Below are 144,179 nucleotides of genomic sequence, written 5' to 3'. Positions count from 1 at the left end.
GCCAAGATTTTGAGGTGTGTAGGTTATGTGCTATGTAATGTGTTGTACCCTTTGTTCATCCGGTCAATTAACCGCCAGGCCCCTAGTGGAACCCGACATTATCACACCTTGCCTCTGGGAGGCTGACCGGGTGTATCATTGTTTCTAAAGTACTCTGGCAGGTCCTGCCACCTACTTTCCTGGGATTTCAGGGGCTAGGACCTAAATAAATGGAGGAAAACTATAAACTTAGAGTAGACGCCAGGGAGGATACTTAGTCGCTGTTTAGAGGGGCTATAAAGGGACACTCGCTGAAAGATGATAAGTTTTCTAATAGGTCGGGCATAAATTTTGATGTTTTTTGAATTTTGACATGTGGGACGGACGCTGTGTAAGAAGAAAGTGGGGGGGGGGGGAAGAAGGTTGGGACCATACTCCGGACCTGACCCACTTAATGACTCTGGGGTGGCCGTGCACCCCCAGAGTAATTAAGTGGGTCAGGTCCGGAGTATGGTCGCTTGAAAGGACGTACACAGGACAACTTCAGAGCGGTCTTTGTTCTGGAGTCTGAGACAGTCGTCCGGGACTGTGTTGGTGCCCAATTCATGTGTGTCTCCAATGGTCAAGTTCCATGATGAGATTAGATAAAGACTAGTTTGGGGCCAGAGTCCCGACTTGGTTGTTCCCGTAGATTTATCTTAAGAGTTTTCCATAATTGGTGAGGTCTGGTAACTTTTGACTGGTGTTCCAGTCTCTGGACTTATGGTGAAGGAAGGGTTCTTTTCTTCCAAAAAGCTCCTGGACAAAAGAGGAGAAAGCGTTATATGTTTTTTGAGATTCCAGGAGAAAATGCTCTTGGTCTTTGGGGTTGAATTGAATTCTTATGATTAGGAAGCACCATAGGTCATCGTAGATGGGGCAATGATACATCAGATGCTGCCATGTTTCTGGGAGACTGCAGGAACAGAAAGCGTTTTACGTTAATCCCATTGTGATTAGCTTCGCTCTAATGGCCCCATGGCCGGTAAGAAGGTATGAAGTCAGAAGATATGGAGAGAACAATGGTGTCAGGTTTGGGTGGGTTCTTCGAAGTTCGGGTAGGAATTTCTTTGTTATGGCGCCTTTTTTGGTGTCATGCCAACGGGACTGCCAGAGGTTATGTAAATAGACGGTGTGACGTCGTTTTTCCTCATTGTAGCTGTTTTCTGGGTTGGTGGTATAATCCCGGAAGGTAGTAGATGTCCCTCTGGCAAGGTTAAATAGAAGGCCGCAACGCGCAACCTCAAGGTCCAGAGGGAGAGCTCCCCCCAGGGCCTGAAGGGCACAAGTGGTGACCGTGCAGCAAGCACGGGAAGTGGTCAGCAGTATTATTTTTTGGATGGGTTTCAGTTTTCGTTGATTGACAACTGTGTTGGCTTTGCTGAACCACACAGGGACAGCATAGGTGATGACAGGTAGAAAAATAGTTTTATTGAAGAGTCTGAGAGTTCTTCTCTTAAGTCCCCAGTCCTTTCTGGTAATTCTTGCGATCATTGCAGTGTAGTTTTTGATTTTTCTGTGCAAATACTGTTTATGAGGTTTGAAGGACAGATTTGAGTCCAGTTGGTAGACCTAAGTATTTCAGTTGTGTGTCCATACGGAGTGTAGTGTTTTCGATCTTGATTTGTGGAAGTCCATTTAGGTGAAGGTATCCTTTCAAGAGAATGGAGCTGGTCTTGGTTGCTGATATTTGCAAGTTATGATGAGTAGCCCATATCTGGAGGGAACAAACCTGCAAACAGCAAAACAAACCTGCAAACCTGCGGTTTCCAGGTTTGTTCTGCTGTTTGCGGCTAGCATAAAGACGAGATCGTCAGTGTAGGCTAGAGCATTAAAGCACCCCAGGTCTTGCTGAAGAAGATTTTGTAGATATTACTTAGTATCGGTAACGGTATCAAATCCACGTGTCACAAATTTAACGACAGGTCTTTTTTTTTTTTTAACCAAATTTAGTCGATTTTATTAACCAATTGTTATATCAAATTATCTTCTATAAGTAGATTATAGACTAGTCAGGATCCTTAGTTTATTCTAAATTGAGATAGCGAGATTTGGAAGCTAATCAATACTTACGAGTCCGTAGAAATACCGTTCGTGAATTCCCGCCATTTTTTACGATAGCATAAGCTTAGTATAGTGCATAATATAATATTGTCAATTAATCAGTAAATCTATTAATCTTGATAAACTTTATTGTCAATTAAATTGTACTTTTAACTCTATATATATATAAATAACGACTTAATCGTAACAAATAATTAATACATAACTATAGTGGTACACGTGATACGGAAGTTGTATAAAGGGAACTCGTAGAAAACACTAGATACCGAAAAAAAATATATATAACATAACTGTTTTGGGATATAACTTAAGGATTTAATTTTTGTTTTGAATTTTATAGAATTAAATCGGAATCATGACTCTGACCAGAGCAGCAAAGCAAAAGGCTCAAGCTAATAGGAGTGCTGTGGTTCAGGGGAGAACTGCGGGGGGCAGTTGCCCTCTGAATCACAGTCTATTAAAATGCACTGTTTGCTTGATGTTTGCGGAGCAGTCGGGTACGGGACATGATACTGCCAAGGGTGTGTGCACGATGTAAGGAGTGCAAGGAAATCAGGCGACAACTCAGCGTTGTTATGGGCCTTTATGAGAGCTTGAAGGACAGGGTGGATGCCCTCGAAGGAAATAAATTGAGGGGCCCATCAAGCTCTCAGCTGCCCACATCAACGCCAGAGCTTGCACTTGGTCATCAGGCAACACAGAGGCAGCCCCCTAGGCAGAATGCGCTGGTCCCACAGGAACTAGTAGTTGTTGGTGACTCTATTGTCAGGGAAACGGGGAATTTGCTTTGTAAAAAGGATAGGTGGAATAGGACCAGGGTATGTCTGCCAGGGGCAAAGGTTGATGACGTTGTAGAGCGGATATCATCTTTTAAGGGCACAAAAGGTGATATAGTTGTACACGTTGGCACTAATAATATTAAGAGTAGGAGACCGGCAGAATTACTTAGCAAGTACAGGTCACTGTTGAAAAAAAGCCGTGAATTAGGGTTGAACTTGAGAGTGTCTGCAATTCTGCCCAGACACGATAGGAGGGAGTATATGATGAGAGCCTTGTCGATCAATTCGGCCCTGGAGGGATTGTGCAAGGCTCAAGGGGTAAAATTTTTTTCAGCCTGGACTGTACTTGTTAACAGGAGAGATTGCTTCTACAGGGATGGGATACACTTAAATAGAAAGGGTGCAAGAATTTTTGCTGATGCTGTCGAGGCAGTGTTAGGTGGGTCGGAAAACTGCTAGTTGGGGGGGATACAAGGACTAATAGATTAACAGTAGCCACTGGCAGAGGTGGAAGTGATTCTTGCACTGCTTCTATTGAAATGAGCAGAAGCCTGAAAAACAAGATGCCGGATATTTCAGAGACTGCTGGTAGTCATTGCGGTACAAGTAAACACATGGGTTGTGTTAGGGTAGCTAAGAATAGAAACAGGTGCATGTATACCTGTGTGTACACCAATGCTAGGAGTTTGGTAAATAAATTTGATGAATTTGAGGTATTGCTCAAAACATCAAAGGCAGATATTGTTGGGATATCAGAGACGTGGTGTCACACAGATATAAGGGATGCAGAACTGGAATTTGGGGAATACAATGTGTATAGAAAAGATAGACAGGACAGGAGGGGAGGAGGGGTTATGCTATTAATTAAGAAACACATAAAGTCCAAGGAAGTGAAGCCAGTCGACATCGATGGACAGGGCAGTGTCGAGTCAGTTTGGTGTGACATAAGCATAGGGAAATCAAAATTGAGAGTAGGAGTGTGCTATAGGCCTAATGATTCTGATGAGTATAATAAGATATTGTACAGGGAAATAGAGTGGGCCAGTAAATCAGAGAGTCTTATAATGGGGGATTTTAATTTCCCAGATATTGACTGGAATTTGTGGGTTGGTCACTCGCACACTAGCAAGGCTTTTGTGGATTTATTGGATGATTGTTTTCTACATCAGCATGTTCGTGAGGCAACAAGAGGGAGCAATACTCTTGATCTGATTATCAGTAGTGATTCTTCATGCATTAAGAATCTGCAGATAAATGAACCACTAGGTGGCAGTGATCACAGTGTGTTGAAGTGGGATTTACTCAAGGAGGTAACTACCATCAGAGGTAAAGGGAAGGGTTTTTGTTTTCGTAAAGGCGATTATGATGGTCTGAGACAGTATTTAAATTCTATACAGTGGGACCAACTGATGATGTTACCAACAGCAAACTCAAAATGGGAAGCATTCAAGGAACTAATCTTGGAGGCTACCAGGCTTTACATACCAACTAAGAAATATTGTTCAAGGTTTAGGCCTAAATGGTTGTCAGATGAACTAATGAGACATGTGGCAGAGAAGAAAAATGCATGGGATACATACAAATTAATGGGTGACATGGAAGCCTATGATAGATATAAGTTGGTCTGTAACCAAGTCACAAAGGAGATTAGGCAGGCAAAGGCAGACTACGAAAAATCCTTGGCAAAGGATGCAAAGAAAAACAGAAAAGAGTTCTTTACATATTTGAACTCGAGAAGGAAAGGAATGAATCAGATTGGTCCACTGGATATTGATGGTTCAACAGTTGAGGATCCTGCCCAGATGGCTAACAATCTAAACGAGTATTTTGCATCTACATTCACGCATGAGGAGTTATTCAGGAAGGAAAATGATGTAGGTAAAGTAAACATGGGCAGTGAGCTGGATGATTTTGTAATAACTGAGAGGAAAGTGGAGGAGAGATTGTTGAGGATAAACATAAAAAAGGCACCTGGGGTGGATGGGATCTATCCAGTTATATTAAAGGAGGCAGCAAAGGAAGTATGCAAACCCCTAGCCATAATTATGAGAGCTTCTTTGGACTCAGGGGAGGTACCCATAGACTGGAGATGTGCAAATGTAACCCCAATTCACAAAGGAGGATCAAAGGCTGACACAAGTAATTATAGACCTGTTAGTTTAACTTCTGTTCCAGGTAAATTAATGGAGGCACTGGTTAAAGAAGCACTGCAGGATCATCTAGACAAGAATTCAGTTATAGCTCAGACGCAGCATGGTTTTGTTAAGGACAGGTCTTGCCTGACCAATTTGATTGGATACTATGATGTAGTCACAAAAGAACTGGATGCAAGGAATAACTTTGATATTATATATTTGGATCTTAGAAAGGCTTTTGATACTGTTGCACATGGAAGACTGCTGCACAAATTGGAGCAGAGTGGTATTGGAGGCAAATTGCTGCTATGGATAAGGGGATGGTTGAGTGGCAGAAGACGGAGAGTGGTAATCAATGGACACTGCTCAACGTGGACTAATGTTATTAGTGGAGTTCCTCAAGGTTCAGTGTTGGGTCCGTTGTTGTTTTCGGTGTTTATGAATGATATTGATGATGGTATATCAAGTTTAATGTCCAAGTTTGCAGATGATACAAAGGTTGGCAGGGTCGTTAAGGACACTACTGATGCTATGCTGCTGCAACAGGATCTGGAAAGGTTGAACAGATGGGCTGAGAGGTGGCAAATGAAGTTTAACATTGACAAATGTAAAGTACTACATATGGGAAACAGTAACCCCCGAGCAACGTATCAACTCTGTGGTACTACACTGACAGTGGTGGAGAATGAAAAGGACCTGGGGGTAATTGTGCAGGCAGATATGAAGTTCTCTGAGCAGTGCAGACGGGCTGCAAGAGTAGCTCATGGTGTCTTGTCAATGATATACAGGAATTTTTCTAGCAGGGATAAGGATGTGATTATTCCCTTGTATAAGGCAATGGTCAGGCCACACCTTGAGTACTGTATACAGGTCTGGAGGCCTCATTTCAGGAAGGATGTAGAGCTGCTGGAACGGGTACAGAGAAGGGCAACAAGATTAGTGAATGGAACAAAGGGTTGCTCTTACGAAGAAAGGCTTAAGTTTTGCAAATTACAGAGTCTGGAGACTAGGCACCGGCGAGGTGATCTGATAGAGGTGTATAAGGCTTTGAATGATTTGAGCATGCTCAATGCCAATGGGATTCTTCATCTTGCTCAGAATAATCACCTCAGAGGGCATAAATTCAAATTGCGGAAGGACGGATGTCGGATAGATGTGCGGAAATTTGCCTTTGGCCAGCGGGTGGTTGGTTGGTGGAACCGACTTCCATCACTTGTTGTTGAAGTTGATAGCCTAAACAAATTTAAAGCTCAACTGGACAGGTATTTCGAACGAACGGAGGGGTGAAATGGGAGTGGGTTTTTTTTTTTTTTTTTTTTTTTTGGCTGATGCTGAATAAGCTTGCTTTCTTGCATCATATGCCTCTACTAATGCTAATGCTAATGCTAACTCATCGAGTACCATGTTCCAAAACATGGGACCCAATATAGATCCTCGGGAATAGCCTCTATGAACTTGGCGATTTACTTGAGAATAGGGTGCTCTCACTGTGATATGCCTGTGCGAGAGGTATTGGAGAATGATTTTGTATAAATTTGCAGGAAGTTTTACAAGTCGGAGCCTTCCCAGGACTCTCGGCCACCAAAAGGGTGTCGAACGCCCCAGCGAAATCTATTGAAATGACCAGAAAATACTTCTGGGTGCAGGTGTTTGCAGTTTCTGTTATCTTCTGAAGGGCGTCAATTGTGCATTTACCTTTTGTAAAGCCATATCGGTTGCTGGAATGGAGGGTAGCAGCCTCGTAATGAGATTGGATGCGTTGCTTGAGTAGGTTTTCAAAACTTTTGCTGGTAACCGAGAGAAGAGCAATGTGACAATAGGAGTCCGGTAACTCTTGTTGTTTGGAGGGATTCTTCAGCAGCAGATGGACATTAGCAGTTCGCCAATCTAATGGGAACCAACCAAATCTGAGGCAACGGTTGAAGAGGTTTAGGAGCAGAGTGGGAGTATATTCGATTACCTTTTTCAGAATTTCGGGTTCCAGGCAATCGGGACCTGGTATGTTTTGATTTTTGATCTGTTGTGCAACTTGATGAAGTTAATGCTCTGTGAAGGAATCCTCTATGTTGTTTGACTGCTAAGTTTCGTTGTTTTTGCATAGTCCAATTTGTGTTGACACAGATCCTGTGTTGACGGGACAATAGCTGGTCGAAAGACATAGTTTAATATATTATTTATGGATTCCTTTCAGCTTGTCGTGATTTGTCCTTGAGGTGTCTTGGTAGAGTGGATCACTTCCCCTCTGGGCAGGTTATTAGTGACGATTCTGTACACCACTCCACAGGGTTCCTCGTTACCCGATGTTTAAGTAGGTGATAGATGTCAGAGTGCCTGGCACATAGATGACTGGACCCAGGGTATCCCAGCAGAACATTGTCTAAAGCATGACACCGCTGCCACCGACTTATTTTCGTCCCACGGTGCATCTAGGCACAATCACTTCCCAGGTAAACGATGCACACGTATTTGGCAGTCCACATGGTGCAACAAGAAAATGTGATGCATCGGACCAGACGACCTTTTTGTAATCATTCAAAGTCCAGTTTCGATGCTCGCGTGCCCATTGTAGGCGCTGTCGCCTGTGAACCGTGGTTAGCATGGGCATCTGGAGCGGCCTGCGGCATCACAGTCCCATTTTCAGCAGGGTTCGATGTACTGTGTGTTGTGTCACATTACTCCTGTCAACAGCATTCCAATTACCGGCGAGTTGCGTCACAGTCGCCCTTCTGTTGCCACGTACCATCCGGGAGAGCCTTCGCTCACCTCGAGCATCGATGAGCCGTGGTCGTCCAACACCTCGCCGGCGGTTCGTGGGTTCCCCCCCCCCTCGGACCACTTTTGGTAGGTACTAACCACGGCTTACCATGAGCATCCCACCGGCCGTGCCGTTTCGAATATGCTCTGGCCCAGTCGTCTGGCCATTACAATTTGGCCTTTGTCAAACTCGCTTAAGTCTTTCCCATCTGAAGAACAGTTGCTCCGATTTGCATAACGACTCGCAGTCATAATGTTTTTTCTCCTCGGTGTATAGAAAACAGCAATAGGCCCAGTGATGGAATGGGTGCTGTACCCTGGAGGAATCCACTAATCACATTATTCCATGAAGCGCAGTGCCCATTAATAACCAGTGTCTTCTCCCACTCAACCATCCATTTATCTATAGCAGAATCTTGCCCTTAATACCACACCCCTCCAACTTGTACAGCAGTCTTTTATGTGCAACAGTATCTTTTGCTTTCTCCGTCAATATAATTGAATAGATTTCATCCAACACAGGCGCATTTTTTTATGTTTAACTTCAACAAAATCTCTTCCACTATCCTCTCCTTAAAATCATTTAGCCCCCCTTAGAGTTTGTTAAACTTCTCGCCTCCACTTGTCTACAAATTTCCTCATGTGTAAATGTAGATGCAGAATATCTATTCAATTTGTCAGTAACCTGAGCAGGATCAGCAACAGTTGAACCACCATATCTAGCAGATCCATGTGATTAATCGCCTTTCTTTTAGTTTTTTACATTAATAAAGAAGTCTTTGCTGCATTTCTCGGCATTCTTTGTCAAGGACCTTTTGTAATCTGCCTTAGTTTGCCTAACTTCCTTTGTGACTTGATTACAGACTAGTTAATACCTAACACAGACTTCTAAAAGCATTTCATGCCTTTTTCTTCTCTGCCACGAGTCTCAGTAGTTCATCTGACACCCATTTATGCTTAAATCCTGAACTTCCATGGTTAATTCCTTGAATGTTATCCATTTAGAATTTGCTGTTGGTAACATCATCAGTTGGTCTAACTGCAATGAACTGTCTGAGACCACTGTAGTGACTGACTTTTTCAAAAGTAAAAGCTCTTTCCTTTAACCTTGATGGTAGTTATATCTCTAAGTAAATTCCACATCAATACACCGTGATCACTCCCATCTAGTAGTTCGTTTATCTGCAGATTTACTTTCTCTTAGTCTGTGTATTCTCCCAATCCACATAAAGCTACCTCGATAGCATCAGCAACTATCCTCACCCTCTTCTGTTTAACTTTATTCCATCCCCATAGAAGCAGTCCCTGCTGTTAACAAGCACAGCCCCCGTTGTGAAAAATTCTATCCCATGAGCCTTGCGCACTCTCACCAAGCTGAAATGATTGGCAAGGCTATCATTGCCTGTTCCTTCCTGTTGTGCCTGTGCAGAATATTTATTAATAATTGCATAAATTAACATTATTTATAGAATGTTTATATTTAATAATTATTATTAATGACTTGCTCTTTGTTTGAAGGACAATGTGAAGATTCTTCTACCCACTGCAGTCAATTTATAGCTCTCTTTTCGAAACTAATAATGCAATTTAACAAAATTATCATCAGAAACGAATTCTTACGTAGTCGGTTGTTATGTGGTCGATTTGCTCTTTGCTGGTTGAAAAACCCATGTTTCCGGGAGAAAAAAAACCATGCTTCCCATACTGGGACTGACTAACTCAGCCCTGTTGTGAAAAAAAAGACAAATTAGTCAGGGACAGTGATAATACCAACTATGCCATCAACGAAGGCAGTAACAAATGTAAGGTACTGCACCATTTGGATGGTATCAAACTCAAGGTGATGGAGTGTGAAAAAAACCTCAGGGTTTTTTACAGTCTGACTTGAAATTCCCTTTGCAATGTCGACTGACAAGCTGCTACAACAGCTAATGGGGTTCTGCCAATGAACTTCTCCTGCAGGGACAAAATTGTCCCATTGTACAAGGTAAGGCCACATTGCATTCAAGTCTAGAAGCCTCAGTTTAGGAAGATCTCTTTTAGGTCATAGATCTGCTAAAAAGGTTGCAGAACAGGGCAACACGATTAGTCAGGGACACAAAACAATATTCATATCATGAAAGACTGGAGTTCTGCAATTTTCAATCTCTGGAAACTAGGCTGCTGGTTGGTGACATAATTAAAGTGTATAAAGGGTTAAGTAAATTAAAATGCTGATGGCATTTTTAATATACTTAACCCTTGAAACAAAAAGGTGGGTAGTTAGAATAAATTTAAAGAAGGTTTTTTTGATATAAAGATGGAATTTCTCTGGGTGGATCAAATTATTGGTTGAGAATTTAGGGCTTTTTCCAGCCAAGGACTCCTTTGTATTGTTCCTGCGATACCCCTAAGCATTGACCCTATAATGATGACATCTTTCTGTATGACTCCACTGGAACTGTCATCAGGATGCTGTCAATGTTAAAAATATCACAAACATTTCATTCTATTTTACATTTGAATTAAACATGGATTCTTACTTACCGATCTTTTTTTCTTCATTTTCAGATGACGATGGTGATTATGAAGACAAAGAAGATGATGATGACGATATCAGCCATTCCTACACGCGTAATGTAAGGGCTGGTGTGCATCTACCACCAGGTGCCATTGCAGCGATAGCAATCATCAGCATCCTAATGGTGGTGGGCTGTTGTTTTTTTATTGGTAGAATATTTTGTGAATACCGGTACAGTGGCCCTCAACATGGTGCCGTTATCATTCAACAGCGGTCTCCGGTAGGCGGAGCTGTGTACAATCAAATGAATCCTCAGCCTCATGCTGTCATCAATCCATCGGATGGTCTCTATGGACCTGGAACTAACTTTCCTCCCGTTCAAGTACAGGAGCCAGACTATGCACATAATCCAGATATGGCGCTTCCTCCACCTTATTCTGCGTATTACACTCATTCCGATCACAAATGAGTCTCGATGCTTTTAGAGGAAAATGTAAATAAAATTTAAAAAAAATATAAAAACACCAGTTATGTCTTTGTCAACTCATAAACAGGCTCCAGAAAGGTTTTATGTTTTATATTCGGACCAAAGGATAGACTTGATTACAGACAGATGATGTCCCCTCATGGCCTTAAGCTGCCTTGGCAATTAACACATACCATTCGCCACACAAACAACTGTTTCACTGCTCTTGGCTTTTCCCCAATTGACGATGGAAGGTGCATCTAATAAATATCCACTGCCCCTATCATTCTTACCATTAATATTCGGCTCACCAACGTGACCAACTACCAACTCCTCTGGTCACGTCCTACCCAAGCACCACGTGCCAGACAATTATAAATATTATTAGGAGACAGTACACTGATAGACAAAATTAACAGAACAAAATGTTTTTCATCAGTATTTTATGGTGAACAATCTCGCGCGAACATTTGATGTAATAGTCATCCTGGCATGCAAATTTCGAGTATCCAATAGAAATCGATCTATCACCTTACAGACGTGCATATTATGCAAATTATTCATGCCTATGAAAACACGGGTTGTGACCACATCACTCCATTCCCTGTTTTTGGATTGCTCAGTGGATTAACCACATCTCCAGTACTCAAGATGGCAAGTGTTCATCGTTTAGATGATTCTTTGAGATGAGAGGACGTTGGACGACTTGAAGCCGGGCAGTCGCGAGCGTAGTGGCAGGTTGGCTTAATGTGTGACGCAGTTTGTCTGCGCGGGTAGCACAGTGGTATCGTCAGCGTCCTCTCCACACAGGGTGGAAAAGGCCCTGGTTCCAATCCCGTCGATCACGGGAGGAACTTTAATGGACTTTTTTCATTCCGTGGCCGAGTTAGTCGGTCTCATGCGTGGAGAGCAAGGTTTTTTTCCCTAGAAACTGAGGTTTTTTTGTCCAGCAAAGACACTGTACATAAATGGATGTATAGAAGAAATTCTGTGATTCTAATAAAATAATTTCAATTTGAATTTTGAATTCCATTAACCCCAAACCACCGCAGAGCTCGTCAAAACTGGTGCCATGAACATGTATATTGGAGCCCTAACAAATATGGCACAGTTCTGTTCTCTGACGAGTCCCGTTTTAGCTTACAAACGGATTTCTAGATGTCATTTCGTCTGGACACAATGAGGAACACAGTGCCCTCCCTCCAACATCAGAGAAAGGGCACTAAGGGCTGAGGCAGCGTTCTCATATGGGGCGTAATAATGATCAACGGTCGCACCCCTCTTCTTGTTTTTGACAGGCGTACCTTAACTGCGCACAGGGTACCGAGAACAGATCCTCGAATCCTATTGTGTGACGTTTTAGGGTGTGGTTGGCCCAAATTTTGTTTTCTTACAGGACAATGCCACTGCACATAGAGCTCAGATGGTGGAGGAATATCTCGAAACTGAAACTGTCCAACGGCAGCATGGTTGTCTGTTAATGTCTTTTTATCGTCTGGCATGGGACCATACGTTTTTTCAACAAAATCATGAATGCTGAGGTCTACTAGATGTCCTGGACAATAATTATTTACGTTCTTCGTGGTACCAGGTGGACTTGAGAGTTTCAGAAAGCTGGCAGAGAGTGTTCCATGGAGGTCAGAGATTGTCATTAGATTGTCACCTGACAATCCAATTCAACCCAGAAATTCTTTATAGGATTGAGGTCAGGACAGTCCAACTTTTCGATGCGATGTCCTCAAACCATTCTGGCGCAATGAGAGCATTATGACTTGGAGTAATGCATTATTGTCCAGGATGTCTAGATAGACCACGCCATTTTGTGGTTTTTTCCAAATCAACCAATGATCCCAGGCCAAGCGATGAAAAACATTCCAGGATCATCACGCTGCCTCCACCAAACTTCATTCTCGTGAAAATACAATCTGGCAGGTAGCTTTTGAAGATCTAGTGTTAAAGTGGCGCAACAAGAAAACAATGCTGCTGCAAAGTTATCATCAACGGATTATTGTTTGTTGTTGTTATTCAGTAAGTTACGACGTACTCCACCATCTGTTGACTAAAATTCAACTACTCTTTGATTTTTCATAAAGGCTGTATTTCTTGTGAAAATATGAATTTCAAGGGTTGAATGGTATTGGCAAATGAAATCCTTGGTAGAAAATCTGAAGGGAAACTCTGAACATATTCTTTGATGTTCCTGTGATAGAGCAGTAAATATGAGGTATTAAGAAATCCAAATATTTTACAACAGAATATTGAATCTACCATCTTAGAGGAAGTTTAACAAGATAAACGGCCTATAATTACTAATTTTGTCGTTGGCTTCCTTTTTGTGGGTGGTTGGACCTTAGAAAAGCATTATCTTTGTCTCATTGCAGTTTTTATATCTGTGTCATAAATTGCCGATTGAGAGGAAATAGTTCCATTTGAAAAGACAACAGCGTGTGTATTATTCCCACGTGTTAAATATCTAGTAGAATCTAATTTTTCCAGAATTACTGCTCGTGTACGCCGTGCCATGGATTTCTGGATGTTTGAGGGAATCTAGCTCAAGATTTGATCATTTTTCCATTAAGATATTTGTCAGTTGCTGTATTGAGGTCGGTAGAGAACTGCAAAACCCAAATGTCTTTTCCAATATGTCTCAAACATTCTCAAGTTCAAGTCTGGAAAATTGGCGGCCAAGGTTGTAAATCTCGGAATATGCTTCGAACCATTCCTCTAATTTTTACACAGTGGACAATTGCGTTGTGGTGTGGAAAGAATTCATCGCAATCCGGATAAAAAGAAGCATTGTAGGGTGATGTTGGTCCGCTACTGCAGGAAGATGTTTATTGGGAATAACACCACTTCTAACAGTCAGAGCGGACTTAGTCTATACCACGAGAACATACTCCATACCATGATACTACCTCCATCTGTTCGGACACATTTTCACCCTATCATTGATCTAATAAAAAATTGTAAATCGAGATTCATCAGGCTACACAATTTTTTCGACTATTCCAGAGTCCAGTCTTGGTGTTGACGACACCATTCCAGTCGAATCCTTCAGTTTTGGTCTCGTTGGTAGCACAGTTGGTATATTCGCCATCCTCCTCACACCGGGTGGAAAAAACCTGAGTTCAAATCTCGTCAATGAATGGAGGAATTTTTATAGATCTTTTCACAATGTGATTGATTTAGCCGATCTCAGGCGTGGGAAGGATGGGTTTTTCCTCCAAGAAACTCTAGTCATGCAATTTACAGATATATTATATATTGCGCAATATGGCCAAAGTTGCTGATGCGCCTAAAACCCTACAATAACCAACCAACCCAGATTCTTCAACTCCTACCTCATAATTAAAACTACAAAAAAATTTCAATTTAGGCAAATAAAGACCAACTGGAAATTGGTCTTTCTTATTTATCAGTTGGCACCAAATTGCAACAGGTTTCTAATTTTTTTGCTAGTGAGTGTATTATCAAAACATTACTAAAGTCAACAAGAACCTTAGTCCTGAATTTGTTGGAAGATTTTGTTAGTAAAAATTTTTAATGTTGGTTAAGAGATATTTAAAATGAAGAGTAGGGTGAAGCTATTTAAAATGAAGAGTAGGGTGAAGCCTATTTAAAATGAAGAGTAGGGTGAAGCTATTTAAAATGAAGAGTAGGGTGAAGCTATTTAAAATGAAGAGTAGGGTGAAGCCTATTTACGATCAGATCCATACTCAGCGACGCCTTTTTCCGCATAGGTTCCAAGCAGCCGACACTTCCGCCAATGAATTCCGCCCCTTTTACAATGAGTCCACCCGTCTCCATGACAACGCACTTGTTATCAGTCGCCATATTCTGACAGGCCGCCAGTGTCGCAACATTCGACTAATTACGTGAGGTTGCAATCGTCTGGCAGGTAGTCGTACTGTACGAATAGGCATGAGCGGAGCGGGTCACGATATCTGCCGATTGCACGCCTCGCCAGATGTCCGACAGTTTTATGACGGTGTGAGACGATGAAACACGGAGTGTGCTGGTTAATCTTCTGGGTGACAACCAATATGTACGCCATGCTGACAGAAGGGGATGTAATCAGGCAAGAGGAAAACTTTACCATCAGTGAAGTTCACATTTCGGCACCTCTAAGAACAAGTAAGTAACTGTTTCTGATTTTATTGAGAGGCTCGATACCAATTTGGTTTTTTTGTGTACGCTCATTAGCCAAAAAATTAGAAACTACGAGAGGGGTGATCATTTAATTCGCGGACTGGTCCAAGATCTTATCTTTGTCGACATCTGAATCTTCTGTGGATTTCTTCTCCTCGAAATACTAGACAGGAAGAAATCAGACGGAGCTAAGTCCGGTGAATAAGGGGAATGCGGAAGAATTTGTATTGTACAGGCATTGTCTTGATGGAGAAACCACTTCACGCCAGAATATGGCTGTTCCACCAATTGCTTCATTCATCTCTTTAACTGTTTCCCATCTGACACAATAAGGAATCACATATCGCTGTTCAATCTGTATGTCCGACATAATACTTGCTTCAAAACGATCGTCAGTGAGACGCGGCTAAAAAAACTCTCTTCACTCAATGCTAGCTCGACAAGTATTGGCATGTGCACACAGTCTGCTCTCAGCGAGAGCGCCTCTAGCGTCAGTTATGGAAAGATTGCGTGGTAAACATAAAATCTTGCACCATTCCGCGAATTAAATGATATATGTCTATAAATGGCATGTGTTCTGTTTGCTGGATGGAAAACCGAGTTTATGGAAGAAAGCACAATGCTACTCTCACCTGAAACCGACTCAGCCACGTTGTTAAAAAAACCCTTTAAAATTCCTCGCGTCATTGATGGGATTCGAACTCAGGTCTTTTCCACCCGGTGTGAGGAGGATGTGATTATATGAACTGAGCCTCCTAATCTCTAAAAGGAAGAAATGGAACAGAAAGTTGGTACTCCAAGAACTCTAAAGAGTAATTTAAAGCGAGTGGTCAGGATAGAAGGTCCAGTGTGCGATTCAACTGGAGTGGTGCTGCCAAAGCCAAGACTGGACTGAGGAAGAATCCTAACATTTTCAATTGGGAAATGTCGAAAACAGCAGTTCGGCTTCGCAGTTCTTTATGACCACAATACAGCAGCTGACAAATATCCTGATGTAAGAATGGTCAAATCTTTAGCGAGAATCCCTCTGACACCTAGTGGAATCGATGCCTTGACAACAATGCTGCCATAGTAACGATGTAATGTGGGAGTCAGTGGAGTTTACACATAGCTGCTGACATTTTGATACCAAACGTAATCTCCAAATTGTTTCTCATCATGCACGCCCCTTATAACTGCAGAATGGGTGACCTGTGAAAAGATTCTTCCAACAGAATAATAAACCATGTCAGAAGGCCTGAATTTTACAGAACTGGTTCCAGAAATATGAGAATGGATGGTAGCCTCCTCAGATGCCAATCCAACCAGATACGTGGAATGAGATAGAACGAGTCCTCAGAGTAGAGTTCCACCAATTTACTAAACAGTTTCTTAGCGTTGGTTCTAAACAACAACTGGTGATCCTGCACAAGGATCACCAGTGTGACGACAGCACAAAAGATAACGTTCACCTTTCCATCAAATAATCAGCAACTTGATGAATGATGACCCATCCGTGATGAAACTTCGACTCCATCTGTTATTCTCTCAAACACGGTTTTTTTGAACCCAGTAAGTAGCGATCCTTGTGATGTACAGTTAGTGGAAAGCAAACAGACCATTGTTTCTTTAGGATGAACCAATGCTCCGAACTGAAAACATCCCCTTGTGGTAGAATACTAACAGCCATTCAACCATTCGATCCGCATAGCTGCCAAAGCCAAAAAGCCATTAGTTGATGGAGAAATGAATTGAGTCCATACTGTGTTCCGTCTTGTAAATGATTATGGAATCCACTTCAAGAAACTTTTGTTGGTCGTTAGGTGTTTTGCGGATCCAACAACTGGTCCATATTGCTATTGGTTACCTGTTACCAAATCATGTGCAGGACAAAGACCATTAATCCTGTTACTCTGACTGAGACCAATTCTCTTTTGGTTTTGTGATAAGACATTTTTTTTTAAAAATGAATAAGTTCTCCTGTTCATCACCAATAGGGGCTTATAATATTTTTGAATGGAGAGTATATGTTCACTTCTGGCTGATTTTTTAAGGTCCCAAAAAGTTTATTCAATTTGGGTAATAACGTTGTTAATACCTGATGAAGTTAGGGATATTTATTCCGGGCATATGTGTCTTAATGCACAATTTTCTTTGTAAATTGTTAGGAAGACCCCACAAGAAAGTTAGTGAAGCCTTAAAATATGAAAGTAGTAGATTGTGCCCACGTGACTGGGCCAATCATTTATGGTAAGACGTGTTGCTCCGTTCATCAAATGATGAAAGAATTTACTCTTTTACTCTGTTTTTCCAGTCAGCAGATTTCGATTCGTTAACCTCCAATGATGAATGTCTTTATGTGAAGGCCGCTGCGATAAAATCAGCAATGAATCACTATTTTCAATTCTAGAACTGTGTTGAGATTCATCTACCACGTGTCTGACTTCCATTCCTCCTTCCTCCCCCCCACATAGATAAAAGTCAAGTTTCAAAATCAGTGGAAAAGATGGAGTCTTGCCAAATAGTTGGCAAGAAAGACTTTAAGAAAACACTTAGGGTAGTGGAAAAATGGAAAGACCTGGGGGTAATGGTGCAGTCAGAATTTCTCTGAGCAGTGTAGACGAGCTGGGCTGCCAGGACAGCTATTAAGGTTTTTGCTGATGTTGGCGCTGACAGAGGAATGGACGATGTTACCGCAAGAACTTATCAACAACATTGTTCTAAGTATGAACAGACGGTGCAAAGCCTGCATCGACATTAGGGATGGCCATATCTCCTACTGATTCCATCTTTGGCAGCGATGCATCTGTATCATGGCAGCCAGTGTTATGTTACCATTTTTGAATAAAGTCCCTCTGTACCTGCGGATTAACTTCTTTTAGTCTTGCACAAAAGCCTTGCTGAGCCCCTAGCATTGCCGGTGCACCATCGGTGAATACATTGAAGCATAGATTCCAATTGAATCCTTCTTCCTTGAAAATATCTCCTGTTGTTGTTGTTGTAATGGTCATTGGTCTGCAAAATAAGATGTCTTCTTCCATATCTTTTACACCTGAGTATCTTACATAAACCATGAGTTGAACGTCGTTGCTTACATCTATCGATTTATCAAGTTGAATACTAGATATACGACCAAATTTGGGTCGCAACCCATAGGTTAAGAAACCATGGTATAAGGCAATGGTTAGGCCGGTTAGAGAGACGGCAAAGAGATTGGCGAGGAGAACAAAAGGGTACTCTTACCAAGGAAGACTTCAGTTCGGCAAATTGAAGCGTCTGGAGACTCAGTCAGATCAAGGTCGTGTAATCAACAATAGGAACTACAGAAAATACACCGGAGTGACAGACGACTCATGTTGTCGAGGCCACCTGGCCCCAGAAACAATCCAGCACATTACTCAGATCATTCAGACAGATTACTGTCTGAGTGATTACCCTGTACCTCAAAGAAAGTTTATTGCATTATAAGTACCTCTACTCACAGACTGTACTGGGACTGTGCCATCATAATGGACAAGACGGTCCTGCACAACAGATCAGACAATAACCCTTATCGGCAAGAATGAAACTGCTAACTACCTGATTGACATAGCGGTGCCCAACAAGAGAAACCTCCAGAAAACATATGAGGAAAGATAAGGAATACTGAGACCTAAGGCAGAAAGCCAAAGGTATTTGGCATATGATCACAAGTAATGACCATCCCGATGATTGTGCCAATCACCGGAATGGTGCCAAAGAATCTCCATAAGACCCTAGCAACGATAGACCAACTAGAGAATACATGGAACTCTAGAAAGCTGCGATACTGACCAAAAGAATATGAACAATTTTCACTAGACATATCAGAAGACGAGTCCAGTCTTCTGATCTTCTGATGGATGAAAAGGAATGTAAATAAGGGATTCTGGCCCATGTTGGTTCAACAGGTTCCTGCAGTTATCCCAAATTGGAAGGTTGCCGAGCTCTCCGAAGAGCTCATTCCACCTCATGGAATGAAGTGGAACTGGAGAAGCGAGAACAATAGGCTGAATTCACTCTCATGTTTGTGGAACCAGCTCTGTACAATTATAACTTTGTGATATGGCGCGTCGTCCTTTTGGAAGAATCCATTTACAGATGGATGTGCCAGGTCTCAAACAATACTTTTGAGAGGTCATTTCGTATTCCTTTTCATCTGCGTGTTTCTTAATACAAAATGGCGACCTGACCTTGGGAAATACAATTGTATTTCCCAAGGTCAGGGAAGCCAAAGATATTTGACATTATGTTTTAATTAAAACAACAGACTGTCATTAATGACTGTCATACTAAATCAGCAGTTTTACATTGAACAAACAATTTATGTTTAATTACATCTTGTGATGAAGGTCATTATTTGAAGGTTACAACAAAGCAGCTGTAATGACTTCACAATTTTCAATTGACAGATTGATGTGAATTTGACCTATCATGGACATGACTTCAGCTCTTTCCTCCACCTCCACAGATCAAAAGGATATGAAATATTCGGTGGAGCGTAGCAGTTTCAAACTTTGCTGACTCCTTGGGCTTTACCCAGAATTGAAATATGCATGAAGGAAAGAGTGGTTATCTGGAAAACCAGTTCTTTGAGATTACAACACATAATCATTAAATATCAAAAAGTACATCATTATGAGACACGAATTCAAATCGTACCTTGTTAGGATGGTATATCGCAGCTGATGACCAAACCAGGTTCAAACCCTAATAGCAAAAAAAAAAAAAAAAAAAGAGGAAAGTACAGTTGCAGTGGACCCAGGAACATTAACACTGGACAATGAATGATTCCAAAAAGATTCACGCTAATGAGAGGACCACAACAAGCGAAGACAGCATGAGTCCACGGATCCATCCTAACAGGTGAAACAGTTGAAGCAGGGGTAGTGTTTTCGTTGCGTACATTTATCCCCTTGATACCAACGGGCAACAATGGGTCCTGAATTCAGCCTAATCGCAGTTCAACTGAGCACAGGTGGAATGAGATGGGTTGAGCTCTTTGGAGTAGAAATCAGCCAACCAATTTGCAATAAATGTTTGAAGAGATTAGGCCAACATGATCAGCATCTTTGTGGAATGCTTACAACACCATACTGAGTACATACCGTGATGAATCCAGGCTATTCTGAGGACTAAAAGGAATTAACTCGCTTTATGAGGTAGTTGTACCTATTAAAGTGGCCACTCAGTATATTTCATTCACTTGAGATATGCCCTCATGGGAAGCACAGTTGGTAGGATCGCTCGTCGATGACAGAAAGAATTTTTACGGGCTTTTTTGCACAACGTGGCTGAGTTAGTAGGTCTCAGGCGAGGGTAGCATGGTTTTTCTCCCCGAAACTTGGGTTTTTTTTTCCAGCAAATAGAAAATCTACCTCAGAACACACGCAGCATTGTCTTGCACAAGTTCCTTTGTAATCCTTAGGGAGGACTCACACAAAGTTCCCACCTTATTGTATAATGGGGGTAGATTGCATCATGTGTCAAGGTTATGGTAATAAAACAACAATGACATTGATATTTTTGATTCTGGAATTGATGTAAGATTCATTGCACAAAGTGTGCAATGGAACCATCTCTAATGTGCCTCCTGCCAAACGTGGTTCAACCTTACTGAAAATTGTAAAGATCACCTGTCCTCCATGACCGAATCGAACCATGCTTCCAGAAAAGCGTAAAGTATTTATCTGATATCAAGGAATTTGTGATTGTACCATGTGACAACGTTCAGGGTACTGCACACGCCACTGAACTGGATTCTACTCCTGTGCGTCACTAAAACATTCAGTAGATGATTGGGGAAAACGTTGCCTGCTGTTTCACGCCAATGGCAGGATTTATGAATCCATGGACCCATCCTGTTTGGTGATGGTAGCAGTTAAATGATTTGGATAGTGTTTAACGATGCATATTGGATCCTTTGATAATACTGGAGCATTACTTGGAATTTTGAATCCCGCCTACTGCGATGGCCACTCCAGTTAACAGATCTCAATCGAGCTGAGCAATCTGAATCCAACTTTGGGATGAAGCGGATCCGCATCCATCCAATTTGCAACTGTGATAAGCAATTGAGTCAATATGCACCAAAATCCTCTTTCATTCAATGCTACCACGAATATAGGATGTTTTTAGGGCTAAAGTGGATCCTACTACCAATTAAGTGGGTGTACCTAATAAACTGACTACCCAGTGTACTCTGATGATTAATTTCAACAGAGGGGTAAAGGTGACCACAAGTATCGGGCAACTGGATGTACTTCATTCTTTAGAGCATTACTGAAGACCAAAGGTGGGAATTTGAAACCAGGGTTAATTTATGGCCATTTTCTACTCATGCGCAGACACAAGAAATAGTTGATACTTTATATTAATGCTTCCAGGGTACAACAGTTCATCTGACCTCCACTTCCGACTCTCTGTAACACCAAAATCTGCCCTCACACATCTTTTCTAATGATCATTACGTTTGGGGTAACGCCCATGTCATTCATTGCCCAGCTGTGTGTTAAACTGTGGCCCATTTAGCTGGCATCACAGATTCCTTAGTAGGGCCTCGCCTCTGATAAATAATTCAGTCACGTGACATTTCGCCATTAAAAATCTGTCGTTGTCCGGCCCTTGGAAGGAAGTTAATATCGTGCCCGTATTCATTTCTAATGGGATGGATAGAAAAGATTCTGATTAACGGAAATGAAATTTAGATTTAAAATTCCTAAATGTGCCAAGACACCTTGGCATGCCGCAAGATGCTACCTAATTATTTCAGCGCTTAGAACCTCTAATGGAAAGAGGCTAACTTCTGTATTCTTTATTTTGTTGATAGTACCTCTCTCTCTCTAAATTACCGTATTTTTCTGACCACAGGACTGCTTTTCTAAAAAAAGAGACTTAAAACTCTCCTGCGTTTTATAGTGTCTTAATAGAGAAAATTCAAAGCCTTCGGTAGGAATGTTTTGCAATTTGAATACGTTTTCTCTCGAATTATTGTCTTTTCAAAATATCGATCTTATAGTCTGAAAAATACGGTGAATTCAGTACTTTATAAGAAACCACTTTGAGGTGAATGAAAGTATTTTTAAGAGATAGAAGTCGTTGCTTATATTGAGATTTATAAATTCGAATATTTTTAAATAATTTTTTTTATTTTTGAATGTTTTTGAAGGGCCACTGGCTTGTTTGGAGTGTTCGGCGAAACGGCTTTATAAAAATAGCCGTTTTATCTGGAATAAATCTCGCAGAGCCATTGTTAGTGCTGTTGCCATGACAACTAAAGTACAACTCACTCGCTGGAGAGAAGTGTTGGAACCATTACGCTTCGACTTTTATTTTTGAAAAGGGAGGGAGGGAGGGAGGGAGGGAGGGTGGAAGGGAGTGAAAACCCGGGAAATGACGTCATTTCCGGCCGTTTCGAACAATGTCTTTTAAAGGTTTCGCAAATGATTTTGCGAAATCTTGCTGCGTGGCCGGCATTTAAGAAAATTCGGATTGTGCATAAGTTGGCAGAAATAATTTAATGAGTCGTGCGAATTTCTTAAGAATGCTTTCGAAGATAAGAAAAAGGCGTGCGGATGTATTGGCGGAATCTTAATCAATTTTCGTTTGCGGACGGCGCTGCAAGGTCACGATTTCGTTCTGTTTGATCGGGGTTGATAATCACAGCGCGCAGGTCACGATGAACCGAGTCGGTTTATTTATTTGGGAGTGCTCTTATACGCGTACATTGGCCTAGGACGATAGCCGGCCCTTCCCTTTGATAGACCTCGCATTTATCATAAATTAGAATTTTCGACTTTTTTCACTGACACTACAGATAAATGATAAAATCTCTCTCTCATTCTCTTTCCTTCAATCTCTCTCTTTCTTTCTCTCTCTTTCCTTCTCTCTCTCACTCGCTCCATCTCTCCTCGCTCTCTCACTCCATCTCTCCTCTCTCTTTTACTCTCTTTCCTTCTCTTGCTCTCTCTCTCTCTCTCTCTCTCTCTCTCTCTTTCCACCCTTTCTTTCTTTGTCGTTTACTCGCTTTTCTTCAATCTCTCTATCTCTCCTCTCTTTCTCTTTTACTCTCTTTCCTTCTCTCCTCTCTTTCTTTCTTTTTCTTTTATTCTATTTTCTTCTGTTTCACTCTCTCCCACTCTCTCCTGTCTCTTTTACTCTCTTTCCTTCTCTCGTTCTCTGTCTCTCCTCTCTTTCTCTTTTACTCTCTTTCCTTCTCACTCTCTCTCTCCTTTTTATTTTACTTTCTTTCCTTCTCACTCTCTCTCCTTTTTATTTTACTTTCTTTCCTTCTCTTCTCTGTCTCTCCTCTCTTTCTCTCTCGTTCTCTTTTATTCTCTTTCTCTCTATATATATATCTTTTTTCCTTCTCTTCCCTCTCTTTCTTTCTCATTCTCCACCCTTCTCTTTCACCCTCTTTCTGTCAGTCTCGCTGTATTTTTCGCTCCTTTCTTCCTTCCTTTCTTCTTTCTTCCCTTTGTCTATCTCTTCGCTTTTTTCTGCAGTGTCATTGCTGCTTTCTGTCCTGTCTCTCTGTTTCTATTTTAGTTTTACTCCTTTACTTTCCTCCTGATCTCTATCGTTCCCTCTTTTTTCTCTGTCTCTTGTTTGTCTCCTTTTCACTGGCTGTTGTTTCTCTCTCTCTCTCTGGTGCTCTGTGGTAGTATAATGGTTTCGCCACGCTTCACTCGATTAGAGTGACCTGGGTTCGATTCGGGTTGACGACTGGAGGAATTATTAAAGTCCTCTTCAATCGAGGATGTAGTTAGCCGGTCTCAGGAAGAGAAATAGGAGTTCCCTCGAGTTATTCCGGGTTTTTCAGCACGCACCAAATGCAAATCGGCCTGCGAAGGCGCGCTTCTGCAGATACAATACATAAGACAACAACCACATTTCTTTTTCTCTCTCACTTTCATCTTAATTGTGCCATGCCATTTCTCTTCTTACCCTCTGTATATTTTTCTCACACCATCTGTAATTCTTGTTTTCTGTCTTTCTCTAATTCTCTATTTATCTTTCTTTTTTTTATACTTTTATTTAGTTCTTTTTAATTCTCCTTTTCTCTGTCTGTCTCTGTCTGCGTCTATGTATCTCTCTCTCTCTCTCTATTTGTTTTTTATCTCTCTAGTTCATTTTCTCTATTTCGCTATCTTTCTTTCTACCTCTCTATTTCTCTTTCTTTCATTTTTATAATTTTATATATTTCTTTCATTTTAATTCTCCCTCTTTCTCTGTTTGTCTCTGTCCGTGTCTGTCTGTCTCCTTTTTTTTTTCTCTCTCTCTCGCTCTAATTCTCTTTCTCCATTTCTCCACCTTTCTTTCTTTCTTTCTTTCTTTCTTTCTTTCTAATTATCTATTTCATTTTCTTTCTGTGTTTCTTTCTAATTCTCTATTTCCTTATCATGCTTTCAAATCTCTATTTATTTATCTTTCTTTCTTTCTAATTTTCCATTTTTCTTTCTTTCTTTCTTTCTTTCTTTCTTTCTAATTCTCTATTTCTCTTTTTTTTGTAACTATCTTTCTTTATTTTTTTAATTCTCTTTCTCTCTCTCTATTTTTTTCTCTAGTTTCACTCTCCCTCTTATTCCAACTTTGTCTCCTTTACTCTCCAATTCTATCTCTTTCTTTTCTTTTTCTCTCTCTCTTTCTCTCTCTCTCTCTCTCTCTCTCTCTCTCTCTCTCTCTCGTTTTCTTCTTTCCAACCCATCTCACACCACCCCCTCTTTCTTTCTTTTCATTCTCTCTCTCTCTCTACATTCCAGAAATACTGCTATTCATTGTTTACTGTTAAAAACTGTTATTCATTGTTATTCACAAAGATTACTATGAAAACATACTTTACTATTTGTGGCCGCTTTTGCCTCTCGAATTCTCGAGTCAACAAGGAATTACCCGGAAGCATGACACACATTATTCACATCAAACAAGTTTCTCCAATACGTGCAAAGGATGACAGAAAAAACCGGAAGTCAAGCTCAAACTGATTCACGTCTATTTTATTTATAGTTGTTGATGGTTCTCTGAACACAGGAGTACCACAGCAAAACCACCTTTGTTCCAATTATTCTCGTAGGAATGGAATCCTTTATCCCACACTCCACTTTAAAATCTCGTCCTTTATCTAAACCTTGGTTTTCCAATAAATGTGCTAAGGCTGTTCAAAAGAACAATGTTGCATATCGTAATTGGCTTGTTTCTAATTCTTCAGTTTCATTTTCTGCCTACACCAAAGCTCGCAACAATTGTAAAGCAGTTATTAATCAGTCCAAACTAGAGTTTGAACAGGCTAAGAGTAGAAAACTTGCTTCTTGCCCTAATGGTAGCCGAGCATTCTGGTCTCTTGCCAAAGCTATTGGCCGCAACTTTTGCCCATCTCTGCTCCCACCTCTATCCAAACCAGATGGTTCTGTTATCACTTCAGCCAATAATAAAGCTGACCTTCTAGCATCCCATTTTTCTTCCAGCTCATGTATTAATGATCTTGGTAAAACACCTCCCACCATTCCCAACACGCTCCATTCAATGCCTCCTGTGGTCTTCCGTCAAAAGGATGTCAGAAGGATTTTGACGAATCTTGATGCTAAGAAAGCTCCATGTCCCGATGGTATTTCTCCACTTGTTCTCAAAACCTGTGCTCCTGAACTTACTCCTATTCTTTGCCGCCTTTTTTCACTTTCTTATTCCAAATCCTTCTGCTTGGAAATTTGCTCATATCCAGCCAGTTCCTAAAAAGGGTGTCAAATCCCTCCCATCCAATTATCGTCCCATTGCGATTACTTCTACTCTTTCCAAAGTAATGGAGAAATAAATTAACCGCCAACTCTTAAAACTATCTGGAAATCTTTCATCTGATCAACGATCGCCAGTATGGATCCCGCCAGTGTCGTTCCACTGGTGATATTCTGGTTAATGTTACCCATTTATGGACAAATTCAATGGAAAAGATCGGCGAAGCACAAACAGTTGCTTTTGACATCTGAAAGGCCTTCAATTGTGTTTGGCATAAACGACTTCTAAACAAGTTTCCATCTTATGGTTTGCCAACTGTTTTTTGTATTTGGTTATCCAGTTTTCTCTCTGGTCGCTCACTGAGGGTGATGGTAGATGGCTCTCTATCTTCTAAGTTCTCAACTAATTCTGGTGTCCCCCAACGTTGAGTTCTTTCCCCTACTCTTTTCCTCTTGTATATTAATGACCTTCTTCCATTGACTGGAAATCCTATCCATAGTTTTGCCGATGATAGCACATTGCATTCCAGTTCGAGAAATCCAGCCCTACTCAATCAGCTTCAACTTCTTGAATATTCGCTACCAATTCCTTAAATGCCGATTTCCAGGTAATTCTCCAGTGGGGCAAAGACAACTTACTTGATTTCAACCCTTTCTAAAACTCAGTCTTGTCTTATATCTCGCAAATAGGATTCTTCTGCTCCTGTGCTTATCTTTAGTGACACTCCAATTTCTAGGCAAAAGGATATATCTCTTTTGGGGATTACCCTGACTTCTAATCTCTCTTGGCACAAGCACATTACAAATATTGCTTCCTCTGCATCTAAAAAACTTGGTTTTCTCTTTCGCTCTCGCTGTTACTTTTCTTCCTAACAGCTGTTCACTCTGTACAAATCGCAAATCCGCCCTACCATGGAATATTGTTCCCACATCTGAGGTTGTGCCTCCAAAACCTCTCTCAGGCTTCTAGATTCCATTCAGAAGAGGGCAGTTAGGTTAATTAATGACTCCTCTCTAACAGAGTCTCTCCACTCGCTGTGTCATAGACGTACTGTTTCTGCTGCATGCCTTTTCTGTAGATACTTCCATGGGCACTGTTCTTCTGAATTGGCTTCTATAATTCCCCCTCTCTCTTTCAAAATGGTCCAAACACGTGCTGCCACCAGCCAACATCAATTTACTGTCCAACTTCAAAAATCACAGAACCAACTTTTCATCTTCCTCATTTATTACTAGTGGGGATAAGGCGATGATTATCTCTTTGTATAAGGCCATCGTTAGGCCGGATCTTGAGTACTGTATATAGTGTCTGGAAGCTTCATTTTAGGAAAGATGTGGACTTGCTGGAACGAGTACAAAGAACGGCAACAAGATTGGTGAAGGGAATGAAGGGTACTCTTACCAAAAAAGGCTGCAGATTGCAGCGTTTGGAGACTTGGCAACTGCTAGTTGCTCTGATTTGAGACTTTTAAGACTTTGAATGACTTGTACAAACTCAGTGTTGATGGGATTCTTCCTCTTGCTCAGACCATACACATGAGATGGCAAAAATTCAAATTGAGGAATGATGGTTGCAGAATAGATGTGCGGAAGTTTGCCTTTAGCCAGTGGGTGGCTGATTGTGCTGGAACAAACTTCCGTCCGACGTTGCGCAAATGGAGTTTGAATAAATTCAAGGAAGAATTAGACAAACTATTGGAGGAGATGGATAGGTGAAATGGAATTTTATTTATTTATTATTTTCTTATTTATATTTGGATGATGCTGTATAAGCTTGCTTTCTTGCATCATTGGCCACGATTAATACTAATGCTAATTGCTCATCATAACTGGAAGAGTCTCAGAAATCTGGTCAACAATAAATAGAAATGATGATACCACTGAAAACATGACTTCGAAGGAAAAGAATTCAGTAATTAAGTGACCGATTGCAATAAGTGAACTTAGAACATCTTTTTTAAGACGTTCTATAAATAGATATCTATATTTTTACTAATTTTATGAAAAAAGGTTACATGAAGGTCATAAGTCACACATAAAGGTCATGTGAAGGTCATGATCCACATAAAGGTCATGTAAAGGTCATGATCCACATAAAGGTCATGTGAAGGTCATAAAAGTCATACAAATGTTATAAATGTCATAACGATTATAGAAAGGGAAAAAAAATCGTAAAAAAGTCAAAAATTTCCTAAAATTCTACAAGCTTTTAGAACTGCATTCTTACATTTTCCGCTCACTGAATAATTTTGAGAGGATTATTTTATTTCAACCAATTCCTGTTCAACCGTTTCTTTAAATCTTTATTTAGAGAAATGGTTGTTTAAGTTGGTTCGCTCTCTCTCTCTCTCTAGTTCTATTTTTATCTTTCTTTCTATTGGCAAATTCGTATGTTGTCAACAGTTTCTGGATCGATTGCGAGATGTCAACATTTTACGAATGACAAGGGCGTTAAAGAACTTTGAAGCTCGGATGAATTTGCAAAATATAAATCAAATTCCCCTACCCAAACTATGATATGCAATGAAGGTCTATTGCAAAATAATAGGTAGCTTCTTTTAAAGATAGATCGAAAGGGTAAGACCTTCTGTTTACATTATTATAATTGAGAAATCCTGGTTGGAAATTCCCAATGTGTCAAAAGAAGGACGACCTTCAAAACAACAACAACAAAAGTGGGTCTCATCACAGGTTATTGCTCTAAAGTTTTATATTGTACTAAAAAGTTTATTTGTATTCCGTTCTTCATCTAACGTTTCCATATTCACTTTTTCTTTAATTCTAGCATACATGTATGAAATGTGTGGCAAAATACACGAGGTGGTAAGCGTAGGCTCCCGTTCCAGTGGAGTATTAAAACTGATGAAGTATGACCAACCTTATCCGATAGGCTTCAATTGTTCTATGATGTTCAGCGCCCCTTTGGGCCACCAGATCAGCGTATCCTTCCGTATTCTCAGCACCAGGGAACATTGTATGGATTATCTGAGGATAGAAGATGGTCACAGCAATAAGAAATTAAGTGCTGACATTTGTGGGACTGCCTGGTATGGAATGGACGATAGAGCTGTTTATGTATCTGAAAGTAACTTGATGCGTTTTAATTTCCATAGCAGCTCATTGGGTCACAATCCCTTGAAAACTGGATTCTCTCTAACGTACACTGTGTTTAGACAAGGTAAGTCAATTTCTCTCTCTATCTTATCAATCAATCTATACACTCACTAGCCAAAAATTTAAAAGCCTTTATTCACTATCCGGTAGAGCCACCTTTTGCCCGAATTACAGCCCACATACCCACATCGTAGGATGGAATTCGCTAGGCGTCTGATGGAGCCTATCTCCAGATTTCACCATTCTTCTATAAGAATATTTGTCAGCTGCTGTATTGTGGTCGGTAGAGAGCTGCAAAGCCGAATTGCCCTTTCCAATATATTCCAGACATTCTTATTTGGATTCAGATCAGGAAAATTGGCAACCTGGGTTGATGGAAATCTTGGGAACGTTTCTCGAACCATTCAGTTTAATTTCTGCACGGTGGAAAATTGCGTTGTCGTTTTGAAAGAATCCATCAAAATCCGGGTAAAAATGATACATTTCAGAGTGACGTTGGTCCGATACGACACAAAGGTATTCATCGGAGGTAACACAGAACATGTGATCTTTTTTGACTGTTCTACGTCCACTCATGGCTCAGGCAGCGCAACTCCAATTGTAATTTTTAATTTTTTACAGAAATAAGCGCCTTTCATATAGGCACACGATTATAGTTGCCTAAATTGAATTTTTATTTATTTTTTCCTTTTTAGATATTGTCTTTATGAATGTTATAGTTGATGTTATCACCATCCTCCCAACACCGGGTGGAAAAGACCTGAATTCGAATCCTGTCAATGACACGAGGAATGTTTATGCATCTTTTTCACAAAGTGGCGAAGTTAGTCGGTCTCAGGAGAGGATAGCATGGTTTTTCGCTAGGAAACTTGGGTTTTTCATCCAGCAAACAGCAAATTGACCACAAAACACGCGCAATTAGAGATATATACGCCGCAATATGCCCTAAGTTTCTGATGTGCCTAAAATCCTACAACCTAAGCTTTTAGAGCTGCATTCTCCTATCATCTTCCACTCATTGTATACACTTTTGAGATGGTTTTGGACACACCGGTGACTTCCCTTGTTTTCTCAGTTGTGGCTCTTCTCAGTTTATCTGATACCAAGTTCCTTGGTATCAGAGAAATACCGTGCAACTTATTTCCATATGTTTAATTATTTGTTGACGCCAGTTGGGCCTTTGTGGGCAGCACAGTTGGTGGAATCGCCGTCCTCTTCACACCGGGATGAAAAGACCTGAGTTCGAGTCCAATCGATGACGAGAGGAACTTTCATGGGACTTTTTCAGAGTTAGTCGGTCTCAGGCGAGGGTAGCATGGTTTTTTCTCCCGTTAACATAGGTTTTTCGTCCAGCAAAACAGAAAATCCAATTGGATAATTTTATAATTTTTTACATAGTGAGTATATGTACAATGGTCAAAAGAATTCAGCGTTTCTGTATATACGCAGAGTTGTTTCGGATTTCTCTTTCCAGCCCAATTCAGAAGTTGGATTTGACAAGAATCCAACTTATCATCTGTAAAAAAAGACAGTAAACAACAGCCATAGTCTAGAAATGAGTGAAATAGTTCCTAGTATAACAGCACATTTGATAAAGACGTCATTGCCAAAGGAAGTGTAAACAGAACATGTTTTGCTTACTGATATCGAGAATAATCCCCAGATTGTAAAGAGCTGAATGGACAAGTAAACAGATAACATTTAGCTACCGTGTTGAGTACTTGAAAAATATAGCTTTGGCACCTACGCCTTGTATTATAAAAAATCCTTGAATAAGTATGTAAGGGGAAGGAAGTGACATCATCACGCGACGACAGGATTTAGAAGTGAAAGCTGTTGTAAATTTTATGAGAAATAAAGGGAACAAAAACATTGCTGACCTTACAGGAAAAAATATTCCATTAGTAAGGAATTTTTTTGTTGGTGTTACTACTGGGTGTTAGTCAGAGATTCGTTTAATGAGTCTTCGTTATTCTAAGAAATTTCTCCACCTCATCCGATTACATCTTCGCTTATTCAGAGCATCGACAATGGTTCAAGTGCGGAATTTGTATTTCCAACTGGCGTGCTGATAAATATGCAGCAATCACAAGAGGTCAAGTCCAACTGCAAGATTTTTTTACACATTTTACATATGAACGAAAGAAATTCAAGGCGTTGTCAAGAGCCTTAAATCAAATTATTACACTCCAAAGGGTATCCAAGTTTCTTTTTCTTTCCCCTAAGTTCATAGTTTCTAAACGTTCGTGCATTAACAAGTCGTACTTGTACGTCTACATGATGAATACACCTACATGGCTTTAAATAAGTCGTATGTGCATATGTACGAAGGTAAAAAAGTTCTGGGAATGGAGTTTAAAAGACATGTACAAAATTACGTTTTTTTATCGATTTATTCACCCCAAAATTCAATTCTTATTGTATATAATCTTCAAAAGAGTGCCCTTGTGGGTACTCTACCTAAGTTGGTAGAATCGTCGTCCTCCCCACACGCTTATACAGCATCAGCCCCTGGTGGAAAAGACTTAAGTTCGAGTCCCTTCAATGACGGGAGGAATTTTTATGGGACTTTTTCACAATGTGGTTGAGTTAATCTATCTCAGATGAGGGTCTTTCCTCACGGGAATTTGGGTTTTTCGTACATATAATTTACAGACAATATGCACGGAGCAATATAGCCTTAGTCGCCTATTCTGTGAATTATTAATACGCTTTGATTACTACAACGTCGGCCATGTTCCTCCTAAACCACTTTTAACTTCTCGGTGCCTAACTTATAAGGAACCCATGGATTTCTATTCCCAAGATGCAAAACTTTATATTTAGAAGCATTAAAGTTCAGGTGCCATTTTTTACACCCTTTGTGGAATTGATCTAATTCATTTTGAACAAAAATAGCCTACTTTTATTCGTTAACCATCCTCCTTACCTTTAAACCATTACCAGATTTTAACAACTTCCCTTGAACATTTTGGTAAAGGTCGTATTGACAAAATGTAACAAAGTTACAACATTCATTACATAAATTCTCGTACCCTACTCAGGAGATTTCCGAGTAAACCCCACTTGATCTCCAAAACCATACCATATTAGCTGTGTCCTCCCCTTCCTCTTAGGTTATATCTAGCGCTATGGTAGTTTCACCACTACATATTGTTCTCATAAGTAATACTAGTGCTAGTTTGTATGCTCTTAATTATTCTCTCATACGGACAGAAAGTTAACTAACTTCAGCCTTTCCTAAACCTGTTTTGTTTTTTCAAGAAAAAAAATTCTGTTCCCACGATTATCGTCAATAACACTAAAATTTGTTGTCCCATTATATAAATTATAACTATAGCCTACATTATATGTACATTTTTGTATTAAAACTTGATTGATTTAAATGTATTTATCAATGAAAATGGTTTATACATTATAAACCAGTTTATACATTAATAAACCAATTATTGAGAAAATTAGAGATTTTTCTGTGGAATGATTACTAGCGCCATCTATTTCACGTTACAGCACAAAGCTCTGATTCAAGAAAAAATAACAAACCAAACAAAATCCTGATACATTTCTTCTTCCATTATTTTATTTTTTTTATTTCATATTTTTTCTTACCAATAAATATATATATTAATTAAAGCAGTTACAATCTTTTAAGTCTCTAAGATTCTTCGACACTATATTGTATTCACTATTATCTTTTACGCATGCGTCAATCCAATGGCGTCGTCCAAAACTATAATCAAAACACCTATTTAGAACAATAGCAGCGTGATAGACTTTATTTAGATTTTTTTTAATTAAAGACATTTATAAAAGTTTATCTAAAACATTAATGAAACTAAATAATTTTATCAAATTTATATAATAGTTATTAAATATAGAGAATATAAATTTTGTAAATTAGTTTTACCTTAGACACCTTTCTATAGTTATTATAAAATTCATGCAGTGCCAACTTCCAATAGAAACCGGAAATGAACAATGACTTTAAACTTCCGTTTTACCAATTTATGGTTTCTTATCTTTCATCTACAGGAAAATACAGTACTGTAATATTTTGCGCAAAAACGATTGCACCATGTTGCAAGAAACAATGAAATATCATTTTACTCAAGCGTATAATTTACGACTTAAATTTATCTAAGACATCAAAGAAACTAAATAATTTTATCAAATTATTATAATAATCATTAAATACAACGCAACTAATTTTAATAAAATAGTTGTGTCTTATACACCTTTCTATAATTATTATAATATTCCTTGCCGTTCCAATTTTACATAGAAACCGGAAATGAACAATGATTTCAAACTTCCGTTGGTGATTTTAGTCTAATCTGTGGTAACATCAGAATTACTGCGAATCCAATCCAATTTATAGTTTCTTCTTATTATTATTTCTTTATATTTTTAAATCTTTATCTCCAGGAAAACAAAGATATTTAAAGACAGTAATTATTAATTTATTGCGTCACAAAAGTTACGATTTATTGCAAAATGTTGTTGCAATATTCATTTTACTCAAACCTATAATCTACAACGCATTCTTAACTGATAATAATATGTTTTGATAATTTGCACCGGTAGAAAGACAGGAGCCATATTATTATTCTATACGAGAACATTGTCCGTTGGCATATGCTATAACTGCTTTTGTGGCACCGCCCACAAAGTACCGAGAGTTATTTTGGTAAACTAATTGATGGAATACGTTGTGGTGACGCCATCAAACCAACACCTTAGCACGATGAGGAAATTGGAATTTCCGCAATTAAAGGATATTTTTTATGTTTTAATGAAGTGTTATTATTGAATTGCAAGAAGATTTTTATATGGTGATAAATCTGGACTTTTATGGTGATGTATTACATTTTTTGTTTCTTGCAGGTGAAAATGGAACGTGCCCGGATGACGACAACTTTTACTGTGAAAACGGCGCCTGTATCTCTAGGATATTGCTATGCAATGGGCATAACAATTGTGGTGATCTAAGTGATGAATCTACTATGGGTCGAGCTCGTTGCAGTGGTGAGTAGATAAAATGCGCCCCTCCCTGGTGCACTGGTAGCACAATCGATTATTATATATTTTTTTACTATTTGCATTAGTAGAGACATATGATGCAAGAAAGCAAGCTATACAGCATAAACAAAATTAAAAAAAAAAAAACTCTTCCCATTTCACCCATCCATTCACTCCAAATGTTTGTCTGGTTCTGCCTTGAATTTATTTAAGCTGAACTTCTATAACTACAGATGGAAGTTTGTTCTAGCAATCAACCACCCGCTGACTAAAGGCAAATTTCCGCACATCTATTCTACAATTATCTTTCCTAAATTTGAATTTATGATCCCCTCAGGCGATTAATTTGGGCAAGAGGAAGAATCCCATCAGCATTGAGCTTGCTCAAACCAGTCAAGGCTTTATACACCTCAATCAGATCAACTCGAAGGTGCGTAATCTCCAGACACTGCAATTTGCAGCTCTTTCTTCGTGAGAGCAATTCTTTGTTCCATTGATCAATATCGTTTCCCTTCTCTGTACTTGTTCCAGCAGCTCTACATCTTTCCTAAAATGAGGCCTAATCACCTCCTTATCCCTGCTAGAAAAAATCCTCTATATAATTGTTACTATAATGGTTGATGTGTTACACCGGTGAGCCAAAACATTATGACTAATGAGTCGTTATGCAAATCGAAATAACTGCAGGTGAACTACGACGAGTACGCAGGTCGGGACACTGTATAAAAAACACCTGATACTGAGCTCCGTTAATCAGTGTTACTCTTGTTCTTCAGATGTTAAAGGCAGCGGACTTAAGTAAGTTTGACAAAGGCCAAATTGTAATGGCCAGACGACTGGGTCAGAGCATATCCGAAACGCCACGGCTGGTGGGATGCTCACGGTCAGCCGTGGTTAGTACCTAACGAAAGTGGTCCGAGAAGGAAAAACCCACAAACCGCCGGCGAGGTGTTGTACGACCACGGCTCATCGATGCTCGAGGTGAGCGAATGCTCTCCCGGATGGCATGTGGCAACAGAAGGGGGGTTGTGTCACAACTCGCCGGTAATTGGAATGCTGGTGGAGTAATGTGTCACAACACACAGTACATCAAACACTGCTGAAAAGGGGGCTGCATAGCCACAGGCTGCTCCCAATGCCCATGTTAACCACGGTTCACCGGCGACAGCACCTACAATAGGCATTTCGTATTTGGTATGTTGAGGGTCTAGAGGTTCCTGGGATTTCTCCCATCTCCGCGGTATTCTGAACAAAAAATATATATATGCTAGGATAATGAAAATGAAAATGTACATAAAATTTTATATAAATTATTATATGTTTCTTGAGATTGTAATAATATTATTTGAGACTCATATAAGACTCATAATGTTTGAGTGTGTAAATAAATGAAAAAAAAAATGTATCGAGTGACAGTCTGCGTGGATAGCACAGTGGTATCATCACCGTCCTCCCCACACCAGGTAGAAAAGGCCCGGGTTCGAATTCGGTCGATGACGGGATTCGAACTCGTAGCTGATTATTCAGCCACTGAACTCCATGGCGAATTTCACTCCGTGGCTGAGTTAGTCGGTCTCAGGCGTAGATAGCAATGTTTCCCCCCCAGAATCTGGGGTTTTTCGTCCAGCAAAACAGACAAATCGACTATAGAACACACGCAATTAACAGACATAAGATACACAGCACGGCAGATGAATTTCATTATTCGGGTGGCCTAAAAATAATAGTTTTTGTATCGAGTGACAATACCCTGTCAAGTCAGAGATTTAAAGTGTATGGATCTTGCATGGTGTAGTCTGTTGTGCCCATTGTTCGTCTGGCTTATTGGTCATCGGGTCCCTGATGGGACCCAACGTTGCCCATACTACGAGGAGGCTAGCCAGATGTTATCAGTAAGGAATCAGTACTCTGGCAAGTCCTGCCACCTATTTTCCTCAGATTTCAGTGGTTAGGACCTAAAATAAAAAAAATTGTTTTAATCGCTGTTGATGCTTTTGTTTGGTCATAGAGATTTGCTTTAAGAGCGCGAAGGGATTGTATGCTGGATGAGTTTTATTTTTGGCCGAAAAGAGTCGGGCAAACAATTTTGGTGTAGTTACAATTTTGACATGTGGGGCTGGGTGCTGTGAAGATAGACAGATTTGGGTGGGGAGAAGGAAGGCTGTAGGGTAGTAGAAGAAGAAGAAAGTGACCGATAGAGAAGGTGGCCCCTAAATTCCCCTTAATTCTCCTAAATACCCATGCCTCACTAGAGGAAAAGTGGGTTTGGCAGGGAGAGGAGGGGACAAGCCGAGATCGGTAAAGTAAAGTGTGTTAGTTGTCTGACGTCACCAGGGGGTTTCACCTATCTCCACGCCTACAATGGGCACTCGAGCATCGAAACTGGACCTTGAGTGATTGGAAGAAGGTCGTCTGGTCCCCGATGAATCACGTTTCCTGTTGCACCATGTGGGCCATTCCACGTGGTGCATTTTTAGGACCATTCCTGTGGTCAATTGTCTGGACGAGTTCCTGGGGATGGATCTCGGCGGGGTCTTACCCTTGGCCTTCGCTGAAGACCTTGCTCTTGTAATACCCTCTGACACAAGAGATGGACTGGAATTGAAAGCAAATCGAGCTCTCGGACGGCTACAGAATTGGGCCTCACTGCACCAACTATCTATCTCGGGTGAAAAAACGAAGTCCATCCTGTTGAAAGGGAAACTTCAAATCCACAGGCCCCCAGTCATGAAGATAAACAACATACCAATCAGATTATATACTGAAGTTAAATACCTAGGCCTCCACATAGATCCAACCTTCACCTTTCATCTTCACCTGAAGTACCTTGCCATTAAAATAAGAAAATATGCAGCCATGATCAGAAGAATAAGCCGGGCTGACTGGGGTCTGAAGCACAAGGCCCTCTCTCTAATCTACAAAGCGGTATTCGTACCGAGTGTCAGCTATGGGGCTTCCATATGGTGCACTAGAGCAACACTTGAGCGGAACAGGTGTGAACTCGATTCAATTCAGCGATTTATGCTTCTGTCTGTTACCAGGGCGTGCCGCACAGTGAGCATCCCTGCGCTCCAAGTCATCGCAGGATTCATGCCCCCTCTACCTGGAAGTACTGAAAAGAGGCCTCTACCAGCGCCTCAAGAAAGGTATTCCCACCCAACTACTGGATCTGCATCTGGACCTCACAAATGACTATAAGCAAGAAAAAAGGCGTGTCGCCAGCCACCTGCAGCTTGTATGGCAGGAGTCCTGGAATGCAACAAATAAAGGAGAAATAACTAAGAAGTTCTTCCCCACAATCGCCCTTACCTATCCCAAGCCTTCTCCCTGGTAATCACCTGGACTGCAGGCAACCTTTTTGCTTACTGGGCACGGCGCATTCCAGCAAAAGTTAACAGCGCTCAATATCGAAAACAATCCTTTCTGCCACTGTGGAGATGAGGAGTCCTGGGTCCACGTCATGTACGAGTGCCCCCTCATATGATGATTACCGCCTACTACTCTTCACCGAGATACAATCCAACCCCTGCCAACAAGAGCACATCCTCATAAACGATGAAACATCTATTGCAGCCTTCACACGATTTGCACAGGCAGTTATTAACCCCAGACGGGTTTATCACACCCATGACAGGCCAGACCAGAACATTGCACCACCATTGCAAACCTCAACAGGGATAGAATAAATGCATTACCCACATCGTACTGTAATTCCTAATGTGCAGGAAATTATAGCAACCAAAACTATGATGCAAACCCCAGTCTGGAGTAGGATTATGCTGGTACCGTGTTGTGGGTGCGGGATCATGCTTTGAGCGATGTTCTGCTGGAATACTAGGGTCCAGTCATCCATGTGACGGGCACTCTGACGTCTACCACCTACCTAAACATCAGATCGCCAATATGGCTGCCGTTATGAGTGGTCACGTTGTTTCCTCGCCCCGCGATTTTGGATTAAAATATGTGGTTTAAAGTGTTTCTATTACAGGAAAGTGTATCAACAGGTCCTCAAACATCAGTGGATTCTTTGGGTGAGAAACTTTTGTTTATTTGGGATATTAAGTTGAATACAAGCGTTTATTATCTGTTCCTTCTGTCATCAGACAGGTCACCATGCTGCTGGCGACAAGGAAATAGAGAGGGTGACCATAGAGTTTGGATCCAGCTCTTGACTGGGGAGGTGCCCCAACTTGTGCCAAGCCCGAGCTGCAAGAACGCTCCATCATTTTGTGCCGAATTATTGCAGGCTTTGTCTTAAAAATAAAAATTTTGTATTCCCCCTCTACCATAAACTCTCTACCATAAAGACACATCTCCATAACTATCCAACCTACAGTATTTCTGATGTCACTACAGTTTTCGTCACCATCACAACCCCCCTAAGAAAATAACCCCCGTTCTTTTAGGAGAATTTTTATACTCGGTTTACCCCCCCTCAAGTGACAGAGTGGGGGTAGCCTAAATTTGCATAACTCATTGTGAGCCTCCTAATTAAGCCACGGACTTGTGGTTGGCATCATTTGCCTCATTCCAAACAACCTTCCTCCAGTGTCAGAATGACGACCAGATGGAGGAGGTGGAGAGCGCCCGACCAGCCCCCCCCCCCCCCCAAGCAATTTGGAAAAACTGCAAGCGGACCGTTCCTGGGTCAGAGGGAAACTTGTTCCCAGACTGAGAGAAAGGAACTGCAGGACATCACCATATCCCAAAAGAAAGACCCCTGCGACGAACGGCAACAGGACCAGCCATTGGATCCTACCCTCTCCCAGGGTATCTTACATGAGCAAACCCTATTTCTTAAGACGGCCTTGGAAAACATTTTCAAGGATCACCCAAACCGAGTCTCTACGATTTGGGCTCGATTAATAAAATGGAAGCCCTTCTCTCTCTCTCTCTCTCTGACACCTATCTGGAAAGTGAAAGGGCAACCGCCAAAAAACTGGATGCAGGGAATAGCTTTGATATTATATACTTGGATCTTAGAAAGGCTTTTGATACTGTTGCACATGGAAGACTGCTACACAAATTGGAGCAGTGTGACATTGGAGGCAAATTGCTGCTATGGATAAAGGGGTGGTTGAGAGGGAGAAGACAGAGAGTGGTAATCAATGGACACTGCTCATTGTGGACTAATGTTATTAGTGGAGTCCCTCAGGGCTCAGTGTTGGGTCCATTATTGTTTTCTGTATTTATAAATGATATTGATGATGGTATATCAAGCTTAATGTCCAAGTTTGCAGCCGATACAAAGGTTGGCAGGGTTGTCAAGGACACTACTGACACTATGCTGCTGCAACAGGATCTGGAAAGGTTGAGCAGATGGGCTGAGAGGTGGCAAATGAAGTTTAACATTGACAAATGTAAAGTACTACACATGGGAAACAGCAACCCCAGAGCAACGTATCAACTCTGTGGTACTACACTGACAGTGGTAGAGAATGAAAGGGACTTGGGGGTGGTTGTGCAGGCAGATATGAAGTTATCTGAGCAGTGCAGACGGGCTGCAAGAGTAGCTCATGGAGTATTGTCAATGATATACAGGAATTTTTCCAGTAGGGATAAGGAGGTGATTATTCTCTTGTATAAGGCAATGGTCATTCAAGCATTCAAGGAACTAATCTTGGAGGCTACCAGGCTTTACATACCAACTAAGAAATATTGTTCAAGGTTTAGGCCTAAATGGTTGTCAGATGAACTAATGAGACATGTGGCAGAGAAGAAAAATGCATGGGATACATACAAATTAATGGGTGACATGGAAGCCTATGATAGATATAAGTTGGTCTGTAACCAAGTCACAAAGGAGATTAGGCAGGCAAAGGCAGACTACGTAAAATCCTTGGCAAAGGATGCAAAGAAAAACAGAAAAGAGTTCTTTACATATTTAAACTCAAGAAGGAAAGGGATGAATCAGATTGGTCCACTGGATATTGATGGTTCAACAGTTGAGGATCCTGCTCATGTGGCTAACAATCTAAACGAGTATTTTGCATCTACATTCACGCATGAGGAGTCATTCAGGAAGGAGAATGATGTAGGTAAAGTAAACATTGGCAGTGAGCTGGATGATTTTGTAATAACTGAGAGAAAAGTGGATTAGAGATTGTTGAGGATAAACATAAAAAAGGCACCTGGGGTGGATGGGATCTAACCAGTTATATTAAAGGAGGCAGCAAAGGATGTAAGCAAACCCTTAGCCATAATTATGAGAGCTTCTTTGGACTCAGGGGAGATACCCATAGACTGGAGATGTGCAAATGTAACCCCAATTCACAAAGGAGGATCAAAGGCTGACACAAGTAATTATAGACCTGTTAGTTTAACTTCTGTTACAGGTAAATTAATGGAGGCACTGGTTAAAGAAGCACTGCAGGATCATCTAGACAAGAATTCAGTTATAGCTCAGACGCAGCATGGTTTTGTTAAGGGCAGGTCTTGCCTGACCAATTTGATTGGATACTATGATGTAGTCACAAAAGAACTGGATGCAGGGAATAACTTTAATATTATATACTTGGTTGGATCTTAGAAAGGCTTTTGATACTGTTGCACATGGAAGACTGCTGCACAAATTGGAGCAGTGTGGCATTGGAGGCAAATTGCTGCTATGGATAAGGGGATGGTTGAGTGGCAGAAGACAGAGAGTGGTAATCAATGGACACTGCTCAACGTGGACTAATGTTATTAGTGGAGTTCCTCAGGGTTCAGTGTTGGGTCCGTTGTTGTTTTTGGTGTTTATGAATGATATTGATGATGGGATATCAAGTTTAATGTCCAAGTTTGCAGATGATACAAAGGTTGGCAGGGTTGTTAAGGACACTACTGACGCTATGCTGCTGCAACAGGATCTGGAAAGGTTGAACAGATGGGCTGAGAGGTGGCAAATGAAGTTTAACATTGACAAATGTAAAGTACTACATATGGGAAACAGTAACCCCAGAGCAACGTTTCAACTCTGCGGTACTACACTGACAGTGGTGGAGAATGAAAAGGACCTGGGGGTAATTGTGCAGGCAGATATGAAGTTCTCTGAGCAGTGCAGACGAGCTGCAAGAGTAGCTCATGGTGTCTTGTCAATGATATACAGGAATTTTTCTAGCAGGGATAAGGAGGTGATTATTCCCTTGTATAAGGCAATGGTTAGGCCACATCTTGAGTACTGTATACAGGTCTGGAGGCCTCATTTCAAGAAGGATGTAGAGCTGCTGGAACGGGCAGAGAAGGGCAACAAGATTAGTGAATGGAACAAAGGGTTGCTCTTACGAAGAAAGGCTTAAGTTTTGCAAATTACAGAGTCTGGAGACTAGGCACCGGCGAGGTGATCTGATAGAGGTGTATAAGGGTTTGAATGGTTTGAGCATGCTCAATGCCAATGTGATTCTTCATCTTGCTCAGAATAATCACCTCAGAGGGCATAAATTCAAATTGAGGAACGACGGATGTCGGATAGATGTGCGGAAATTTTCCTTTGGCCAGCGGGTGGTTGGTTGGTGGAACCGACTTCCATCACTTGTTGTTGAAGTTGATAGCCTAAACAAATTTAAAGCTCAACTGGACAGGTATTTCGAACGAACGGAGGGGTGAAATGGGAGTGGTGTGTGTTTTTTTTTTTTTTTTTGGCTGATGCTGAATAAGCTTGCTTTCTTGCATCATATGCCTCTACTAATGCTAATGCTAATGCTAATGGTCAGGCCACACCTAGAGTACTGTATACAGGTCTGGAGGCCTCATTTCAAGAAGGATGTAGAGCTGCTGGAACGAGTACAGAGAAGGGCAACAAGATTAGTGAATGGAACAAAGGGTTGCTCTTACGAAGAAAGGCTTAAGTTTTGCAAATTACAGTGTCTGGAGACTAGGCACCAGCGAGGTGATCTGATAGAAGTGTATAAGGCTTTGAATGGTTTGAGCATGCTCAATTCTGATGGGATTCTTCCTCTCGCTCAGAATAATCACCTGAGAGGGCATAAATTCAAATTGAGGAAAGACAGATGTAGGATAGACGTGCGGAAATTTGCCTTTAGCCAGCGGGTGGTTGGTTGGTGGAACAGACTTCCATCCCTTGTAGTGGAGGTTGATAGCCTAAATAAGTTTAAGGCTGAGCTGGACAGGTATTTTGAACGAACAGAGGAGTGAAGTGGAAGGGGTTTTTTTTTTTTTTTTTTTTTTTTGGCTGATGCTGCATAAGCTTGCTTTCTTGCATCAAATGCCTCTACTAATGCTAATGCTAAAAGGAATGTGGGGCAAATCAAATGCCACAGCTGCCCCCACTATGCACAAGCGCTGAGGACAAAAAAAAAAAAAAACTATTATTTTTAGGCCACCCGAATAATGAAATTCATCTGCCTTGCTCTGTATCTTATGTCTGTTAATTGCATGTGTTCTATGGTCGATTTGTCTGTTTTGCTGGACGAAAAACCCCAGATTCTTGGGAAAAAAGCTTGCTATCTACGCCTGAGACCGACTAACTCAGCCGAGTTAAAAAAGCGCCGAGAACAAAGTGGCATAGTGTTTAGGGTAAGCGCCACCTGTGGTCTCCCACAACTGCACCATCTGTACTCTTGTGAAGTATACAGGACGCTGTAAATGCCAGAAATGTGTGTGGCATGTTGTATGTGTAAAGTACTGTGTTGATTTCTGTTGTTTCTTTGGCTTCTTGGCCGCAGGGCCCCTAACGGGACCCTACGCTGAGGACACCAGCAAATGCTCCTACTACCGCAGCTGGTGTGGAACAAGACAAAAAGAAAACTTTAATTAAACAACCAAACTTTGTAATCTTGCGCCCTAAAGAAAATAAAACAAAATGACAAGCGAAGAGATAAAGACCAAAATTATGGACACAATAAAAGAAGATTTTGGAAGAACGAGAATTAGATCGATCAGGAATATGCGAAGCACTGGAATTGCTATCGAAACGGAGTCAAGTGATGAGGTTCAGGGAATTATAGACAACCCTAAGATTACCTCCCTCGGCCTAACTACTGAGCCTCCGAAAAGAAGAACCCCAACAGCCAAAATCTCATGAGAGTGGGTTGCTATGGTTTTCTCTCGGAAACTTGAGTCTCGTCCAACAAACAGGTAAATCGATCACAGAACAAGCAATTTATAGACATAATGCCTATGGCCTAATAGTCTTAGTCGCTGATGCCCCTATCTCGTGGGGTCCCCCTTTTGCTAGTGATACAGCCGTAAACATTTTAGTATGGATTCCACAAGCAAGGTGTTGCAGGGTGTCCTGTGGTAGTGGTACCCATGCGTTGCACAATGTGACAATGTGTGTCCAATAATGCACATTGTCAGATGGACGTTCGTAGTATCGAATGTCCTTTTCCAGTAGGTTCCAAACATGCTCAAATTGGGTTCAGGTCAGCTGAGTTGGGCAGCCATGGGAGGATGATAAATTCATTGCCACGTTCTTGAAACCAGTTAGCCACCTGCCGGGCCTTGTGGAATGCGCGTTGTCTTGATGATAGACGGAGTTGTCTAGATACACTGTCACCATGAAGGGGTGGACTTAGTCGGCGAGGTAGAAAAGTAGGTGTTCCTGAGCCAAGTGCCATGGCCTTATGTTGCTTTCTCCAAATGCGGATCCGTCCATCAGCATGTTAGAGTTGAAAACGGGATTCATCTCACCAGGCGACAGATTTCCACACGTCAGTGGTCGAGTGTTGGTATTGACGTGATCATGTATGGCGCAATTTCTTATGTTTCGCAGTAAGCGAGAGCACCCCTGACAGCCATAGGAGCTAATGTCCAGCTATAGTCCATGTCTCGGTACTAACCTATGGTTGTACTGGATGGATGGCCTTGCTCGTTTTGAGTTTAGAGGAACTAAACTCAAAACTTATACGATAAAAATTATACGATAGGGACAACTCTTATTTCTGGTACACGGCTTCCTGTTCCAATATCAACCTATGGCACTCGTATCAGGCAAGGACGGGAGATTGTTGAGCAAGCGTGCAATGCAAGTGTTGGTCTTGCATTGCACGCTTGGTAATGTGTGGGTAGATGATTTTACAGGGGTTGGGATAACTGCCTTACTCTGTGCAAATCCTTATGGGACATCTTCCACTTACAATCGTTTCACGGTCGAAGTCGGGAAGATCTCGACGCTGACCCATTCTTTATCACTCAAAAACCACCTGTACGATCTACAATCTTACATCAACCGTTCCCGATTTCGAGCCTTCACCAGCATTACACACCAGTCCATTCCTGCGTCAGAGATCAGCCCATTCCTGCACAAGAGGGTGGGGGTTATATTAATTGCATATATATAGAGTTGAGTTGGTATTACCTTTTTATAAAATAGCTCTGTCAGTTTATTTTTTTAAGAATTATCGTTCTAATAATGAAAATTTCTTACAGGTTACTCTTTTCACATCAAGCAACAGTCTTTCGGTGCAGCCAGCTACATTGGTCTTCTCTTTGCCGTTCTCATGCTACTTCTCATCCTCTTGTTCCTACTCATCCCAACCCCTCGTAGGCCAAGGGGATTCCTCTTCTCTTCATTTCGCAATCGAAGACGTCCATCAGTTGTAGAAGCGCCTCCAACCCCATCTTCGATATGCCGTGCTGACCTTAATTCTTCGTACACCAACACTGCCTACAGCTGCGAAAGGCCTCCGTCCTACGAAGAAGCATTAAGGGCCCCACAATATTCATGCCCACCACTTAATGTTCTGTGAACAAACACCCAAGTCAGTTTCGTTTGAAGTTCTTGAAATGTGCTCCCGCTAAGGCACGGTATCCAGACTTCAAGATGGGAAGAATTTGACTTCCAACAGGTCTTTCATTTGAATATTAACAATGACCAAATAAAAGGAATTTTTCAGGGTCTAGAGAGGATCCGAGAGGGCCTCCAAAAAAGTTAGTGAAAGCATTGGATATTTAAAAGTGGTATTCGTTCATGCTGAACAACGTATATGATTAAGGTTTCAAGAGATTACCAAAGATGATTAGTTTAATAAACGCTAATTTAAAGACATTAAAAAAAAAGTAAGAAATACAACGTTGTATTCACGTAAAGGTTAGAGTTACCAGTTGATAATCTGTGTCCATACCGCTACTGTGATCTCAGTTATCATTCCAATGGGATGACGAATCGGCTAGTTGAACAGGTGGACTTTCATCCAGCCTTTTCTAAATACTTTTATTTAAAAAACAAATAAATAAATGTTCGTGTCAAAACGTATTTCATCTGTCTACCAACAAAATGTTAATATTTAATTTAAACAGATATTAGATCGATTGTGTTCATGCGCCTACGAAGTGCAAACTGCACTTTTTGTTTTTTGTCATCAATATGCCAGAAACAAATGTAATTATTGTAAATATAGACAATACAAACAAATTTGTTTATATTTATTTTATTTTTTTTTTCACACACAACAACAGATTGAGTATATGATGTTTGTCAAAGAGGTAGAATACCGGGATGTCCCAATACTTTTGGTAATATAGTGTGGATATGAATGAAGCTCGGTTTATCTGACACATGCTTGGGCAAGATGTGCTCTACTATCAATGGAAGGTGTGCGTATACTAATGGTGGGTCAGTGTATAGATGTAGCTGTTCTGGTTCATGATACTGAACATATTATTGTAAGAAAAATTTCTTGTTCTGTGTGAAAGTGATTCTACAAGAATATTAATTATTTATTAAGATGAACTGGAGATATAATTGTTGTTTTAGTCAAATAAATAGTTTTGTACAAGATGACTTTGATGAGTATAATGACTCAGATTTTTGTATAATGACTCTGATGAGTATAATAAGAAACTGTACAGGGAAATAGAGTGGGCCAGTAAATCAGAGAGTCTTATAATGGGAGATTTTAATTTCCCAGATATTGACTGGAATTTGGGGACTGGTCACTCACACACTAGCAAGGCTTTTGTGGATTTATTGGATGATTGTTTTCTACATCAGGATGTTCGGGAGGCAACTAGAGGGAGTAATACTCTTGATTTGATTATCAGCAGTGATTCTTCATGCATTATGAATCTGCAGATAAATGAACCACTAGGTGGCAGTGATCACAGTGTGCTGAAGTGGGATTTACTCAAAGAGGTAACTACCATTAGGGGTAAAGGGAAGGGTTATTGCTTCCGTAAAGGCGACTACGATGGACTGAGACAGTATTTAAATTCTATACAGTGGGACCAACTGATGATGTTACCAACAGCAAATTCAAAATGGGAAGCATTCAAAGAACTTATCTTGGCTTTACATACCAACTAAGAAATATTGTTCAAGGTTTAGGCCTAAATGGATGTCAGATGAACTAATGAGACATATGGCAGAGAAGAAAAATGCATGGGATACATATAAATTAACACGTGACACAAAAGCCAATGATAGATACAAGTTGATCTGTAACCAAGTTACAAAGGAGGTTAGGCAGGCGAAGGCAGATTAAGAGAGATCCTTGGCAAGGGATGCGAAGAAAAACAGCAAAGAGTTCTTTACTTATGTAAACTCTAGAAGGAAGGGGATGAAGCAGATTGGTCCACTTGATATCGATGGGTCAACTGTTGATGACCCTGCTCAGGTAGCTAACAAACTAAATGAATATTTTGCATCGACATTCACACATGAGGAGTTATTCAGCGAGGGGAATGCCAGAGGTGTTTTCAACTCTAGCAGTAAGCTACAGAATCTTGTAATAACTGAGAGTAAAGTGGAGGAGAAATTGTTGAAGATAAACACAAGAAAGGCACCTGGGGTGGATGGGATATATCCAGTTATATTAAAGGAGGCAGCAGAGGAAGTAAGCAAACCCTTAGCCATAATTATGAGAGCTTCCTTGGACTCAGGGGAGGTACGCACAGACTGGAGATGTGCAAATGTGACCCCAATTCACAAAGGAGGATCAAAGGCTGACACAAGTAATTATAGACCTGTGAGTTTAACTTCTGTTCCCGGAAAATTAATGGAGGCACTGGTTAAAGAAGCACTGCAGGATCATCTAGACAAGACTTCAGTTATAGCTCGGACACAGCATGGTTTTGTTAAGGGGAAGTCTTGCCTGACCAATTTGATTGGATACTATGATGCAGTCACAAAAGAACTGGATGCAGGTAATAACTTTGATATTATATACTTGGATCTTAGAAAGGCTTTTGATACTGTTGCACATGGAAGACTGCTGCACAAATTGGAGCAGTGTGGCATTGGAGGCAAATTGCTGAAAGGGGTGGTTGAGGGGGAGAAGACAGAGAGTGGTAATCAATGGACACTGCTCATCGTGGACTAATGTTATTAGTGGAGTCCCTCAGGGTTCAGTAATGGGTCCTTTATTGCTTTCTGTATTTATAAATGATATTGATGATGGTATATCAAGCTTAATGTCCAAGTTTGCAGACGATACAAAGGTTGGCAGGGTTGTCAAGGACACTACTGACACTATGCTGCTGCAACAGGATCTGGAAAGGTTGAGCAGATGGGCTGAGAGGTGGCAAATGAAGTTTAACATTGACAAATGTAAAGTACTACATATGGGACACAGCAACCCCAGTGCAACGTATCAACTCTGTGGTACTACACTGACAGTGGTAGAAAATGAAAGGGACCTGGGGGCGGTTGTGCAGGCAGATATGAAGTTCTCTGAGCAGTGCAGACGGGCTGCAAGAGTAGCTCATGGTGTATTGTCAATGATATATAGGAATTTTTCTAGCAGGGATAAGGAGGTGATTATTCCCTTGTATAAGGCAATGGTCAGGCCACACCTAGAGTACTGTATACAGGCCTGGAGGCCTCATTTCAAGAAGGATGTAGAGCTGCTGGAACGAGTACAGAGAAGGGCAACAAGATTAGTGAATGGAACAAAGGGGTTCTCTTACGTAGAAAGGCTTAAGTTTTGCGAATTACAGTGTCTGGAGACTAGGCACCAGCGAGGTGATCTGATAGAGTTGTACAAAGCCCTGAATGGTTTGAGCATGCTCAATGCTGATGGGATTCTTCCACTTGCTCAGAATAATCACCTGAGAGGGCATAAATTCAAATTGAGGAAAGACAGATGTAGGATAGATGTGCGGAAATTTGCCTTTAGCCAGTGGGTAGTTGGTTTGTGGAACAGACGTCCATCCCTTGTCGTGGAAGTTGATAGCCTAAATAAATTTAAGGTTCAGCTGGACAGGTATTTCGAACGAACAGAGGGGTGAAGTGGAAGTGGTTATTTTTTATTTATTTATTTTACTTTATTTTTTTTTTTGGCTGATGCTGCATAAGCTTGCTTTCTTGCATCAAATGCCCCTACTAATGCTAATGCTAATGCTAATGCTAAGATAAAAATCAAATATTGTTTCAATTTTATTAAAACTCAAAGGAGGATAACTTAAAGAATAATTTAATTTATCTCCTAAATATAACAAGGAGAGTTTCAGTTGCGCAGCCTACACCTACACCTACACCTACACCTACAGAGAATCGAACACATTCTATCGATTCACCAATGAGCTCAGAATAAATATATTGATACATAATGCTAAATTCGAATCGAAAAGTATCCAGCGCAATATACCAATGAGAAATAAAATACTACCAGGATTGGGACTCCTCACCCACTGGGGGCTGTTCTTGTATTAGTTTTTTTTAGGAGTATTAGCGACAAAGGCTATATTGCTCCTTATATACTGTTTGTAAATTGCGTGTGTCCCTTAAGTCGATTTTTTGTTTTCTGAAAACTTAAATTTCGAAGAGAGAAAAACCATGTAACCCACGAGACCGAATAACTGGGCCATGTTGCGAAAAAGCCCATAAAAATTCTTCCCGTTATAGACGGAACCCTAACTGAGGTCTTTTCCACCCGGTGCAGGGTGGATGGCGATTCTACCAACTGTGCTACCTATGAGGGTCCCACGCGGGCCCCAACGTGCACGGCATTGTCAACAAGTTGAGGGGTGGGAAAATTAAAATTTGGGAAGATGAAAATGCACCCTGATAACAACATATGCAGGCCATGATTAGTCAGAGGGTTGTGATTAATGGATATTCTTCATATCGGTGCAACGTCGGGAGTGGGGTTCCTCAAGGATCAGCTCCTGGACCACTGTTGTTTCTCATTATCGTAAATGACATCGACGAAGGAATAGAAGGCGCGATGTCAAAATTTGCAGATGACGTAAAGATTAGCAGAGTCGTTAATGATCACTGCCAAGCAGTGCTCCTTTATGATGACTTGAATAGACTTCAAAGATGGTTAGAGAAGTAGCAGCTATGTTTTAATGCTGCTAAATGCAAAGTCTTACACTTGGGGAATAGCAACCCATAAATAAATTATGCATTTAGTGGGGTTGGATTAAAAACAGTGGAGGAGGCAGGGGATCTGAGAGATGTGAAGTTTTCTGAACATTGTAAAAAAGGCAGCCAAGAAACCCCATGGTGTTTTATTAGTGATCTATCGAACTCTATCCTGTAGAGATAGGGAGGTCATAATCGGATAAGTAACCATGATGTTTGTTGTAATTGTAAGACCATATTTGGAATACTTTGTTCAAGTATGGAAACCTCATCTTGAAAGGGTCCAAAGACGGGCAACTGGAATGGTGAGATCTGCAAAAGGAGGGGCATAAGAGGAATGATTATCTGGGCTACAGAGCTTGGGAAGCAGGCACCTCAGAGCTGACCTGATTGAGGTTTACAAGGCTCTGAGAGGGATTAGTAAAATGAACGAAGGTGGAATTCTCACTGTTCTAAACAATTTCAGAACTAGGAATCATGAATTCAAATTACAGGGGTTGAGTTCAGATTAGATCGTAAGAAGTTTTCTCTCAGGCAGCGAGTCGTTGATAGCTGGAACAAGTTGCCCTCGCATATAGTTAAGGCTGAGAGTTTGAATAAATTCAAAGGTCTACTGGATGCTTACCTGTGTGAGGAGGGAAGCTTATAATTTGTGTTTTCTTATCTCCTTGTTGTTTTTTTTTTTTTGCCAGTTTAACAAAACCCAGTGGCTTCCTGCACGTTATTGCGATTACTGTTACCATAACACCGATCATGATTTCATAAATGTAAGGAAATAACTTACTGCAATAATTAAAGACAAACACCAGCCAAGGAATAAAAAATGTTTACTATAAAAATAATGTGATACACTATCGGAAATATTACAATAAATTACGATAAAATAAATTACGATAAAACGTTAAACATATAGTTAAAAATATACCGAAGCAATAAAATTATCTAAAAAAAACTGGATTAAAAGCGATAAAACCTGATTGAGCTTCCGGGACGGAGGTTGCACACAGTGGTGTCTCAAGTTAAAGATCCTGTAGCCCAGGACTACACTAGTAGTGTGGTCTATGAGATTAAGTGCCCGGATTGTGAGGAATGTTATGTGGGGGAGACGGGGCGACGTTTAAAGGACCGTCTGGGGGAGCACATGACCGCTATTAACACTGCTAATTATGCGAGGTCTGCTGTGGCAGAGCATTTCTGGGAGAAGCAGCATCGGATCTCCCCTGAAGACGCGGTCATTACGGACCGTGCCCATGGATTTTGGGAACGCAAGTGGCTCGAAAGCTTGCGAATCGGTTCATCCAGTCGTAATACTATTAACAGGGACAGGGGGACACGTTTACACCCCCTGTTTGAGGCGGTTGTCCTCAGACGGGATGACCGGTTCTGTTCGACGCGCTCCCGAGCCACTTCCGTTTCCGATGCGCGCGTGGGGAATGCCGACCATGTGTCTGATGGACCACGTGCATGAGTGCCATGGGTCTGCTACTTAAGGATGTGTCATTGCAGTAATAGTATACTGTTGAAGAAGGAGACAGCAGTCTCCGAAAGCTTCAGGTTTTATCGCTTTTAATCCAGTTTATTTTAGATAGTTTTATTGCTTCGGTATATTTTTAACTATATTTTTAACGTTTTATCGTAATTTATTGTAATATTTCCGATAGTGTATCAGATTATTTTTATAGTAAAAATTTTTTTATTCCTTGGCTGGTGTTTGTCTTTAATTATTGCAGTATGGAATTTCCCAGCCCCATATGCCTGTTTGAAGATATAGGAAATAACTTAACTTTCCGGGAGGAAAAATCTACATTGTCCACTTACAACTGTATTCTCCTTTCATCTTCCACTCATTGTATACTTTTCAGATGGTTGTTTTCGATACACCAGTAATTTTCTCTGTTTTCATAATTGTGGCTACAGCTAATCGGCTCCAACAACCTTGCTAACGACCAGAAAGATCAGTTATCTTCCTCCTGAATGTATGAACTCGTGGTCCCAGGAAAGCGGGCAGTATTTATCTGAGAACAAGGTACTTCTGATCATACCATGCGACAACTTACATTTGGATACCACTCGTTTAGTATCCCTTGACGCCACTTGCAAAAAAGGTTTCTAATTTTTTATCTAGAGAATATATCTAGAAATAAAGAAAACCAGGTATTTTTGTGACGGTTTCAGCACCAGTCCGTCTGAGACCAACTAAATCAGACACGTTGTGAAAAAGGCCCATAAAAATTCCGCCGTCATCCAACAGGACTCGAACTGAGGTATTTTCTACCCGGTTTAGGGAGGAGGGCCATTCTACCAACTGTGGTACCCTTGAGGGTAATTGTGTCTGTCACTTGGTTCTTGGATAGGATGTGATCAATTATCAATGGCGGGTTGTCCGGATTTTAATTGGGGTGGTGTAAGTGTTGTAGCTGGTACAGAGGTTTACCGAAATGGAGATATGGCGGGAGTTATGTAGTTCAGAACTAATGTGACAACAGCGAATTAATACATCAAAGAACTCTGAAGAGTTTTCATCTTTTAAACAAAGAATTAAAAACTTTTTATAGAACAGTTTATTCATTTTCACAGGATTATGATTTACAATTCTCAAAAATCAAGCTTTAGGCGACATCTATTATGTAAACAGTGCAACAAAACACCTTTCTGATTATTGCAGCGAAAAATACAAAAATTTCCCTATTATTATTGTTACTGTTTATATTATTTCTCCCTTATTGGAGGGTTACACTCCGTGACGGGTATTGCTACCAAGTAAACATGATGGTTGTAATGCCTGATGTTTCTGTTGGTCGAGGAACTCTCTGAAGTTCCTTGTAGGTGTTCGCTGGGAGACCTATTGCCGCTAGGCTGCTATGTAGGGTCTTTGGCACCATACCGGTGGTTTACATGATGATCGGGATGGTCGATACTTCTTGCATATGGCACATCTCCTTGACCTCATGTCTCAGGTTCGTGTACTTCCTAATTTTTTCCTCATGGGTTTTCTGGACTTTGCTAGTGTTGGGCACCGCTATGACAATCAGGTAGATATCCTTTTCCATCCCGTCCACAAGGGTTATGTCCGGTCTGTTGTGCGGGATTGTCTTATCCGTTATTATGGCGCGGTCCCCGTACAGCTTGTGGATTCGGGTCTCTAGTACTGCATGGGGTTCGTACTTGTAGTATGGTACACTTTCTTTGGTCAACTGGTATGTCCTCGCTAGCTTCTGATATATTATCCTGGCTACCTGGTCGTGTCTATGACTGTACTCAGTCTGGGTGATCACCTTGCAGCCCCGCGGTGATGGTTGGATCGTTTCTGAGACCAGGTGGCATCATCGACATGTGTCATCTGACATTCCGGGCTCCTTTGCGATGTATTTCCTATAGTTTCTGGTCTTGATTACCTGGTCTTGGATGGCCAGCATGAATCCTTCAGTCGCAGGGAAGAGCATCCCGCTCGTGAGCCATGCATTGGTAGTAATGTTATCGATGTGATCTTGATGGAGATCATTGTAGTGTCTTTCTAGCTTCGTTTCTTGTGCCGTCTGGGCGGGAGGGGGCTCCTCGCTTAGGTTGAGTGGAGTATACCACTTATCTATCTTCCTTATGACCTGGAGGACTGGTGCTCTCTTGTTCTCGAAGTTATCCATTAGGTTAACTATCGCTGATTTCTGTTGTTCTATCAGGTCTATCAGGCCAATTTCCGAGCTATTGTTAGTCTCTCCACTGCTGACTTCGGGTGGTGTTGGTGGCTCTTGTCCTTGTCTTTCGCATGATAATCTCCAGCTCGGTGTTAGTCCAATCTATGACCCCAAAGGAGTATGTTAGTACTGGAGCTGCATAGGTGTTTATGGCTTTAACTGTGTTCTCTCCGTTCAATTTTGCTTTCAACAGGCTTTTCAGTCTCTTGATTTCCTTGTGCTCTAACTGCTGAGCCTGCATCATCCCAAGGTATTTGTAGGTCTCTCCTTCTGTCATAGCTTCGATCTCTTTACCAGTCAGCAGCTGGTAGTTTCGGCCGACTAATTTTCCCTGATGCAGGGTGTGGGCCTTGCATTTGTCTAGACCAAATTCCATCCTGATCTCCTTGCTGAATTCTTCAGTGATCCGGAGTAGTTGCTTGAGTTTCTTCTTGGTTGCCGCGTAAAGCTTGATGTCATCCATGTACATCAGGTGGGTGAGGGTGTACAGGTTCTTTCTTCCTTCTTTGAGGTTATATCCATACTTGCTGCCATTGAGCATGGTGCTAAACAGAACCACAGTTTGCTCAGATTGCTCTTCTAATGGAGATTAGCCTGTTTGTGATGTTCTCGAGCTTAATGGTGGTACCCCATTTCGCCATTGTTGCTCCTAGGAAGTTTGTCACTATCGGATTGACCTTGTAGATCTTCAGGGTCTCTATTAGCCAGCTATGAGGTACGGAGTCGAAGGCCTTGCGGTAATCGATATACGCCGTGTATAGGTTGCAATGCTTCTTGTAGGCTTTCTCCATTACTGTGGCATCTCTGGTCAATTGCGCCTTGCATCCATTGCTCCTCCGTTTGCATCCTTTGCTCCTCCGTTTGCATCCTTTGCTCCTCAGTTTGCATCCTTTCTGCTGTTTGGCCATTATGTTCTGACTCTCTGGGGAAATATTTGGAGCAGTGTTCTCTAAGTGGTCTGATATCTTCTTGATTGTTCTGTATTTCGCCGAGTTTCTTGTATCGTCGTCTTTAGGCTTCAGATATGTGACTCCTTTAAATGAGAAACTTCGGAATTGTCTCCGGGTGCCTTATCATTCGAGTGAATTGCTCTGCTAGGTGTTTGTGTGTGCAAGTGAGCTTCTTGTACCAGTAGTTTCGGATGTGATCAATTCCTGGGGTTCGCCATTTGTGGGTGTTCCTGATCGACTGTTTTACTTCTTCTTCTCGAATCTCCCACTCTCTCATCTCTTTTTCCGTTCTTGGGTTTCTTCCTTTCTCCTTCTATCCAGGGGGCTCGGCTTTTCAATGCTGATGGGATTCTTCCTCTAGCTCAGAAAAATCACCTGAGAGGGCATAAATTCAAATTGAGGAAAGACAGATGTAGGATAGACGTGCGGAAATTTGCCTTTAGCCAGCGGGTGGTTGGTTGGTGGAACAGACTGTCATCCCTTGTGGTGGAGGTTGATAGCCTAAATAAGTTTAAGGCTCAGCTGGACAGGTATTTTGAACGAACAGAGGGGTGAAGTGGAAGTGGGTTTTTTTTTTTTTTTTTGGCTGATGCTGCATAAGCTTGCTTTCTTGCATCAAATGCCTCTACTAATGCTAATGCTAATGCTAATGTCTTACTTCACTGCTCCAAATATTTCCCCAGAACTGCTCGATCGTCTTCTTCTCGGGTGGTCCATTTTCTGATTTCTCATCTTCTTCCAGTTTCCTGTAGAAGGCTCTTTGGTCCTCATCGAAGATTCAGTTGTTTATTTTCCTATGGAAGCTCTCTTTGTATCGACGTAGTCTCTTGCTGAGTGCGAGGAGGTTCTGCTTCAGTGTGTCCAAGTATTCTCCTATTCTCTGGCTTCTGATCTCATGTTTGCTGTGGACGCTGTCTCTCTTGAGGATGCTCTTCACCTTTCCAATCAATTTCTTACTTCTATTACTCTGTTGGTACTGAGCCAACTGACCTATCCTGACTCTTAATTCTTCTATCTTCTGCTGAAGTCTCTTTTCCCAAGCTGGCGGTTCCTTCTGTTTTCGATTCTTCGGCTGCTGGTCTGTCGTTTTTTTTCCATTAATCCTAGTGGTTGCTATGGCAGCACAGTATACGGCTGTGGGGATGGCTTCCAGCGTTGCAACATTGTTGTCAAGATAATATGGTATTATTTGCCGATTGAGGTGTCTGTTACATTTGGCCTCTGCTTAGGTATCACGTGGGTTCTTGTGGGGTCAATTCCTTCGAATTCTGTTAGGGCCTTCTTGCACTCGTCTTCTATTCTGGATATCATGACTTCGTTTCTTTCCACTTCAGCTACTCTGGGTTGTATTTCTTCTGCTCTTCCTCCTCTAGTTCCGCGGTATGCTGTTCCTTCTCTGGTTCCATACTGACTATATTCTTTGTAGTTGATCGCTCACATCCTGCTTGATTTTTTCCAAGATGGCAGGAGCTATTAGGTTCTTCGTGACGATGGTCCTTCTTTGGTCTGCTAATCGCAGATCGGTGACCTGAATATCCGGGTATCGTTCCAACCACTTGGTATATCAGTCTAGCCTGGTTGTTTCATAGTATGCTCGTATGATGCTCCACTTCATGCGTTGGCGTCTTCTTCCTTCCTGAGTGGCCATTAATGCAGTTGCGCAGGAAGCACTTCCAGTTGGTGGGGCTGAATGGTCTTGCCCTTCTCTTGTGGTAGCCATATGGGGGAAAGCGGGCATTGGTCCACTGTCTTGCTTGGGAGACTGTCTCCAAATTTTCGAACCGACCCCTCTGCCGATGGCCTGAACGCGAGTGACTTTATCTTGAGCCACACTCGATGCAGTATGATTAATATTTCTCTGCGTCATCATCCATCTATGGAGGTGGACTTGTTTAGCTTCGGCTTATGTCCAGTGGTTTTTAGTTCTCGCGAGTGTTGTTGTTGTGCAAGGACGCCTGAGGCTTATGTTGCACCAGCCAAAAAATTTGTGAGTTACCCTGAAAGAGAGAGAGTCAAAAAGAGAAGGGAATCAGCAAGAAAGAGAAGAATGATGATATTCAGCTCAGGACCCTGGGTGTGCCAAGCCCATACTCACCAGATGACTGGCACACATTCTCAGATAATTTAGTAATGTCATATTTAAAATAAATAAATAAATAGATATATTCCCTATAGACTTTCCTTGATGGAGACCAAAGAATTCTAAATTATATTAAATATTTAATATAAAATATTTATTAATAGTCAGTTTAATAAATAGGTTAGAATAATTATTATAATTTTTTTCTGGCAGATGGGATCAGAGACATTTTATGAATTTATGTGGTGCCATCTAGTGATAATTATACTTACTACAATAATAATAAATTTCCTTATATTTCTTATGTACATAAGATGAATGTTCACAAAATATGTAGAATTTAGGGTGGGAAAAGTACACTTAATAAGAATATTTTTTTTATTATAATATTAAAATTAATAGTATTAAAAATTAAAAAAAAAAGTGGTTATTATCGACATAAAAATTCCTCGCGTCATTGATAGGATTCGAACTGAAGTCTTTTCAACCCAGTTGATTGGTGTCAGGAGAGTTGTATGGTGTTGTATGGATTAGACTTGAATTTCTGTAGATTATAATTTTCGAGAAATCTATGCGAAGGAAGATTGATGAGTTTAAAGATGGACGGTGAATGAGTGCTGATTGGTTGCGGATCATGTTGGGACTAGTTTGGAAGAGGGTGGAAGAATAATAGATATCAATTCAAAAGAACAGTGTCCCTGGCAGTATCTACAGAAAAGGTATGCAGCAGAAACAGAACGTCTATGAGAAAGAGATTGGAGAGATATTGTAAAACACAAGCCATTAGTTAATCTAACTGCTCTCTTTTGAATAGAGTCTAGAAGCCTGAGAGAAGTTTGAGGGGTGGGACAGCGACCCGCATGTGGTAAAAATATTCCATGGTAGGATGGTTTTTAGATTTTTACAGAGGGAGTAGTTGTTTAGAAGAAAAGTAACCCGGGAGCGAAAGAGAATTAATGATATGCTTATTCCAAGAGAGATTAGAGGTCAAGGTAATCCCTGATGGAGATATGTGATCTTGTCTAGAAATCTGTGTGTCATCGAAGATGAGCTTAGGAGCAATAGACTTTTGTAGGTTTGAAGTTAAAGTCTTCTTTGATCCATTAGAGAATTATCTACAGATAGGCATTTAAGGAATTGGTGGTGGATATTCGAGAAGTTGAAGCTGTTTGTGCAAGGCAAGGTTTCTCGAAGTGGAAGGTGGAATGTAAAGTGGCATTTAGACTAAGTGCCTCCATTATTATGTGCACCAATCGTTTTCATGAAATGGAGAAATATTTCAGTAACAGCATGACGCCTTCACACCATATTATGCAAGGAAGGAATTTGCTGTACTGGCCAAATAAAAAAAAAATAAAATAATTCAATAATAAAATTAAAAAAAATAAATATCTAAAAGAACCTATATGTTTTCTTCCTCATAGAGGCAACATATTTCAGAAATTAAAACTCACTGGCTAAAAGAAAACTTCCTGTAATCTAAGAGCTTCATACACCTCAAGTCAGGTCCCCTCTAAGATGTCTGGTTTCCAAGCTCTGTAGCCCAACATGATCGAGGTATTTCCTCATAGGAACATCCTTGCCAATCTCCCCAAATGGGTTGATGAGATCTGCAAGACTGTATAAGCTGAAACATGTGCAACCGTGACATGTACAACAGCTCATGAGCAACCGTGTCAAAATAGCCAACCAGGTTAGTAAAAATTAATTTTCACTTAACAAAGCCTATTGTATATCCTTAAAAATCCTATCGATATCTAAAACCCACTGGTAGTTCTCCAATCCAGAGAAATCTCTTTCGAGCCCAATGATACCCTCATTATTAAACAAAATGGTTCGGTGCATTCTCTGGTCGCATCCCTCACGATTACTGGATATCAACTATCAACTCCAGAAGCCTTACTTACCCTTACTCTCGAAATTTTTTCTAATAAAAACTATCTCTTGTAATTACTGCTCTACCTCATTCTCACAGTTTAATCTCACCATGAAGGGCCACTTGTCTGTACAGATCGATACGACGAACTTGTTCAAGGAATGGTCAAGCCATACCTTGAGTACTGCGTACAGGTCTGGAGGTTTCATTTTAGGAAGAATGTAGAGTTGCTAGAACAGAGAAGGGCAACAAGATTGTTGAGAGGAACAAAGAGGTTATCTTACCAGGAGGGGCTTAAATTCTGTCAGCTGCAGCATCTGGAGACTAGGCACCTGCGAGGTGATCTGATTGAGGTGTACAAGGCCTTGAATGGTTTGAGCAGGCTCAATGCTGATGGGATACTTCCATTTGCTGAGATTAAGAACCTGAGGGGTTGCTGATGCTGTACAAGCTTGCTTTCTTGAATCATATGCCTCAAATAATGCCAAAATATTAATTCTAATTCATCAGCAAGGTTCTCGTGGGTATCAAAGTTGGTATGATCACCATCTTGTCCACACCGGGTGGAAAAGACTTGAGTTCGAGTCCAGTTGGTGACGGGAAGAATTTTTATGGGTCTTCTTCACAACGTGGCTGAGTTCGTCGGTCGAGGGTAGCATGGTTTTTTCTCCTAGTTTTTCGTCAAACAAAACAGAAAATCCACTTCAGAACACACGTAATATACAGCCATTATACAAGAGCAATATGGCCTCTAAAACTCCTTAAACTCTACTATAACAACAACAACATTATCAGTTGAGTTATCCAAGTCTTTTCCATACCCATTACGCAAGGGTCTGATCTGATTTTCATTTTTATTTTTATTAACATTCATCTTATACACAGCCTTTGTCACCACTGTGACTAACTTTAAGAGTTTTAGATGGTCATGCAAAAGTTTATTAATACCCTCTATCCCGAAACATTCCAGGCAAGCTCTGAGGATTAAGGAAATATATCAATTGATGATTTTGAATCACCCCATAGATTTAAGAGATTTATTTAAATTCTTCTTCTTCGGTGTGCTGTCTCTTTGCAGAGGTTGGCTGTCATCTTTACAATAGACGAACGAGAGGTAGAAGCCCTAAACAAATTCTTGTTACTCTGGTCAAACCACCACTCTCTGAGGTTTGCTAACCAAGATTTCCTTCTTTCCCTAGACTTCTTTTTCCATTGATCCAACCTTGGATTATCAATTGCAACATCTCATATTTGTCAATACTTATCAAACGTCCTAAATATTTTAGTTTCTTCAGTCCACGACACTCTTAACACCAATCTGTAACACCAATCTCAAAAACATTTAACTTATTCTGGGTCTTCTTTGCCAGTGTCCAGACCTCAGCTCCATAAAGAAGGACAGAAAAGACAAAACATCTCAATATCCTTGTTTTTAAGGGAAACATAAGATCACTGTGGCATAGAAGATTCTTCATTTTAAGAAAGGCTGCACGTGCTTGTTCAATTCTTGAGCGTACTTCAATAGAATGGTCCCAGCCCTCTCTCAGCATACATCCAAGACAGCTTTATTTAAATTAATAAAGTTATTTTAAAATTTGATTTTCAATATTTAAATAATTCCTATTTTTATCCTAAGTAGAAGCTAATTGTTTCCATCAGTTTTTCTGAAAGTATTATTTCAATAAAAATATATTTTACGTTGATATAATCAGTCTAAATGCACTTTAAGAAAACTGTATACTTTTGTAATTGAATTTTCTCTCTCTAGATGGCGTAATGAACGCCAAGCGCCTTCACACAATCCCGGGCATGCGTACTAGAGCTGTGTTTTCGTTTGACGACGTTCCTGTAATCGAAAGCATCTCGAAGCAGAAACAGTGTTGTGGAAGTGCGCGCACCTGTGTCGTCTGTCTATCCAAGCCTATAGCAGTAGCGTCCCCCCCGAAACCATGGACTATCAGGAACCGTATTCGAACCAGGAGCCGTGATCCATTAAGGGAATTCCTACATTGTGAATAATCTTTCCTGTGTACACACCTCTGTTAGTTGACTGGTGAGACAACATCGGACAAGTAACTCGACCGCTTCCACGATGAGGGCAACCCCGTAGTCCGCGTATATGAATTTTTTTACTGGTCGCCCAGAGGTCAGCCGTATACGGCCCCTCGGGGCGGCCTCCCTTTTGCAATTGAACAGCACCGATGGGCAGCAGCAGCAGCAGCAGCAACTACCTGACTGACCTGTAGAGGCTGGTCATGACCACCTTCCAACCACAAAAAGGAAGTAGCAGCACTGGAGGTCGCTTCGATTTCGACGATGGGGGTACGTACTGCGGAGGCTGGGATGACGGAAAAGCCCACGGACATGGGGTATGCACGGGACCTAAGGGTCAGGGAGAATACAGCGGGGCTTGGCACTATGGATTCGAAGTGTCCGGTGTGTACACGTGGCCCAGCGGAAGTACCTTCGAAGGTCAGTGGCAAAACGGTAAACGCCACGGACTCGGTGTGGAGACAAGAGGGAGGTGGATGTTCAGGGGTGAATGGACGCAGGGGTTAAAAGGTCGCTATGGAGTACGACAAAGTGTCACATCAGGGGCGAAGTACGAAGGTACCTGGGCCAATGGTTTGCAGGATGGTTACGGATCAGAGACATACGCTGATGGAGGTAAGTGAGCAATTTTTTTTCTTATGATAACAAATGCGCCCTCTAGTGGAAGAAATTATAGCCACAACCGAATTTTTTGTCTTGCGAGGATGATTGATGCATATACATCTCCGAAAACAAACTATTATTTCAAGGGTGTAAACAGAGGAGGAGGATCAGGGGTAAATCTTCTCACCAAATTTCCTTTTGGATTTCCATTAGGGAGTTGTCTTGGTTTCACCAAGAAGCAACCCCCCTATTAAAATTCTAAGATTAATCGCTTAACGATTTAGGCTAAAAAGAGCCAGTTTATTGGAACTATTCCAATCATATTCAAACTGGGTCACAATTGAATCTGTTTAAAAGTTTTGTGTCCAAAAGGAACTCAAGTTTTTCGATATTCATTTCATCCATCTAGCAACTAAGCTTTGATCTACGTTTTTGGGTTTTAATGAAATTATAATCGTGTCGAAATAGAGATGTTTCTCGTTCAGATTTGATTGGCTAACATACTTCGCTTGGTATACTTCTGCATTAGCTGGGCTAATCTCAAAGCAGTACCACCAGCACACACACGAGAATAAAGTTATTTTAGGACAGTAACTGGCAAAGACCCTTCTGAAACACGTGCATCAGCGTTCGTAAGTCATGCGGAGTCCCAGCTGGCTTCGTTTACTTCCTGGTCTTATTGGAAGAGTTGGAAACTTGACACTGTATTTAAAATGTTTCCAGTTTTGATTGGGAAAATACCTTTCGAAGAAAAATTACGGGATGAAAAATCGTTTGTGTCAAAGATGATTTAAAACTTAGGAAGAGTTGGTGCTCATTTTGAAGGTTTCATCAAATATAATACATTTGGTTGGTACCATCGATGGTTAGAAGGGATTGAAATTCTCTAAATTCTTATATAAACTCAATGGCCTTCTAACCCCCTGTAAAGTCTGCTTAGTGTAGGACATTGTTGCTATACGGTGAAATCCTTTTGATAATTGCTAATCTATTATTGGTAACTTTTCGAATACTATTGGATACTTTGTTGGTGAATACGCAGACTACAAGAGATGTTGTTTAAAAGCTGTTTATAAAAACAGTGTTATTTATGTTATTTACAATTTCATCTAGGACCTATTTGGACCTAGACCTCTTGAAGATTTTTTTTATTAGAAAATCGTGCTATTGATTTCTTTGGACTTTTCAACATACTCTCTGCTTATTGGATGGTTCTCTCTGTCCTGAAAGGGTGTGGCCCATCAAACCCTTGTGTATCTCAGATGGTACCATCTGTACTGAATCTGGTACGCATTTTCTGATGAAATGTTTTGATGAGGAGTTATGAATTCGAAATATTCTTCAGAAAGTTGTTAATACAGATAGAGGAAAAATTATTAAAATGGATTGAACCTCCAAATTTTAATAACTTAAAGCTTAAATTTATCTTATAGTTCCAGAAGGTACAAAAATATGAATTGGATTTATGAGCCTTTGTCCCGGTCCATATGACTATTAATTTAGACAGATAGAATTCGTTGGTATTGAAATATTGCTTGCAATGAGACATGGACCGATGAATAAAATGACAGAGATCAGACAAGAATTGGTTTTCATGATCTTATGAAGATATATTGGGATATGCTGGAGAATGATTTAGATCCTAATATTTTCGATGAGAATATATTGTATTTCAACTTTGCTGGGTTGATAGGCAAGTCCAAAGAACTCAGTGTATTTATGGAGCTCATCTAGATGTTTCTTGAAAGCGATGGAGTTACGATTTTTGATGGGAGTATGTGTTAATCACGAATTATAAGGATCATTGGGGTAAGGATCATCTTCAGGAACCGGGTGGCATCTGATTTATGTTGTTAGCTTTTTCGGAGATGGATGCTTAACGAAAATCGGATTCAATAGTTCCAGAAAGTATCGTTTCAGAGATGACCCATGACTGTTGTTACTGTGATTTGCTGTTGAGAGAGAGAGGTTTTTTCAAAGCATATTATCAGAGAAATTCTGATCAAAGAGTTATTTTCCAGGGGATTAGTTGAGTCTCTCTGGCTAATAAATTTATAGGCAAATATTTAATGGATACGTTTCGAGCTTTATTAATTACTTTCTATAAATACTTCTGCGGATTTATGGTAGCGTTTTGTTGTAATAGTTACGTTTAGAAATTATTTAGCTGGCTTATCGACTCCTTGGCTTGTCATAAATTATTCAAAACAGATTATTAGCTAAGTTAATGAATTCGCGTTTGGGAGATTGCTATTCTGTGTGAACATGGAGGAACTTTCCACTGAAATTGAATATCCACTTATACATAATACAATTTTAATTTAAGAATGAGACTGGGGAAAGTGAGAGATAGAAAAGGAGGGAGAGAGAGAGAGAGAGAGAGAGAGAGAGAGAGAGAGAGAGAGAGAGAGAGAGAGATTGCAGCAGTAGAAAGAGATAGATAAACAGTGAGGAAGATAAAGAGACACTTTAGAAAGAGAGAGAGACAGACAAACAGAGAGATAATATGGCGTGAGAGATAGAAGAAAGTGAGAAGAGAGAAAAGTAGAAAGAGAGACAGAGATAATACACAAAAAAAAAGAAAGATAGATAAAGAGAGAGGGAGAGAGAGAACACAGCATGAAAGAAAAAAAACAGGGAGAGAGGGATAAAATGAAATAGAGAAATACAGACAGACATAGAGATAATTTGGCGTAAGAGAGAGCGAAAGGTTGTAGCATGAAAGAAAGAAAAAACAAGATGAGAGAGAGAGATACAGAGATGGAGAGAGAGGGAAAATGAGAGATAGAAAAGGAGGAGTGTGTGAGAGAGAGAGAGAGAAATTGCAGCAATAGAAAGAGATAGATAAATAGAGAGGAAGATAAAAAGACAGATAAAGAAACACTTCAGAAAGAGAGAGACAGACAAACAGAGAGATGTGCCGTGTGAGATAGAAGAAAGTGGGAAGAGAGAAAAGTAGAAAGAGAGACAGGGAGAATACTGCAGAAAAGAGAGAGAGACCAGACAGAGATAATATGGCGTGAAAGAGGGAGAGGAAAAATGAGAAATAAAAATAAAAGAAAGAGGAAGAGAGAGCAAATATGAGAGAGAGAGAGAGAGAGAGAGAGAGAGAGAGAGAGAGAGAGAGAGAGAGAGAGAGAGAGAAACACAGCATGAAAGAAAGAAAAAACAGGGAGAGAGGGATAAAAAGAAATAGTGACATACAGACAGACAGAGAGATCATTTAGCGTCAGAGAGAGAGAGAGAGAGAGAGAGAGATTCCAGCATGCAAGAAAGAAAAATGAGATTATATTCAGACAGAAAGATAATATAGAGTGAAAGAGAGAAAGGAAAATGAGAAAGAAAGAAAAAGGAGAACAAGAGAGAGAGAGAATTCAGCATGAAAGAAAGAAAGAAAGAGACAGGCAGACAGAGAACGAACAAAAAGAAATTAGAGAGAGAGAGAGAGAGAGAGAGAGAGAGAGAGAGAGAGAGAGAGAGTAGGGAAGAGGGAAGATAATAAAAATAAAGAGAGAGAAAGAGATAAAGACACAGAGAGACAAGGAGATGGAGAGACTGGAAAGAAAATATTGAAAGAAAGAAAGAGAGAAGCAAGAAAGAAAAATTAAAAATAAAGGAAAAGGGAATGAAAGAAAGAAAGAGAGAGAGATATAAACACAAGGAATATAGCATGGAAGAAAGAAAGAAAAAAGAGCAATAAATAGAAAAGAGAGACATATAGACAAACAGAAAAAGAAACAAAAAACAAGAATAATAGAGAGAGAGCGAGAGAGACAGAAAAAGAAACGTAGATAGACAGAGAATCAAAGAAGCACCACAAAAAAGAGAAAATACAGAAAGACTGAGAGAAAAGGATAAGAAAGAGAGGAGAAAGAAAGGAAATGAAAAAAGAGAGGAAAATGAGAATTAGAAAGATAAAGAGAAAGAATATAGCATAGAAGAAAGATAGAAAGAAAAGATGGTAATAATAGAGAGAGAGAGAGAGAGGAAGGGAGAAAATAGGGGAGGGAAAGAGTAGAAGAAGAAAATAAAGAGAGAGAGAGAGAATCTAAGAAACGCTAAGACAAGCGACAAAAATACAGAAAGGCAGAAAGGCAGAGAGAAAAAGAAGAGAAAGAGGGGGGAAAGAAAGGAAAATGAAAAATGGAATGAAACAATAGAGGGAGAAAGAATACAGCTTGGCAGAAAGAAAGAAGAGAGAGAGAGAGAGAGAGAGAGAGTGTGCAAGATGTGGTTCAACAAATTTTTTGAAATTTTCCTAAATAAATCCCACATATTAAGTTCTTGCTTATGCTCCAGCAACACTACCAAGTCAGAGGAGTTTACAGCAATCACGAATGCAATCGTTAATCGTATTTAGCAGTCACGCGGATTTGAACCACGGTCCACTCAAAGCGCTACTGCACTCTCGCTCCTGACCACGCTATCTAAACTAGTGAGGAGGTGTTAAAACTGAACTATTTTCTAATCCTATAGATTATCCAGTTCTACATTTAATCTGCAGGATTTAGAATTAATATTTCACTTTTAATCCATTGATTTATTATTTGCCCAATACAACCAATTTCGCGTTAATTCTTTATTTTATAGTTTGAGCTGAGCCGACGCGCTTTAGTTCATAGAAGTAATTTCAGGGATGAAAAGTTTCTCATTGAAAGCTCTTAGCGACATCTGTCGGCACATTTTATCTCCATCTCAAATCAAAGCGTTCGCAGTTTCTCCCTGGACCATAAACTGAAACTCCCCCCTGCTGAGCAAATATTACACAAAAGGATGTTGTTAGAGATTTATGATCCTCGACAGGTAGATGTCACCAAAATACCAAGAGTTGCCTCCTGTCCTGTTGCTATAGTAACGTTAAGAGAGAACCAATGCGAGATCACATTAGTGGACCCGACGTGGGGAGACTAATGCAATAGTGACGAGCACTGGCAGCGTAGCGGGAATAATTAATATAATTACTCGGATTTATTAAGGAGAGGGTTAGGGTTCATTTCAAGGTCATGGCAAACGAGATAGGAGAAGGAGCTAAACTTTCATCCGTTATCTTCTCCTGATCCTGGTAACCTCCGAAGAATTCCAAACACATTTTTCATTATTTTTAGAAAATACTTACAACGCCACCTATCGTGAATATCGGGAAAATTATACGTGGTTTCTGATTGCATGTTTATGGTAATCTGGTAGTGGCTGGTACTACCAAACTGGATTTAGCTCCTTTATAAATTCGACCATATAATTAAACTAGTAGAGGAGCTTCATATTCACCATCACTATGGTTACAGCTATAAACACAGTTAGCTCTTTTCATAAACAAACACGCTTCCAAAGATAATAATTTCATTGGGATCCGATCCGGTTTCGATCCCTAATGAAAATGTCATTATTGTTCTGTGGGAATAAGGTAACTTTAAAGGGGAAATGACGTCACGCTGACGTCAGAGAATAAAGAACTGCATCTGTGTGTTGGGGTGGGGAGGGATGGATACGACAGGAAGTGTACTACAGCGACCTCTAGATTTTAGTGAATTTAAAATTTGTTTTTTTCGTGTCGTTAATGATTTTATTTGGTTGGGATCTGATCCGGTTTCGATCCCTTATGAAAACGTCATTACTGTTCCGTGGGTCTTCATAAAGTTCAAACTTCAAAGGGGAAATGACGTCACGGTGACGTTTTAGAATAAAAAACCGGCATCTGCGTGTATGTGACAGGAAATGATGTACAGCGCCCTCTGGATTCTCGTGAATTTAAAAAAATAAAAATGTTGGTGATAAATATTATTCGGATGGATCATACCGATAGAGCCATTCCACAGGTGGCGCTACTGTTAGCTCCCCGATGCATTTTTCTATGTGTTGTTTGCGAAACTAAAGTGATCTTAGCGCAGAAGCGCCACCTAGGAGTGAATATTGGGTGCTCTATATAAAGTACGACTTTGACCTGGATTTCTGTGTACGCAAGACACGAGTGTGCATCCATCCACATCCTGTGACTTGGATGGCTTCCTTTCAGAAATGTATTTAAGGATTTAGAAGACTGAATACTTTCTAATGTGATGCTATCGCCATTTTAACTTCTTCTTTTTCTTCTTCTTCTTCTGTTGGCCTTTTACTGCTTTCAAATTCCAGTAAATGATTTCTTAATTAACAATAAGAGCAATTTATCCTTAATAATAAGCATTGTGTGCGAAAATCAAATGACTAAGAGTTTTGCTTGTTTGTATAAAGAAAGAAAGAAGGAGAGAGAGAGAGCAAAGAGAACAAAAGACGAAAAACTGGAAAAATGGAGAGAGAGAAAGAAAAATAAAGAAATTTTCTGTGTATACTCTGGGACGACTACGTGGTCAGAGGAGTTCACAAGATAGAGAGAATACAAGAAACAGCACCGTATTTAGCGGTCACGGGCTTGATTCCAGATCACTCAGAACATTGTACTTATGCACTTGACTACTTGGCTATGGCAAGAAAAGACGAGAGGGGGAAGAAAGAGATAAAATGTTCGATAAACGGAAAGAAAGAAGGAACGAAAGAGAGCAAGAAAATGAGAAAGGAAGAACAGACAGAGAGAGAAAATACAGTATGAATAGAAAGAAAAAGATATATATAGAGAAAATACAACACGAAAGAAAGAAATAAAGGGACAGATAGAATACAGCATGATAAGAAGAAAGAGAGATAGAGAGAATACAGCATAAAAGAAAGGAGACAGAAACAAATAGACAGATAAAGAGATAGAGAGATAATATGGCGAATGAGATAACATGTAAGAAAATGGAAAGACAAGGAACGAAAAAAGGAAGAAGCCAAGAAAGAGCAAGAAGTGAAAGAGAGAGAAAGAAAGAAAGAAAATTATAGGTGAAAGAGAAAGAAAAAAATTATAAAAGAGAAAGAGAAATCAAGAAAAAAGACAAGAGAGAAAAAAAAGAAGGGTAAGGTGAAAAGGAAAGAGAGAGACGGAGAACAAAGAAATGGAATAAAGTGCGGAAAAAAAGGTAGATAAAAGAAAAGGGAAGGAAATAAGGAGAGAAAGGAAAAAAGGGAAAGAAAGAAAAAAGAGCAGAGACAAAATTAAAATACGAGAGAAAGAGAATGGAATGAAAAGGCGAGATTTATAGAAAGAAAGTGAGAACTAATGCGCAAGAGAGGTAAAATGAAAAGAGAAAACGAAAGAAACAAAAGACAGAAAAGAAAGAAGGAATGTGAGAGAGAGAGAGAAAATAAGAGAGAAAGAACAGGCAGAGAGAATACATGTTAGAAAGAAATGCGTTAGAGAGAATACAGCATGAAAGAAAGAAAAAAAAGAGACAGAACCAGATGACAAATAGCGAGATAATATGGAGAGAGAGAGAGAGAGAGAGAGAGACAGAAGGAATGAAAGACGAAAGAAGGCAAGAAAGAGAAAGTATGAAAGAGAGAAAATGAGAGAGAGAGAGAGAGAGAGAGATAACATCGGTAAAAAACCAAGAAAAAAGGTAAGAGAGAAAAAAGAAGAAGAAGAGAGAGAGGGTGAGAGAGAAAGGAACAGAGAAATGGAAAAAAAGCGAGAAATAAAGGCAGAAGATATAAGAAAAAAAGAACCAAGAAAAAAGAGAAAATAGAGAGATAGAAAGAAAAAAGCGTAGAAACTAAAAAGGAAAGAGAGAGACGAAGAACTGGAAGAAATGGAAGAGAGAGAGAAAGAATTTGAGGCATTGAAATGATAAGTACAGAATTCTTTTACAGTTTTATATTATTCTACTTTGAATGAGAGAAAGTAAACAACACATTTTCTAGCATATTTTTAGTGCCTTTTAGCACTTTTTAACCTTATTCAGGTTGACCATCAGAGGAAGTTCCTCTTTCAACAAACTGCTTCACTACGCCCTTTACGACCCCACACAAAATATGAACGGGTCCTCATCTGAAAAGAAATCTCGGCGAATTAACGGGGTGTTTAGGAGTAACGACATCGAGTCGGTGAGACACGTCCACATAACCGAACACACATAGGACAACGCGAGATCATTAAAAAAGAAAGAAAGAAAGAAAAAGGAGATAAGAAAGCTAGGACACTTGCCAAACAATGGAGTATTACTCACCTCACAAGGCCGCCGCTTTCTAGATCAAGTACAGAAATACAACAAGACGCTTTGTGGGATGCCGATTTTCATTTACGGTCGGCTGCAAATGTTGCTAAAAAAAAAAAAAAAAAAAAAGTGCGTTTCGCATAGAAATGTCGTCTGTCTTCGGAAACCTTAATGGCCACCGGTTTTAGGAAAGAAGAAAGATTTCTAAAAATTGCTCACAACACCACCTCCGACGATAATCGGTCAATAATTTAACCAATTATTCTCGTCGGAGTTACCACTAATGCGTCTGTCCATTGGAGGGATTTCGTCGAAGGCAAAAACGACAGAAACACCTGTTTAAATCCCATGGCGATGTTTCTCTTCTGTCTGTTGGATGCTTTTGATCGAAGTTCGTTCCCGCTAGTGTAAATATGCCGAGGTAGTCATGGCGATGTGAGTTCCGTGGACGTGTTTTCCAGGGTTTCAGCGCTTGCTTGGAGTGGGGGAGGAGGGGGGGGAGATAAATCCGGATAGCGTTTTCTGTTTATTTTCTTGTTTTTCGGCGTATAATTTTGCGTCTGCCTTTTTAACTTTCGGTTGCTCAAAACATCAATTATGCAATCTACATTTACGTAAATGCACGTGACAACTATGGCGTCATCAGGACTGTCCAAACGTCTTTTGCAGTTACATACCAGAAGATAAAAATATTTCTTTTGGTAATTTTTTATTAATTAATTAATTATTTTTTTAAAATTAATATTGACATTTTTGCTTACAGGTGTGAGATTAATCATTTTCGGTCACATCTTTCTAAACCAATGGTCAATAAGTGCACCCAACTAACATATATTCTACACTCGCTGGCCAAAAAATTAGAGATCTTTATTTAGTATCTAGTACGACCAACTTTTTCCCGAATTATATTCCGTACACGTGGTGACATGGGTTCCATTAAGTGTTTTAGGGAGTCTAATTCTTTCACCATTCTTACATCAGGATATTTGTCAGCTGCTGTATTGTAGTCCTTAGAGAACTCCGAAGCCGGAGTGTCCTTTCTGACAGGTCCCAGATATTCTTAATTAGATTCAGATCTGGAGAATTAGACGGCCACAGTATATGTTGGGAACCTTGGCAATGTTCTTCGAACCATTCAGATACAATTTTTGGATGTGGATAGAATGAAAGAATTCATCGCAATCCGGATAAAAATGAAGTATTGCAGGGTGAAGTTATTCATTGGAGGTAACACGACCTTTTAACGATATGGGTGGACTCAGTCCATACCAACAGAACATATCCTATACTACGATGCCACCTCCAGCCGTTGACTGGTGAACACAAGACATTCTGGATGCATGAGGTTACATTTTCATTCTACCATTGGTGCAAAAAAACAAAACAAAACATGTAAATCAAGACTGTCCAGACCACACGATCTATTCCCACTGTTCCACAGTCCAGTCTTGACATTGGGAGGACCATTCGAGTCTGATCTTTCAGAAGCATATAAATTGTGAATAACCCTGGAGTGAACCATTTAGAAGTTATCCAGTTCACAGAACTAACCTGGAATGAATATTTGTTGTAGATACTTTTGGACATTCGTTCCACCTTACCATAAAAATTTGCAAACATCTTGATTCTTTTTGCTTTTGGAATAATAGAGACATTAAATATATAACTACTGGTAATTAAACTGATTTATATAAGATTCTGATTGTTCTGTGGTTCAGTCTTGTCTGGTGATATTGATGATTTTAGATGAAAAAAATTTCAACTTTTGGAAGAGAGTTGCAACATATTGATTTTAGATAAATCTCTTAGCTATAGATATGACATAAGGTATAGATGTGTCATTTATCGTAAGAAGATGATGTTGCCTGGTTGACAGGATTCTTTTCGAAACCATTATTTTTGTGTTGAATATGGATATATTTTTAGTGTTGGTGGAGGACCATTCATAGAGAAGTGAAGAACACTAATTGAATCACGAAAAAATTCGTTCAACAATTTGGGGAATTTGATGGCAACGTTTACGAAGTTATTTGGTTTGATTTTCTCAATTGCTCCATCTACTTCGTCCTGTTTGAAAGGGACGTCTTCAAAACAATTTATAATCAATATTCTGAAGATGAATTAGTCGATGAAAAGGAAGGTTGGAACCAGGGTCATCTGTAGGAAATACAGTAACCGACATATTAATTGTAATTTTAGACAGAGAAGTTGATTCAATATTCATTCCACAGAACAAATCTTTAACTCATTCTCAAAAGAACTAAGTGGAAATCTTATGCAGTTCACTATATGAACTAAAGATTGAAAAGAGAGATTATATTTTTTTTTCTGTACCTCAGATTTTACATATTGCCTAAAGCGTCTGACTGTATATGCCATCCTGTTTTGGTTGATGTCTTTCTTATGACAATTACGTCACCCTAGGATTAGTGACGTCACTTAAAAAACAAAGAAGAGAGAGAGTAGGCAACAGATACTCTCTATCTCTACTTTTTTAAAATCATATTCTCTCTTAGTAGAGACTTTAACAAGAAGTACCCATCTGTTGAAATACCTGACTTGGTGTTTACGTTATCACACGAGGTCTTATTGATTTTCTGGCCGAAAGCCACATTCGGCTGTTAACAATGGCTCTGTGAGGAATGAACTGTATTGTGTCGTAGAAGGACACATTCCATTGCGCATTCTAGTTCACATTCTAGAATATTTGGAGTTGTATAATCCAAGGTTTTATTTAGGCTTGCATGCCCATCCAAGCAGCAGGGAGTTATTCCTCCTACTATATAGAATTCGATTTTAAAATGCTGAGAAGAACCCTTCCCCTCCTAATCCAGTTGCTAAAGAACAGGTGGTAGCTTCAGAAAATGCATCTGGATTCTAACCTTGGCTAATGTTTGATGAGAATGTAACACGCCTTGAAAAATATAGGCTTTTTTTAGAGAAATTCGACCTTCAGATCAACAGAAAAACACATCACGATATTGCTAAATCACGATGGCATGGAAATGAGAAAGATTATCAACAACCCATTCAAGTGAAACTAGTGTACAAAAGTAATTGTAAAATCGAACCGCATGAATCCACAAAAATACTCAGCCCCGTTGTCAATCAAGCCCTATGAGGCTACCACAGCAATAACTTAATTAACACATGCTATTTTTATTATTTGTTATTTAGTTTTTTTTTTTTTAGGAGCATTAGCAACTAAGGCCATATTGCTCCGGGATATGCGGTGATCATTCCCTGACCTCTCCGCATCCGGTGGTGACGGGCTCGAACCCCGGTCTAATCAAGAAGCGTGTGCTTCGCACTGCTGCTCCTTCCCACCTGGCTACGGAGGTGCCTATTAACACATGCAAAATATATGTTTGGCTGTTTACAAATTTACAGACACTAACAACCCACGTCATGACCTCCCTTGACTATTGGACGCGATAAACTCCAACTCGCTTCTTTTTTTAAGAATATGAATTACTTTGTTGAATACAGGTATTCTCCTTTCTTCTCTCCTAGAACTTCCTGATGAATTTCCAAATACGGCCCGAAATAATCACCAGCTTCAGGCCCATTAATATGAATAGAGTGAAAACAGGCAATCTCTATTCTCGTATTCAGTCCCAGAATGCAATGAGATTGTTTTTCAGTTGAAAAACAACTGTGGTAAACAAATCTGGAATCTTTCTATTCGATTATATTAATTTTCCCTTTGGACAACTCGATTCTACTAGTCTGGCAGAGTATGAGCCAAGGGAACTAAGCACGTGAGGCATTGGTATATCGTGCCTGTTAATTTTCTGTATTCTATGCTTGGTCTTCCTGTTATGAACCCAAGTTTTCTGGAAAAGACAATCCTCTGCCAAGACCGACTAACTCGGTCATGATGTGAAAAATGCCATAAAAGTTACTCTCATTCCGAAAACAAGTATTTTTCAATTTTCAGCAGCTGAAAGTATGAGCGTTCGTAACTTGGGGGTTATCTGTTCCTCATAATATCGAATATCGTTTATTTATTCGAAGATTTAAAGTAAAAATTCAAGATAATTTACACACTGGTGATCTCATTTAATCATTTAAAAAAAAGGAAATTTATTGATTAGTAATTTTAACTCGGAAAGAATAATTTGATTCAGGTGCATAATTTCCTTCATATGGAACTAGCGCGTAAATTTAGTTCACCCGTTGGCAGAATCAATTAGTAGGAGGCGCTGCATGACAATTACGAATGGTAAGTTCCAGACAGGCTCTACTACTAAAGCATTTGTCAAATTAGTTTTTTTTTTTTTTTTTTAAAGAAAAGGATTTACAAATCTCTATCGATTTTTATTATGGCCTTCGTTTAAAGTTTAAGTTTTGTCCACTACAAAGATCGAGTAAATTGGAATTTCCTCTAATTTTTTAAAAACAAATAATCTTACACACTCGGCTAATTTTTCCAGGATAAAAACAACCATAATTATAACAGCAAAGATGAATTATTAATGCAAACATTAGACTAATAATTTAAGTGTTGTTTCAGCACAAACTTTCGTTTTTATCGTGACCTACTAATTGAAAAATCTATCTTAATAAGATTTTTTTTAGCAAAATAATAATAAAATATGGTAGTAATCGTGTTTCCTTTAGGTACAGTTCGGTAAGGCAGACAAAAGATAAAATTTATCAAAGTTTATTAAGTAAATAATAAAAAAAAAAGAAGGGGGCGCTGTTGGCTCAATTTCCATTTCACTCTCGTGTGCGCTTTTATGCTTACTTATGCGCAGTCTCTACGTGTTGCAGACGTTTTAAGTTATGGAACTGTTTACATATCGAATTATTTAAAGTTATTTATTATTATTTTTTTTGCATTTCGACATTCTTCACTTATTTTGTTGAAATAATTTAGTAGAAGACAGCGAGGAAATTTTGGTAATTACCCAGAACAAATATATAATTTGAATAAACAACAAAATTAAAAAAAAAAGGGTCAATTATGCTGTTTATTCTCAATGACGAAAATAATCCTTTTAAAAAATAACAATAAAAAATCCAAATTTATGTTTCCTACCACGTAAAAAATTACTTAATACATTTTTTTGTTTCTTTTGTGACAATCCCAGAGGGGCAACAACAAATTTGAAAACACCAAAATAGCCAAAAATACCTTCTTTCGAAAAAGAACACATGGGTGAGTGGTAGGTCAAGTCGATTAAACGGCGCCAGTGATAAACGGAGGCGCCACATGTACTCAGACAACAAACAGGACCTTCAACAACACCCCATTTCATTGGAGGCAATAGAGGAGGGAAGTTAATTCCCCTTCGTCCTTATAAAAATACCACTCCCATCCTATAGGAGAAAGGAAGTGATTAGAACTACTTTGTGCCTTGGTTTACACCCACAGGATGACGATAAACTATTTTAATTGCTATTAAATGCCCCTGTAGCTTTGCTACAGGGGCGAACTGCTCGAATCCTTTTCCTGTCTCTTCAATTCTAACAGTTTATTTCCCTTTCGCCATTAGCTTCCCCCCCACAAACGCCAATTACGTATATTGTGTCTTCGTACTGAGAAAAGTAAACTCTTAGGCTTTTGGCAGGTTCCTGGTCTTATCATTCCATACGTTGCGATCCAACAGTCCTGGTTATTTTTGGCAGTAGGATTGTCGATTTTGTATCGGGAGGAGGTTAGAGGGATGTCCAAAAGACAGATAAAAATCTCGTGAGATGCACACGAGAAAATATATGCTTACCGGAAGTGGTTGGCTATTTCGGGAATGGAGAATTTACAGATGGTTAGTCGAATTTGGGACTCTTTTTATTCTTGTAAAACCTTAACCCGATGTTAAAGTTAATGATCTGTATTGTGGTGATTTTAGCAATCTGTCTATCTTTTATTTTCGCTCTCTCTGATCCCGATTCTTTGCTAACAGCAGTTATGGGTCCTCTGATAAAAGATCTTTCTCGAGTGTATCCAGCTTTTTTTCATAGATAATTATCTAAAAGTGTTTTTCTCTCTCTATCTTCCTCCACCGGTTCTTTATACTTCCTTCTGTTCTGTCTTTTCCCTGGTTTCTCTGTATTTCGTTCTTACTATCCGCACTCGAGTTACTGTCTCTGATGTTGCAGTAATCGTTCGTTCTGTCTATTGTGATGCATTGTGTTCCTCTTTCATAATCTGCAAAGGGATTCCAAAGTGCATGTCTTTGCAGTTCATTATCCAAATGGCAGCTCGTGGATATTTTTATTTTCTTTCTTTCATTGCCATGTGGCGATGGTGGATTTTGCTGCGAGTGCATTTTACTCCCGCTAGCAATAAAGAGAGATCTAAAAATATTTTAATTTCTTATATTGTCTTTTCATTTGTAATCTATGCATGTATATGTTCTTCTTCTCTTTCCCTCATTTAAATCGATCTATCGTCCGTTCTTTCTCTAATTTTTTTCGGTGGTTCTCCTTTCATTCGATGATTCTCTCTCTCTCTCTCTCTCTCTCTCTCTCTCTGTCTCTCTCTCTCTCTCTCTCTCTCTCTCTCTCTTATTAAAATTAATCTATTGCTTGCTTCTTCTCTCAATTCTTTCAGTGGTTTCCCTTCCATAAAATCATTCTCTCTTCATCTCTCGTTCAAATTATTCTGTTTCTTTCTCTCTTCGTGGTTTCCCTTTCATTAAATCTCTCCCTCTCTCTCCTTTTTTTTCTCTGTATCATTCAAATTATTCTACATGTATTTATTTTTCTCTCTCCCATTTAAATCAATCTATTGCTCATTCTTTCTCTCAGTTTTTTCTATGGTCCCCTCTCTCTTTCTCATTAAAATCAATCTGTTTCTCTATATGTCTCTTCCTTTTTATCAAATATTTTTTTTGGTTTTCCTCTTATTCAATCATTCTCTTTCTCTCTCCCATTCAAATTCTCTCTCTCTCTCTCTCTCTCTCTCTCTCTCTCTCTCTCTCTCTCTATGCCGACCGGGCTAGCCGGGTGGGTAAAGTGCCTGGCTGGCAACCCAAAGGTCGCCGGTTCGAATCCCGCCTCGGGCTTGGATCAAAGTACTGCAAAAACCTTGGGAGGTGCATTATGGCCACAGAAGCCGATGCGCCAACAACAAACAAAAAACAAACAAATCTCTCTCTCTCTCTCAAATCATTATATATCTCAATATCTCACTCTCTCTCTCAAATCATTCTATATATATATATATATATATATATATATTATTTTATCTTTCTATTGTGGTTTATTGTGTTCATTTTCTTAATTACGGGTGTTTTCTACTCATAGGTATTATGGTTAATACAATAAAACTACAATAAAATAAAACTATAAAAATAAAAATACAATAAATACAATACAATAAAAATACAATAAAATAAAACTATATATGTATATAGTTTTGCCTCTGGACAAACAAGTGCTGTTACGCCTTGGAAAAGCGGTACCGGCACTGTCCGAGGTGAGACATAAAATAAATGTAAAAATATTGTAAATACACAACTAAATAAATTCATTTAACCTGCCACAAAACCACCATAATAGACCTTGGCCTGAAGTTCGGGGACTTCCGCCAAAACACCATCGGAACACAGGGAAACGCTAAAGCGACAAAGCCATAAAAATAGCCATCTATAAAACAAGTTAAGGGTGCGAAACATTCCTTTTTCGACTCGACGACCTCCACTGAAACACATCAAGTAGGATGGGAAACTTTCCTGATTCGACACTACGACCTCCACTTATACACATCAAGTAAGTAAAGTTATTGTAATTTTTTAAAAAACTTACCCGTTGGGCTTTGTGTATTCTATCACAGTTGCTGTAGAAATTATGGGATATTAATTCGGTTCATAATAAATTTATAATAAATAATACCTATTTAACTAATAGCAATGGGAAAGGGACAAAAATGGGAATTTAAAAGAAACTTAGAATTCAGTATCGGATAAAATAGCAAAGCTGTGATAGATACAAACAGAAACGGGTAAGTAAGTAATGCATTACATCGAATGGACCGTCAATCCGCTCAAAGCCCCCGATGAAGTAGGGGATTGACGACCATGTGATGTAATACAAATATGTATAAAGATGTAATACAATAAATGTATAAAAATGTTTAATATTTTATCATTTTGTCATAAAGTAGTATTGCTACAGTTTTTCATCTATAATTAATATGACAATTTCTTTAGCAATACGTAACAAGTTGAAAAATAATAAATGAATAGGCCCTGGGCATTTAAGATAACCGAGTTTAGGCTAGCTTAAAGACCAGTAATGTATTAACCATAATACCTATGAGTAGAAAACACCCGTAATTAAGAAAATGAACACAATAAACCACAATAGAAAGATAAAATAATAATATGTACTCTGTTCGTACCCGGGCATTGCTAAAACAGCTACTGGGACAACAGAAAAATCTAGAAATAATTTAAGGAAAACCACTATAAAAGTATATTAAAAGTAAAATACAACATAAATTATCATATTACTAAAGAATAATATATATATATATATATATATCTCAAATCATTCTATATCTCAATATCTCACTCTCTCTCTCTCTCTCTCTCTCTCTCTCAAATCATTCTATATATATATATATATATATATCTCAAATCATTCTATATCTCACGCTCTCTCTCTCTTTCTCTCAAATCATTCTATATCTCCTCTCTTTCAAATCATTCTATATCTCATTCTCTCTCTCTCTCTCTCAAATCATTCTATATCTCACACACTCTCTTTCTCTCTCAAATCATTCTATCTCTCTCTCTCAAATCATTCTATCTCTCTCTCTCTCAAATCATTCTATATCTCATCCTCTCTCTCTCTCAAATCATTCTATCTCTCTCTCTCAAATCATTCTATATCTCATTATCTCTCTCTCTCTCTCTCAAATCATTCTATATCTCACACACTCTCTTTCTCTCTCAAATCATTCTATATCTCATTCTCTCTCTTATTCAAATCATTCCATTTCTCCTTTCTCTTTCGCTCTCTCTCTCTCTCTCAAATCATTCTATATCTCATTCTCTCTCTCTCTCTCTCTCTCTCTCTCTCTCTCTCTCATTGAAATCATTTTATTTCTCCTTTCTCTCTCTCTCAAATCATTCTATATCTCATTCTCTCTCTCTCTCTCTCTCTCTCTCTCTCTCTCTCATTGAAATCATTTTATTTCTCCTTTCTCTCTCTCTCAAATCATTCTATATCTCACTCTTCACTCTCTCTCTCTCTCTCTCTCAAATCATTCTATATCTCATTCTCTCTCTCTCTCTCTCTCTCTCTCTCTCTCTCTCTCATTGAAATCATTCTATTTCTCCTTTCTCTCTCTCATTGAAATCATTCGATTTCTTCTTTCTTCTTCTTCCTCTCTCTCTTTCTCACTCAAATCATTCTATTTCTCTCTCTCTCTCTCTCTCTATATATATATATATATATATATTCTCTTTTTGTCCTTTTCTCTCTTTCTGTCTCTCTCTTTGTCTTTTACTTTTCTTTCAATCTATCATCATCTACACTGTGTCTCTCCACACACACACACACACACACACACACACACACACACACACACACACACACACACACACACACACACACACACACACACACACAGAGGTGTTTTTGAAATATGCAAATGAGTTATGTTGAATTTGTGTAGAAACGAGTGATCTGCTCTCGCCGTGTCTCGTCTGTTGTTCTTCTGAGTGGCCGCCATCTTATGAAACAAAGCAAAGTTAACCGACTGTTTTCATATGAAGAAGGTGCTGAAGATTTGCCATTGCTATCGCTGGAGTATCGCAATGATTCCATCCTAATCGTATGCAACGATCACCACCACTTTTACATTTCCAGGTTGTTGTCCGAATTTTTCTCAACTTGGATGATGCTAATCGGGTCTTTGAATTTTAGTTAATAACATCGAGACTAGGTTTCATCTAGTGCGATTATACGTTCCAGGAAAAAGTCATAAACATAGCCATGAGCGCCTGCACCACGCACTTATACTTCCCCATCCAGCGAACTAACTTGTACGTACACTTAGAAAACTGATGGTGCATAAAACTTCGATGTTTGCCTTTAATACATATTTTACGGCCATTGCTACTCACTGACGAATGTACACTTAAGTGCCACCAGTAAGCGTTAAACAACCATTCTATCCGCCCAAGTTTTTAACGTGTCAGTCGCACTTTTGTCCAATAAAAGAAAATTTAACCTTCGCTCGTCGTTCTATTACTTAACAGAATGACAACGCCTTAAACAGCGCAACATCTCCAATACAACTGAGTAAGAAGGAGGACACGTGAGTGAGCTTGTAGAGGAAGCAGTAAGGCAGCACCTATTATTGCATCATGGTTCTCCGTGCTTTTAAATGCGTGTATTGTATACACTCATGAGCCAAAACATTATGACCACCTACCTAATAGCGTGTTGGGTCGCCTTTCGTTGTGATAACCGGTTGCATACTTCGTTGCACTGCCTCCACGAGAATACCCCATGTATTTTGGACCAGATGGACAGAAGGAAGTTCTGGAGATCGGCAATGGAGTCAGGCACTGGACTGAACTGACTAATGATCCTTTCCACAGCATCCCAAAAATGTTCGATGGGATTGATACTGGGGGAATTTGAAGGCCAGTGAACACACTAAATGCTGGGACATGATCCTCAAACAATTCCTTCACAGTACAGGCCTTGTGACAAGGAGCGTTGTCTTGTTGAAAGAGTCCAGTGCCATCTGGATACACAGTCACCATGTAAAATTTGGTCGGAAACTCCGAGGTGGGATTTGGTAGTGAGGGTGTGTTCAACAGACCCAGAAATATCCATTAAAATATCCTCCAAACCATCCACTGCCAACCGTGCAGTCCAATTGCAGCTGTTCGCCTGCTCGCCTCCGAATAAGCACTCGTCCATTGGCATAATAGAGCTGGGACCTTGATTCATCAGACCAGGGAAGTCTTTTCCTTCTCGTAGAGACAGGGGTGGTCATATTGTTTTGGCTTAGGAGTGTATATTGCTTTATTATTGGAACCTTGCAGCCCTTCTACTTCGTTGGACATAGATTACTATGTGTCTAATGGAGTCTAGCTGCCGATTTAACCATTCTTCTATAAGAAGATTTGTTTCCAATATATACCACACATTCTCAATTTGATTCAAATGTGGCGAATTACGCGGTCAGGATAAATGGAATGTTTCTCAAACCATTCAGATGCAATTTGTACACGGTGGAATGTCGTTCATTGTCTTCTGAAAAGAATCCATCGCAACTGGTAATTAATTATCTGTCGATGCCATTTGCAAAGGTTTTTAATTTTTTGGCCAGTAAGTGTACATACCTCTATCGATTTGTATAAAAACTACACCACTTTACCAGAATAACTTGAACACAAGAACTTTGAACAATCCACTTTGTTCGTGAATTCAGTCATGCGCATAAAGCTTCGCGGTTGCTTAGGCAACTTACAAACGAGCCAATTGTAAATCAGCGCGTAAAATATTCGAAAATTTTAAGAAATAAAACTAGGGTCAAGCACTTTTCTTAAGTACTTCTGGAGTTTGCAACATTGCTGGAATTGTGGGATTGAGGAAGAAAATTCTGATTTTGTGGGCATGCGCAGTTCATTCTCACTATGGGCAAAGTTATATTTGGAAAGTGTATAAAATAAGAATCGAAAGACTGACGGACGTTACAAATTGTCCGTAATTAGAATACAGCGTTCGTTCTAGTTTTGTCGATCGAGTGAACGCCTTGCGAAAACACAAGGTGTGTCACGTGAATAATCATCGAATCCATCACTGTCTCAGTGACGCGTGTGTCGTTCGAGTAATTAATAACGCGGTGATAATCTCTGGGTGTGTGTACGTGCGCTTGTGTGTACACCTTCTTATAAGAAAACTTTCTCCTTCGTCTCTCGAGGCGCGAACGCGACTCGGGTGGAAGTGGTCATACATCGCAGCAGCACCAAACGACAGGTAAGACGCTAACCGTTATTCGTGTCGTCATTAATTACGACGGAAAAGGTGTGGTGGGTATTTTTATACTCCGAGACGTAGATGAACCCGAGTTTGTCGGCTAATGAACATCGAGTATACGCCTTTGGTAAATGTTTGTGCGATGACCTCCTTTGACGAACGACCCTTATCTTCCAGCGTTCTACGTGTCATTGGGAACATTGCATTGTAGGTCACGGGCTTTCTACGTATTGCTCGCACTGATAAGCACCCACCCCGTCTATTTCCATTTTTAACTTCCTTTTTTTCTATTTCCCCTTTTTTTCCTCTACTTCTTCCTATATTTTTTCTCTTCTCTTTCCTTCTGTTTTTTTCTATATATTCCTTTTTTCTCTCTTTGACTTTCTCCGTTTTATCTTTTTCTCTACTTCGATCCCTTTTCTATATTTCTTTTCGCTTTTTCTGGTTTGAAAAGTAGCAGCAGAAGGTATATAAAGAAATAGAGAAAAAGAGAAATAGAGAAAATGAAGAGAGGCTAGGTAAAAAGAGAGGAAAAGGAGAGAGAGAGAGAGAGAGAGAGAGAGAGAGAGAGAGAGAGAGAAATATACAAAGCAGCGAGATAGGGAAATGGACAAACACAAAGAATAAAGAAAGAACAATTGATTTCTCTCTGCATTCCTTTAATTTATCTCCTAATTTCTCGCCCTGTTATCTTTCTTTTCCTTATTCTCACCCTTTCATATATCTTTGTTTTCTCCATTTCTCTCCCTTTTCTCTCATATATTTCTCCCCCATTAATTTATTTTTCTTTTCCCCATTTCTCACTCTTTTATATATCTATTTCCCACATATATATCTTTATTTTTCTTTTTTTCTCTCCCTTTTATTTATTTCTCTTTTCCCAATTTCTCACCCTTTTATATATCTTTCTTATCCCCATTTCTCGTTCTTTTGTATATATCTTTATTTTCTCCATTTCTCACCCAGTTTTAAACAGCTTTCTTTTCTCCATTTCTCACCCTTTTATATATGTTTCTTTTCCCTATTTATCACTCTTTTATATATGTTTCTTTTTCCTATTTTCTCCCTTTTATCTTTACTTTCCCTATTTTCTTCCTTTTATCTTTACTTCCCTATTTTCTCCCTTTTATCTTTACTTTCCCTATTTTCTCCCTTTTATCTTTCTTTTCCTTATTTCTCACCCTTTCATATATCTTTGTATTCTCCATTTCTCTACCTTTTTTCTCATCTATTTCCCCCCATTAATTTATCTTTATTTTCCCCATTTTATTTATTTATCTCTCTTTTCCCTAGTTCTCACCATTTTATTTATCTTTCTTTTCCCTATTTCTAGCCCTTTTGTATATATCTTTATTTTCCCTATTTCATTACCTTTTTCACTATCCTTCTTTTCCTTATTTCTCACTCTTTTATATATGTTTCTTTTCTCTATTTCACTTCCTTTTAATTATCTTTCTTTTCCTTATTGCTCACCCTTTTATATATATTTCTTTTCCCCAATTCTTACCCTTTTATTTATCTCTCTTTTCCCTATTTCTCACCCTTTAATTTATCTTTCTTTTTCCTATTTCTCGCCCTTTTGTATATATCTTTATTTCCCTATTTCACTCCCTTTATAATTATCCTTCTTTTCTTTATTTCTCACCCTTTTATATATCTTTATTTTCCCTATTTCACTCCCTTTTAATTATCCTTCTTTTCCTTATTTCCCAGCCCTTTATATATCTTTCCTTTCCCCATTTCTCACCCTTTCATATATCTTTGTTTTCTCCATTTCTCTCCATTTTCTCTCATCTATTCCTCCCATTTCTCGCCCCTTTTCTCTATTTCCCTATTTCACTCCCTTTATGATTATCCTTCTTTTCTTTATTTCTCAACCTTTTATGTATGTTTATTTTCCTTATTTCAACTCCCTTTTAATTATCCTTCTTTTCCTCATTTCTCATCCTTTTATATATTTATCTTCTCCATTTCTCACCCTTTAATTTACCTTTCTTTCTGGTTTTCTCACCCTTTTATATATCTTTCTTTCTCCATTTCTCACTCTTTAATTTACCTTTCCGTATTTCTCACCCTTTTATCTATTTATCTTTTCCCCATTTCTCTCATCTATTTCTCTTTCTTTTATTAACGTTCTTTTTTTTTTTCTATTCCTCTCCTTTTTCTTTCCCGTTATTTCCCCCCTTTATTTGCCCTTTTCTTTCTATATTTCTTACTTCTCTCTCTTTATTTCTCTCCGTATTCTGTATTTTACCTACTCACTTTCATTTCCTTTTTATCTCAATTTCTCTCTCTCTCTTTCTTTCCTTTCCTCTCTCTTTCCTTCTGAATAATTGTAAGATATGTTATTCATAACAAAATTAACAATTTAAAGGATTGTAAATACATGGAGAAGTGTTCTGCACAGTTTTTAGTCATAAACAATCATAATCTAAAAAAAAAAAATCTAGCGATACGCCTCGCGGTTGTTTACATCTCATTACATATTAACACTACCCCCACTGCATCTGGTGCCTCTGCATACACAAATTATATAAAGTTCGTTTCTAATAAGAAATATCGTTACGTTTCAAATTATTTTTAAAAATAAATAATAAATTCTTTATGTTAATCGAAAATTATGCAATCCAAATTTATTTTAATAGTTACCGATTACTATTTTTATTATTCGAAAAAATTAGAAAACATTTCAGAAATGTGACTTTCTTCTTCCTCTGATGATGAACTGGCTCCTATTGTATCGCCACTTCTATAATTTGTACAAAAACGCCTCTAATTTTTACAAATTATAATTATCATAATTAACACTCCAAAGCTAGTCGTATTCTTTCATAAATCCACCAACAGGAGTCGCTCTTTTTCCATGTAAGTGGGAAAATTACTGCAATTACCGAATTATTGGAGCAATTTACTAATGTACACTTGCTGTCATAAGCAGTTGTACTGCAGAATGAAAATTACCAAGTTTCTCGCGTACCACAAGGCCAAGATGGGGTGACCTTCCACAGATGGTTCTCTTCCTCCATATCGAAATACATAATCTTACGAAAGCCAGGGGGATGGCTCAATACCTTGAAACATTTCAAGGCAACGATTACAAAATGAATGAGAAACTACGATTTCTCATCACGTGACGTAGATACACGTGATGAGATGTTTTCTCTGAAGTACATCAAAAGATTGGTATTAATTTGGTGACTCCTGCTGCCCCCTACCTAAAATTCTCTAAGCAGTAAACAAAATAATTCTCAATAATACTGGAAATCCGTAAAACAATCTCTCAGCTTAGTGTTAAACCATTTATTTTCGATTCCAACAGTTCATCCATCTCCAATCCAACAGTTCAAGCAGGTGGAGAGACAATGGATCAAGGCTAGATCTCTGTGGGTAGCCTTTGGTGACTGTTCTACATAAGAGGGGCGTTTGAAATGTTCGTGACCTGTAAGAGTTCCCTACGGAATTAATACACTTTTTTCACCAATCCATTGATTCCAGCTGCGAAGAAAGTTTTCTCTTGGGCATCCAGGAATGAACCCACTTCAATAATGAAGTCACTGTTGGTGAGACAATGGATGTCAGCCAGATATTTTTTTCGAATTATAAAATAGGTGAAAGTCCAATGGTGCTAGATTTGATCAATATTGGGATGGTCAAGAATTTCAAAGCCGCACTCATGCAATGCAGCCATGGCAGGGACAAATTGTGAACAGGTGCATTATCTTGTAGGAACAAGGCTCCTTCGTTGAGTTTTTCTCGGTGTATGTCTTTGATTTTTTCAAGATGAAATCACCTTGCCAGCAGAAGGACTCAACTTAGCTTTCTTTGGAGGAGAGAGAAGCTGTGTTTCCACTGTTTGGACTGCTCCTTTGTGAAAGTGATGAAGCTATGTCTCATCCACGATCACAAACCTTGCCAGGAAATTTGTTTGATCTGCTTTTAAACGATGCAAAGTTCACTTGACCACTCTTTTGCGTTTTTGATCTGTTGTATACAACTTTGAAACCCATCGTGTTGACATCATTTTCATGATGAGTATATTATGTGGTACACGCATTCTGATGAGACGCCCAAGACGCTAGTAATATATAGAACTGCCACTTGTCTACCACTCATCACCTCATTGGGCATCTCATCGCATTCTGATAAGAAGCCCAAGACGCTAGTAATATATCGAACTGTCACTGGTCTACCACTCATCACCAAATCACGCACACTGTCAACAACTTCTGGAGGATGGATGTTTCAGGCCTTCTACAGCGTGGGTCATCTTCCAGGCGCTCCCTCTCTCGTTTAAATTCTGCAGCCCACTTCTTAACCAAGGAGGAAAGGCACATCGTCCTCAATGTTGTAACACCACTTTGCTTATTGGAGGCTTGAAGTGGTGAAACCCATGTTTAGTCTCTAGAGCAAAGTTTCCGGCATCCCCCCCCCCCCCTCCCATATTTCTCCTTCAACCCATGCACGGTACTAAGTACTATAGGTTTTGATACCTTTCGTGTTTGGGGTTTTCATAAAAAAAAAAAAAAAAAAAAAACGATATACTTATAAATTGCCTTTGGCCTCTGTTTTCCTTTTTTTACAATAGTCCATTATAAGACCGAACTTCTGTGAGATAAAATGAAGTATCCCTCTCCTGAGACCAACTAACTCAGTCACGTTTTGTGAAAATCCCATAACAATTCATTTTAACTTCCAAGTAACTTCCTTTCTTTAGCATTTGTTTTAATATGATATTAATATCATGTGTATACAACAAACTCATTACAGTTCTTTACTTTTTTCTATCCAGGTACCTACCAGGGCCAATGGATGAAAGGAATGCGACATGGATATGGAGTTCGAAGCAGCGCACCATTTGGGCTGGCTTCACATTACCGTCCGAAAAATTTACAATCATCCATGACTTCGTTGCACAGCGAACACATGGAACCAGCAAGCGAAAGGGATCGAAGAGTGGATGACTGTAGAGGGGGATTTGTTTTAAAAGCTAGGAGTGATGAGCCTCCGCCAAGAAGAAGATCCCTCGTGGAGAAATCGGGAGAATTGAAAAAAAGTATTCTCCATGTAAGATATTTAATGGTATTACTACTCATTACCATTTTCAAATTTTTGGCTAAACTATTGCATGCTGTAGTTCGTCATAAGCTTACAGACATTATTAATCCCAATAAATCTACTATTATGCACTCACTGGCCAAAAAATTAGAAACCTTTTGTAATTTGCGTCAACAGATAATTAAACATAATTATGGTATGCAAGTTGTCAAATGGTATGACCTCAAGTTCCTTGGTATCAGATAAATAGAGTACGCTTTTCTGGGGCTTCTTGGTTGATGGGACAAGGGGTAAACTTTCAGGTTTTCAGAAAGGAGTTAGTTTGTTCAGTTGTTGTGGTTGGGATTTTTAGGGGCATCAGCGACTAAGGCCATATTGCTGAATGGTTCGGGGAACATTTCTAAGATTTCCAACATTTATCCTGGTCTCCTAATTCTCCAGATCTGAATCCATTTGAGAATGTCTGGGATATGTTAGGAAGGATACTTTTTCGGATTTGCGGTTCTCTATTGATCACAATACAGCAGCAATAACAAATATGTTGTTGTTATTCTCAGAACACTCTCAGAACCTAGTGGAATCCATGCCATGATGTGTCGGGTTGTAATTCGGTCAAAGGTGGCTCTTCTATATAATGAATAAAGGTTTCTAATTTTTAGTGAGTGTATTATAACAAGACGCTGATGCTTTTCTAGAACTTTCAGAAATATTTCAATGTTTATAGTGCCTTACCAATCTATTAGACAAGTCTCTAATATTGTGGGAGGGCAGTATATTTATCGCTTTTGATCCTCATCTCTTTTTTTAGAAGTCGTGCATAGCAGTAGTTTTTCTAATTTAGTTTATGTATTTTGAGTAATTTTTGTCTTTTTCCAACCTCAATGCTAAGGTTGGAAAAAGACAAAACAGCGTAGAAATGGGAAATTTTGGAATTGGTGAAAGAAATGAAAGAGGCGAAAGACTTGTGGAATTTGCAGAATTTCAAGGATTGTCGGTAATGAACACTTTTTTCAAGAAAAGGGTGAACAGAAAGTGGACATGGAAGAGTCCAAATGGATTAACAACTAATGAAATCGACTTCATCCTTACTAACAGAAGATATATTGTGAATGATGTTACCGTCCTGAATAAGGTAAATGTTGGAAGTGATCACAGAATGGTAAGATGTACACGTGATATAGATGTAAGAAGACTTCCTGATGAGGTAGAACATCCATTGAAGAAAATGAAGAATCAGAAGGCCCCGGGGGAAGATGAAGTTACTGTAGAGTTCTTAAAATTGGAGGAAGAGACATAACACAAAAACTGGCAAGGCTCTTCACAAAGTGCGTTATAAAAGGTGACGCCTAAGCAGTGGAATAATGCAATCATAGTTTTGCTGCATAAGAAAGGAGATAAATCAGAAATTGGAAATTAGACCAATTAGCTTGTTATCCCACATCTACAAGTTGTTCACAAGGGTCATTACTAACAGATTAGAAAGAATACTTGATGAGAATCAACCGAAAGAGCAAGCTGGCTTTAGAACAGGATTCTCAACTATGGATCACCTTCACGTAATATCACAGCTAATGGAGAAAGCAAATGAATATAAAACACCATTATGCCTGGCATTTGTGGATTATGAAAAGGCATTTGACTCCATACATCTCATATATATTTTGAAGAAAACATATGAGAACGCTACCTCCTTTATTAGACTAGACAAAGACAGTAGGAAATTTAAAATAGAGAAAGGAGTTCGACAAGGAGACACAATATCTCCGAAGCTGTTTACTGCTGCCCTTGAGGAAGCTTTCAGAAGATTAGACTGGTCGCAGAAAGGAGTCAATGTGAACGGAGAGTACCTAAACCATTTACGATTTGCAGATGACATTGTGGTCATTAGCCACGATCCCAAAAAAATTAGAGGAAAAGCTTAATCAGTTATGCAGAGTTAGTAAGGATTTTGGACCAAAGATGAATATGGCTAAAACAAAAGTAATGATGAACAAGTATGCCACAGAAAGGAAAATAATGATTGAAGGAGCAGTAACTGAAAAGGTGGAGTCATATACTTATCTGGAACAAGTTATTAGCTGTAATAATGATAAATGGCTGGAAGTCAAGAGAAGAATAAATTTTGGTGGATAGCATTCAAGAAATATAGTCACATACTGAAGAGCAATATCCCAGTTTGTCTGAAACGTAAAATAATGAACCAATGTATACTCCCCACCATGACTTATGGAAGTGAAACTTGGGCACTCACCAAAAGAATGGAAGAGAAGCTGAGAACTACACAGCGAAGAATGGAACGAATTATATTGGGAATCAGACTGTTAGATAAGAAGAGAAACACATGGATTAGGCAGCACACTCAAGTAAAGGACATTCTTATCAAAACTAAAGAACTAAAATGGTCTTGGGCAGGACACATAGCTCGAAGACATGATGACAGATGGACTAAGAAAATAACAGAATGGTACCCAAGAGGAGCTAGAAGAAAACCTGGAAGACAAAGGCGGAGATGGATAGAGGAAATTCATGAGTTTGTGGGTAGTAAATGGATGGCCAGTGCTCAAAACAGAAGCACAACCCACAATCAGGACAAGCGCACGTAACAAAAGCACAAGATAATACCACAATACTGATTTCCAAACGTAATCGACTACTTACAGCACCTGAACTCCGAATTGAGTTCAATAAGAACAGAGAAAGTCCTGTGTCTACATTCACAGTTTAACTCCGTCTTACACAAGCAGAACTTCAGGGTCATGTAGCTTTCTGAAAACCCTTATTAAATCAGGAAAATCGAAAAAACGGTTGGCTTGGGCTAAGAGCCATCAACATTGGACAATTAAAGAGTTGGAAAACGTACTGTGGACGGATGAATCCAAATTTGAAATTTTTGAATTCAAGAGTAGTGTTTATGTAAGACGATCAACTGAACAAAAAGTGATGCCATATTGTTTAGTGTCTACACTCAAGCATGATGGTAGTTCCATCATGCACTCTGTTTTTCTGGAGTGGAGAAAATCGTCAAATTTGAAGGAATTTTAAGAAAATAAGGCTATAAAACATTCTTGAAGACAATGCAATATCCTTTGGACTTCGACTTTATGGAAAAAAATTTATATTACAACAAGACCATGTACCCGAAGCACAGCCTAAGCTGTGCAGGGACTTTCTAACAACTCAATAACAGCAGGGGATACTCCCAAAGGGGATACTTTTAGATGGGAGTGTATATTACTTTAACTCGTATTCAAGATCTAGACTCAAATAACTAAGTAAGCTAACTTAATTCTTCTTGAGTAATCATTTTGGGATCATAAAAAAAAGAAAGCTGAACACAGTCCAATATATAGGAGTCTAAGCTAACCATCTTCCTAAGAAATTGTAAGATACGTCTTTTCTTGGAGGTTGCAGACAGATAAATCACACAGAAATCTGCAAACCAATTATTGATTTCGGAGTTTCGTCTCCAATTTGCGATGTCATTATTTTTGACTTGACAGTACCAGTTTAACATAAGAGTGCGTTATTGTAAGCCAAGTTCTCGCAAGAGTAAAATTTCTTGTCTTGAGATTTACTTCCATGCCAAAAGAATTACAAAAATGCACCAAATACAGTAGTTTTAGAAAATATGGAATAACATCCTAAACTACAAATAGGCTTTATGATTTTTTTATTAATGAAAACCTCAAGCATGAAAGGTATTTGAACCTGTAGTAATTAGTATCATGCATGGGTTGAAGGTTGAGAAGATGAAAGAAGATACTTGTTGACATTAGACTGAAATTTTCAGGAAATACGTGCGAAGGGAGGTTGTTTCAGAACACAGAAGCCGAAGGAATAAAGAATTTGAAGAACAAAGAATTTGGACAGTAAAAGGATGCTGGTTGTTTGCGGACGTGTTCGGACTGCTTTTGAAGAGAGAGAGAGAGAGAGAGAGAGAGAGAGAGAGAGAGAGAGAGAGAGAGAGAGAGAGAGAAAGAGAGGGGAGGGGGGATTACAGAGAGTGGAGCGACATTGTAAGAGATGGGTCATTAATTAACCAAACTGTTCTCTTTTGAACGGAGTCTAGAAGCATGAAAGAGCTTTTGGGGGGAGGTCAACTCAGATGCGGGAACAATATTTCATGCTATGGTGGATTTGAGATTTATACAGAGTGAGTTGCTGTTTAGGAGAAAAGCAACACCGAGACCGAAAGAGAAAACCCAGTTTTTTTTAATGCAGAGAAGCAAAATATTTGCGATGTCCAAGAGAGAGATTAGCAGTTGTAAGAGTAATCCCTAATAGAGATATGTGATCTTCTATAGAAGTCCGAGTACAGCCAAAGGTGAGCATTGGAGGAGTTTCTCTCCAAAAAGAGCCTAGCAGTGTTCTTATTTTTTGCTAGAAATAAGACAGGGCTTCAGTTCTAAAAGGATTGACGTTAGCTAAATTTTTTTTTTTGCTCCCAAGTTTTTGGAGAATTACCTGGAGAACGGAATTTAAGGAATTGGTGATTGGATATTTGAGGAGTGGAAGCTCTTTGTGCAAGGCAATTTCTTAAACTGAAAGGTGGATTGTAGTTTTCTGTCATCAGAAAAATTATGGATGGGATTTCCAGACACTGGAAGGAGGTGGTTAATATACAAGTTAATCTACTTTTACAAGAGGAAAAGAATCAATTGTCAGTTGTTTCGATCACTACTCATCTTATTTAAGCAAATTATTCATTTAAAAGTGATGCTTTTGCTTATGTCTAATTTTATATTTCTTGTCAGAAAATTCGTAATCTGGAATCTCCTCTTTTTGATCTCCTTTTTTTTTTTTTGAAAAGGAAAAGGAATTTTCCTAACAGTGGTGTAATTTTATTTGATGATAATCACAACTTCATCTGGATTCAATTGTCTAGTTGCACGGATTCAACGGGTCGAGATACCGAGGCTTTTGTGATTACCAGTCACCTTACACAACGTCTTCATTTACGTACTTGAACACCAGATAATACCAACTCTTAATATCTTCATCACCAACAACTGTTCAAAGTACAGCATTAATATTACTTGTCCTCTAGGTACCTCAAAGTACTACTTACTGACGTTCTTTTCTCCACTGGAGCCTCTCGGTTCTATGACTATTCTCAGCCTCCTGTCATTTCGCATTGCAACAATGTGAAGTTGAGTAACCTGCAAGATTTCTATGGTTGGATTACTGTTTGAAATCATCTGATACTAATAATTGCACAGTCCTCAAGTGAAATTACTTTTGTAGGGATGGATCCCTTTTCCTTCATACCACTCTATACACCTGTTCTTCTCCTAAAATAGAGGTTTTTTCAGCAAATGCGCACAGTTTTTCAACAGTTGTAAAAAAGCTATTAATATTGTTAATCCAAACTTCATTTTGGAAAGTCTAAGAGTACAAAACTTGCTTCTTGTCCAAACGGTAGTCGTGCTTGTTATGGACAAGAACAAGCGCGACTACCCTACTTCTGGTTCTTCCAAAAGCTATTGGTTGTCACTGCTGCCTATCACATTTCCACCTCTGCTACATCACAGTTGTTCTATTTCATCTTAGTCTGAAGATATTGGCATGTAAACCCATGCTACCCTCGCTTGAGACCGACTAACTCAGTCACTTTGTGAAAAAGGCCCATATAAATTCCGCGCGTTGTCGACTGGATTCGAACTCAGATCTTTTCAGCCCAGTTTGGGAAGGACGATGGTGTGCTACCCACGAGGAATCAAGCAGTTAATGCTTTTGATTGTATTTAACACAGTCTTGTTAAAAAGCGCCCATCTAATGGCCTTTTGCTTTTCAAATTTGAGTAGCTAGTTATCTCCCTGAGTAATGAAATTAAAATGTAACCTATATGCTCAATGCGTGTGATGCAGACGGCTATCTTCCTTCTAACTTCTGAAATACTAGTTTCTCGATGCTCTATTCTATCACCCACTCTTTCACTCTTTTCTCTCATATATCAATGACCTTCCTCCACTTACAGGAAATCCTGTCCATAGATTTTTTGATAATGGTATACTGCATTCAACGTTCTAGTGAGAATCCCAGCACAATCAGCTAGAACTTGACGGTTATACACTACCAGTTCCCTAAATACCAATCTCCAGATAATTCTCTAATGGAGGAAAGAAAAGTTAGTTAAATTAATCAGGTCCTTCTAAACAAAAAATCCTTTTAACAAGAACTAAACAGTTACTGTCTGTAAAAATCACAAATTCGTACTACCACGTAATACTGTCTTCACATGTGGGGATGATGGCCCCTCATCCAGCTATTGATTTTAATACATTTTGGGATCACCATAAAATTTGAATATGTGCTGATTTAATGGATTAAATCAGTTTTATGATATCCAATAAACATAATCAAATGAACGCAATGTGTGATGTTGCAAATACGAACTGTTTCCCCAATTGACCCTTCAAAGTTAACAAGAAACCATGAGGTTTCTCATGTCTAACAGCGAAAAAATTCCCTGCTCCACTTACTTTTATCTTGCCATGTCGAGTGAGACATTAAAGATACAGGTACACGCTCGGAGCATATCCTAGAAGGCAGAACGAAGCGGTCGATCCTACCTGGATGGCAGGCGACACGATAGAGAATCACGTGACTTTGTAGGTCATATTATCGGCAAACAGTCGCCTGGAGAAGACGTTGCGTTTCACATTTCATTGCCACGTGCGTCTCGAGAAATGGAGAAAGTCAATAAAAGAAAGATCACCATAATCGCAATAAGAATGAAAAGGTCGATGTGGGAACTAGTGTCCAAAGAGAAATATTTTACATTTACAGGTTTTTTCCCATCGGAACAAAACGTGTGGTCAAGAAAATCAAGAGAAAAAAAATTTCATGCAATTTTATTTCAACAGAAACCCAATCCAATCCGAGTTTGCAAAGTTTATGGCCTACGAAGAGCTTTATTAGTGACAAGGGAGAAAAGTTAATGATCGAAGTCAGACTCAATTTTTCTGATAAGAAAAATAATCAATTATTCGCACGCAGTCAGAGTCTGACGTGATCTGTGTGTGATAGGTAGAACAATGGACTGTAACTGAAGCCAATTCAACTTTTCACTGAAGAAACATTGATGTAATAAAATGTGGTACGTATTTAATTGAAGCTACAATCATTTATTTCTTTCTCGGAATTCAACCTTTTTTTTATCAAGGATGATTGTACATTGGTTAACCTCCTAGGTGCTTCAACTGTGTTATATATGGGAGGGGGGACGGGTTCAAAAAAAAAGATTTATATTCAATTATTCAGTGGGAAACACCCAAAACAATCCACGAAGAAATGGTCGCTGTTTATGGAGAAGGCTGCCCAGATTACAGCGTTGTTACACATTGGTATAAACAATTCAGGTGTGGAAGAACCTCAGTGCATGATGAAGAAATCCCAGGACGCCCAACAGTTGCTGTAACAGAAGAGAGTGTTGCAAAAAAATGGAAGCATTAATCCTGGAAGATCTCCGTATTAGCGTCAAAGAACTAGCTGCAGAGCTCCAAACTAGTGTAGGGGCTGTGGAGAACATCATCCATCAACAGTTGCATATCAGTAAATTGTCTGCTAGGTGGGTTCTGAAACCCACCTAGCAGACAATTTACTTTCAAGGCAGTACAATTACTGCCTTGAAATCCTTTCTTCGTGAAAATCATTTTGCTGTTGATTATGGGGTGATTTCTGCTTCCGAATAATGGTTTGAAGAACAGTCAGAGGACCTAGAAAACTGGTCTGCGGAAATGTATTGAGAGAGCTATTTGTGTAGTAACTTCTGGGTGAATACAAATCTTTTTTGAACCCCTCCCCCCTCATAGAGGGCGTTTGAAAAGTGCACCTACGCTCTCTCATGAAAACCAAAGCTGTGGAGATTCATTCGTGCAGACATCAATCCCTGTTAACACTTTAAACTCCTGCTTTGTATTCTGAAGGGATGTCCCGCGAGGTTGTTATACTACCCTTCGAGGTACCTCTGGTCAGGTAAGGGAACTTTCGTAGTCTCCTGCTAGATGGTGTTACTGATATGCTTTCATTTCAAGGTAAAGTAATCGATGGTCGACTTTAATAGTGTAGGCAATCGGTAATTGTACGAATAGACAAGTCAACAATTCTCATGTTCTTTCTTTATATACCGGTATGAATAATTCGTTTATTTGGAAAAATCCAATGGACTATGAATATAGGATTGTCCGGATACTTTTTCAAGGAGAGTGTACTGAAAAAAATAAATTATATCTATAATCATAAATATATCTTTCTCCATTGAACTATTGATTTCTCATTTTTTACAGGGTCTGCGGTTCAAAAAGCAGAAGAGCACAGGAGACATCGACAAACGAGGGACTGCGTGGTCCGTTAGGAGTACAACATCAAACATGAGTTCTGCCAGTTCGGAATCCAACCACTCTGGAGTTACCCACAACTCTGGCCACACTGATAGTAACACCAGTTTTGTAAGCCAGGATGAGATCACTGATAGCAATGTCATTGAAACATATATGGGAGAGTGGAAGAACGACAAAAGGTGTGGCTTTGGGATTGCGGAGAGATCAGATGGACTCAGGTATGAAGGAGAATGGTACAACAATCGTAAATATGGTTATGGAGTCACAACCTTCAAAGACGGAACAAGAGAAGAGGGCAAGTACAAGAACAATGTATTGGTTACTTCTGGAAAGAAAAAACATCTATTCCTGCTACGCTCGGCGAAGTTTAAGGAGAGAATCCTGTCGGCTGTGAATGCTGCCATAAGGGGTTCGCAGATAGCCCTGCAGAAGGCAGACATCGCTATCTCAAGGTAGGTTTCCAGAAATATGTATAGCAACCCAAGAATCTGGATTATTATTTAAATGTGTGAATGACTATGCCGATGCCATTTTAAAATTTAATAATAATAATATTATTATTAGGATTCGGGAAGATTAAAGTAAATTGCAGAAATTATCAATCCACTGAAGGATGGAAGCCTCCTCAAAGATTCATATTGAGGGAAAAGGACCATAATCTGCCACGCTGGTCCAATGTGGGCTGGCAGATAGACGGAGAACCACCCGTAGTCGAGTGGTCAGGAGCAGGAGTATTGCACACGCTCTTTGAGTAGACCAGGGTTTAAGCTCCTGTCTGGTAAATACGGTCGATCTGTCAACCCGCATTGCAATGGATTGATAATGGCTGCGGTTTACTTTTTTTATTTTACCGGAAGAGTACGGATACAGGAAGGAATTTTTCCATTATCCATACTCTTACGTCTCTGTGGATAGCATGGTGATTTTAATCACCGTCCTCCCCACAAAGAATGAACAAGGTCAGGGTGGGAATCCTGTCAGTGACCGGAGTAACTTTTATGGGCTTTTCTTTTACTTTGAGTTAGTCGATCTAAGGTGTGAACAACAAGGTTCTTGTTGTCGGTCTCGGGAGTGGGGGAGGGACAATAAGGTTTGTGTAACAAAATAAGCAAATAAAAGAGAGGCACAAATTTTATCTCTACAAATTATGCAGAATTCAAGAGACACACTGCTGCTTAAAAGTTAAGGAACAAAAACAAACACGTAAATAAATCAACGCCTTTCATTACATTATGACAAACCATTATTGCAACATTGATGTCCTCGAGGGTAGCACAGTGTTTATAATCACTGTGCACCCACACGGAGTGGAAAAGATTCCCTTCGAAACTTGTCAGTAAAGTGAGGAATTTTTATGAGCGTTTTTAAACAACGTGGCCCAATTAGTCAGTCTCAGACAACAACCACGTTTTTTTCTCTCGAAAGCAAAATTTTTCCGTCCAGCAATAGGCTGAATAATAGATACAGTTTCAGACACAATATACTGACACCTGGTAGCCTTATCTGCCTTGGCAGCACTAGCGTTTCGAAGAGGATTCTCAACCCAACAAATGATGAAATCAAGTCCCAAGAGCGAATTGTGGTACAAAATGACCGAAGGTATGTAATCGCTGAAGGAACTTGTATCTCCAAAGGATCATGTCATTCCATTTTAAGGGCTTTGAACATGAGGTGAGCTTCCACAAATTTCGTGCAGCGGCTGTTAACAAAGAAACAACTTGAACACTGTCAGTAAGTCGCTTGACGAGACATTTTAAATAAATATCATAACTGGAAATGAAACGTGCGTTTTCGGCTATGATCCAGAAACCAAAAGGCAGCGATACCACTGGAAGATTCCTTCTTTCCCAAATCAAAAAAAGGCGCCCAGTTTCAGCAAAAAGAAGGCCATGCTGCTAACATTTTTTCACCTTGGCATGTTGTCCACCATGTCTGCAGGTGGTCAAACAGTTAATGAAGAGTTCTATGTTCAAGTTTTAAGACGCCTTCTTGATGTGGCTGGAACATTTAATCAAAGTGTTTTTGGCCATATTTTGATCAAATAGGGCTCGTTGAGACTTTTCGTTTCACAGATTGAAAAAAATAAAACTCAAAAAGGACGTCTATTTTATGAAATACATCGTTGCAATGCGGATACAGGTTGCAAGGAAGGCCAGGCCCATGGTGTCCTATCGATGATTTATCGAACTTTTGCTGGTAGAGATAAGGATGTCATAATCCCATTATATAAGGCTATTGTTAGATCACACTTGGAATATTGTGTTCAAGTATGGAGACCGCACCTAAAGAAAGACATTGCCCTTCTTGAAAGGGTCCAAAGACGGGTAACTCGCCTGGTGAGATCGGCAAAAGGGCGTCCATATGAAGAAAGACTTCGAATGATGTGGGTCGCAGAGCTTAGAAACTAGGCACCTTAGAGGAGACTCGATTGAGGTGTTTAAGACTCTCAGAGGCATAAGTAAAATGAATGAGGACGAAATTTCCATGGTTATAAATGATTCTAGAACTAGGGGCGATAATTTCAAGTTACGGGGGGAGATCATTAGACTGGATTGCAGGAAGTTTTATTTTAGCTAGCGAGTTATAAATTACTGGAATAAGTTACCTACATGGGTGGTAGAGGCTGACAGTTTGGGGAAATTCAAAGGTGTTCTGAGGTTTGATTTTCTGTTCTCTAGCGAAAAATCCGAGTTTGTGGGAAAACCATGCTACCCTCGCCTGAGATCGACTAACTCAGCCACGTTGTGAAAAAGGCCCATAAAATTTCCTAACCTTATCGATGGGACTCGAACTCGGGTCTTTTCTACCAACTGTGCTACCCGGGAGGTGCATGTCATTAACAGGATTCGAACCCAAGCCCTTTCAACTCAGTTTGAAGAGGACGATGATTATATAATTACATGATTTTAATTATTAAATGAAATTATCTAATGAAATAGGTATTTTTCAAAATTATAAACTTAAAAATAAAGTTATTGAGATATTGCTTTTTCTCTAAATAATTATAGTTATATAAAAATCAATGAGAAAGAAATTTTTTGATGGCCGGTAAGAAAGAGGCTAACATTTGTTGAAATTATAAACTGATCAACACATACACATAACGGTTTATAATAAATAGAATTTTCATCATGGTTAAATATGGCATACAAATGATTGCGTAGTACTCGACCTAGGTTATCACTGATAACCTAGGTCGAGTACTTTGTCCTATCGATTAATAATAGAAAATAAAAAGGTCCACTCGTTGCATCACGAATGACATTTTTTTTTCTTTTTTCAAACAGCATGCACGCCACTTAATACATGGAGACAGACATTTCAACGAAAGAAAACGCCAAATCAGTCACATGGAACTGCGCCTCACCCCTATACTATATGCAATAGAGATGACCTTCGTATTGATTAAAACCGAGTTGCGTCTATCAAACACGGAGGTTAATTTAAGGGAGGTCACGTTAAAAGCGGCTTGTCTGACAGAATATAAAAAAACACTCTATTCTATCTCATCCGGTGTGATGAAGGCGAATTGTCTGCAACATCCTGTTCTCAATCCCCAACAGAGTTTAAATGCTACACAGTTTTGAATTAATTCAACCGAAAAGATAAAAAAAAAAAAAAAGGGATGTGGGAAGCAACGCATCCCCAGAACGCATTTCACAACCTGTAAACAAATCCGATGAAAATCAACAAGTCCTAGTTAACTAAAATATTTCGCAAAAATCAGTGGAAAAGTTAGAACAGGATGAAGCCATATGTTTGGAATAAACATCTCTGTACAGAAACATGAGCAAAGTGGCTTGTCGGGCGTTTCTATGGCAACTGCATAATGGCGTGAGTTTTCTCCCAAGCCTCATTAATTGTTGATAGAAAGAGGACTGTTATTTAAAAGTAAAGTCAAAATAATTAGCTTCATTGGGTTCACTTTTGTCAAATGGGAAAACATTAACTACGCCATTACTGATTAAAAGCACACACTCTAGGGATTGTTAGAAAATAGGCTTGCCAACCTCTGCGAATCCCAACCAGCTACAGCAGTTGGTTAAGTGAGAGACAACAGATTACAAGAACTGACATCGCTCTATCTCATCTATATTTTCTTTTATGTTCTCGATATTATATTTGTTTGTAAATCATGGTGTTTTTGTACTCCCTGGGGACTTATTAACTCTTCGTTTTTCTGCTGATCTTTTGACCTTCTACCTACTTCGACTTCCTGTCAGTAACGATTTGGTCTTGCTATGTATTGTAGAGCACAGGTGCAAAGAAGGATTACTCCGGAAAGCAAAGGAGACCCACACACTCTGCAAGATACTTCGTTATCATGAAAATAGCACGCGGCGACTTCCTTACTAGTTAATTTTACAAAAGAGAAGCAGATGGTTTGTGACAGCTGGTTTTGATCGTTAAAAAAATGGATTAACAAAAAATCTTTCCAATATCAAGAGTCAATAACACGTGGCTTAGGAACATGTTTCGTTCTTTGAACTTTAAATGCATTGAAAGAATTTCCATGTTTTTTTTTTATTTTTTTATTTGCTCAATCAGTAATACCACTGCCTTCAAGAACTGTCCAGGCATCCATTGAATCTTGCTAAAAGTAAAGGACCATGATCGTGACAGCCATTGTTGTTTTCGGTCCCAGGTTCAACTCGTGACATAAGATACTTAATCAGGTCTTTTCAAGGACGAATTACTTGGTCTAAGGTTTACCACAATATTTCATCTCGGAGAAAGGCTATTGCTCCACATATTGAGTTGCCCAACAGATTCGTTACAATTTCATTAGTAATAGAATATATATATTTTCCTTCATTTAGTTTCCAACTTTGGAAAGAGAATGAAGTCAAGAGGAAAAAAACAAATTATGATATTAAGGTCTCCCGTAAATGATTACATCTACCTATATGTTGTCTGTAAATTGCGTGTGTTCTCTGGTCGATTTGCCTGTTTGCTGGACCAGAAACTGGGGGTTTTTCGTCTATCTACGCCTGTGACCGACTAACTCAGCCACGGAGTCCTTAGGTCTGAGAAATGTTGGAAAAGGCAATTCGACTTCGCAGTTCTCTTTCGTAGCAATACAGCAACTGCAAATATGCTGATAGAAGAATGGTGAAATCTGGAACTAGACTTCCTCAGAGATTCACGCCACAACCGTGTAATTTGGGTAAAAGGTGGCCCTACTGGATAGTGAATAAAAGTTTCTAATTTTTTGCCCAGTGAGTGTGTTATCAATTCTATACTATCATACATTAGGTGGTACTGATATCTTTGAATATATTCTTAGTAATTAAGAAACCGATTAAAATCTTGATAATGCATAATGCTTTTTCTCCTTTATAGAATTTTTTCCTATTTCGCTTTTCATCATTTACATATTTTTGTTTCTTTTTCGTATTCAGAACAGCAACATCAAGAGGGAAGTCTGAACAAGCAGATATAGAGGCAATGCATGCCAAAGAAGACTCTGACATCGCACGGATTATTGCCAAGCAATTTGCACCAGAGTTTCATCAGCCAGGTAAGCAAATAGGATGTTAATACAAATTTTCCTGATGTAAGAATAGTTTTAGGTTAAACGTCTGTGTTTAGTCCAAAGAACTGAGGTCAGGAGGCCTCAGTAAATTGTTTGTAATTTGGTGTTTTCTTCGGTCGGTTTTCTGTTTGCTGGATTAACAAATTATATTTTGAGAGGAGACGACAATCCTCCCAGACAGTTGGAAGGATTGTCGTCCTCCTCACACTGAGAGGAAAAGACCTGAGTTCGAATCCCGTTGATGGCGGGAGGAATTTTTATGGATCTTTTTCACAACATGGCTGAGTTAGTTGGTCTCAGGTGAGGGCAGCATGGATTTTCTCCCGGAAACTCGGGGTTTTCGTCCAGAAAACAGAAAATCGACCTCAGGAGACAAGTAATTTACAGACAACATGCACCGATCAACATGACCTTAGCCGCCGATACTGCTAAAACCAACAACAACAACAACCTAGGAGTTGTTGTTGATTATTATCGCCTGTCCTTCGTCACCTTAAATCATCTTAAGATGATAAATTTTATGAGTTTTATCACACCATGATGGAGTTAGTCGGACTTGTGCGACAATTTCATGATTTTTTCTCCAGAAACTCATCAAGCAAAACAGGTAAGTTAGACACAGAATATACACAATTTACGGTTAATACTCACGCTTGGTAGCCTTAGTTGCCTTAGCGTAAAAACAAAGCAACAAACAACTTCTTGAAACATTCTGATTTCGACAACAACCTTTCAAGATTTTAGGTACTACAGCTAAGACTAAAAATCAAAAGTTATTGCCTGGTGGATGACATGAGACACATATCTCAAGGAGTCCGAAAGCCCTTTGATATCCAGAAGCCTCTCTGCATAAAAATCTTGGAAGCCCATTAAAGATCATATATTTTATAGCGAAAGAAGTCCAGCTGAGGACAAAAGAAAAGTCACAAAAGGTCTTTAATGAAATAGAATGCAACTCAGTCTTTGAGAAGAGTTGATCTCTTTACAAACAGGGTTTAAATTTTGATTAGTTCTTGTGGCAATAATTTCTGAATCGTCATTGTCAACTTGGTCGAGTGAGTTGCTCTAGTTAATGATGATATGCGGATGGAAAAGATTGGCAGCATGAAATCAGGGCATAGTAGGCGCCAAAACAGATACACTGCTCCAAATTGCTCCACTTGGAACAAAAGGATAAATTTACCTTAAACTTTGCGTGCATAATTGTGGCATTTATGGACATAAACGAGAATGTCAAACTGATTGGCGCAATAGAATGTCTATACGTGCACGTCACCCCCCCCCCCGACGTGAATCTGAAAGTTCTATAAAAACAGAACAGACGTAAGCGTTAGAAAAGTGTGCCGTTCCTTGAACCCTCATAAATCAAAGTTATGTACAGCTTACTGACTACGAAATGCAGTTGGATCGTTAGTTGTTGTCAACAATGGCCATAGAGAGGTACGTTGGCACATCGCCAGGTGCCATCAGGAGAACGTCAGAATTGGAGGATCGACGGAGCCACCATCTAGCAAGAAGAAAAGATCTACCATAATCTGCCAGATTTGCAACATCCTAACGTATCCCTGTCTGTGCCTACATCTAACAAGCAAAGGACTTCCCATACCTGAATTCCATGAACTATATCACCAGATTTGAAAGTTAAGCACATTTTCCACCAGTGTTTTTACAAAATCCAACAAATCCGGATTATTTGTTTACTTTCTGGTCACCAAGTATCATTTGGTCATTGGATTTAATATCTTTCCACTTTCGTCCTGCGTTTGATTACACAGTGTCTCCTTGTTCATTATAAAGTGTCTTAGTTCTTTCATTGATGAAATTTTTCTCTTCGTCTTGTAAGGTTTTGGTATGTCAGTACTTCCAAATCTGTGGAGTGCACAGAAAATCTAGCCTAGTCGATGGTTCCTGATGTCAATACATCTTTCCCGTTTAGACTAATCGCAACCATATATTTCTCTTTAACATCAAAAATGTTCTACCCTCTGTGACATCCTCTATGATAGTACACCCCGGATTCATTAGGCTATAAAAAGAAAGTCAACAGTTGCTATCTCTCTGAATACCACCAACTAAACCTACTATTTAAGGAGAAGCAGAAATGGTAATTTCAAATCTATCTTTACTAAGACTACTACTCCTTCATGGTATTTTACATACCACTGGCCAAAAAAAATGCGAACCTTTATATTAAGACAGTCACAGACAGAAGAAATGTTAATAAATGCAAATAGATGCAAAGAAAATTGTGGCCTGGGGTGATGACGTGTTGCCTCGTTAAGTAAAGATTGCACAGTCTGTTCAACAGCAGTAATCTGAAGCCAGAATGAGGAAAAGCATGATCTATCAAGCTTTGAAAAAGGTCTTTATTGGGTGTACGTTTAACAGGAGTCAAGATTCAAGAAACGAAAGATATAACTCGTTTCTCAAAAGCATCCGTCTAAAAGTTTTTAATCGCAGAAAACAAGCAAGATTTCCACATATCAAAAGTTTACGTAAATGTAGTAGAAAAACAATACTAGCCATCGTACTCTAAGGGTGATTGTATGGAAAATAGGACATTCAGTGTGCAACGAATATCACCTGAATTCAACCAAGCCCAGAACTGCCATATTTCAACTACTTGTACCAAGCCCAAGGAATTGAAGAAATTGTGTATTGGCAGTAGCCTGCCTATTCGGAAGCCACTTTGTTTCAGAGAAAAAAAACAAACTGAAAAATCCGCTTGCAATGGTGGTGTTAAAACTTCGTGATTAGACAGTGGAACAATGGAAGAAAGTCATGTAGTCAGACAAATCACGATACACCATGTTTTATACTGATGGTAGGCAGAGATTGTGGCAAGAACCTCACGAAGCCATGGTTTGTTTCGTGACCCTACTTGCCTTGTTAAGACATAACCCTACTTGCCTTATTAAGACAATGCAAGCAGCTGGAGGTGGTATCATGATATGGAGAATGTTTTGTTGGCATGGACTGGGTCTTCATACCGATGGAAGACCGAATGTTCAGGGAGTATCTGAATTTTTGTATCAGATCAAAGTGTAACATTGCACCCTACAATGTTACGTTTTTATCCCGGACGTATGGCTACTTTATGGAGGACAATGCAACAGCGCATCGTGCTAGAATTGTGAGAAGAATCAAGAATGGTTCGGAGAACATGACGCGGATTTCCACCATCTTCCCTGGCCCTACCTGAACTCAATCCTATTGAGGATGTGGAGGATATAGTGGAGAGAGCTATTTTTTTGGTTAGTGGGTATAACTTCTCTCCTCTGTTCTTCTCTGCGGTGCACATCAATATTAAGTTTAACCTCCATGAACATCAATACATAGAAATACACAGTGATAAAGCGACTAGCTTAGAGTTAGAGGGTTGAAAAGGTTGGATTAGTGCCAATTCGCCAATAAGAGCTTTAGTAGACCCAGGTTGGAAAACGTGCCTGAGACGGGCACCAGGAAGCAGCTGCCCAGGTGTGACTGCTTCCTGGTGGTGAGTTGGCCTGAATATAATGTTCAGGCCACCTGTAATATTCATATAGTACATGTTCGAGTATAATACTAGGTGGATTTGGACGAGAGTCTTGGGGCCACCATAAAACAGGAACAAAGATGAAGATGATGAAGTTGAAAAGGTCGCCAATGATGAACATTGAGCCAGGTTTCTGCCACTTGAGCTGGGCAGCAGTAGTAAGGGGCTGAGAAACGAAAGTCAATAAAGAGCTCATCGTATCCAACTCTAGTAGTTAACACAGTAGTTACTACAACTGTCCTTCCATACCTTGTGGAAATGACTTTGGTTCAAATCCCTATCGATGGCAAGAAATTTTATTGTCTTTTTGCACAGGCTTTCGTTGGTAGCACAACATAAAATCACCATCCTACTTACACCCAGTGGAAAAAGCCGAATTGAAATCCATCAAGGAACCTTTCTGGACTTTTTTTTTTTCACTTCCTCGTGGGGCCAGTCCGCCTTAGGCGTGGACAGCAAGGTTTTCCACCCCACAAATTCGGGTTTATTGTCCAGAAAAACAGGCAGGTCGATCAGTGAACACATGCAACTTATGGATGTAATATACATGAGCAGATGAGAGCGTGAGTGGTTCTAATGTAACATGTTTTTTTAACAGCTGTATTAAGAGTAATACACTGGTGTGCAAAATTTAAGGACCAGTCAGGTTTTCACCTGTAGCTTCTCATAGAAGTGGCCTGGATATGGGAAAAGCATACCAAAGGAACCTCGTGAGATACAGAAATGATGAAGGAAACAACACCGACACACCAACGGAAACAAAACGGTACATAGAGACTTTATTTAAAAATGGCAACATAGCACTGGCTGCCATGATACAGATGCATTACTGCCAAAGATAAAACAAAGGGAAGAGGTGGTCCTCAGTTGGAGATATGGCCACCCCTAATGTCGATGCAGTCTTTGCACCGCCTGTCCATACTTATAACAATGTTGTTGATATGTTCTTGCGGTAGCATCATCCATTCCTTTGTCAACGCCATCTTCAGCTGGTGAACATTTTTTGGTGGGTGTGGACTTGCCGCTAGGCCTCTCCCCAGAGCGTCCCATATGTGTTCGATGGGATTTAGATCGACCGAAACGGGCAGGCCAATCAATACGAACAATGTCCTCACTTTCAAAAAGTATATCAACAGTCAGCTGCAGTGCGATGGGGTGTGTCGTTATCATCCATAAACACGAATTCGGGGCCAATGGCACCTCGGAACAGATGCACATGGGGATGGATTACCTCAGTACAGTAGCATGTACCGCCTTCCAGTATCTGGAGTTGTGTACGTCCATCCAAGATAACGCCTTCCCAGACGAGAACACCTCGACCGCCATATCGATCCCTTTCAGTGATGTTTGCAGGGTGATACCGTGTGTCAACCTCTCGCCAGATTAGCTGACGTCCAGAATCACTGCTGAGACTGAATCTACTCTCAGTAAAGAGTACCTTAAGTAAAGATTTTGTGGTTGTAACCTTTAGAAATAGTGTTGGTTCTTAAGTTTTGCACACTAGTGTAGTAATAGTATTCGCCATATAGTGCAAGGAAGCCACAAGCTTTTTCTGGGGAAACATTTTTTAAAAATATACTAGTTGATTATTTTATACCAGAATGTTAAGAGAAAGTACTAGGGATCAGAATATTCTTGACTTCATCATTACTAACGAATCAGATGACATCACAGGGCTTAAAGTACAGGAACCATTCTCAGGAATGATCACTCAATCGTCATTTGGAAGATGCAGAAAGAAAGATGTAGTAGTTAAAGGTAAAGGCACGAGTTTTGACTTCAGAACAGGAGATGTTGACAGTTTAAGGCGCTATGTGGCATCTATGAATTGGGTGGATTGCCGAAGAATGGCGAATATATTTGAACTATGAAATACTTTTAAAGAAAAAATCACAGAAGCCATGAACGCATACATACCATTAAGAAAGTACTGCAGGAGGAGGATGTCGAAATGGATGACTGAGGAACTAACCGATCAAATAGAGCAGAAAACTATAGCATGGGATAGTTACAGAGCGACGAAAGGTACTGAAGCCTACAACAGGTACGAGTTGGCCTGTAATAGTACCACAAATAAGGTCAGGGAGGCCAAGGCTGCGCACGAGAAAGCATTGGCTAAGAGAGCAAAAACTGGGGATAAGGAATTTTTAATGTACGTAAATACAACAAAGAGGAAAGCTAATCAGATCGGACCCTTGTGAACTGGGTGTGGGAAAGTCTTAGACAACCCAGCTAATATTGCGGATGAATTGAAGAGGTACTTTGCATCGGTCTTTACTGAGGAGACTCTTTATGCTGAGAAGAGGTTGTGCGAGTGAGGTTGAATAATTACAGATGACTGTTTATTAGAAAGGCTTTTGAGCATAAAGGCAAGTAAGGCTTCCGGAGTTGATAACATACACAGGTAATTTTTAGGGAGACCGTCAGGAAGTGTATTGCACTATTGAGGTTAATTATGAGGGCATCTTTGGACTCGGGAGAGATTGCTTTGAATTGGAGAAGTGCCAACGTATCGCCAATACATAAAGGCGGTTCTAAGAGTAAAATTGATAACTACAGACTGGTTAGTCTAACTCAGTGGTAGGGAAAATCTTAGAGGCAATGATTAAGAGTGCAATCTAGGGACATTTGGATAGATATGGCATTCTGAAGGACACAGAAACCTGGTTTTGTTAGGGAAAAACCATGCTTAACTAACTTAGTAAGCTATTTTGACACAGTTACTCATTAGCTGGATGTAGAGAACAATTTCAACATAGTTTATTTGGATTTTAGAAAGAATTTGACTCTGTCCCTCATGAGAGATTACTGTATAAGCTGTAACACGTTGGGATTACTGTAAAGATTTTAAGATGGATTGCTGGGTGGCTGCTTGGCAGAAGGCAGAGGGATGTGATTAATACATATTCTTCACGTTGGTGTCATGTCAGGAGTGGGGTTCCCCCACGGATCGGTTCTTGGACCGCTATTGTTTCTCATTTCATAAATGACATCGACAAAGGGATAGAAGTCGTGACAAAATTTGCAGTTGAGGTAATGATTTGTAGAGTCCTTAATGGTCAGTGCCACGCAGCGCTCCTTTAGGATGACTTGAATAGACTTTAAAGATGGTCAGAGAAGCATGTTTTAATGCACCTATATGCAATGTGTTACACTTGGGGAGGAATAGTAACCCCAAAATAAATTATACCGTTGGTGAGGTTGGATTAAAAAGTGGAAGAAAGGGGTCTGGGAGTTAGGATACAGGAATATATGAATAACAGTGTAAACAGGCAGCCAGGAAGGGCCATAGCATCCTATCGATGATTTATCAAAAAAAGTGGAGGAGAAATTGTTGAAGATAAACATAAGAAAAGCACCGGGGTGGATGGGATCTATCCAGTTATATTAAAGGAGGCGGCAAAGCAACTAAGCAAACCCTTAGCCATAATAATGTGAGCATCCTTGGATTCAGGGGAGGTTCCCAGGGACAGGAGATGTGCAAATGTATCCCCAATGCACAAATGAGGATCGCAGGGTGACACGAGTAATTACAGACCAGTTAGTTTAACTTCTGTTCCGGGTAAAATAATGGAGTCACTGGTTAAAGATGCATTGCAGGATCATCTAGACAAGACCGCAGCAATAATTCAGACACAGCATGGATTTGTTAAGGGAAAGTCTTGTCTGACAAATTTAATAGGATATTATGATGTGGTTACAAAGGAACTGGATGCAAAAAATAATTTTGATATCATATATTTGGATTTCAGGAATGCTTTTGACACTGTTGCGCATGGAAGACTATTGTACAAATTGGAGCAGAATGGTATTAAGGGTAAGTTGCTACAATGGATAAAAGGATGGTTAAGTGGGAGAAGACAGAGGGTGGTAATCAATGGGTGCTGCTCTTCGTGGACTAATGTTATTAGTGGAGTCCCACAGGGTTCGGTGTTGGGTCCACTGTTGTTTTGTATATTTATCAATGATATTGATGAAGGTATATCAGGCTTAATGTCGAAGTTTGCAGATGATACAAAGGTTGGCAGGGTTGTTAATGACAGTAATGGCAGTGTACTCCTGCAACAGGATCTGGATAATTTGGGCAGATGGGCTAAGAAGTGGCAATTGAAGTTTAACCTTGACAAATGCAAAGTACTGCATATGGGTAGAAGTATCCCCAGAGAAACGTACCGACTGTGTGGAACTACACTTAAGATGGTAGAAAATGAAAAAGACCGGGAGTAATTTTGCAGGCAGATATGAAGTTTTCTGAGCAATGCAGACAGACTGCCAGGGCAGGTCATGGGGTTTTGTCAATGATATATAGGAATTTTGCTAGCAGCGAAAAGGAGGTGATTATCCCTCTGTATAAGGCAATGGTCAGGCCACGCCTTGAGTACTGCGTATAGGTCTGGAGGCCTCATTTTAGGAAGGATGTAGATTTACTTGAGCGTGTACAGAGAAGGGCAACAAGATTGGTGAGGGGAATGAAGGGATCCTTATACAGAGGGATAATCACCTCCTTTTCCCTGCTAGCAAAATTGCAGTGGCTGGAGACTAGGCACCTGCGCGCTGATCTGATTGAGGTGTATAAGGCCTTGAATGGGTTGAGCACGCTGAATTCTGATTGGATCCTTCCACTTGTTCAGATTACGAACCTAAGGGGGCATAAATTCAAATTAAAAAAGACAGATGTAGAATAGATGTGCGAAAATTTGCCTTTAGCCAGCGGGTGGTTAATTGCTGGAACAAACTTCCATCTGTCGTTGTGGAAGTTGATAGGTTGAATAAATTTAAGCTGGAACTGGACAGGCATTTGGAGGGAATGGTGTGATTTTTTTTTTTTTTTTTTTTTTTTTTTTGGCTGATGCTTTCTTGCATCACATGCCACTACTACTATTACCCTGTAGAGATAGGGAGGTCATAATCATACTGTATAAGGCTGTTGTAAGACCACATTTGGAACACAATGTTCAAGTATGGAGACCTCATCTGTAAAAAGACATTGCGCTTCTTGAAGGGGTTCAAAGGCGGGTAACTCGAATGGTGAAATCGTCAAATGGACAACTACAAGGAAAGATTCAGATTATAAGAGTTTCCTTCCCAAGTAGTTCAATCGATCCTGGGCAGATCGAAGTCACCCATAATAAGACATTCGCGCCTGCCTGTCTGCCTGCCTGCCCATTCCATCCGCATGTAGAGACTCTCGTCATACTCTTCACAATCTTCCGCTCTTTAGATTACTCCCACTCTCATTATACCTTTGCTTCCAACTAACTCACTCCACACAGATTCCATGCTGCTTTTGATAAAAAGCATGACCCTCCATCCCTTCTGTCTTCCGATCTTTTCTAAATACATTATACATACCAGATTATAACTGGTCATTCCCAATTACTAGGGGGTACCACGTTTCTGTTAACACCGCGTTTCTGTTATCCCTATTATGTCAGCATTACTTGTCATAACTAGAAGTTCAATTTCAGCCGTTTTATTGACAACACTCCCAACATTGCTGTCTACACAGTTAAGACTTGAGGTTGCCACAGACATTCTCTCAGATAGGCCAGACAAGCTGTACTTGCTACCTGGGAGTCTAAAACGCTGATGGAACTGATATTCGGGTGACACTCAAGTCAAGTGTACCCAATTTCGGCGAGGTCCGGGCGGTCTGTGACAGCCAAATCCTTTGCCTGCACCTTCACGATGGTGGGACTGTTAGTAATCCTGGGTATAACCTCCATGCACAAGCACATGGTGGGTGACCACCCAGGAGAAAACCAACGTAGGCAGGGGTCGAGGTGTGGCGCCCACACCACATGGAGGAATGCCGCCCCTCTGTGTTATCAGGCAGTACTAGGTGGTAGATGACTCTCATCAACCGGTGCAATACCACTTTGCTTATTGGAGGCTTGAAGTGGTGGAACCCATGTTTAGTCTCCAGAGCTAAGTTCCGGTCAACCATTCCCATCTCTTTCATCATGCAACATGATTGATGACTTTTGAGGTTATGATGAACATCGTGGTGAGATCCAATCTTCCTTACATTTCGAGGGTACAGCTCTAAAACGGTGTTCGCAGGCCGGCCGCTAGTTTGTACACCAACCGAACCTATTGGTAACTCTCTAGGAGGCTTCCAGATCAGCTAGTGTATAATCTTGCCACCTCTACTCTGCCAGATAGTGACTGGAGCGAATCCGAGTAGTGTGTATGCGGGAGGGGGGGGGGCATTCTTGAGGACACGTTATGTCAAGGATCTGTGTATATTCTTATCATGTGCATGCCATATCCACAAATTTCATTACTTCATACAGCATGTCCCACTCACTTTTTCTTACTATTCATTACACCACAAATTGTCAAACTAATAGAGTAAGCTTATCTGCAAAAAGATTTAAACCTCCCAAACACTTCCTAATTCATTTCACAAATATACGTGGTCTGAATTCTATTCTCAATGAAGTCCATTTCCACTTGCAGTCTGCCAAATTCCATGTACTTTTCCAGACAGAATCTCAGTTATCAGTTGATTCAACTACTGCTCATCTCAGTTGCCCAAATTATTCGCTGCATGATTCCTTTCGCCTCAAAGGTGGTACTTGTGCATATGTCCGTTCCGATATTCCTTGTCAGAGACTTGGTAATTTGCAATCTCCTCTTTTCGATCTTCTCTGGCTTAAAATCTCTCTACCTCAGTGTGTCAAATTTTAGAGACTTGGTAATTTGGAATCTCCTCTTTTCGATATTCTTTGGCTTAAAATCTCTCTACCTCAGTGTGTCAAATTCATCTGTTGTCTCTACCGTTCTTCCAACTCCACTAATCACTTGGAGCTCTTTGACTTCTTCTCTTTGCAACTTGACTTTCTCCAGTCCAACTTTCCTAACAGTCAAGTAATTTTCCTTGGTGATTTTAATGTTCACAACTCCAGCTGGCTTCCATTTTCTAGTCACACCGACCCAGCTTGTCGAGATGCTGAGGCTTTTGCAATTTCTAATGACCTTGCACAGATAATTCATTTACCTACAAGAATACCGGACAGTCCTAACCATACAGCCAACACGCTTGATCTTTTTCTCACAAACAACCCTTCTAAGTACACGGTCGAAGTGAGAGGTCCTTTAGGCACTTCAGATCACAACTTGGTGATTGTCTCTTCTCCAATGGAGCCTTTATATCATGGCTATTCCCAACCTCGTATTGTTTGGCATTAAAAGAATGCAGAATGGGATGATCTGCGAGATTTCTTTTGGTTGGTCGGATTACTGTTTCAAAACATCTGATGTCAACGTTTGCTCAGATCGTGTCAGTGAAAATTATTCTTGCAGGAATGGAATCCTTTATCCCACACTCCACTTTAAAACCTCGTCCTTTATCTATACCTTGGTTTTCCATTAAATGTGCTAGGGCTGTTCAAGAGAAGAATGTTGCATATCGTAATTGCCTTGTTTCTAATTCTTCAGTGTCATTTTCTGTTTATACCAAAGCTCGCAACAATTGTAAAGCAATTATAAATCCGCCCAAACTAGAGTTTGAACAGGCTAAGAGTAGAAAACTTGCTTCTTGCCCTAATGGTAGCCCAGCATTCTGGTCTCTTGCCAAAGCTATTGGCCGCAACTTTTGCCCATCTCTGCTCCCACCTCTGTCCAAACCAGATGTTTCTGTTGTCACTTCAGCCATGGATGACCTGTTAGCTTCACATTTTACTTCCAACTCGTGTATTAATGATCTTGGTAAAACACTTCCCACCATTCCCAACACGCTCCATTCAATGCCTCCTGTGGTCTTCCATCAAAAAGGATGTCAGGAGGATTTTGACGAATCTTGATATGAAGAAAGCTCCAGGTCCCAATGGTATTTCTCCACTCGTTCTCAAAACCTGTGCTCCTGAACTTATTCCTGTTCTTTGCCGCCTTATTACACTTTCTTATTCCAAAGGTGTTTTTCCTTCTTCTTCTGCTTGAAAATTTGCTCACATCCAGCCAGTTCCTAAAAAGGGTGACAAATCTCTCCCATCCAATTATCGTCCCATTGCAATTACTTCTACTCTTTCTAAAGTAATGGAGAAATCAATTAACCGCCAACTCTTAAATTACCTAGAAACCTTCCGTCTGATCAACGATCGCCAGTTTGGATTCCGTCAGTGTCGATCCACTGGTGATATTCTGGTTTATGTTACTCATTTATGGACTAATTCCATGGATAAGTTCGGTGAAACACAACCAGTTGCTCTTGACATCTCAAAGGCTTTTGATCGTGTTTGGCATAAAGGTCTTCTAAACAAGCTTCCATCTTATGGTTTGCCAACTGTTTTTGTAATTAGTTATCCAGTTTTCTCTCTGATCGCTCACTGAGAGTGATGGTAGATGGCTCTGTGTCTTCTAACTTCGCCACTAATGCCCACTGTTTTCGTCTTTTATATTAATGACCTTCTTCCATTGACTGGAAATCCTATCCATAGTTTTGCCGATGATAGCACATTGCATTTCACTTTCCATTTTGAGAAACCTTGCCCTGCTCAATTAGCTTCAATTAGCCCTGCTTGCCCTGCTCAATTAGCTTCAAGTTTTCGAAAATCTGCTACCAATTCCTTAAATACCAATCTCCAGGTAATTCTCCAGTGGGGCAAAGACAACTTAGTTGATTTCAAGTCTTGTCTTATATCTCGCAAAAAGGATTCTTCTGCTCCTATGCTTATTTTTGGTGACACTCCGATTTCTAGGTAAAATAATATATCTCTTTTGGGGATTACCCTGACTTCTAATCTCTCTTGGCACAGGCACATTACAAATATAGCTTTCTCTTCATCTAAAAAACTTGGTTTTCTCTTTCGTTCTCGGCGTTACTTTTCTTCCAAACAGCTGTTCACTCTGTACAAATCGCTAATCTGCCCTACCATGGAATATTGTTCCCACATCTGGGGTGGTGCCCCCAAAACCTCTCTCTCAGGCTTCTTAATTCCATTCAGAAGAGGGCAGTTAGGTTAAATAATGATTCATCTCTAACAGTCTCTCCACTCGCTGTCTCATAGACGTACTGTTTCTGTTGCATGCCTCTTCTACAGATATTTACCTGGGCACTGATATTCTGAATTGGCTTCTATAATTCCCTTTCTCTCTTTCAAAACAATCCGAACACGTGCGCCACCAGCCAACATCCATTTACTGTCCAACTTCAAACTCACAGAACCAATTTTTCATTTTCCTCGTTTATTCATTCAACTGCCGTTTTCTGGAACAACCTTCCTTCATATGTATTTCCTGAAAATTACAGTCTACAGAAGTTCAAGTCCAATGTCAACAAATATCTTATTTTGTCTTCTCAACCTCCAACCCAAGCACGGTACTAAGTACAAGCATTACTTTTACCCATATAAACAAATAAACGCGGATCTAAATTACCTGTATACATCAATGACGATGTATTGGCGAATTACCATACAAATCTGTTTATGCAGTTCATGGAATCCAGGTGTCGGAAATCCTTGACATGTCTCTCTCTTTTTTTTTTTTTTTTTTTTTTGCTGAGTGGCCACTTTAGGAGGTACACCTATCTCATACAGAATAGGTCCATGGACTCAAACATTGAGAAAATTGCTTCCTGTTCATGTTATAAATTAGATGGTTACTGATCTTTACTCAAAAGAGCTCGTTAGACTTCAATTCACATATGCTAAATGGGATTGAGATCGGCTAATTTAGAAAGGAGAGACATCATGCAGAGAGTTCACTCACGCATTTCTAGAACCACTTCTGCACAATTCTGGCCTTGTGATATGACATATTATCCTCTAAGAAGAATCCACTCAGCCAGGTGCGTTTTGCACCTGGTCAGAAGCAATTTCCAGATAATCTGTGGCATAAATGTTGCTCCATTGGTATCAAGGGAGGTGCCTGGTGTGCACTAAAAAACACACTCTCGCACCACTACACAGCCACAGCTGCCACCAGATGTATTGTTGACACCTGTCAGAACGAGTCTCTGGACTCATACTGATTTCGCCATATGCAGTCTGAGTAAAATAGCGATAACCAGGACTCGTCAGAGTAGGCAACGTTTTACCAGTTTCTCCACTCTCCAGCTGGTTGTTTGGATGTTGCTGTATGCACATCAGCAATTTAGGCTACATTGCGCTGTATATATAATATGTTTGCAAATTGCGTGTGGTCTGTGGTAGATTTGCTGTTTTACTCGATGAAAAACCCAGGTTTCCTTAAGAAAAAAACCATGCTACCCACCTCTGAGACCAACTAACTCAGCGACCTTGTGAAAAAGGCTCATAAAAGTTCCTCACGTCATCAACGAGACTCGAACTCGGGTATTTTCTACCCAGTATGAGGAGGATGGTGATCCTTCCAATTGTGCTACCCTCGAGGGCAGCACAGTTGGTTTTTCTGCTCAGAGTTGCCATTCAGCGTATTTGTATAAAATATGAATATCACTTCATTATAATGACCATATTATTAAAAAGATCAAAATTATTAAATCAACAGAAAAGTTATTCTAAACTAAGCACCGAACAGGACAGAAAGAAAACATTAACCGAGATATTTAAACACAAAAAAAAAAAAAAAAAAAAAAAAAACGATAAGACTATTGTAAAAACCTTTTTAAAATTCTTCCCAATAAATTTCCAGATGTCTTGAACTATACGAGCAAAAAAAGAAACAAACAGCATTTGAATTTCAAATAATTAGCAGAGCAAAGAAGCTCATACTCCATAGCATATTATGACAGTCATTTGGGTGTTTTCCGGATGAAAACATTCGAATTTCAGGAAGCGGGAAAAATCCATGCAATCAACTCCTGAGAACAAATAACTCGGTCATGGTGTGAAAACCCTCATAAAAGTTATATATATATATAAATTTGTTTACTACGGAGTAAGACATCTTTTTGGCCCCGCTCACTAATTAAGTTTTATTTTTCAAATTTTAACGTAATTTCAAATTCTGCAATTCTCTGAGCTTATCATAAACGCATACCAGACCGCACTATGAATTGTGTGGATGGAATCTGCCATGATTGATTATTAAATAAATCAATAAAATATCATCAACACATGCGCACTTTACAACTTTTCAAATTTGTCACATATCAACTATTATATAATGAAATGTTCTAAGCATTTTAATTAATATATATGCTATAAAAAATTTTTCAATTTTCAGTTTAGTTCATTAAGTAGTTTATCCATTTATAATCGGAGCAACATGGCCTTAGGCGCTGATGCTCCTAAAACACCCTAATACAACGACAACCATCTATAATACAAATCTTAGGAAAGTTTGTGACTTATCCTGAGTTCGCCTCTAATACAAATAGTAGCACACGTAGTACAAATAATACAAGTAGTTCATACAAATCTTAGAAAAGACTTGTGAGTTATCCTCAGTTCGCTTTTAATACGAGAGAACGGCCATTTCCCCTTTCCCTGATATTAAGGGCATCCTCTCTTAAAGTGATTATCATCCTGTACAAGCAATTATTACTTCCTGTCTGTGCTGGGATTTGGCCTCGTTTGTAATCATATCACTTTCTCTCACTCACAGACTTCAGTGTATTCAAATTACATTTAAATGGCCGTCTTTTGTAATCATTCTAGATATTCATTTCTTTGTGTGTTCTAGGAGAATCTATCATAACGCTCTTTTTATTTAAATGTTACCAATTCCAGTATTCTTGACTGTATTTATTTAGTAGTTAATCTCTTGTTCTATTTCTTAGGCGCATTCCCAAATGTGTAAGGCGCATATTGCCTTCCCAATGTCCGTCTGTCGGGCTGCATGCAACAACTCAACCACAATGGGCAGATTTTCATAAGATTTTACACTTTCCAAATTTTATATTTAATTCTGATTATTGTATTTATAAACTGAATATATATAAATCCACCTCATTTACGTGAGGGATTGTTACGGATCTGTTTCATAACGTGACTGAGTTAGTTTGTCTCAGTCGATGGTAGCATGGTTTTTTTCTCCCGGAAAATCTGTACCTTCTGGTGAGAGTAGAAAATTTTTAGCAAAGGACATCACAATTTGAATACTGCGCAATCTCCCTTTAGTTACCCTTGAAATTAATGACCATTACAAATAACTGCCATTTTTATTTATTGTTTTTCGTTTTGTTTTACAAGTGAACCTAAATAGCACGAGCATTGTTTTGAACCTGATCTTTAGCCAAACTGGCACAGTTTCTCGTCAGTAAACACTGCAAATAAAGTTATGTCGCATCCTCTAATGTCGCTGGATGATGTCACGCGCTCTTGATACTGTTGGCAACCCTCTATCTCTCCGTTAACTGTTTGATTCAGACACTTGAAATCAAAGATTGAAAACGAACAAAGAGATATAACACTTGATAACACTGGCCAACGTGATTTTTACCTCCACTGATATATCAGTTGTTTGCCCTCAATTTTTAAAGGCTGATTCCAAAAATAATTTAAAAATTTCATATTGCGTCACAGTTTCTACATATACAGGTTTTTGCATTTACAAACGAGCTATTACCTGCAAATAATAATGTTTCCATGTGCCCATAGACGACAGTAGGATTGGGGAGGATTAACATGTTCAAACCTGTCTATCTGCCTCCCACCTATCTCTTCCAGTAACGGTTTAAGCAAAAGCAAAGGAAGTGCCTAAAACACCCTAATCATTTCTGTGTTGGCTTACAACAAAAATTGCAAGATTGGTAATCAGAACAAAACTTAGTCTTCAAATATGTGCTGTATTAGGTGCACCACAAATCTGAGTCGTTGTTGTCATAGGGTTTTAGGAGCATCAGGACTAAGGCTATATTGCTCCGTATATACTGTCTGTAAACTGAGCGCGTTCTGTGATCGATTTTGTGTTTGCTGGATGAAAAACCCGAGTGAAAAAAACCATGCTACCCTCGCTTCAGATCAACTAACTCAGCCACGTTGTGGAAAAAAACCCATAAAAATTCCCCACGTCATCGACGGGAGTCGAACTTAAGTCTTTTCCACCCGGTGTGGTGGGGAGGATGGCGATTATACCAACTGTGCCACCCACGAGGGCTCAAATCTGAGTACGTGGCTAACTGGAAAAATCATAGATGTCAGAAAAAGCAAGCACAGCATCAAATCTTCTAATGTATCATCTGCAATAAGGCCTGTTCCATATAATGAAGCCCTGCCGATACCAGATCCCCCAAAATCATGGGATAAAAGAAGTAGTGATGAATACAGTGAAGATTCTTATGTTGCACGGTCTGTTTCAACAGATTTGGACTACCAACCAGAAAATTATAACACTTAATTAACAAGAAGAGTTGAGTGATTTAGTTCATGATTTAAACTTATGTGAAGAGCAAGCTGGTACTAGGATACTTAATCGAAAACGTCACAAAGTGTTTTGAAAATATTTCGTTATGGAACACGGTATGTGTTCTTGTAAAGATATTAGTGGTCTTCAATTTTAATGTACGGTGGAAATGCATTCCATTCAGTTCCTCCACTTCATGCTGTTGGATTGAAAGAAACATATGAATGTTAAAGATCGTGAGTTCAATAAAGTTCCATCTCTTTGCTTGGAATGTCTATGGTGATCCTAAGGTAATTGAATCACCACAGGGAGGCTTTATAAAATAAGGCCTCCCTGTTCTCTGTGTGTGTGGGAGGGTTGTGCAACAGAAAACATTATATTGTGCAGCAGTGAGAAAAGTGGGAGGAATTTTTACCGCGGACAAGTATTTTAAAATATGTTCCACTGGTTGAACCAAAAAAGGTTCTTCAACTTTTATTTATAAAACTTGGATTAATGCAGAATTTTGTGAAGGCTCTGGATAAAGAAGCAAGTGATTTCTGATACCTAACGGGAGTGTTTTCCAATTTCAAAGAAACAAAGCTGAAAGAATAAATTTCCATTGAGTCTTAAATAAAGAAACTTCTCAGAAGATGATGTATTTGAAACAGTTACAGGACTCTGAACGTTTAAAGCAGTTGAGTCTGGATTTCTTGGAAGAAGCAAAGAAAATAATTATGAATCTTTGCTGTCAATATTACCGCAATGTTATGAAGATATGGGTTGCCGAATGTCTTTGAAAATTAATTGTCTTCATTCCCAACTCAGTTTTATACCTTAAAAATTTGGATATATACATGATGCAGAAGGGGGAGCGCTTTCATAAGGACATATCCAAGATAAAAGAGCGGTACCTAGGTCTCTGGGATACTCCCATGATGGGAGATTACGGTTGGTTTCCTAAGAGGGGAAGCAAAATGGACTACAAGAAAACACTTTGAGTGGCATTTCTAAGGAAAGAGAATATACGCTTTTTTTTTGGTTGGCCAGCATAATTAATTCAAATCTCTTTCGCTTTTGGCATTATTTGTGTTCTGAACAATTATTAACTCTGTAGGAATCACAAATCCTACTATCCGTACATTCCAAGCAAAGAAATGGAACTTTATTGAACTCAAGATCTTGAACATTCATATGTTTCTTTCAATCCAACAGCATGAAGTGGAGGAATTGAATGGAATGCATTTCTGAATGGAATACTGTTCGTTCATCTGGGCTGGTATGCCCCTCTAAAACTCCTAGTCCCAACCCAAAAGAGAGTACAAGTAACTCCGGTTTAAATCAATGATTCTCTTTGCAACTAATTTAAATTAATTGCAAAATTGCAATTAATTTAAATCAAGAGTTTTGCTGTATGTCTTTTCCTACAGATATCTTAATTGGCACACGTTTTCTGAAACAGCGTCTTTCTTCCAAACCAAATCTGATACAGTCACATCGCATGAGATTATGAGAAAATACCATCAAAAATTTTGGATTTCCAACACATTCAATAGTTTATCATTAACGGCTTAAGTCTAAGTTTGTGTTCAATAGCCAATAAAAGCTGCCACAATCATGTACACAATAGGATGACCCACAATACTGTCGTCCCATTAACGCTACGTAGAAGAGGGTGGGGGAAGTTACAGGGGTGAGAATAGAATTCTACCGACTTCGAAAGAACAACAGATTGCTCACCTCCAGGTTGTAGGCACGTGGGCACAATTTCAGCCACTGTTCCGGTGCACGAGGAACGCTAGGAGGGCATAAGTTTAGAACACCCAGAAATAGTTTCTCGCCGCTGCTGCATCTTCCTACCAATATAATCTCAATCCTAGACTACTGGGAGTTCGAGAGTACCTTAAGTCTACCGTTCCAACGATTCAATAGAATTGCGTTCTGTTTGGAGACGCTCGTTAGTGTCGGACTACAAGTAATCTGCGTAGAGTCAAGAAGATATTTTCTTGATTGACCGATCCGCTTTGGGAATTTGACCTCTTGAAGGCCCCTTGGTCATTGTGGTGAGTTAAAATTATCGTTGGTAATTTTTTTTTCAGCTTTCGAGTTGGATTTTTTGTTGTGACGTCTTCCACGTGACTGTGCGTATAAAAAATACTTAATATTAATTAATTTACTTTTTCTCGTGGAACTTAATTTCAGTATTCTCTGTAGGTGAATATATATTCCTAATATTAATTATTTTATCTGTTTTGGAGCCTGGTTTTATTATTTATAAAGGATGTCATGTTCAATAATATCTAAAGATTTTATTTTCTTATGATAAAATAGAATAGAGTCCTTTAAAACGATATCGCTTGCATACATTTAGATAAGATATTTTATTTTATGATTATTATTCTCATTTTATTTTATTTTATTTGCAAATTAATAAAAGGAAAGTCTATTTTTAAGTTCGAGACAGCAGGGGATCTCTTGGCAAACTCTAAGCTTAGCTATGGACATATATGACGTTAGCGCAACCTATTGTTATAAGTTGAAAGCTTAAATGTTTAGAAAAAAATATTTAATAAATTGTCTCAATTAATAATAAACAAACTTAAGACGGACCTGCTATATCGCGATCCAATTAAATCAATTCCAATTACAATCATGATCCAATGCCCACACCGGATGGAAAAGACCCGAGTTTGGGTCCCGTCATGACATGAGGAATTTTTATGGATGCTTTTTCACAGCGTGGCTGAGTTAGTCGGTCTCAGGCGAGGGTAGCATGGTTTTTTCTCCCAGAAAAAATCGATCACAAAACACGCAATTTACAGACAGTATACACGGAGCAATATGACCTTAATAGTTGAAGCTCCCAAAACCCTATTACAACAACAACAGCATATCTACGTACCCAAACGAGTTACTTTACACTCACATAGTCGTGGAATACAATTCTGAATCACAGAATGCTCACAGAACCTGTCCAGTCAGCCACTGTTCAGATTAAGTAAGTCAAAGATCGACATCCAATGCACCACAAGGAGATGCAACAAGGAACACTGAGATAACGGTAATTCATCCCTTAGAGTATTCTGATTATGAGAGAAGACAGATGTGATGTCACAGTAGGATTGAGAAGCTAGAAGCCCACTCCGCCACAAGGAGACATAAGGATGTAACGCACCAATGGGATATGCATCCCACTGCGCCACAAATAAATGCAGCCACAGCAACCATGGATCATGTAGGGAAATTCAGGTCATATGCACCACTAGGAGATGTATAGCCATAATGGCCATTTTACTCTCACGACAGTCCAATGCACCACAAGAAGATATTTGATGGACTTTTGATATAATATTATTATATAAAGTGGCAAACTTATCTGTTTGTTTTTGGAGCCAGCACAACCAAACTTCACAGAACCTTCTCTTAATTCCAGGGGAAGGTCTATGTTCGGATCCAAATTCTGTTGTTGTAAGGGGTTAGGCGCATCAGGCTATACTGCTCTGTATATCGTGTGTGTTCTCTGGGTGGATTTGCTGTTTTCTGGACGAAAAACTCCTGTTTCCGGGGGGGGGGAGCCATAGCTCTCCTCATCTGAGACTGTTTCCCACCTCAGCCACGTTGTGAAAAAGATCCATAAAATTTCCTCGCGTCATTGACGGAATTCAAATTCAGATGTTTTCCATCCGATGTAGCACAGTGATTATACTAACTGTGCTACCCACGATGGGCTGGGATTCAAATTTTTTACCTCCAGGATACTCCCCATTTCTGGATAATTACAGTAGGTGGTAGTCGAGTTTCAGATATTTTGAAAGTTTGCTTCGAAGGTTACAAAGAATTTTACCAAGTTTTCAAGAAGAGAGGAAATTGTTATGGGCCTTTTATTGCAGGGTAGCTAAGTTAGTTTGTCTCTAGTGAGGACTGCTCAGTCCTTCTCCCAGAAAGAAAATCAGGTTTTTCATCCATTAAAACAAGCAAACCGACCACGGAATGCACACACGTTACGGATACAGTACATCGATGTTTCATAGCCTTAGCTGTACCAATTGTACCAGTCAATAATAATAAACAAACTTAAGACAGAATTATCAAAACGCCTTTGGCTTTTGAGGCAATCAAAAATTAAAACCAAGGAATTGAATTCAAAAATCATTCTACAATAGTGAAATACAATATATACAATAGTGAAAAATGTCATATACAATAGTGAAAAAATTAGCATCAAATCTTGTTATTAACTGAAGACCAAGATTTGATGCCAATAAGGAAAAAAAAGTTTAAGGTTCAGCGGTCCCAGTTTCAAACTCGGACGACTGAATTTTAAACTTTCATTATTGAAGATAGAAGCCTTTAAAACTGTTTTCTCTTTCAGGGACTGAACTCCTGAGGCTAAAGCTTGCCGACAGCCGCGAAGACTTCTCAAAACTCCTCCTTCCCCGAAGAGACGATATTCCACCCCACCAACGCTCTCGCTCCTTGTACCTTCCTGCTGGCAAGGAGGCGGTGTCAGCAGAAAGGGAGAATCTCGTCTATCCTGCAGACTACGGAGAAGTTCAAAGTGCGGCACCTCGCAGGCCCTCCATCGATCCAAGGCGACCTTCCATCGTTGATCCAAGGCGACCCTCCGTTGATCCAAGGCGCCCCTCTATTATTGACCAAATCCGCTCAAACTATCTAGATCCTGCTAGCGCCTTCAAGGTCGAAAGACGACCGTCAATAATAAGTGTTGTCAATCACTCCACCAACGAACCCGCTCATAACAATCCTAGCGTGAGGGAGCAGGTGCTGAAGGTCGAATACACTTTCCAGGAAGCTGTAAGAGATCATTTCGACCACTACGAAAAACCCATTGTCCGAACCAATCCAAAACGAACAGCAAAAGGATCTGATCTGTCATCCCCACTTGTTCCCCTCTCTCAGATCTACGGTTACGGTCCGGACTGTACCCCAGACTCCGGCGTTTCAGAAAGCATGGAAAACGAAGATATGTCTCCGACGCGGCCTGCTCGCCGCTCAACCCTCCCCACAGTTCTGAACTCTGAAAATATCCAGGTGACCTTCGCCTACGGAAGTGACAGCGAAGAGGGTGGAGAAAGTGCCCTTATGGAAGACAGTGGGCTACGACTGAGACCGGGAGGTCAGGAAGGACCCATACGGACCAGCTCCTTGTACAATCCAAACTCCAGGAGACAACCACCGTCACAGATGAACGATACGGGAAGGAGAAAGAAGAGTCTTCCAGATATTACGGCCATAGGCGATGATGTCAGAGAAAAGCTCATGACGCGGGAAGAAATTGCTGTCTTGAGTTCGCAAAGGAGAGAGCAGATTAGGAGGGATGAAGAAGAGGCACAGAGGCTGCGATTCAACCCACTGCTTTATATATTCAGTCAAGAGCTCAGGGTAAGTAGATACTTGTTTACTTTTATTTTGAGAAGATACTAATTCCTACGAGATAATCTAGTATATAACTATGTTGGGGCAGTGTTTGTTTGTCCTTTAAACAACAATTCTCACCAGGATTGTTTGATCTCAATCCTGTGTCCGTCTATAATAAAATAAACAAAAAAAGATCATAACCAGATTAATATAGCGTCCTTGATTCTAGTTAGTCTATACCAGCGCATATTTCCATGATAGCATTCAAGACTTGGATCCGCTTAGAAATCTAAGAGAAATACACATACTGTCCAAAAAAATACGAACCTCTGTATTAAGACAGACACACACACACACACACACACACACACACAGAAGAAATGCAAATAGATTCAAATAAAACGAAGTGGGGGTGATGACGTGTTGCCTCGTTGAGTTTAAAGATTGCACAGACTGCTCGACTGCAGTAATCTGAAGCCAGAATGAGGAAAGAGCGTGATCTATCAGACTTTGAAAAGGTCTTCATTGGGTGTAAGTTTAACAAGAGTCACGATTCAAGAAATGAAAAACATATCTGGTTTCTAAAACGCATCCATCTCAAAGATTTTCAATGACTGGGAAGCAAGTGGTCCTTCCACATATGAAAGGCGTACATGTGGCAGGAAAACAATATTCAAAAGCGAAGCCATCGTATTCTAAGGAGGACTATACGAAAAAATAGGACATCCAGCGTGCAGCAAATAACATTATCTGAATTCAGTCAAGCCTAGATCTGCCTTATTTCAACTCATACCATTGGCTTGGCAAAGAATTGAAGAAATTGGCCGAGAAGTTAGCGGATAGTGGAACAATGGAAGAAAAGTCATTTGGTGAGACGAATCAGGATATAATTTGTTGTGCACTGATGGTGGGTAGAGATTGTGGGGAGAATCTGACAAAGCATTGGCCCTGCTTGCCCTGTTAAGAAAACCCAAGCATCTGGAGGTGGGGAACGTTTTGTTTGCACTGACAGGGTCGGATGATACCGGTGAAAGGTCGAATATCATCCAGGGAGGAGTACATGAATTTTGTATATCTACTGCACCTTTCAGTGCTACACTTTTATCTGGGGTGATGGCCACTTTATGAATAACAATGCAACAGCGCATCGTGCTGTAATGGTAAAAGAATGGTTCGGAAAACATGGCACGGATTTCCACCATCTTTCCTGGTCCCCAACACACACTTGATCTCAATCCTGTTGAGAATATGTGGGATATACTCGAGTGAGCTATTCGGCAACGAAATCCTCTTCATTCAACTTTGTCGCACCTGGAGATATTTTGCTGAAGGAATGGGTACAATTAGACCACAACGCACTAAAACACCTTATAGGATCCATGCCAAACCGCATACTCTCTGTTATTCGAAACAAAGGAGGCCCGATTCGATTCTGAATAAAGGTTTTGGCTAGTGTGTGTATGTATCGAGACGTACTTTAGTTAGAGAAACCACAATGATTTTCAAATATATATATAATTTTTATTACAGCTAATAACGTTTCAAAGGAATTTGCAAAGGTTTCTCATCAGAGTAACTAAAGCTAAGATAAAATAATTTGACGTACACAGTGCGTTACATTCTAGACGAGTTAGCAAATAGTAATAATTTATGGTTTATAAGAAGAAAAAAAAAATATGAGGGAAAAGCAACGATTTTTATGCGCGAATCGAGAAAATTTCGTTTCTGCGCATCCACCATTCATTTCTGCACGGCTACAAATATAATATCCAGTGCTCCAGCTACAATATACAGTATATGATAGCCTGTGAGATAAAAATAATAATTGCTGAATTTCTTTGGACCAATGAAATTTGGGATGACTCAACAAATCTCTCTAAAAGATCCAAATATATATATAAAAAAAAAACTGTTTTTATTACATGCACTGAGAAGCATTTAGAAAACCTTTCCTAGGCTCAGCCGACCGGGCTAGCCGAGTGGGTAAAGTACCTGCCCGGCAACCCAAAGGTCGCGGGTTCGATTCCCGCCTCGGGCTTGGATCAAAGTACTGCAAAAACCTTGGGAGGTGCAATATGGCCACAGAAGCCGATGCGCCAACAACTACCAAATCAAAAAAAAAAAAAAAATCCTAGGCTCATTAGCATATATATGCATAATACGCCTATTGTCTTCACTATGTAGGTCCGTCTGTCCGTCCGCATGTAAATTACTCAGCTTATAGTAAATTGTTTAATTTTTAATTAGTGTCTAAGTAACAAAAAAAAAAAGCAAACCAGGATTAACCATTAAAAAGTGTACGGTATGATTAGAAATACGCATGACCAGTCAGAGAAAAAAAAATCTTTATTTTATAAAAATTTTCTTTTACTGTTGATATTATTTTTTTTTTTAGTTAAGTGCCCTTTTCATCTTCATTGGCACATATTTATGGATTTTATGGACCTCAAATAGAATACATTAATTGTATACCCCATAAAAATCAACGAACTAAATACAAATACAGTACTAAGTATACTGCAAAATGTTTCCGGGAATATATTGCAATAAACCACCCGGAGATGGAAGAAGGTAGGCTGATTTCTAGTAAAAAAAATTTAAAAATTCATACACTGAAGTGGAGTTATTACATGCGAATGGGCAGATGGACAGGCATGATAAAAACAATAGGAGCATTATACATTTCCGAATGCGGCTATAAAAGAAGAAAATGTACTTAATCAACATAGATTTTACTGAATGAGCCTGCACACACACACACACATAAATATTGTGCTATCCTTCCACACCCGTATGGAAAAAGGCCTGAGTAAAATTCCGGTCTCGACAAGAGGAAGTTGTATGCAAATTTTTTAAACTGTAGCCTGGTTTATCTGTCTAGGATAACCTAACTCGAGACACGATGGTGTTTAGTTTTCCTACTCCCAGAAACTCGGTTTTTCATCCAATAAAATAGATACACCGAACATGGAACCCAGGCAAATTACAAACAAGATGAAATTATCCCTCGTGGCCTTAATTACCTTTGGACAAATTGAAAAGTTAAAACCTACCGCTGTCATCCATATATATACCGATGAGCCAAACATTATGACCACCTACCTAATATGATGTTGATCCTCCACGTGCAACCAAAACAGCTCGTACCTGGCGAGGCATGGACGCTACAAGATTTAAAAATTTAACCACAGGGGCTCACATCTAGTGAGTACGGGCTTGGCACACCCAGGGTCCTGAGCTGGATATCATCATTCTTCTTCTTCTTCCTTGGTGATTCCCTTCTACTTCTGACTCTCTCTCTCTCTCTCTCTCTCTCTCTCTCTCTCTCTCTCTCTCTCTCTCTCTCTCTCTCTCAGGGTGACTAAGAATTTTTTTTGTTTTTGGCTGATGTAGCATAAGCTTCCTTGCACCATATGGCTATTACTAATGTGTCTTGTGGTATCTGGTACCAACACGTAACCAGCAGATCCTTTAACTCCTGTAAAGTCAGTTGTTGAGACGCCGCAGATCGGAGTTGCTGTTCTAACACAAACCACAGATGCTCGATGGGATTGATGTCTGGGGAATTTGGAGGCCAGGGCAATACCTGGAAGTCTTCCTCATGTTCCGCGAACCAGTCTCGAACAATTCGGGCAGTGTGGCATGGCGTATTATCCTGCTGAAAGACGACACAGCCAGAGGGGAAGACCGTTGCCATGAAAGAGTGTACCTGGTCAGCAATGATGTTTAGGTAGGCATGTATAGTATCCGTCAGAGAGCCCGGCACATGGATGACTGGACTCAGGGTATCCCGGCAGAACATTGCCCAAAGCATGACACCGGCTTGTTTTCGTCCCACAGTACATTCAGGCGCCATCATTTTCCCAGGTAAACGACGCACATGTACCCGGCCGTCCACATGGTGCAACAGAAAACGTGATTCATCTGACCAGACGACCTTTCAATCACTCAAGGTCCAGTTTCGATGCTCGTGTGCCCATTGTAGGCGCTGTCGCCGGTGAACCGCTGTTAGCATGGGCACTGGGAGCGGCCTGTGGCTACACAGCCCCATTTTCAGCAGGGTTCGATGTACTGTGTGTTGTGACACATTACTCCCGTCACCAGCATTCCAATTACCGGCTAGTTGCGCCACAGTTGCCCTTCTGTTGCCACGTACCATCCGGTAGAGACTTCGATGAGCCATGGTCGTCCAACACCTCGCCGGCGGTTCGTGGATTTTCCCACCTCCAACTACTTTCGGTGGTACTAACCACGGCTGACCGTGAGCATCCCACCAGCCGCGCCGTTTTGGATATGCTCTGACCCAGTCGTCCGGCCATTACAATTTGGTCTTTGTCAAACTCGTTTAAGTCTGCTGCCTTTCCCATCTCAAGAACAAGAGTAACGCTCAGTATCAGGTGTTTTTTAGGCTGTGTTCCGACCCGCGCACGCGCTGTAGTTCACCTGCAGTTGCTTCGATTTGCATAACGATTCGATGGTCAAAATGTTTTGGCTCATCGGTGTATTAGTACCATGCTTGAGATATAGTTGAGAAGACGAAAGATGAAAGAAGATACTTGTTGACAGTAGACTGGAATTTCTATAGATTCTAACTTTCAGTAAATACGTGTGAAGGGAGGTTTTCCAGGAAACGGAAGCTGAAAAGAATAAATGGGGATGAAGAAAAATTGGTTCTGTGAGTTTGAAGTTGGACAGTAAAAGTATATTGGCTGATTGTGGCACGTGTTCGGACTGATTTGGAAGAGAGAGAGAGAGAGAGAGAGAGAGAGGGAGTTATAGAAGCCAATTCAGAAGAACAGTGTCCATGGAATTATCTATAGAAAAAGCATGCAGCAGAAACAGGACGTCTATGAGACAGACAGTGGGGAGATCTTGATGAAGTCGCTTTCAATTTGTTTCCTCTCAAAGTAAAATGTTTACTTTGAGAGAGGAAAACGTTGAGCAGTTACTGTAGTTTGATTTACTAAAATGGTGGTGTGAGATAAGCAACATTTTATCTTTGTCTAATAACAAGTTAAAGGAAGATGCATTTTTTTCTTGAAAAAGATATTTCGTAACTTGTGATGTGGTGTATTTTGAGACCGCAAAATGTCTTCTTCAAGTTAGCTTATAGCGAGATAAGAGTTAATGAGCAACTCTGAAAGATGGGCTTAGAAAGTAAATAAGATAAAAGTTCTGGGTGGATGAAGAGGAAGTAGTTCTCTCTCTCCTAAGTGGAAAGACAGATGGTGGGGGGGGTGCATATTCACAAAAATAGAACCCGCTGGGTAGGCTGCAAGAAATCAGTCGACGGAATGGTACAGTAAATTATGCAGTAGCATGGTTAAAGTAGAAAACCAGGGCATTAGTGTTAGTAAGGCAAATGTATGCAAAGAAGCAGACTATTTCTGCATCAACCAAAGAAATAATAATAAGATAAAGGAGACAAACGATCAATTCCAAATTAAACTTAACCAGACGCCCTGCTTCTGCCACGTTGAGAGGCAACTGATTCCAATATTCCAGGTCATGAGATCCAGTCGTCTGTTCTTTCCTGAGATTGTATATTAAATTTTATTTTTAATTTCCCCAGGCCCTCGTGGGTAGCGCAGTTGGTAGAATCGTCGTCCTCCCCACATTCGATGTCCTGAGTTCGAATCCAGTCGATGACTGGAGGAATTTTTGTGGGCTTTTTTCACAACGTGGCTGAGTTAGTCGGTCTCAGGCGAGGGTGACCTGGTTTTCTCTCCCGGAAACTCGGGGTTTCCTCCACCAAACAGAATCCACTTCAGAACACACGCAATTTACACATACATAATACAGGGGGCAATATGGCCTTAGTCGCCGATGCTTCTATAATCCTATTACAACAACATATAAAAAGTCGGTCTCAGGAGAGAATAACAAGGTTTTTTCGCCCAGAAACTCGGGTTTTTTGTCTAGAAAAACAGACAAACAGACCATAGAACACCTGCAATTTATGGACATATTACACATGAATGAATGAAGCTTTTCTCGAGTATCCGTAATATGAATATTTTTATGAAAATATGAAGGGACCCTAACCATTAGAAACGCCACTTGCTACACTGGTCCATCCCGAAGACCCTACTATCTTTTGGTCTCCCATCTTTTAGCCAGCCTGCGATTTAGCTCAGTATCTTACCAGTAACTCCAACTTCTTCCATTTCATATAAGCGCCTCCCATGAGGGACAGTATCTAAAGTTTTACCAAAGTCTGGATACATAATGTCAAAATTGTTACCTGCATCCAACTGTTTATTGACTACATCATAGTAATTTACCATACTGGTCTGGCATGGCCTCCCCTTAACGAACCCATGCTAGGATCTATTCAAGACACCATTCTTGTCGAGATGGTTTTGAACAGCATTTTTAACCACGGACTCCATGATCTTCCCTACCACAGAAGTCAAACGCGTTGGCCTATAGTTATCCAACTCCTCTTCAACGCAAACTGTGGATTCAGGAGATATTCGTTTGCAGTCCAAACGAATCTTCCAGGAATCTAATGGCCCTCTCATTAACATTCCAACGGTTTGATATACTCATATGCAGCCTTGCCCTTCATTAACCCCAACAGATTTTCTAACAAATGCTTGTTGGAGATAATTATATCATTTTTAGCAATTATCTATCCAACAATTGCTAAACCACCACAGGTAAATTCCTAAAGTTTACGTTTCGAGAAATCGAAAAGAAGAACAAATTCATGCGTTTTAAAAGGTGAGCAACGATGAAGGTTTGTGTAAAGATATATTTTAAAGATATATTATAAAGATTGGTATTAATTGGTCTTTTCGACACTAAGCACGTGCCTTTAATTGAAACTTCGGATTTTATAGTGGCTTATAAGTAGACCATAAAATTTTCGATTATCTTTTAGTGCTTCACAAGTCGACTTATGTGCGGGAACATACGGTACATAATGAACACTTCATGGACTTAGTTACCATGGTGCAAATACAAAACAACTCAATTCTTTATTCTCCTTTCTTTTTCTCTCTTTCAGTTCTCTCTCTCTCTCTCTCTCTCTCCTCTCTCGCACTCTTTTGTATTCTTTCTTTTTTTCTTCTCCTTCGTACTGTTTCTCCCCCCCCCTCTATCTCTCTCTCTCTCTCTCTCTCTTTCTCTGTCTCTCTCTCTTTCTCTGTCTCTCTCTCTTTCACTCTGTCGCACTATTGTCTTCCTCTCTCTTTTGCACGAATTTTCATTTTCTCTTTTTTTCGATGTTTGTATCTTAACTCTTTCATTTTCACAGTATTTCTCTCTTAGTTTTCCCTCTATTTTTCGTTTGTTTACTGTCTGTATCTGCCTCTCTCTCTCTCTCTCTCTCTCTCTCTCTCTTCTCTCTCTCTCTCTCTCTCTCTCTCTCTTTTTCTTTTTTTTTGCACTATTCTCTCTCTGTCTTCCTCCGTTTATCTATGGCTTTCTCTCTCACATTCTCTCTCTCATATACGCTTTCTCTTTCTTTCGCACTATTCTCTCTATTTCTTATCTTTCTTTTGCATTCTATCTGCCTGTGTGTGTGTCTCTCTCTCTCTCTCTCTTTTTCTCTTTTTCTGTTTCTCCCTGTTCTCTCTCTCTCTCTCTCTCTCTCTCGCTTTCGTATTATTTGTCTTCCTCTTGGTGTTTCTCTGTTAGTTTTCTCTCTCTCTCTCTCTCTCTCTCTCTCTCTCTCTCTCTCTCTCTCTCTCTCTCTCTCTTTGTGTTTCTGATCTCTTTCTCTGTCTTTCTTTCTTTTGCATTCTGTCTGTGTGTCTCTCACTTTCTCTGTTTCTTTCTCTGTCTCGCTCTCTCTCTTTCTGTCTTTCGTATTCAATTTTCGTTTATTTTAATTACTGTCGCTCGTCTCTTTTTCTCTCTTACGCACTAGTTTTCTCTTTTTCTCAGTTATGTATCTTAGCTCTCTCTTTCTCTGTGTTATTATTATTAGCCGTATGGTGCGAGGAAGCCTGAGGCTCTTGCTGCACCAGCCAAAAAAAAATTTCTGAGTTAACCTGAGAGAGAGAGAGAGAGAGAGAGAGAGAGAGAGAGAGATGAGAGAGAGGAGAGAGAGAGAGAGAGAGAAAGAGAGAGAGAGAGAGAGTCAGAAGTAGAAGGAAATCACCAAGAAGGAGAAGAATGATGATATCCAGCTCAGGACCCTGGGTGTTTCTTAGTGTTCTCTCTCTCTCTCTCTCTCTCTCTCTCTCTCTTCTTGCATTCTATCTGTTTCTATGTGTGTGTGTATGTCTCTCTCGATTTCTGTTTCTTTGTTTCTCTCTTTCCGACTATTTTCTTTCTCTTTGTCTTTCGTATTATTTTTATTTCTCTTGGTGTTTCTATGTTGGTTTTTTCGGTCTCTCTATGTATCTCTTACTCTATTTTCTGTTTTTCACTCTCTCTCTTTTACTTTTTCTTTCTTTCGCACTATTTTGTAGTTTTTTCTCTGTCTATCTCTCTGTGTCTCTTTATTTTCCATTTTTTTACTTTCTCTCTTGATCTGTCTCGCTCTCTCTCTCTCTCTCTCTCTGTCCCTTTAGTACTAATTTTCTTTCTCTCTTTCCGTCTATTTTTTCTTCCTGTTGGTATTTCCATGTTAGTTTTTTCTCTGCCTGTCTCTCTCTCTCTCTGTTCTTCTCTTTCTCTCACTGACATCATCAAAACTATTTACAACGAACGCTATGCGTCCAATTAGAAAATGACTTGCTTGTCATACGATATACGCATCCATATCACAGATCTTATAAAATAAAAATCTGGTAAGTCTCTCTATGAAAAGAAACATATTTCGTTTATATCTTAACCCAACTATTCACCCCCCACCCCCCCCCAACCACTTCCACTCACACACAAATACTACTCTTTAGTTTGATCTTACAGAACACCCTGTGGCTGTTCCGCGTATCAACAGCGAAGAAACGAATCCCTTGCGAAATCAACCACAAGCTAAGAAGAAACCGCAAGACTTAATCTCCAAGGAGAAACCGTCTCTCATTCACTCACTCACTGCAGATCATTACTGTGTACTCTCGTTCGTGTTCTCACCTCCCTTCGAGGCAAATGTATCTCGTCCGAACTTCCCAGAACTTCGTTCACTCGGATTGACATCGTAATGAATACTCAGCACTGTGCTTTCCTACTCAGGTGTACAGTTCCTTACACTAAGTTGCGGTGCTTGACCTTAAACGCATGCTCTTTAGTAAGGTAAATTTTAAGGCAAAAATAAACCAAAAGGGACGATAAAATAGAAATGCTTCATGCTTAAGCATTTCAATGGGAATGATTTATGATGAAAAACGTTCTCTCTCTTTTTAGCAACCTCAGTCGCAAGATATTTCATATTTTAATTTTTGATCCATCTGTTCGTATTAGTTTGATTGCTGTTTGAAAAGTAGTGGAGCCAGGAGTTTTCTAGATCATGCTATATTACGAATTTCCAGCAGTTTATATATTGTTCTTCCCCCACCTGCTCCTTGTGTGTCAGATGAATGTAAAAAATAATACTTACAGTATCGACAGAAAGCAAACGGACGATAAAATCAAAATGCTTCATGCTTAAGTATTTGAATGTAAATGATTTCTGATGAAAAACGTTTTCCCTTTCTCTTTTTAGAAACCTCAGTCGCAAGCTATTTCATATTTTAATTTTCACCTACTTGATTATGATCCATCTCTTTGTATTAGCTTGATTGCTGTTTGAAAAGTAGTGGAGCCAGGATTCTCTAGACCCTTGCTATAGTACGGACTTCCAGCAGTTTATAGATTGTTATTTCCTCACCGAATGTGACAAATAATACAATATTGAAAAAAAGAAAAGGGGCGATAAAATAGAAATTCTTCATGCTTAAGAATTTCAACGTGAATGATGAAAAACGTTTTTTTCTCTCTCTTTTTAGCAACCTCAGTCGCAAGATATTTCATATTTTAATTTTAGTGAAGGGAAAAGAAGAGTGGCCATACCTAGAAAGGCTTCAGTTCTGCTAATTGCAGCGTTCTGGAGTCTAGAAACTTGTGAGGTGATCTGATTGAGGTATTTAAGGCTTTGAACGGATTGAACAAGCTCAGTGCTGTTGGCATTCTTCCTCTTGCTCTGATTACACTAGGAGGAATAAATTCAAATTGAGGAAGAATGGTTGCAAGATAGATGTGCGGAGGTGTATCTTCTGCTAGCGGGTGGTTGATTGTTGGAACAAACTTCCATCTGGTATTGTGGAAGTGGGTATTTTGAATAAATTGAAGGAAGAACTAAACAAATTATTGGAGGAGATGGACAGGTGAAAAGGGAGGGTTTTTTTTTTTTTTTTTTTTTTTCTTTGGTGATACTGTGCAAGCTTGCTTTCTTGTATCAAATGGAAAATCAATGACCAATCCTTTAAGGTAATATGCACCAGTCTTGATGTCACTTTGTGCGAAGCGCTACCGGTCGGTGATATTTGGAACTAGATAAATTTTTGATTTCACAAAAAATCCCATAATTTGTAGAGTAACACTGTAAAATCCTTATTCCTCTGGAACCTTAATAGCATAACTCTCCCATAATCCATTTTTAATGATTTATGTCAAAACTGGCGCTATTCTCTGTTATAAGTTTATTCAGACTACAACTTTTCAACAGATCTCTTCACACAACAGTATGGCCGAATACTCGTCACGTTAAGTTGATCAAACTGTTAGATGCGATGACCATTGGTGAGTCAGAGATTTTGGGACGACGTACAAAGTTAACAGATTATAATTCCAAAAGTTCTGGGTAATCACAGACACTGAGTTGGAAAGGTGCGTCATCAGCGCATGAAATGTACCAAGGTCTACCATCTTCATCCTAATTAGGAACTGAAGAGCAAAGTCTCTGTTTTTGGAGATCGGATGGCATAAACTGATAACCACGCATATCTTGTACAAACAGCTGATTGTGAATGTTAAAATTTGAAACCGCCCAGGCACCAGTTGGGTTAACCTGGTATCTAGCAAATAAAACAAATGCGATAGCATGTCCGGCACTCTTTTCAAGCGACTTCCACCCTCTTAAGTAAGAAAACAGACTAAAACACCTCAAACCTCTAAACCATATTTCGCAACCAACTGTGTGAAAGAAGTCCACTTAACAATCCTTTCAGACTGCAACATTCCTGAGGCACAAGCAATGCACAATTCCTCCTTTCAGTTAAATTTTGAGGTCATTTACCTTAATGGCCCTTTCGCGAACGCATCAACAATATTGGATTTGCATACTTTGGGTATACATCCTATGAAAATTTCAGCTCTGTACGATTTCCTTCTATATACATTAGCATTAGTAGAAGCAAATGATGGAAGAAAGAAAGTTTATATAGCATCAGACAAAAAAAAAAAAAAAAAATTCCTATTTCACCCATTCCACTCCAAATGTTTGTTTAGTTCAGCCTTAAATTTATTTAAGCTATCAGCTTCCTCAACAACAAATGGAAGTTTGTTCTAGCAATAAACTTCCCGCTGTCCAAAGACAAATTTCTGCACATCTGTTCTACAACTGTCTTTCCTCAGTTTGAATCTATGCCCCCTAAGATTTGTAATCCGAGCAAACAGAAGAATCCCATCAGCATTGAGCCTGCTCAATCCATTCAAGGCCTTATATACCTCAATCAGATCGCCTCGCAGGTACCCAGTCTCCAGAAGCTGCAATTTGCAGAACTTAAGTCTTTCTTGGTAAGAGCACCCTTTTCTCTCCTCGCTAATCTCGTTGCCCTTGTCTGTGCTCATTCCAGCAGCTCTACATCCTTCCTAAAATGAGGCCACCAGAACTGTATGCAGTATTCAAGGTGTGGCCTGACCATTGCTTATGCAAAGGAATAATCACCTCCTTATCCCTGCTAGCAAAATTCCTGTATATAATTGACAAAACTACGAGCTCTCCTAGCAGCCTGTCTGCACTGCTCAGAGAACTTCACATCTGACTGCACAATTACCACCAAGTCTTTTTTATTCTCCATTACCCTCAGTGTAGTACCACATAGTTAGTACGTTTCTTTTGGGTTACTGCTACCCATATGAAGTACGTTGCATTTGTCAATATTAAACTTCATTTGACACTTCTCAGCCCACCTGCCCAAATTTTTCAGATCCTGTTGCAGCAGCATACTGTCATTACTGTTATTAACAACCCTGCCAACCTTTGTATCATCTGCAGACTTTGACATTAAGCTTGATATACCTTCATCAATATCATTGATAAATATACAAAACAACAATGGGCCCAACAGCAAACCCCGAAGACCACTACTAATAAAATTAGTCCACTCAGAGCAGTATCCATTCATTACCACTCTCTGTCTTCTCCAACTCAACCATCTTTTTATCATTGTAGCAACTTGCCCTTAATGTCATACTGCTTCAATCTGTACAGTAGTCTTGCATGTGCCACGGTATCAAAAGCTTTCCAGAAATCCACATATATGATATCAAAATTATTTTTTGCATCCAGTTCCTTTGTGACCATATCCAGTCAAGTTGGTCAGACAAGACTTCCCCTTAACAAATCCATACTCGAACATTCACTAATGATGCGCACTCGTGGTAGCACAGTTGGTAGAATCACCATCCTCCCCACACTGGGTGGAAAAGAACTGAGTTCCAGTCCCGTTGATGGCGTTAGGAATTTTATGGACCTTTTTCAGAACGTGGCCGAGTTAATCGGTGTCAAGCGAAGGCAGCATAATTTTTTCTCCTAGAAAAGTGAGTTTTTTTTTCAACAAAATAGAAAATCGGCTTCAGAACACACGCTACTCACTACAGTATATAGAGAACCACATGACTTTAGTCATTGATGCTCCTTAAACCCTACTACAATAACAACAACAACAACAACCACTAATAATGCAACGTTCAGCGGGAAAATGATCAATTCGAGCTACGATAGAAATTATGAAAAGCGAAACACGAAATGAAAGGCTCTACTGCGAAACATAACAAGATAAAAACCAAGTAGTTGTTGCCAGAGAAGAAACTTTATCGGACGTGCAGGAGTCTACCCGGAAACGAGGAAGGTAACTTTTGTATACGTTATTGCACAGACATCTCTTCCTGAAGTTGATCAATGGAAAGAATGAAAGAAGGAAATAGACAACTGCCACTACATAAAAGGAAGGGGAAGGATGTGTTGAAGTTGGACCGGAAAATAATTATCTGGCTGTATTTTCCTACTAATCTTCGCCATGGGAAATTCTCTCCCTTCAAAAAGAGTTGGAACAGAGTCCAGGAAGACCCTTTTGTGGGATTCGAATTGTAATCTGCATATATTACACACGAGTGGTGTCCAACTTTTATATATATATATACCTCCCGGTTCATAGTCTCTATATATATTGATCTGGCACATGAAGCAAAATCCCCGCCATCATTGAATGGGCTAGCTTCTACTCGGGCAAAGGGGTGCGTGACGATCAGGCTTTTGCAGTTGCCATAGGAACGGTCATTGTCACACACACACACATGGTTGGTTGTAGATAGATAAGTACAGTGCCTCTTTTGTGATTATTAGAAAAGCTTTCTGAATCCTTGAACGTGTTTTTCGATAGTACTTAAGAAAGCTTTCATTTTTGAACAATTTACCAACGGACTACAATTACATATGCAGAGAATTTATTAAATACCAAATCTATGGTTGCTGTACGCTTTCTTTTTGTACAGTGGACAATTCATTAGTTTATTTGAGTCTTCCAGTCTGGGATACAAAAAATTCGAAATACATATTTTTTATATAATATATTTATTCTCCAATTAGTGGAGGTATATCTTGTCGTAGTCAAACTAATTAGCTAAAGTAAAATTAATTTACTAAAGCTGGTTTGTCCACAAGAAACACAAACCGCAGAAATGTTGACAAGGCATTTTCAGTGGGGGCATCCGTTCTATGTATACCAAAAAGTTATGCTTTTATTCAATAACTAGTAGGCAACCTTTTGCCCATCGTACCATGGTTTCCACTAGGTGTCTGAGGGAGCATAGCTCCAGATTTCAGTTTATCCTTCAAATATATTTATCATTTATGCTGTATTGTGGTCAGTAGAGAAGCCTAACTATCCTTTCCAACATATCCTAGATATTCTCAATTGGATTTAAATCTGGAGAATTAAGCAGCCAGAATGGATGTTGGAAATCTTGCGAATGTTCTTAGAACTATTCCGATATTGCACGTCGGATGAAATGGCGAAGTTTGTTCGAAACGACCCCGTCGATGACGTGAGGAACTTTTATGGATTTTTTTCACTCCGTGGCTGAGTTAGTCTGTCTCAAGCATAGATATCAAGGTTTTTTTTTAACACCAAACCGGGGTTTTTCATTCAGCAAAGCAGACAAATGGACCAGAGAACACACGCAATTTACAGACACAATACACATGGGTAAATGAAATAACTCTCCAGGTAACCTTAATAAATAATTTTTTTTTCTTCGAAACGGCAGGTGTAACACAACGCGACTTAACGGTATGAGTGGACCTAGTCCGTACCAACAGAACATACTCCCATATCGTCCTCGTGCATAGCACAGTTGATAAGATCACCTTCCTCCCCCATACCGGATGGAAAAGATCTGAGTTCTAGTCCCATCAATGAGGTGGGGAATTTTTATGGGCCTTTCTCACAAGTCTGAATTAGTCGGTCTCAGGCGCGTGTAGCATGGATTTTTCTCCCGGAAATTCTCGGGTTTTTTTTGCCAGAAAACAGAAAAAAAAAAAATCAGCCTCACAATACACGCAATTTACAGATAATATACACGGAGCAATATGGCTTTAGTTGCTGATGCTCCTAAAATCCTACAACAACAACAACTATACTCCAAACCATGATACCACCTCCAGATGCTTGGGTGGTGGGCATGAAACAGTCTGGATGCATGGTTTCGTGAGGTGAGAGCGTGGTATGAAGCCATGTTCGCGCTAAACTTTCATCCTGCCATGGGTGCCAAAAAGTGTAAATCGAGACGTCAGACCACACAATCTTTTTGCACTGTTCCACAGTCCAGTCCTGGTGCTGGCGATACCACTTGTCCAACCATTCCATTTTTACAGAAAGAAGAGGCTTTCGTATACATGAGACTACCAGATCCTAGATTCTTCAACTCCCGTTGCATAGTTCGGTTGCCAATGGATATTTCTTTGCCTAAAATGAATTTTTCGGTTATTTTATGCACTGGACTTCCTGTTTTAATGCACAATTCGCTTTAAATTCCTGCGATCTCGTATTTGGAGTTCAGACTTTTTGCCGAAATATCACCTGTCTTCCCCATGATCAATTAAGAAACCCCAGGAAAGTGTACAGTATTTAGCTGATACCAAGGACTATCATGTGACAACTTATATTTGCATACTATACGTTTAATTATCTGTTGACACCAATTGCAAGTTTCTGATTATTGGCTAGTATATGACCTCTACTTTTCCCCCTGTAATTATAAATATATTTTTTAAATAATAATTCGTGTGACAAAATAAAATAATTTATTTCCCGACTATTTTTATTAGGCTGGTTTTGTTGTTGCGAAGAATCTTTTGTTGCAGTGTGTTTTTTATTATTATTTTCTTAATATCAAGCTATAGACCACGTTAATGCAATTTTTTTGTTGTCTGAGAGTTATGATTTTTTTTTCTTTTTTAATCGCGGTTGAATGTTTAATATGCTTATTAATAAGTATTACCGTTCTTATATTCTCGTATGTACAGAAAAAAATCCTTAACGTGTATTTGTCACATAAATAACAGAAATGCATCATCCACACGTAAACTGGTGTTAAAAACTTAAGGACCAACACTATTTCTAAAGGTCACAACCACAAAATCTTTATTTAAGGTACTCTTTACTGAGTACCTTAAATAAAGTCTTAGATTGTCTCAGAAGCGATTCTAGGCGTCAGCTAATCTGGCTAGAGGCTGGCACACGGTATCATCCCACAAACATCACTTAAAGGGATTTTCTTTGCCTAAAATGGATATTTTAGGCAAAGAACGGTCGAGTTGTTCTCGTCTGGAGAGGCGTTATCTTGGATGGACGTACACAACTCCAGACGTTACTGTACTGAGGTAGTCCTTCTCCATGTGCGTCTGTTCCGAGGTGCCATTGGCCCCGAGTTCGTGTTTATGGAAGATAACGCCACACCCCATCGCACTGCAGCTGTTGATATGCTTTTGGAAAGTGAGGACATTGTTCATATGGATTGGTCTGCCCGTTTCATCGATCTAAATCCCATCGAACACATATGGGACGCTCTGGGGATACGCCTAGCGGCACGTCCACTCCCACCAGAAAATGTTCACCAGCTGAAGATGGCACTGACAGAGGAATGGACGATGTTACTGCAAGAACTTATCAACAACATTATTCTAAGTATGGCCAGGCAGTGCAAAGCCTGCATCGACATTAGCGGTGGCCATATCTCCTACTGAGGACCAGCTCTTCCCTTTGTTCTATCTTTGGCAGTGATGCATCTGTATCATGGCAGCCAGTGCTATTTTGCCATTTTAAAATAAAGTCTCTGTGCATCGTTTTGTTTTCGTTGTTGTGTCGGTGTTGTTTCCTTCATCATTTCTGTACCTCACGAGGTTCCTTTGGTATGCTTTTCCCATATCCAGGCCACCCCTATGAAAAGCTACAGGTGAAAACCTGAGTGGTCCTAATTTTGCACACCAGTGTATATATGTGCCTATAACTATTGGGTGTCAATGGGGCTTTTAGATTTTGGTTTCAGCACAATACTTTTAGGTGACTTTCCACCATAACATTGCCTTTAATGACTGAAGCAATGGCTACGATAATTGTTCCACATTGTTTGAACAATGCATGAGTTCGATTCCCTTCTGGACGAAAGGACTTTTATGGGCTTATTTTACGAGGCCAACTTAATCGGCATCGGTTGGAGGACAGTAAGGGAGAGTGTTTCTTTCCGCTCACACATTGTTTTTCATCCCGCAAGACATACAAATCGGCAGTGGAATACATACATGCAGCTCATAGATATGATATATTGACACATCACAACATAATCTAATTCGTCTATGGTGAAAAGGAATATGTGTCTCAGGTAACCAGACTTTCTCCGATTGAGGCTTTGGTCGGTGCTATTTAGCCTGTAGCTCCTCTATTATCGATCCTTTGTCTATTAATACATCCTGTTGGACACCAACTCGTAGGCCTATTTTCTATGCGTCCTAAGTTCAGTAGGCTACTGCTACTGTGGGAAAATGATATGCACCGTTCGTAATAGGCAGGCAGCGTTATAACGAAATATTGTGGACCAAAGCGAACGTTAAGACGGGGATGTACTCACTCATAATTTTGGGAATCTTATAACCTCACACAAGCTAAGTACTGGTCAAGTATTTCATCGAATTGTTGAAATTTATTGTACTTGAGAGTTAAGCGTTTGTTTTGTACCAAGGTAACTAAGGCTATAAGATGTCTGTAAATTACATATATTGTGGCCGGCTTTCGTTTTCCGTTTGTAAAACCATATAACCCTCACCAGAGAGGGAGAGAGAATAGCCGATCCTAGCGTGAAAAACACCTATTCTTTGTCTAGACGGGGTTCGAACTATGCTTGTTTCTTGCCAGCTGTGACCAGTCTAGAATTAAGTAAGCAAAATTCATACCTTTCACTGAATAACATCAGGAAAGTAAAAGAAAAAGAAGAAAAGTACTGTGTAAAACTACATATATTTTGTCTTTCTGAAGATTTTGAAGCAAACTGCTTATCAGTTGCCATGGTTTTAAGGCATGCCATTTAAAATGTTGCAGTGAAAGTTCAAGTGTACAAATGGTGCGCCCTTGGTCACTAATCCAAACGCAGACCTTAAAAGGTTGACGACCTCTACTTCTACGAAGTGTGGAATTAATCAAAGGATTATTACCATAGCCTCAAATAGTGTTGACAATCGAAGAAAAAAGGCCAACGCTTTAGATCGAATAACATCAGACTTTACAGCTATAATGATCTTCGTTTGTTGTTAAACCGCATATTGGATGTCCAGCATTGGATAGATTTATGTGGAAGTTCGATGAAAGCAAATGAACATGGCTAGCCAAGTTGCTGTTGTAGTAGGGTTTTAAGAACACCAGCGACTAAGGCCATATTGCTCCTTGTATGTCTGTAAATTGCGGGTGTTCTGAGGTCGATTTTCTGTTAGCTGGACGAAAAACCAGTTTCAGGGAGGAACATACATGTTTTCCTCGGCTGAGACCTACTAACTCAGCCACGTTGTAAAAAATACCCATAAGAATTCATGACATCATCGATGGGACTTGAACTCAGGTCTTTTCCACCTGGTGTGTGGAAGACGCGATCCTACCAACTGTACTACCCCACGAGGGCGACTAGTCAACTAAAAGTGGAGAAAATTAAAATTAAAATGGCTGAGAAAGTTTCTCTCTCGAATTTCTCACATTTCACACATTTCTCTCCAATTACACAATTTTTAACTAATAAATTTACTTTTATATTTTTAATTTGTCTACGGCTCCGAAGCATTTGGAATTCCAGTTTTTTACTCTGGATGTAATGTTACCGAATATTTAAAACCTTAGTATAATGAACTTCGTATAAATTAATAAGATTTATTTAATCATTAAGAGTATATATTAATTTATATTCTTCTAGCATATATTGCACTTCAAAGGAGTTAATAAAATTATAACTTCAAATAAATAAATATTAAAATTTTCAGTTTTGAGCGATAGGGGGAGATAAGACTCTTCAGCATCGTTTGCATGAAATCTCTACGATAAGGCTTAGTCATTTCAAATGGTTTAGATATTGATAAAACTAAATTGTGTACATCTAGAATAAATAATGGTTAAAATATGTACACACAAAGAGTAAGAAAATAATCAACAGACAGCACTTTCAACACAGGAGGCTACGTGATCTGGCAGACATACCTTCACCAAATTAGTCGAGGCCACAGCGAAATGCTGGAGTAAGCTTTCAACATGTGCCAAACTCTCGACCTCAAATACTTCCCTACGATCTCCTAGCTTTGTTACAGTCTTGTCATTTGTCTTCTCCTGAAAATGTGGTAGCTTGCTAAAAGGAAGCTTTTTATTTGTGTTTGTTTAATAATTTTTTTTTTTAGAAATAATAAAAGAAACATAAATATCTAACACAGATTATATTAAAATTATGATATGAAGTGTATTGTGATATTAGCAAAATTACACCATTGACGCCCTCTATCAACAAGAAAATTATTATAAAACAATAATAAACATCAATAAATTATGTATGTAATTTAATATAATTTAATAATTAAATTATATAATTAAATGTATGTTGTATGATACACATTGTAAACACATTGAAAATAATACAAACGAAATATTTATAACTGAATTTTGTATGTATAACCATTAAAGTATTTTTTATTATTTTTAATACGTGAATATTTAACTTTAATAGCAAATACATTTCTATAGCCTTTATTTATTATCGGTTTATTTATTTATTATTTTCTGTTTCATGCAACTGAAAATTACTTTGCTTCCACCTAGAAAGCTTTCAGTGGAAGCTCATGATTCGAATTATTAATTCAAAATAATTATAAATGGATTGAGCTTGTTATTAAATCAGATTGTTTGAGTATGTTCTATATACCATGTATTAAGTTTTATTTTCTACTTTTTAGGACTGGTTCTCCCGCCAGCAGCTGGTAATGTTGGTTCTCTTCATCAACATCAGTCTGGCTATTATGTTTTTCAAGCTGTTGTCGTAGCCTCGACCCATAATATTCTCAGCCCAGCCGCCTCCAATCTCAGACAATACATCAGCTGCCTCATTATTTAGGGGGGTTTCTTCACGCTGTCCCCACAAGCCTATTTCCCCCTATTCGGCAGCATCCAGTCTGAGAAGTGACTGGTCCCAGTGCCTCCAGGGGGCGTGGCCAACACTGCAGGCCAGTTGGAGTATACATGAAGAGGAGAAGGTGAAACTCCGTTGAAATTGCTTGCTCTAGTCCCAAGCCCAGTGTACCTGCCTTGGAGATTTTTTCTACAAAATGGACAGCCTTTGTATACAGCAGAATCTTGGGTCTGCGTTTCGGGCTGGTGTTACTATAGCAACTACCGATTGGCTACCTGTATTGCAGACGTGTATATTCTTCTGACAGCCACATGAAACCGTATTTGTTTGTTTATGTATGTGTTTATGTGTAACTGTGTTCGATTTTAAGTACATTGGTCTGTAGTGGGCAGTGCTGGTAGCGCCATCTGTTCCCAAACCAGAGCAACATGTATTCCTGTGCCTCTCAGTATCACCTTGTTTACTACTCCTTTATCGCCTGCAAGACAACCGGAATCGCCTCAAAAGAGGAAATGAAAGGGGCGATCTCCCTCACGTGCCTATATTTTTAAAATCAGTACTCAAGCTTTCTTAAAACTTCCTATCAAAGGGAACTGACCAATTTCTTCACACACCAATTTTACTATTTAACCTTTAAGTGAACTTTACGATCATTTTTACTGTTTTTACTGCACCAAAGGCTGTTTAATTGGCCACCACTAAGTTATACGTCCACTCCACCAACCAGCTGACATTTTGTCTCGAATTTTCTGCACACTTTGTAAAGCTTCGACTTTATGCGGAGTGTTTTGGAGGCTCCAAGGAAGTGGCATCCCTCTTCCCAGCGAAAATATGCTGTTGCTGCCTTCTTGCTCCATTGCCTACACTGCCATGGTGCTATGATATTTATAACAAATGTTGGAACACTACAGTCAGCGAGAAAAAAAGTTGGTCTACTGACTGGGCCGGATTTTACGTTGCCTTTCTTACCCCATCAGTCAATCATTCGCCGTTGCTTGTTAACATGACTTTTTTTTTTTTTTTGTAGAATGTTACCCATACATTCAAGTTAAATAATAGATGCCTTACACCGCACACTTTTAATACGTGCACTTTATCTGTCATAGTTCTTTATCTAAAGCTTACGGTCGTTATTTTCTCTGGCCACTAAATTCTATCACCATTGTTTGTATGTTAATAAAGAGTTTTCACTGATATTAGAGTTTATCTGATTATTTAATTAAAAAACAACTTGAGAAGTTTCTTTCCTATAACTTGTAAATTTACAAATTCGGTTTAGTTGAAAAATCAACAGGCATTATAAATAGTCATAGATTGATAAACATTTCAGTTTCTATAAAAAATTAAGCTGAATTACAAGCTGCGAACATACCAAATCTTTTCTGGCCTTGCTTGTGAGAACCTCAGAATGTTTAAGTCAGAGTGTCCCCAGTTGGTACTCTATAATTTAAAATTCTATTTATACTCTGGCACGACCACTAGGTCAGAGAAGTTTGCAAATTATATCGACAGTGGATATCCCAAAATGTATCTTGATTTTAATAAAAAATTTCTGCTCATTTTTATAGCAACAACAGCATTTTTCTATTTGGAAGAATAAAGATTTCTTAACTTTGATTTCGGTAAGAGTGAACCTTCAAATATAAAGTTTTTCTATGTCAAAGACCTCATATCTTTTCTACAAGCAGGCCACAAGCAAAAATTATATGTATATTATTGCTTATTGTGTAACCTTGTATTCTTAGCTAATAAGTAATACATGAAACTGATGTGCTTTCTTTCATCTAATAAGATAAATCAATAACCATATAAATATTAAATAAATTAGAAAAACAGTTAAAATAGCATATGCTTGTTTATATACACTTGCAAGAATTTAATAGGTCTGAAGTATGTCAGATCTATTAAATTCTATAGCATTCACTCGAATTTTTTTTAATGAAAACTCCAAGCATGAGAAGTATCGAACCTATAGTATTTAGTACCTTGCATGGATCGAACATTGAGAAGATGAAAGAAGACATTTGTTGATATTAGACTTCAACTTCTGTTTAATGTAATTTTCAGGAAATACATATGAAGTGAGGTTGTTCCAGAAAACGGAAGTTGAAGGAATAAGTGAGGAAGAAAATGTTGCTTCTGAGTTTGAAGTTGGCCAGTGAAAGGATGCTGACTGGTTGCGGTACGTGTTCGGACAGCTCCAGAAGAAAAAAGAGCGAGAATTATAGACGCCAATTCAGAAGAACAGTTCCCATGGAAGTATCTATACAAAGGCATGCAGCAGAAACAGAAAGTCTATGAGCTAGAGAATAGAGAGACTTTGTTAGCGAGGAGTCATTAATTAACCCAACTGCCTTGTTTTGAATGGAATCTAGAAGCCTGAAAGAGGTTTTGGCGGCACTGCCCCAGATGTGGGAACAATATTCCATGGTAGGACTAATTTGCGATTTGTACAGAGTGAATAGCTGTTTGGAAGAAAAGTAACGCTAAGAGCGAAAGAAAAAACCCAGTTTTTTAGATGCAGAGGAAGCAATATTTAGAATGTGCTTAGGCCTCCGTAGCCGAGTGGGCAGGAGCGGGAGTGCAGTAGCACACGCTCTTTGAGTAGACCGGGGTTCAAGCCCCTGACTGCTGAATACGGTCGATCTGCCAACACGCACTGGACCAGCGTGGCAGATTATGGTCCATTTCCTTCAGCATGAATTGTTGAGGAGGCTTCCATCCTGCAGTGGGTTGATAATGGCTGCACTTTACTTTTTTTTTTTTTTTATGCTAAGAGAGATTAAGAAGTCAGGGTAATCCCCAAGAGAGATATGTGATTTTGTCTAGAAATCAGCGTCATCGAAGACAAGCGTAGAAGCAAAAGAATCCTCTTTACAAAAGCTAAGACTGGACTGAGTTTTAGAAGCATTGAAATCAACTAAGTTATCTTTGCTCCACTGGAGAATTACCCAGAGATCGGCATTTAAGGAATTAATAGTGGATATTCAAGACATTGAAGCTGTTTGAGCAGAGCAAGGTTTCTCAAACTGGAAGGT

At 39.5% G+C, this 144,179-nt stretch overlaps 2 protein-coding genes across 3 annotated transcripts; both read left to right on the top strand.

Annotated features, from left to right (window-relative positions):
* The first annotated feature begins 14,667 nt into the window (after positions 1–14,667).
* Positions 14,668–44,481, top strand: LOC150082525 (uncharacterized). Its single transcript, XM_090378663.1, has 4 exons — positions 14,668–14,850; positions 28,375–28,767; positions 33,588–33,728; positions 44,091–44,481. The coding sequence occupies exons 1-4, from the start codon at positions 14,715–14,717 to the stop codon at positions 44,408–44,410; spliced, it is 990 nt and encodes a 329-aa protein (XP_090234789.1). The 5' UTR covers positions 14,668–14,714; the 3' UTR covers positions 44,411–44,481.
* A 14,931-nt stretch (positions 44,482–59,412) lies between these two features.
* Positions 59,413–142,316, top strand: LOC150082524 (junctophilin-1-like). Of its 2 annotated transcripts, none has more exons than XM_090377532.1 (6): positions 59,413–60,231; positions 85,027–85,301; positions 93,581–94,086; positions 99,037–99,155; positions 120,329–121,359; positions 140,969–142,316. In XM_090377532.1, the coding sequence occupies exons 1-6, from the start codon at positions 59,820–59,822 to the stop codon at positions 141,053–141,055; spliced, it is 2,430 nt and encodes an 809-aa protein (XP_090233658.1). In that variant the 5' UTR covers positions 59,413–59,819; the 3' UTR covers positions 141,056–142,316. The 2 variants fall into 2 exon arrangements, with proteins under 2 accessions (XP_090233658.1, XP_090233657.1); XM_090377531.1 differs by having other exon boundaries at positions 85,027–85,316.
* Positions 142,317–144,179: the final 1,863 nt, after the last annotated feature.

The sequence above is a fragment of the Mastigoproctus giganteus genome, chromosome 7 (assembly GCF_048544385.1).
Source record: "Mastigoproctus giganteus isolate SK-2022 chromosome 7, ASM4854438v1, whole genome shotgun sequence".
NCBI lineage: Eukaryota > Metazoa > Arthropoda > Arachnida > Uropygi > Thelyphonidae > Mastigoproctus > Mastigoproctus giganteus.
Note: the sequence above shows the minus strand (reverse complement) of the source record. Positions and strands in the feature narration are given on the sequence as shown.

Coding starts and splice junctions, on each gene's coding strand:
- LOC150082524 (XM_090377531.1), top strand. CDS start 59,820: ATGACCACCTTCCAACCACAAAAAGGAAGTAGCAGCACTGGAGGTCGC. Junction 85,317..93,580: donor TCCATGTAAGATATTTAATG/GTATTACTACTC, acceptor CATTTTTTACAG/GGTCTGCGGTTCAAAAAGCA. Junction 94,087..99,036: donor GCAGACATCGCTATCTCAAG/GTAGGTTTCCAG, acceptor TTTCGTATTCAG/AACAGCAACATCAAGAGGGA.
- LOC150082525 (XM_090378663.1), top strand. CDS start 14,715: ATGAAACACGGAGTGTGCTGGTTAATCTTCTGGGTGACAACCAATATG. Junction 14,851..28,374: donor TTCGGCACCTCTAAGAACAA/GTAAGTAACTGT, acceptor CTTTAATTCTAG/CATACATGTATGAAATGTGT. Junction 28,768..33,587: donor GTACACTGTGTTTAGACAAG/GTAAGTCAATTT, acceptor TGTTTCTTGCAG/GTGAAAATGGAACGTGCCCG.